Source organism: Tyto alba, unplaced genomic scaffold (assembly GCF_018691265.1).
Source record: "Tyto alba isolate M040663 unplaced genomic scaffold, T.alba_DEE_v4.0 Super-Scaffold_8, whole genome shotgun sequence".
Classification (NCBI taxonomy): domain Eukaryota; kingdom Metazoa; phylum Chordata; class Aves; order Strigiformes; family Tytonidae; genus Tyto; species Tyto alba.
Genome location: NW_024881329.1, coordinates 15,595,972 through 15,740,150, shown reverse-complemented (window position 1 = coordinate 15,740,150; position 144,179 = coordinate 15,595,972). Strand labels below are relative to the sequence as shown.

Below are 144,179 nucleotides of genomic sequence, written 5' to 3'. Positions count from 1 at the left end.
TTCATTTGATATTTGACTAGATAGAACTGTCACTGTCTAGAATTCCTCCTAAGGCAGATGATGACTCATGGAGACATCATTCACATTATTTAGATGGATGTTTAATATTATTTTGGTGTTAGGAACAGTGAAGGATTCATTCTCTTAAACTTTATGTGAGAACTCTCTTTGCAGTTACAGCAACAATGTAACTGGATTAGACTAAAAAGCATGCACTACCTAGAAGACGATTTTAGTGTTTTTACATATAGATACATGAATATAGTTAACAGACACCTACAGATAAGATAAAATATATTTGGGGACACACAGAAAGTGGATTTATATTGTAATAATTATTAATCCCTACACATTCCAGGTAAAATAATAATCCCCCTAAAAACTTTCACTGTGAAAGTCACACAAAACAAAAATCCCGTCTGAAAAAGACAAGACAGGTAGAACATGCACACAAAAATCAGAGAAAATAAAACACTTAGCAGGAACACACTGTAAGCCAGATGAGTGCAACAAGCTTATACAATGAAGCCAGTGTTAGCTGTTAGTCAGGATGCCTAGAATCCATATTAGGGAAATAATGAAAAAAAAATTTCAAATGGGAGCTGTATGATTTCAGAATTTGGAGAATATACTAAATGTGCCCTCCTTAAGTACTTAGTGTAGCGATGTGAGAAAGTTGAGAGAGTGTGACTGCAGACACCGAAAGGAAAATTGAAGCAAATAACATTTTTAACAAGTTAAAAGGAATTTCTTTTAGAGTCTGCCACATTCCAGTCTTCTGTCTCGATACATGAAAAACAGTACTGAACTGGAGAATGTTAGCACAATGAGACTATATACAGCTAAGAGGACTGAATTGTAAAGGGGAACTGAGAGAAATTAATGTAAAAAACATGGCTAAGTGGTGGCAGAAAGATGTGAGAAAACGTGATAAGAATTGGTTAGGGCAGACCAACAATCTATAAAAACCTGAACTAGTAAAGAAAAAAAAAAAGAAAAAAAAAAAGAGTAGTTTAAAATTTAGCAGAAAACATAGTGGAAAATTAGGTCTATTACACTAATATATAAACCAGTTAATCTAAAGCTAAAAAAAGTACTTGATGGGTTTTAGTACATAGTCTGACAAGTCTGGTACTACGTTCTTTGCAGGAAAAAGCCACTGTTGCATGTTGACTGATAGTGTGTTATAGACTTTATTTTTTGGCCTATATGACCATCATCAAGCAGGGAACAAGTCTCTTTAACTATTTTTTCAAAATCATTTATGACTGAAGCAGTGTTAGTGGGATAGAAACAAAAGGTATGTCTATACCAAAACAGAAGTGCAGGCTTGAGTCCACACTGCTAGCTAACGAGCAATTCAAGCCGATTTGTTTTCCACATGTTCTGCAATTTGAATGATGAGAAAACTTGAGCTTTTTCTGAGCCAGCAGCCTTCAAGGGCCAAACGAAGAAAACAGAGATGACACTGAGAAAATTATATGTGTATTTAGTGTCTAAATCAAAGAATAATGAAGAAAAATGTCAACACAAAAGAGAAGGTAATTCAGATTTCCAGTTCTTTTTGTGCTTTTCCTATCTTATAAGCAGTATAATGTTAAGATGCAAACATACATACAGTAAAGTTTGAAAAATCGTTTCCCTCTGAGATAAACATAGATTCCGCAGGCAACAACTCAGTGTGACTTGCAATGACATACTTCCATCCAAAAATTACACTAAAAAGCTTTGAACAATTATTCAGCTGTGTCAAATATCCATTACAGATTCCTTTCAAATATCTATAAAGCCCCTTTTCTGGTGCCGAAAAAGTGGAAAAACTTGGAGTCAACCTGAAGAAGCGAGTCAATTAAAATAGTTATCTAAGCTGGAAGTTAAAACTTTTTGGAACTCTTTTCTTTATATGAATCAGGATCACAAAGAAAAACACCAAAAAGCCTTTGTTCTTACAGCATTTTGCAAGCAACAGGGAAGAAAAGACAGATCTTGTCCTTCCTACTGCCCACTAGGGTCATGTTATCCTCAGTTAACATTCCCCATCCATTAGAAATGACAGCTTGAAGGTGACAACACAAGTGGCATCTTGATTCCTGTGTCTCCATAGCCACTAATGGTCTTGCTAACAGAAAAAGTCTTCCAGCCTACTTGGAAGTTCAGAACATTTCAGTTTATAGAAACAGATCATAAGAAGCTTTGGCGCCAATGGGGGTTGTGCAATCTTTGATTGTGATTGGTTTAATAAATCTTTACTCATACAACCTCACTCTTTCTTCTTTCCTCCCTCTGTTAAAATTTTATGTGGTAGAAACTGTGTTTTGTTTCTCTCCACTCTTGGCATTTCAGACTGAATGAAAGAGGGACAACAATGTAGGTTTGGATGACTAAAGAAACACCAATGATATGAAAGAGGCTGTCAGGTGATATCTGTTCTGCTTTCTGAAAGAGAATAACTAAGGAAAATATTTTCCCATGCTCATCCCCTGGCATATGTGGACACAGTTACTTTTATATGCTTTAATCGCAGTAAAACATATATTCTGGAGTTGTAGTTATGGACAGGAGCAGACAGAAGGACCAAGTCTCTGCAACTAAATGTCAAAAGAAAGCACATCTTCCTGTTGATCCATCTTCAGAATTTGTCGTGTTTCTCTGGGGATTCACAAAATGAAAAGAGATTTCAATTACAGTCAAGTAATTAAGAACAAAGCTTCTAGGTCTGTGAGTCTTTAGGCAAGAAAGAAAATAATGCTGTCCGGCTTTTAACTTAGTTTAGTATTTAATATACTGCCCTATCTCTTTGTTCAGTCAACAAAAAATAATATTAATGATCTTGATGTCAGCTACAATGATGTAACACTTAAATAGCATGATAATCTTAATGGATCCAAGAATTTTATAGGAATAAAAGTAGTGGCTCTTCATGGCTATAGTCTTTGCTTTTTTTCTTGGATCAAGGTAAGATTCAAGAATTCCATACAATCACTTTTTCATTGTTGCATTGATCATTTAATACAAATGCTTCTCCTGAAAATTAGGCCACTTTCCAGACATTGTAAATTAATCTTCCAGCTCCAAAATTAAAGACATCATGCTGATGAATGAGGTACTAATGCTGATTCACATTCAACAGTTATGTAACTCAAAGATATGATACATATCTTTGCTTCCTCAGCAGAAGCAGCAGGCAGTCTCTGAAAACCATTGTCCGCCAGGTTTCTTTGTTATCACTCTCACTGAAAAACTTGTAATGCTTCAGATAGCAGGAAATTTTCTAATACTAGAAAAAGTTTCCTTCTTTATTACCTGTTATAAAAGCAAATGAAATGCTTATTGATGACATCAAACTGATGGTCTTGAAGACAGATTATTTATTTTACTCAGATGACTGTCACATCAGAGGCAGAACCTGGACCGTTTTTTTTTCCTGCTACAGCAAATCAGTCATGGCCAGAAACAGCTATTCTGAAAAGGATGGAACATATACATCTTCAGTCCTATTCAGTTCTGGATCTCACTATAGAAACTGCCAACAAACATGTTAATTAGAGAGAGTCTAATTCTGTAGATGATGCTGCCATTGGAACAGAGGCCTTGGAACTTGACAAGCGTCTATCATTTGAAACAAAATGGTGGAAATGCTCCAAGAACAAGCACGTGAGAACCTATAATGAATGTGTAAGGGCTTTCAGCTGTGACTTCTCCTTTTAGAGTAAGTCTCTTTACCATTTAGAGTGGAGATCTGCTGCTCCAAAATCATCTGGCAGCTTCCAGAATTGAATCAGAGTAGGTGGGGGGTGATAGGAAGCAGGATGAAGAGGAGACTCCTGCATCCTCTAGGTCAGAGGGGGGATTTACCCAAGCCTGGCTGTGTGAGGACTTTGGAGAGAGATGGGGAAATGGGGCAGATGTTGGAACAAGATGCTAGCAGGTATTTCTTCCTGTTTCTACTCACCCGGGACCAAGACCTTCCAGATCCAAGCCTGTTTGAGTAGAAGGAGAATGAAACTTTTGCCAAGCTGGGCTGATCCTGAAGAACAGGCAGCAGAATGGGGGAAAAATTGGGGAGAAAAAGTGCAAGTAAGTCAATTTTTCACAATCAGCTATGCTTTTAACAGATAGTTCAAACAAAGGCATCGCAAATCCTTATACCGAGGAGAAAACTGCAAACCACACCAAATGTCCGCTAATGTGAGCAGCCTGATCTAGTTGAAGATGTTCCTGCTCATTGCAGGTAGGTTGGACTGGCTGACCTTTAAAGGTCCCTTGCAACACAAACTATTCTATGGTTCTATGATTCTAATGTATCAATTGCTTTAAAAGTACACGGTACATGGTTTAGCTACACAAAATTTATATTGTGATTGCTCACATACTCTCTATGTCAGACATTCAGCATTTATTTTTTGATAGCTGTGTTATGTGATTCACCATCTAAGTCTATTGTCTTTATAACCTTCCAGATTAAATAACAAGCCTTTCTTGAAACTAGGAAAGAGTAAAGAATAAATTTATGATTTTGTAATTATGTATGGTAGGATACGTGGAACTTCAAAGGGTTACAAACATTTTTAATGAATTCCTCAGAGTTATAAAAAGTCCATAAGTAAAAGCAGAACTCCCAGTGAATGAACAGTGTGACTTCACTTGGGAAAAAAAAAATATATATAACTGCAGCTGATATATAGCTCAGTGAAATTAGAAACATGCTATGCTAACACTGGGTCTAACATGATAACATGGGCATGTGCAATGCACCTTCTCTTGTGCTTTTAATCTCCTTCACCAAAAAACAGAGGGAAGTAGGGAATATTTAAGGATTGTTGGCATTATAATACCAACATCATATTCAGAAAATTAAAACTCTTCTTCACTGAGGTTTAAGATCCTGCTGAATAGTTCATCACTTGTCAGTAGTTAATATACAAAAGGTGCACTTTGACATAATTTTAGAAAGGATAAATGAAACTGTCATGCTAAGGAACAAGTATTAACATAATTGCTCTAAAAATATTTCAAAAAGCTGAAGGTCACTTGCTGACCCTTAATGTCTAAGAATATACTGCAGTTGGCCTCTGTCTCTTGACAATAAACTGATCAAGACTGTTGCAATATCCAGATATAATGCTGTCCACTAATGATGCAGAAGTTATAGAGTTATTACAGGATTTTCCTTATCATTCCTTGGTTTTAGAGATTTATAACTCCATTAATCATCCTTTAATATTAATGCAGTAAATTTGTCATTATGTACAATGGGATTTAATTACTAGAGTTTTCTTCCATTTGTGGAAGGGACAAGTCTGATTATTTTAAGTTTTTAGAAAACTACTGCTTTTAGATTAAAGGACAGCATACCAACCATTGCAAATGTCTACCACTCGGCATTACCCATCATTCTGCTTTCTTGTATACATGGAATACAAAAGAAAATCACAATTAAACAGTTATTTTAGTTCTGCACGTTTTTGCATACCTGCTAATAAGCACCAACAAGCCAACAGATCTCTCACATACCCAAATCTCTGTTTCATACTAGATAAATTCAGAGTCTATGTGAAGCTGTCTGTGTGTCTCATGTCTCAAAGGGCCCTGGATTCAGAGGTTTTGAAAAGCAGCCACTGCTTCCACCAAGATCATTAAGAGATCTTGGCATTTGGTACTTTAGAAAATCAGGAACCTTAATGTGGGGGTTTTGTGAGGCACAGGTGCTACAGGGATTCTTGAACAGCACCTCTGAGCCAGTTATGGTTAATTCTTCTAGGGGTAAATTTTGTTCTCAGTATGTAGTAATTAGATTCTTAATGCTAGTATGCATATAAAAATATATTACAGATCAATGCACGGGGATGAATTTCACTCCCTACGCATGATGAATCTTAATTGCATTCTCCTCTGAGTCTTAGATCTCCCCATAGGAAAGCTGCGATCACTCATTTAGATTGGAGAAAACAGCACTTATCTGAATGGGTTTCACAGAAACAAAATCCTTTTAGATCCAGTCAATAATGCTGCCACATACTGGCCTAATGAAATATAATTTTGCATAAACAAGATGCCATATTTTAGAAAATATGCTATATTCAGTTTTAAGGGTACATAGGTCATGATACATGGCAGTTATTCTTTGCTTCACATCTTCAAAGTACTCAGAAGCAAACTAATTAATCCTCTAAGTAATTAATACTGATTATTTAGTAGATGATAATTATGGTAGTCTATTGCTTTAATCTAATTAGTTGTAAATGTTTTCATGATATACTATAATGTTTTATATGCAACTGTTACGGTCTGCTGAGTTATAATGTGTATCTTATGATGTTTATTCCAAAATGGTCTGCTGTGCATTTATATGACAGGTCACACAACTTTTAACGGATAATCGAGTGAAAGCACACACAGGCTAAAGGACAAAGTTCACATCAGGTCTTGAGTAATGGGATTGCCATGACACCACCTGGAATCCAGAGCAAAGAGTAAAATATTTAGTCCTCCTTACACCACACATGGAAACAGCAAGGACGCCAAAATTAGAGGCTTGAGCTCAGTGTGCTAATGCACACTCAGGGCACAAGCAGATGTGCAAGGATGACTGAAAAATGACAACTGCAGCCCTGTACATGCTGTTTATGAATACTGTGAGGGCATAATCAGGTTTAGGACTTAAGGTCATATACTCATGTGAGCGTTCTTTCTTTTCCTTAGATCCAGGAAGGGCAATTGACTCAGCCCATAAGAAAGAGAGACTCCCAAGCCAATAATAGGTATGAACAGTCACCTGAGACTTAGGAGAAACCAGGACATGCTATGCTGCAAGAGGGAAGGCACTCTCTTGGGTGGCTGGAGATATGGGCTACAACCCACTTCAGCAAAGGGGAATCAAACTGGGTCCTTCACCTGCATCTCTTACCCTTACACCTTCCAAGCACGCTTTCAGCAGAGCTTTTCCAACAGATTTCATCACGTGTTTCCTATGGCTGAGGTGGGCACTGAAACACCTGGTTTGTGAAGCCCAGTGAGGCTTAGGGATGAGGAAGGCACTGAGCTGCTCATCACTGCCAGGTCTGAAGAATGACTAAGCACATGCTGGAGACATTGGTGTCTTTTTGCCTTTGACTATTGCTCTGACAGTAAACAGCTTAGCATCATTTGAACAGCAGTAGTACTTCAGCAGCACAACAAAGCAAAGTTTTAGCTTTTAAATCTGTTTCAAGTAAGAAAAGCACTGTGTCAGAAATTACTTCACAGGGCTCTGTGTTTTGTTCTCCCCCAGTGACTCCACATCAAATCCGATAGCCTTGCAAAACAAATGATTTTTCTAAATGTCATCTCTATCATACAGAATCCCCAAGATCTGAAAGTCAGCCTGGGCTCATTGTACTTCTTGCACCTTTACAAATAATAATTTTGCAGTCCAAATCTGAAATTCCAATTTTTGACAGAACGGAATTCAGCTCAGCTCTAAAAAAGTCACTGCTTTGGGACCAACTATAGTAAAAAGTTGGATTCCCATTGCAAATTAAACATAAAAAGTCAGACCAGACTATTTTTTTTAACATACACACATTCTGAGCATTCCTCTGACTTTCACCATTTAACTTACTCCAACATAAAAGAATTGTCATGAAAATAAACTAATGTGAGGCTGAAGCCAGAACTGTTTCTTTGCTTACTATATATATATATATATGTGTATACACACATATATATATATTTATAAGAGTACAAAGGGTATTGATTCACTGAGTTCACAGTTAGGTATTGCAATGCTTCTCTTTCACACATTACAGCCTTTTAAGGCTAGAAAAGCCCATTTTAACTATGTACTCTAACCTCCTGTTTAGCACTAGCTGTTTTTCAGGTACTAATTCCAGTTTCACAGTCCAACGGCTGGGTTTGCACAAGACATTTTCTTTCAGCAATATAACCAGTCTTGATTTCAGAGATCCTAGTGATGATGAAATACATCAGAACTCTTCATAAACTGCTCCCATTTTTAATTATTCTCACCATTTAATATATACTTAGAATACCATTCTCAAAATTCTCTCTCTTGACTTTTAGCCTTTTGTTTTTACTGGACTTTTTCTGCCTGACTAGCAAGGCTTTTCTTACCAAATTCTCTGCTTTAATTATACTATTGTCCTTTAAGTCTTTATAAATAGAGACCTGTATCAATTCATCATTTTGCCAGGGATCACATTGTGAAATAGCTGTCCTTAAACAAACAAAACTGTTATGGTACTGATTTGATTTTAATCCTTGAAATGTCTGTGTTTTTCTAATATGTATAGAAAAAAATCAATATTAACAATTCAGAAAGCTCTTTTGCTAGCTGTTTTAAAACTCATTTATGACGGTTGAGTTTTAAGATGTTCAATTTACACAGTTAGTCTTGTAAGAGAAAGCATGTCATCACCATTTTAAAATGTAAACATATTTATATAAATATATAACAATATATTTCTAATATTAAATATATATATATATATATATAAAATCTGTAACGGTATTTTAGAATTTGTACCATGGAAATCAATGGGACTTTTACAGCCACAGCTTTACTGTAAGCTGAGTATAGATGTTTACGTGACACATAGATATTACTCAGAAACAACGCTTTTGGGGATTCTTTATTATTTTATTGTTTTTCCAAAATGTCCTATTCAATATTTTTTAACACTTATCAGCATGTTTGTAATACTGTACATTACCTGGAGCTATATCAGTGGACTCTGGCAACTGAACATTTTCAGAGAAAACTTTTAGATCACTTTAGTAGCTTTTAAGAGGCCCTGTAAGTTACAGTTCTAGTCATAAGATAAAACGAAATTGGAGGTAGAAAGTACCATCAGATGTCCTCTGATAATTATTCACTTAAACTCACAAATGTTGGCACGCTTAACTTTCCTGGGTACCCTCTGGCAATCTGGAAAAGTTATCTTTGCCTACCTACTTTAAAATACATTTCAATTAACTTAGTTTAAGTGAAATGTAAAGTCAAATTCTAATGCGATTTCAGTGGGCTTCTCTAAGTATTCAGTCAAAAATGTGGACCTTTCTTACCCTCTAGATATGTCCTCTGAAGGTGCATAAAGCATACTGTTATGTGAACTGTCTTGGCCTGAATATTTAGTTCTCCAATGAGCTGCTGCACCCTGAGGAGAAATTAGCATTCAAAGCACATGTGAAATTCCAGAACAGTTCTTCTAAGTATCCTTCTGGACTTTTTCAGATTACGTCCTCATTATATAAGCATAGAGAATAGGCTGTGCATTTTCAGTTTCTCTACTGAAGAAACACATTATAGAGAAACTTGGTTTTCCTTCAGATCTTGACTGACATTTGAACAAAGGGGTCATCAATGAGATAACCAAACCAGGTTAAAGCAAGTGAAATAGCCTGTAAAATAAGCAAAGCATTTGCTTTTAAATGAACAAAATTATTTTCCCAGACATAAGAAAACTTTGAGTAAGTGTAAATTATGCAGTTGATATTTTCATATTGAGGGGGATATTTTTTTCTTTAAGATACCCTTATGGAAAAAAAATCTACTGAATCCAATACTGATGAATCCAGTTGGATGATACACATTTTTAATAGTGTTCTATAGTTACTCCTCAAAAAAATATATAATTATATTTTATACAGAACAATGAGTTTTCACACAAGCTTTATTCTTGTTATTTTAGGGTTTTTCTCTGATTAGTTCACTTCTGTTGGATGCTCAGATAGCAGTGGGAAGCCAAGAGAACATTTTTTCTCTTATCTAGCAAGAAAATTGAGACTGACTTTACAAAACAACCCTCTTCATAATAAACCATATTTTCTTTGTCACAACAGGATTAAAGCTATTGTGTTAATTCTGAATAATATATTGGAGAGTTTTTCATCAGGCAATTTCTTCTTCAGGCACAGTGAAATTTTGTCCTTGAATTTTAAGTCTCACTCAGGCACTGTTTCTAGCAAATAAACATTTTGATTTTTTTCCTTGACAGTTCTAAAAGCAGTTTCTTCCTCTTCTTCCATGCACACATTCTATAATCTACCTTCATCCTCTCATGTGTCAAATGTGCAAGTGTCTTGCCTTTGTTACTTATTTGCCTTATCTTGTTCAAATTGCAGCTCTTCCATTCCCATCGAATCACCCTTTCACCTTGACTTGTCTGAGTGTTTTCAAGGCATTCTGACACTTCCTATATCAGTATCAAACTCCTCATATTTATCTGAAAATATATATGTAGACCTAGTGACTTAAATGCCTCAGCTTTCATGTCTTACTGCCATCCTCCATATTCTTTAACTCCACAGTCCTTTTTTCCCCCTCTGCCATTCTTGTTACTAGTTTCCTTACACTTGAACTATCAACCCTTTTCCTATAAAAAGAAAAGTACCTCCATTTTTGTTCTTCCAAGATCCTCATCAAATACACATTTTTAAACTTCCTAGCACAGAAATTCCCTCAATAGATAGTGAGAAGTACTATCTATTCCTGTGCCTCACCATAAAAGACATAAAACAAACTTCATGATCTCTTTTCACTGGGAAGATTATCTTCTTTTAAGACTAGTTTTCTCTTTCTCCGTGATCTGTTCCCACCATGCTCTACTGCTATTCTCTCTGTAATAATTTTATAAACATGAGCCTAATATTTTTAAATATATGAGGAGCGAACCATTTTCTTTTTTTTTGTTACTACCTCAAAATTTGTCCTGAGAAGTATTGGGTTGTTTCCTGGACAAAAGACTAGCTGCGTGTCAGAATTATTTGGCTCTTCCAAATTTCAAGTTCCTATTATAATTCACTGAGATGTTAGATCTCTTCAAAATAAGCAAAAAGAATTTAATTGAAAAAAGTATAGAGAAACTAAATAAAAGGTTTTATCCCATTTTCTATAAAAAAGTTTCTTGAGCTTCACTATTACCTTACAAAGAGGAAGAATATCTAAAACACAAGCTAAATTTTGCAAAACATCATACAGTTTTAACAATATCAATGGTAGTGCTTTGTTTATATTCCACAAGCGAAGCTTTAATTCCTTTCATTCCAAGCCAAAATTACAATTCTTTATAAACCTGAAAACAATTTATCTCAACAGTGCAACAAAAAGAATGCTGACAACAAATTTGAACTCCTTGGCATAGCTGCTATTTTATAATAAATATTATGTCACAATCACCTTACATCCAAACCCATGGAAGCCTCAGCTGAGCCTTGAGTTGGGATAGAGAAACACTAAAAAGAAAAAAAAAAAGGCCCCCAAAATCTTGAATTGTTTTAATTATGAAAGCTTCCACTTCACATTCTTGGGGTATGTCCTTGCAAGGTCAAGGAAGTACCTTGCAGGTATAGGCTGCAAATCCATGGATTATATATGGCTTTACCTGCAGCAATGGATTTTCATGATGATTAATAAGTGCAGTAGACACGGCCTGTATTTCCAATATTCTGTAGTGCGGCTAGTGGAATGTCCTAATTGAAAATATTACTTTTTTAAAAAGCTTATTGCTTCAGCAATTCAGCTGAGCTGGCCACATCATCATGGTCATCTATGCCAAATACTATAATTTGTAAGAAATTAGTTGGAAAGGACAATACCTTTCGAGTAGGTTGCTAAAACGGACAAACCAAAGTTAGATCATTTTACCTACATGCAGACAGCTTTCTTCCCTAGTCTAGTCAGCCTTAATCAATCTGCTCTTTCCAGTCTTTCAGAATCACACTTATCAAAACTATCTTAGTCCAAAAGTCTAGGCCAGCAAAACACAGTATATTTTTGTGAACCTGGCTCTATAGCTGGCTGCTTTTCACCCTCTTTTTCCCCTGTGCAGAAATACATTGCAAACCATTGTCTCTCTTTGCCACCTAGCGGGTAGCCTGATTTTACAATTGTCTTTGAGCTACTTCCCTGTAAAAATATGATCACAGCATCCTACATAAACATAAAACTTGAAAAGTATCTCTGGTGAGACTTCTGGAAGCATGGCCAATGTATGAAGTATGCCCACAGTCTAAATTACAGGGAAGGTTACACAAAGATGGCTTTGAGTTATTGCACTGCTGCTTCAAGGGTAAATGTAGCTTTTGAAATAAATCAGACCGTTTTTTAAAACCAGTACATGCCACATAGTATCAAAGTACAATTCATTTCTGAAAGAACCAGAAAATCCTGGCATACTTATATGCATTGTTAGTGTTTGCTTGTAGGTTCTCCTGTACTGAAGTTATGTTGGAATATCAGCAAGTCTGATCTTCAACTTATATTTGCATGCAAAAATTGATATGGATAAAGATGAGAAAATTGTTAGAATTTAATTTAAATTTCTTGTCCTTATTATGGAAATTATGAAGCTTGCAGATCTATGTATTTAAAGAAAACAAAACCTAATTCAGGTATTCCCATGTATCTGTTAAAGTCCTTCACTTTCCAACTGCGCCAACACTAGACATCAAATCCTGGCAACTGTTGCTGGTGAGGATGCGAACACGAAGAACATAGGTTCTGAGCAGTTTTATCTCCTGCTTGTGCTTTGCTGAGGTGCAAGTTAGTCAGGCCAACGGCCATTTTTATTTTTCACATGCCTGGAATTAAACTGCTTGCAAATGTCCCAACATCATACCAACTGAACTTCTGCTATCAGTGTTCCAGACTATTTTTTTTTTTAATTATTTCATATGCATTTGAACTTTAAGACATGTTCCCAAATTTAAACTGTCCTTCACAGCATCCTTGTTCCTAAATTGGAGACATGGATTTGACAGATGGAACATTCAGTGGATAAGGAACTGGATGGATGGTTGCACTCAAAAAGTTGTGGTTAGTGGCTCAGTGTCCAAGTGGAGAGAAGTGATGAGTGGTGTTCCTCAGCGGTTGGTGTTGGGACCAGCGCTATTTAACATCTTTGCTGGTGACATGGACAGTGGGATTGAGTGCACCCTCAGCGAGTGTCTTGACGACACCAAGCTGTGTGGTGTGGTTGACACGCTGGAGGGAAGAGATGCCATCGCGAGGGACCTGGACAGGCTGGAGAGGTGGGCCTATGCAAACCTCATGAATTTCCACAAGGCCACATGTAAGGTCCTGCATCTGAGTCAGGGCAGTCTTTGGTATAAATACAGGCGGGGGGATGAAGGGATTGAGAGCAGCCCTGGAGAGAAAGATTTGGGGGTATTGGTTGACAAGAAGATCAACATGACCTGGCAATGTGCACTTGCAGCCCAGAAAGCCAACATCTCTTGGGCTGCATCAAAAGAAGTGTGGCCAGAAGGTCCAGGTAGGGGATTCTCCCCATCTGCTCGGCTCTTGTGAGACCCCCCCTGCAGTGCTGGGGCCAGCTCGGGGGCCCCCAACATCAGAAGGACACAGACCTGCTCGAGCGGGGCCAGAGGAGGCCACGAAGATGCTGGGGGGGATGGAGCAGCTCCCCTGGGAGGCCGGGCTGAGAGAGTTGGGGGGGTTCAGCCTGGAGAAGAGGCGGCTCCGGGGAGACCTTAGAGCGGCCTCCCAGGGCTTAAAGGGGGCTAGAGGAAAGATGAGGAGGGACTCTTTATCAAGGAGTGTAAGGATAGAACAAGGAGTAATGGTTTTAAACTGAAAGACAGTAGATTTAGATCAGATCTAAGGAAGAAATTCTTTACTGTGAGGGTGGTGAGACACTGGCACAGGTTGCCCAGAGCAGTTGTGGACACTCCCTCCCTGGAAGCATCCAAGGCCAGGTTGGACAGGACTTTGAGCAACCTGGTCTACTGGAAGGTGTCCCTGCCCATGACAGGGGGTTGGAACTAGGTGATGTTTAAAGACCCTTCCAACCCAAACTATTCTATGATTCTATAAATCATCGCAGAGCTAAACACACAGATTGTTAACAGCTGAGCATTCTCTGCTTCTGGATGGGCTAAACACACAATGCAATGTAAGGTAAGGACACAGATTTGTGAAGCTTGACTGTGGAGCTTGACTTGGCAGCTTGACTTCAGAGGCCTTAATTACTACAAGACATATCCGTGCGGACTTGGCCAGTACAGAAGAATTAATGCAGTGGAACACCAGAATGTTGTTCCTTGTGAGCTATACGTTCAAAACTATGAAGATCAAAGGAGTTGTGAGATCTTTTGGAGGTCAGAGTATATAACTACTAGGAGAGACTGATTTCAGTGATTTAAAAAATGTATTCAGCAGGAATACATATTATTAATTGCAACTAGTACTTGAAGCTCTAGTATATCAATAAACAGCAATATTAAAGATGTACAGAAACACGCCAGTATACATAATAAAGTTCTGTGCCAGGCTGGGCGAGCCGAGGACCCAGGCCAAGGAGGAAGAACGCAGCCGACTCAGTATGAGTGATAAAGCATGCTTCCGTTTATTGATTTTCATTACAGCCTTTTATAATCTTTCTACTAATTATGCCTACTAGTCACTAGCTGATTGGCTTAAGCTCTAAGGGTCGTATTCGCACGGTCCACCTACTTGCAGTTAGCTTACAGCACAAGTTTCTCATAACACTAAGTTTCTCATGCTACTATTTCTAATTCCTCTTGACTTGTTTTCGATACACAACAGTACCGTAACACAATGTTTCTCAGACCACCGTTATCATAGCACTGGGTTTCTCAGACCACTACTCCTAATTCCCCTTAGCCTGTTTTCGACACACCACGGTACACAAGGCTGAAGCGTCCTTGACATTCCTCAGGTATCAGCAGCTGCGAGCAGCTGCAGGCAAACCCTAGTGAGGCCCAGCATCAGCAGCTAGAGCAGGCTCTGATCATACAATTGCTTGGTGGGCTCAGGACCCTTGTCTCTGAGTCATTCTCCAACAGTTCTGGTTTGTGCAAAAGTTCACAGACGCAAGCCAAATAAAAGCAAGCATCTCCTGCCAAGTGGTGAATATTCAAGAGAGCCTGAGTTAAATGCTTTATATATCTTTACTCTCTACCATTCTGAGTGGATGTCAGAACATTAGCTATTTGTCACCAGTCTTCTTAAATCAAGTCAATAGACTTTGGCATATTCTATAAGAAGTACTCAAATGTGCTGTGTTATTGCTTGTACTATAACAGGTAAACAGGATAACACAGTTCTCTCATCTGCTAGCTAACACGAAACATCATGACATTTTTCAGGCTGTTACACAGAATGAAAATTACCCATGTCCTCATGTCCCCCTCCTACAGAACAGATTTATTTGAACAGAAATATCTTCTCCAAATTACCATCTTGACATAATATCCTTCTGACACTGCATTTTCTCTAGAAGAGAGAATCAAGCAGTCATTCTTAATTCTTAAAATGTGATAGAGATGGAAATGGTGATTCATTACTTCATCAGATCTGTATCAGCTCTTGGGTTTGGTACTTTTCCAGTATTCCAGAGAAGTTAAAGACAAGGGAAATCAAAGGAAGTCCTTGATTGTGTTCCAGAATATCATGGTTATTCTCATCTTGGCATACATCGAAATATTACTGGCATTAATTAATTTCCTGAAGATGCAACTTGCAAGTGAAAATGAGTCAAGGAAGACCCACATTTGATTTGTCAAAGGACTGCTTTGATGAAATGACAGAAAATTCATTTGGTTCATCTCTGATTTCCCCAATGTCAATTCAAGTCCATTACATAAGGGTAAGTGACTAGGGGGAAGAAAAAAAAAAAAAAAAAAGCCTAACAGCTTTCAGTGTTTCTGTTGAGCACAAGAAATGTCTGCATTCTGCTGAATGGTACCAACTTTTAGAGACTTTCCATCCACTGAAGACTGTTTTGAAAGCACTCTGACATTTGTAGTAATTTCTCCTTTCCTAGCTTGTTTCCATTCCTCAGGCAGATATCCATATTTAGACTACACTTACCATACAATATAATAATCAATGTGATTTTTAAAAATGCTCAGCAAATAGTTTTCTTGATCTCTGCAATATTGGCCTGTACCATTACTATGAGTTGTGGCATCTTACAATTACATACAGCATATTCTAAACAAGAACATAAAGGAAGTATGTAGTTATTGTGATTTATGGAGCACTCATCCAAATTATATCAACCCAGGTATGATAGTTAAACACGATGCATACTGTGAGAAGTGATGGACTGGCATAATATGAATAGGTAAGGCAAAACAGACTAAGCCTACATCTACAAAATAAGGGGTCCTGTTACTGCTGGTAATGTAAACGCAAATTGTTGGTATTATGAAACTCCAATAAGTCATCTCCTTTTCCTTCCTTCTTTTTTATATATATATATATAAAAAAAAAAAAAAAAAAAAAACAAACAAAAAAAAAAACACCCACATACACAAACCAAAACATTTCTCCAGTCAAGCAAACTGAATTTTTATGTACATACCCCACTAAATTTCTCCATACCAATCACAATTTCTATATTACTTTTTGAAACTTTTTGATGGCAATTTCCACACCACACATGGCAACTTAATATTCAGCCCTCAGTGAAGAGGTTCCAGATTCTTAGGATGAAATGGCATCTGTAGGCTGTTAGGTGAAGACCTAACAAAATAACAATAAATTGGTGAAGGAAGTCCTGAAGCAATCATGTGCTCCACAGTTCCTTCTCAATGTTGTCCAGCAGGCTAACCCTCAAAGGATTCCTTGCTTAAACACAGCATATTACAAGTTTCCATAAGAAATTAAAATGTTAGTCTCATAGCTGTATTTCTAATGCATCAGCTGAGCTATACATCTTACAAAAATTTCCCCAATAGATGGCTAGCATTATAAATAAACAGAGTTCCTGTAGTAAATCATAAAGCATCATTTTTTTTATGTTGGAGAATCTGGGGACCACAAGTGCATAATAACGCAAGTACAATTTAGGACAGGTCAGACAGAAGTTTTACTAACTATGATCATAGTGAGAGAGCATGCGGACAGCATCTCCCCCTCTGCTCCCCTGTTCTCTCCCAAGCAATTGGAGGACCTGACCTATATGATGTTTCAGAAAAAAAAGAGGTGAGGAAAAAAAATCCCGTCAATGTTAACTAAGCTACTATCCATCCCTGGGAGGGATGGACTCCTTAAGTAGCTTGATAACTGCCAAGCAACCAAACAGTAAATAACAAGAAAATATGGAAAGATGGCTCTTGATGGAGTCTACAGTAGTGGCACAGCCAGTACTACCTTAGCTCAGAAGGGGGGGTCTGGAAACAATCACAGAGTGTTAGCTTTTAGTCAGAAAGAAGTGTTCTTTTAATAGAGATAACTTCTTAGGCAGACCTCTCCTTCTTAAATACTAATAATTTTACCACCATACTTACAGACCCCCCACTTATATTTTCCTTTCTACCCATAAAACAATTGGATAACCAAGACATGACACTTCACTGATTCAAGCTTTATACCCATAGCAAGCATGGAGGCTGTAAACATGCACAAAAAAATATTGTGTTGGCATATTAAAAGGACACGCAGAATGGAACCACAAAGAGGTTATATTTCAAACTAGTATGGTATAATTAAAAAAGAATTATACTTATATATGCTCACAAAGTATTCATGACAAATAACCACAGATTACTAAATGAGAAGTTAATAAGTACATTATAGTTGATGAAGAACATGGGTAAATTATTGACCAGGGGGAAAAAAAGAAAAAGAGGCTACAGCAAACTGACCACTACATTTGTACTTAACATCACCAATTGAAACTGTTAGTCATCAGAGGGAAGGAGCACCTGCATTTGATAAAGAGTCTAATAGAGAGAGGAATTTTCAATACAAAGCAGGAGGGCAATAAAATTTGGAATGGCTCAGACTTGAAGCATGGGCACACTATGCATTTCAGTATTGAGAAGTGGAAGGTAATGAGACTGTGGGGAAAAAATTGGGATGGGAAATTTATTCTTAAAGGCCATATGTTGCAAAAGTTTGAGCAGGAGTAGAAGGTAGCATGGTGGTGGATAAAACTAAATACTCTTGGCATAGTGCTTCAGACTGCTAAAAAGAAAATCAAAAGAATGCAAGATCAAATTTCAGAAGATATGGGAACAAGCTGAGCTCTGGTGTGAGAAGGTGAAACTCCCATAAGGAATAGTTCTCAGGTACAATATGACATACTTTGGCTAAATTAAGGCCAATAAGATTTAGGCAAAATTTCAGGACATATGAGAGTCTGTAATGTTACAAAAATTACTGGCATGTGTCTATATGAACACTGCTGTTTTCTCCATTTTACTCATGATTTATCAACATTTCATGATAAATTCTTGGCCTAGACTGTGCAAGTCATTAATTTGCAGATCACATAACCTATGCATAGGCTTCCATTCTCTGAGCAGAACATAATTTTCAGAATAATTTTTTTCACAAGCATGCTTTGAGCAAGCTTTTAATGTTCTCTGTGTAATTCTAAAATTGTTTCCATGATTACTGATACCAATATAGCTTACTCGCTATATTATTTAATGAAAGCAATTAAAAAAAAAAAAGGGACACACACACACACACAGTCTTTTCTGCTTTTCACATACAGACCTTTTCTGTTCCATACCATAAATTCTGCAAGGTTTGAAGATGTAATAGGTGGTTTAGGGAAGCACAAGCTTTATCTTTTCTTTATTTTTTTTCTCCAGTACTTGAGAAAACTCCATTCCTATATACTATTTCTTTCAAATGTCGGGAGCCATATTCTACATCTAGCTCAGACGGTCTCCATCTGATTTGATCTGGTCTCCTTCTGTTCACATAATTTCTTCACAGTTGCAGCTACATAGCTGTAAGTATCAAAAGTTTACAAGTGCTTGAAGGTCAAAATGGGCTTCCATTGCTTCTTTTATGACTGTTGGGTAGCAGTTTGGGCCATCATCTTTGAAATATTCAACTTCAGTTATTATTTTGGCTACTAAGAGGCGCAGGGAAGAAAAAGAAATAGCGATTTCTAATAACCAGTAAGGTGGCAGCACAACTGCCATGGAGTTCCATGTAACAAGACAAACATACTTCTTTAATTCTGAGGTACTATCCTTATTAAGTATCAGAGAGTCACCATAAATAAAGGTAACATCAGAGCTTCCCAAAAGAATCACAGTATTCTATTGACTTCAAAATTTTATATCTTATCTCTCCGTTCCTATTTCCTTTCAGTCATATGAGCACAATGCCAAAAGTAATTAGATTTTTATCTACCACTAGCTCCATATAATGCTCCTATTTAATTTCATGGAGCCTATGGTCATTAAAGATATACATAACTCTCTTGGCCTTGTTCTGCTTTTTCCTCAGTTTGATATGTTGTTAATATCCGAACACAAAGACATTAAACTGAGAATACAATTTTCAAAAAAAAAGGCAGAATTCTCATTGCTGATTGTTTCCAAGCCTTGTTGCCACTTTGTTTAATTTCCATTCTGCTTTAGGTAAAAAGATCTTGTACTGGACTATTGGTGAATACTGGTATAAAGTAACATCAAAGAAACAGTTTAGATTTTCTTTTGATATAAGATTTCCTACACTTTAAGTAATAAAAATTCCACACATTGGCACAATGCATCATACTTTGAGGCACTCTCAGTGTCCCACAGCAATAAAAGGTATTATATATTTCCTCATGAGGAATGGCATGCATGAAGTTGATAATGTAATAGCATTTACTGAACCCAGAAATAAATCCCAATATACAAGTTCTCAAGACGAAGTGATATCTTTTTCATGTGTCCCTATACTGAATAATATAAAATGTGTTACTATAATTTAAATAATAATTATTACATACAAAAGGCAAACCCTTTTTTGAGACATCTTCTATATTATTCAAATAGAGATTACAGAAGTCCAAAATTAAAAAATATGCAACTGATAAAATCCAAATAAATGCATATGCTCTTTGCGCTTCCCCATATTAAGAATTATATCATAAGGTAAGCAATATATTTTTTTAAAAGTTTTAGATAACAAAGACGATATGACAATTTCTATTAGGAATCATGGACATTGGAAGTGTTCCGCTGAAATATTATGAATTGAGCTATTTTGATGTTGTCAGAGATTACTGAAATAGAAATATATTCAAATCCAAAACTCATTTTATGACAACCTGAATGAGGCTCAAAGTACAGTAATTATAACTTTGACTAGAACTACCTAGTTGAAAAATATTTAAAATCTGCTACTTTGTACAGACCATGTTTAGTTATTGAACAAAAATAACCAAACATTGCCAAGAGAACTAATGTTTATAGGGAGCTCATCTCTGGGTAAATTAGCACTATAGATTTTCAGCTGACAAAACCTTTTCCTGTCTCATCTATATTTGTCACACATGAAATCCAAACTGCTTTTTGTACAGGAGTAGTATTCTGTTCACCTCAACAAACCACACAGGAGATCTTAAGCGTTACCCCTTCAGCATATTTCACCTTAACCCTATTGTGCTCACTTTATACCTCAAGACAACTTTTTCTAGTGTTAACACAAGGGTATTTTCTAATTCACCCACCTATTTTACCAGATTAATTTATTAATGAAAAGTGGGTCTTTTTCCCTGCTACTTCTCATTCTTACCTTAATTTAAATATATTGGAAGTGAGCAAGTCAGATTTCTCCATAACCTTGTTTCATTATTAATATTACCTATATTTTAACATATTATCAGACATTGTTCCCCAAGTTCTCTTATATCCACATGCAGCTTTCTTATTTTTACCCCATTTTCTTTCCTTATGTTGCTCCTACTTAGTATGTCCTTTTTTTGCTCAGCTTATGGTAATTCAGGACCGCAACACCTTTTTATACATCTGCCATGACTATGCTAATTGCATCTGTATAGGAAAACTAAGACTTGTGATTTCTTTGTATGTTCTTCAGTGGGATTACTTGCAAATACTATCCATGTGTTCTCTGCTTTTTTTTTTTTTTTTCCTTAATATATATAGAGCACCACATTTGATTGCATTGATTGGGTGGTACAGTGCATTGACATGCCATAAATATCTATTCAAAATAACCCTGGGGTAAACATAATCTTCTGCTGATTAAGATAGCTGGAGGTTTACTTTTGGGATAAAGGATGCATTAACCTAGATTCACTGTTCATTTAAATTATGGTGATTTGGTAAATGTGTGATGCAATCATTTGTTATTAATAATAAAAAATAGAGGCTATTTTGGGCTACTCACATTCTTTTTGAAGACAGAAAGTGCTGCTCAAAACTACAGTATTTTGCTCAATAAAATTATTTTTTGTAGGAAGCACGTCTGTCTCAAGCTGTTTACACCCTTGTCTTGAAAATGCTTCTCTCACACCTTGGGTGCAATCCAAAGTGCTTTTGCACTACGTTTTAGCAAGAATTGTCACTAACAGGTCTGCTTTAAGACAATGAAAGCTATCAGTGTACGACACCAACCAAAATATAGGTTCCCTAGAGTTGAATACTTACATTTCCAAATATGACCTGATAAAGGACTGTATGCCAAAAAAATGTGTCTGTTTTCTAACTCTACCAGTTACTGATGAAAATGCTACCTGTTTTTAAACATTTCACCATACTAAATCAGTTTATGTTGCCTAAAGTAATGATCTCATAAGAAAGAGAATTTGAGCACCAAAATAAAAGCCTCTACCACTAAACCTAAAGAGATAGTAAGTAGATTTTTCTGCACTAGCAGTACACTGTACTGCACTAGTACTCTTTGCATTGGTGAGAAACATGTAACACATAGGGCACCTCTGCATTAGCATTTTACTGTACATCAGGAGAGTGGATTTGATGTCCATCTGCTAAACATCCCCATTTACTTCTCTTTCAGTCTCACTGCAGTATGGTTTTGGACTGCGTGAATTGGTCCTTCTTCAGGTAGAAATAAATCCAAAGGTGTACTCCAAGAGGACAGAAAGCGACACTGAACCACCTACCTACACATTCCTTCCACAGGACTCAGAACTAGACTGTTGTGAAGTAAAACCTCCTGAAATTCATACAGCATGGACATGAGCTTCTCCGTTCCACAGAGCTGCTGCCTGCAGTCTGCATGACTTGCTGACATAGGTATAGCCATAGTAAACAAGTGGCTATTCTTAGTATCTCTGAAAATCTGTTAATCCTAGGAGTCTCTTGTTACGTACCCAGCAACAGAAGACATTTAAAACCTTTGGTTTAAATAACTTGGCTTAAATGTCTGCAGACAAGCTGAAATAGATCTGTACAATCATCATTCCCAGAACAGAACCCTAACCATTGAGTAGCATCTAATTTTTTACTTGAAGACAGCAAAAATTAGTTGCTAATGCCAAATCTTGAGAAGAATAGATCTGTACTTCAAAAGCTTTATCAACAGAGAAAAATCACTACTAAAAATGAAGGAGCAATCAAAACAAGTTCTGTTTCCTGAAATAAAGCAACATAGGTAGGTCATAGTGAAAGAAGCAACAAAGTTAATGTCCCAGCCCTTACTCCAGGAATTGTTTGTGAATTACTGCTACAGAATATACTCTAGGTAATTCCCACAATTCAAGCTAATTAAAAACCGTTCAGTTTCTTCCCTCAAATTAATTTTAATCAAGCTAAAGCATGATGGAGTAGAAGAATTGACTAAATATATATATATAATCATTACATTTTTAAATACTTTATTAAGCAGGAGGCATTCAATCTATTAATTAGTGTATTGTCACAGGCAATTGGAAAGCACAGGTCTTAATCCAAATAGAATAATTTACAAATGAAGAAATACTGGATTATCATTTGCACAGGCATTTTGATGCTGACTTATAGCATTGTTTCCTAAATTCATGATGTATGGGAAGAAATTAATATTTGAAAATGAAAATGAGCATATTTCATCATAATGTGATACAGATACTCTCTTTGACAGAGACATTATTGGTAATGGCCTCGAGCCAATATCTGGCTGTTATCTTATTTGTACAAGGCTCCACTTGAAAATCAGGAACAATAGCTGAGAATGCATTATTTTATTGAGCTCAATCATTTTGGTTCCTTCTCCGACATTGGATTTGTGCAGCGGATGCTCAATATGTTTACCAGAAAATTCACAAGGCCTATACAACAACTTAAATCCTATTAAAACCTCACACTGGGACTTCAGTGGTACATCAGCCCTTTGCATATGTGTGACTTTAACCATAAATTATGACCCTTTCAAAGCAAGGCTTTCAAATCTAATTAGAAAACATTTTTGTTACTCTCCAAGTAGAAAGCTTCCTGGTATATCAGTGGTGCATCCTTTTCTCTGCACAGGACTGCAGTGGCTGTGAAACATATACACCTGCCTTCAGCCCCAATGTCCAGATGGATTGAGTTATAATCCATAGCAAATTTTCAGGTCCTCAAACAAATGCATGTAGTTTATAATTTGCAGGGGAAATATTATTTTATTTTTTTTCCTTTACCAGGCAGGATTCATTGCAAACTGTGGAAAGTTTTATGAGGCTGCCTGATATCTCAGCATCTGTTTTCTGTGCTTCATCCATTCTTAATGGCTTTCTCCCCATATTTACTTTTCAAGCTGATTTTTCTCCCACTTCATTGTCTCCCACTTCAAATCTACTGGCAAGAATAAGAAGATGTTTTAAGAAATTTTAAGCTTTACACAACACCCTGTGTTAGATCAGCCTTTCACTTACACAGTCTAAATGAATTCTGTATAAGCCTCTCCTAGCAAAGCTACAATATCCTTTTCCAGCCATCCCATGCTTTCTCTGTACCATCAACTCACCAAGTGCTGCAAATGTAGTGGAGCAGCTAATTATACTGGAAATTAAAAACATTCATGTATTCAGAAATTCAATTCAAGCAAGGATATGAACATGCATATAACATGCATACATCAGCTGAATTAGCAAGATATTAGAAGTCATGTCAAAAGGAACACGGACATTTCTTGCCTTTCTGACTCAAATTCAGACTGCAAAACTGAAAATTAACAAGATCAAGAGTAATTTTAAGTTAGGAGCCCAGTTTCTCCAGTTGAAGAAGAGGCAGCTGTGTATAAATAAAAAGAATAACAGCATTATGATTGAATTGGAGGAAAGGGTATATTCTTAAACCTTACACTTTGGGTCATTACTAGATTTCCTTACTAATGTGAAATTCATATACATGCTTTTTGACAAAGGTGAATTCTGGGGAATTTTTTAGAAAGCAGGAATAGCAACTAACCATTGTATATGTTCTATAAGGATTTTTATTCCCACAGACCTTGGAAACTATTGGTACTATTGTCAGATTTTATGCTCGTCCCAGATTGTTTGGAGCTGGAATTTGGGTTCTCTCTGTCAGTAATAACTCTGTATTTCTAGATAAACTAGTTAATAAGCAGAACATTTTACACAACAGGAACACCATCCACCACAAAGCTGTTATCTTTGCACTCGACCCTTGGCTTCCAGCAACCTAGAGCTAAGTTTAGCCTTTGTATCTCCTCTGCTTTTCCTCTGAATAGTTTAATATATTAATTATCTTAAGGGGAAACTCAGAAAAGCAAGATCCATATATATGAGGCAGATGAAATCTAATGCTTCTGTTTTTGAAGACTTTTCATTTAAGTCTATCTTTTAAATAGGCCTTTCAAACTGTCCAGGGTTATGTGATGTACATGAAGGAAACAGATGTTCACTGAAAAAACAGGGTAGTAGAGAGTGGGGTAAGTAGAATCAGCCTAAAGTATCTACTGTTCTCATAAAAAAAAAAAAAAAAAAAAAAGACACACAAAATTACTCTATTACAATGAAAAAAGCTACAAGATTTCACTCCATAAAATAAGGAGAGATTGTTGCCATGGTACCAGCAAAATTTCTCCTTCACTTATATGCACATACATGAACCTTTCTTGACAGAATAAAATTATAAATGTGGAAGGTAAAATATTTTCTATTACACTTCTTCACAGTATTTTAAATAGATATTTGCATTATATTTAGATGAAATCATACAGGTAATCATCCCTTGCAGATTTCTTCCAAAGCAAAACAACAAACATTGTACTGACACTGAAATGCACATCCTCAGAAGGCACTTCGTAACTCAAGGCACATAGAAGGGTATATATTGACTTCTGAGATGTTCTCTGGCAAAAACGGATATCTCAGGGACTGGAAACTGCCTTTACCTGGACAAAGTCCTAATCAAAAATACATAACCAGATTAAAGTTTTTACCTAGGATGACTTAACGACTTGGAGTCATGTTCCTGGAGCTCTGTTCCTCACGTTCCTACTGTTATTATGACTCTGTGGCCTAAAATAGTATAATCTTATATTCTGGTCTATTTGTCTTTATAACACATGCAAGATTTCGCTCCCATTTCCCCAAGTGCTCTGAGAGCTTAACAGGAAAACTTTTATTCGAGAGTTCTTAGACACACAATCAGATAGCTATTCAGTGGCCTAGTGCAAAAAGGCACTGCCAGATTTTCATTGCACTTTAATAGGAAGGTGTCCATTTCACACACAAAGATTTCACACTAGTCCTTCATGCCAGTACAAGCATTGATTTTATGTGATGATATTATACCATCTTGCACCTACAATTGGTCCTTGCAAATACAGTAAATTTAATGACAGAATTTTGAAGACAAGAGGGACTAACTACTAGAATGCAATCTATTTTCTTGCATAACATATGACATATAATAACTGTGCCTTATGTTAATTCCTAGATAAGGAAGAAATGTGTATTTCCAAAAATATCACTGACTCACCAAAGATCACAATTCACTAGAAAAATCACCAATATTTGAGTAAGGTTTTACAATTTTTTTTTTTTTAAGTTTATAATCTCATTTAGAAATATAAGCATAATTTCTACCTGACTTTAGTCTGACCGACTTCTAGCCACTAGATGATGCTGCACTTGCAATCAGATAAAGTCTTTCCCCATGTAATACACAGATGTGATCAAGCCACCTTTTAAAGTTCTCTTTGATAGATTGTGGGTTTTAAGCTTTCGTGGAAGCAACTTTTGCACCCTTTTGGACAACAGAGCTGGACATAATAGTTCAATGGTAATTTCACTAATGACACACACACAGAGGTAATACAATTTCTCAATTTCCAAAGGAAACTTCCTTCTTTATAAATCCTCTCAGCATGTGTGTTCCTCATAGCCAGAGCTTTGCACAGCGAGTTCATGGTTGGTTGATTAGACAGTATGATCTAAAAGTCTTTTCCAGAAGCAATACTGTCTTCAGCAGTCCCTCAGTCTGACAATCTTACCTACATTCACTGTTCCTAGACACATACTATGGCATTTGGTTATGCTAAAGTTTAAGTTGCACATATTTGAATAGGAAAGCAAGCTATTCAGATCATGCTGTATAATTGGCTTGTCCCCAAGAGGACACAATTTGAAACTTTACATTTCCTCTGCAGGATCTGTAGTCTTTTTCTGTAAAGGAGAGGCTTCACCCTCCAGTGATCTCTGCTTCGCACTTTTCACACCAGCATAACGCTCAGAAAAAGTAAGAGAGGAAAGAATGATTGCAACTTCATATGGTCATATATTTAACCCTTTCTTTTAACAGCTATCAATCCATACCCTACCATTTCATCTCCCCAGTGCTGAAGCCACCACCTCGGATGGACACATCGTACTCACACAAATCTAGAGCATACATTCACTGCAGTGCTTCATCACTCTTCCCTCCTTTCCTTCAGTAAGCAACAGTGAAAACAGATGTAGTATTGTGCTTTGTTTTCTTTCTAACATGCTGCATGCTACAGTCTGACAAGTAAGATTACAAATAGAACAGACCTTCTTTCTCATTACAGTGGTTTTAATGAGAATGATAAATGAGTTCAAATAAAACCATTCAGGCTCCAGTGATAAGATCACTATCTCTTCCAGTGCTTTATCTAACCCGATTTCATGATGTCATTATCTCCTCTGAAATTTAATAGAATTTATGGCAATTTAAAGAATCAATCTTAGTATATTTTCCATATGTTGTGATTTCTCCGGCACAGGAAAACTCCCCTCACTTGATCTTCATTCTGCCTATAACTTTTAGGTATTTCTGCTCACAAATAATAAAATAACTAGCTACAGATTAACACATACATTGATCTGTGCATGCAGAAGACACTTTTCTCTTGGTTGTTGTTTACTCCTAAAAGATCAGAGGTCTTCTGTTATGACTTGTACTGAGATGAATAATGTAATTAAACAAGACCCAGAAGAGAGAAGAATAAAAAAAGCCTGAAGAACAAACTTTTTTTTTTCAGGTTTTTTTTTTTTTTAAAAGGACTGCCAAACTTTAAGAAGTCTGCCAGTGACTACCTCAGAAGGAATATAACAATCATCAACACAAATCTTACGAGTGAAAAATAGATAAATAATCCTGGAACTTTGTAATTATTTTTTTTTTCTTTATAACTAATTTTTTTCTATCAGCAGGTTAGAGAGAACTGTAAGTTCACTAGTTACATTATCAGCCCAGCAAAGGCATAAATCCAGGTGAAAGAATAGCAGGCTAAAACTTCAGTAATAACAAGGTCAAGGAAAGGATTTTTGTCACAATAAAATTAAAAGCTATTGTTCTTTTCATCTTTCCTCTAGAAATTGTCTGTGTTGCTTTATGTTTTTCCTGGTCCCATGTAAGAAAAAGGGAGGTAGAGTAGATCTACAAGACTATGCTGTCGCCTTCTAACAATGAGAGTACTCACACAGCTTTGTGAATTCTTGAGTTTATCGACTGTTTTGATATAGCTGATATTTTCACTCATAGTTCCTTGTGCAAATATTTATCTGAGAACATAGAAAGAGTTTTAAAAGTCACAAAATACATATTATTTTTCATGCTTTTTTGGGGCAGCCTGCTTTGTGATTCTTTCTGAAAGAGGTAGGATATGCAACACCGCTGACAGAATGCTGTTTTGCTGAGGCTTTTGTACAATATCCTTGCAGTGTTGGTAAATGCCAGAAACTGTTCCAAAAGTAAACAGAGCCTTACAGATTTTCATTGAAACTAGCAATGAATAAATGCTAGTGCCATCAACAGAGTCATCTGAGTAATTCAGCCAGTATGTTTCATGTCATTGCTAAACCCTAGCAAGGGAGCTAGAACGTCTCTTTTTCCCTTACCTCCTCTCTACTTGTACCTGATTTTCAGACTTACACTTCCCTGCTGAAAATCTAACTGGTTTAAGGTGATGTAAAGTATATTGTTTCTTGTTGTGTACAAGGAATAATGGAAAAGAAACTAGACTTTTCTAGACTTAACATCTTATCCACTGCTATTAGTAGGGACAATGAGACTCAATAACATAGTTGTCCCTTTAGTGCTGTGTTCTTACAGCTCTCAAACCTTAACTTATGTGCTAGTAAAGTTTTCCAGCAATACAAAAGCTCTGTACTTAACACTTGATATGAGTTTTCGGCACAGTAAATTTTGTTCTCCTCCCCTCTATTAACTGTTATGCTTGTCAGTCTCGTTAGCCAAAATGAACAGAAAGACATACAGTTAGCACACGTCCATTTTCTTTGACTTCGTGGGCTAAATACTAGTTGAGTTTTTATGGAAACATAAGCCTGAATGTTTATCAGAATATTTACCTGGCCCTTTGTTCCCTGCAGAATGAAGAAGACTGTATTGTGCATTAATATTTGGATGAGATTCACCCTTGTTGACTTACACAAATATAAAATATGAAAATAAACATTAAAAAAAACCTTCTGATTTGAGCCCCCATTAAACATCAGGTTTTCAAAAGCATTCCTTTTTAAGTCAAAAATGTCACAGCCTTTTTTATTAGGGCTGAAATTACAGAATGAAAATATCTCCTCTTCTCTGCGCTCCAGGAAGGCCGTCAACCACCTCTTCATTCCAGAGATGGCTAACAACTCCTGCATGTATCGCGTGTATGCAGGAAAGTGCTTCAGGATGAAAGGTGCTATATAAATGTAAGCTGCTATTAATTATGGCACTCAAAGGAACGTTCGGATAGCTTAGTTTTTCAAACCGAACCTACATTAACGTTGCTCTATATTCTAAATTTCATTTTCTCCACACCTTTTAATTTGCCACTCTGTCAACAAAGAAATATAAATTCACTATTCCAACACACCTCTAAACCTAGATATACTCTCCCTGCTGATTCAACTGCAACAATTGACTAATATATATATTATTCCTGGAACTCAGCTGAAGATGATGTGGGGCAAACACTCAGAAAGGAAGATGAGAAAAAATAAGTGTTTTTTTTTTTTAAATGTACATATAAATATATACATTTTACAACATGGGAACAGTAGTGAGCAGGGAGACCAAGAATGAACATGTTACACACAGATTTTCCTCAGATTTCCAAGAGATTATATTAAAAAGGAGGCAGAAAATGATAAGGATTATAATCAAATTTGTTCTTCTGGAACATCTTCAAGCCAGTGTTCTCAAAGCATTTCATTAAAGAATCAAATCTTATATGGCATAACATAAGTTTATGAAGGGATTAAAAAATATTCTCACCTCTCACCAGGATGACTGCCTGGTGTTTAACAAGCAGTTAAACATGGTAAATAAACACTTACCGACAATTGTACAATACAGAAAATACAAGTCAATATTCAGAAAAGACAAAGACAAGAATTCATTAATAGGATTGAGTCAGCCAAGACATCAGCCCTAACATCCCTAGTGCTGCAGTAAATGGCACAGGACTTTTACCCAAAAGTAGTGTTAGGCTTTCTGAAAGCAGGAGGGTATACAACTGTTCAGTTTCTGTGATTTTGTGGTAATTTCTAGTCATTTTGACACCAGATGTATTTTGATGATCATAATAAAGCAGTAACCTCACTATTTGATAGTTTGCATTTCTCTTCAGCATTAGAAGGTCTGTCTTTGCACACAACCTTTATCACTCTTACCAAGATTAGCTCTCTGGAATATATTCAGGATCAGACTAGCCTTTAAACACTTCACAGATAAATCTGAAGAACACAATTTGTTAACTTGAGCATCCCACTAGAAACATGTGACTGCTATGAACTTTCATATGAACTACTCTCATGCCAATATTTACATCTTCCATGGCAAATTTCCCTTTGCTAGGAAACCTGCTCAATCTGGACCTTCATAACACAAAAGGTGGGCTGCTGGCAGAATGCTTTCTACAAGGTCTTGTTCCATTTTTGATCTGGGCCAAGTGGAAATTATACTGGGTTAGAAGGTTTTCAGACTGAATAGGTATTTTTTCACATGCTGAGACAAGAGGCAATTCTTTGTATGGTTGAATGATTGATTGCATTAATGCTTCAGAGATTTAAACTGCATGGTTACCATCATGACAGTACTAGGAACCCAGGCTGAGGAGATTGTCTTTTAGGATCCTCTTGCCCCCTAAGAAACTGTTTCACCCAATGTTCATCTCAGATGAGTAAGAGAAAAGGAAAGCATTACCTATTGAATTAACAGTCATTATCTAGGCACTGGTAGTTTCTGATGTCATCACTCTGAATAATTAAGCAAATTGATTTTCTCATGTAGAAAGATATTATACACTTCCAAAAGAAGGCACTATGTTGTAGACAAGAACAGCAAGTCTTCCACCTCAAATGCTGGGGAAGATGGCCTGTGTATGGAAACCTCCTAGATTTATATGTCTGTGTTCAAGGACACATGAATACTGCTATGAACGGAACAAGCGAATGAGCAGTCACAGGCTACCTATCAAACTATCTGTGGAGACTGCAAGTTCCAAAACACAGTATCCGATATGATGCGTGCTTACTAAGTAATAGTAGGATATTGGGATTCTCTGATCCTTTAAAAAAAGAAAAATAGTAAGGACTATGTTACAACAATCCAGGCTTGTACTTTCATGAAGTAGGTATGAAGGTGAGTGTAAAATGCTCTGACAACAGTAACGCATACAGAGATACACTAAAGAAACACTGGGAGAGTACTGGGGGGCTGCAGAGGGTAGAAAGTGCCAACATTGATTGCCTCTTGAGCATATTACCTTCAGAAAGGTAGACCCTAGAATGAACCATCCCGACATCCCACCTGCATCTCAGAGGGTTGATTTGTCTGGGAACAAGAAGCATTTGGACTAAGAGCAAACTAGGATCCACATTACTGACACCAGAAATACGCAAAATACGCAAATAGGCAAGATTGGCAAGAACACTGGGATTCCCCAGCACAGAGAAAAGGACTAGAGGTGGGTAGGACAGCACCTCTAGACTTCTCTTTGAAGAGTTAACTGCTTCTTTAAAATGGAAGGATCACCTTTCCTCTTTTACGCTTCTCTTTTGAAAGGCCACTCAGGCAACTGCAAGTTTTCCTTCCTGACAATGTAAGTTTCCTTCTAGACAATGTAAGAGCAAAGAATGGAAAAGCATTTCATAACTCAAACTAGCTCAGTGGTATCTCATTATCTTGTTTAGTGTGACTGCTACAGTGACCTAACTGTTTTCTGTGTTATTTTTCATCAACTGCCTTACAAATTACACTTTGGTTTTAGACTGATAGATATTTCATTCTAAGAAATAAATTAATCTAGAATTAGAGATTTGAAACCAAATGCTAACAGTTCCATTCAGGTCAACCCTGCCCAGCAGTCACAACCCTGCCGTGCTGTTCTCTACCCCCAGGTCACACCTACCCAACCCCCATCCTGCTTCTGACAGTGCCCGCCTGCTCTTTAAGCACGCAGCATCAGATTTGCACAAAGAAACCCCACCCCCACCTCCCCAAAAAAATCCATTGCTCATGCTTTATCGAATACCTAATCTAAGGGGGTTTTAAATTTTTTGTCCTCTAATATTTTCCAAATTAACCTGAAGCAAATGAAAATTGGATATTACTTATTGGCCTCTCAATTATCTTATTTTGAATTAATACAAGATGCAGAGACAAGATTATTGACTCTATTTTTTAATGGGATGAAAAACAGTGGATTTCTCAAAGTATAAGCCAAGGTTCAGAAAAATCTTTCCCTGAACACTTCTGTTAAGAATAAATTATTTCTCTTCAGGTTTGTGTGTAGCAAAAGGAAGAATTTATTACTATTGTCAATTGTCACTCAACCAGAACTACTTATGAGGACAATTAATTTTGCAGCTCAAACTAGCAGAAATTTTAATTCACGGGGTAACAGCCTATACTTTTACAGCTAGAGAACACATTTTATTTCTTCCTTTTTGGCCAACATTGATAAGTGCAAAAATCACTTTGTTATCTGCATTAATCTGCTCTCACACAAAATTACAATTTAGATATCTACAACATTCTCTAGATAAAAAGCTCCTGCAGTTCAGGATGTTGTCTGTCCCTCTCAAAAGTCACAGAACATTGTGTTCTCACTCAGTCTAAATACCACAGATGATTCAGATTCAGTTTGGATTAGAGCCATGGATCAGATGCTGCAGATAAAGTCTAAGAAACAGCGTTTTACTATGTGCATAGTTTGGGTGGGCACAGCCATGTTAAATAACTTCGCGTAAGTCTAACAGTGAGTGAGGAGCATCTGTAGTCCAGAGGAATTACCACAAAAACAGTTTTGTACTGCAATTGTTAAGCAAGTTCTACCTGAAACTCAACTACTCCACCTAAACACCCAAAGCAGTGACTTTCCCTTGTTCTGACAGTAACTGCTGCATTGAAGGTATAGATTTCATCACACTAGCATTCCCTGCTTTAATTTGCACAAGATTAGTTTGTTTTTTCTTCTTAAACTCTCTAAGATTTTATGGGGCTTTGATGAGTAACTACAAAGGATCCAGACTTGTTAAGCCTCTGACAGATGTTCTTTAATAATATCATCATGTTTGGTCTTTTCAGAGACTAGACAATTGGGATTACATTTCGTAGTCTGTTATGCAATCTCTATTAAAATTTAACTATTTCATTAGATTGGCTTATGAAGATGGTGTTGATGGCTGCTATTCCAACTTAACTGTTCCTGATTATATTTTTCACTTTTACAGGCGTAGCCACACTGCATGTGTCCAGTATATCACCTGTGTTTACTTTTAAAGGAAATAGCAAGGCTTTCCAAACAGTGTCACCCAGTAGGTTTTGATTGCTGCATACATTTTGGTAACATAATGCCCTTCCTTTGCATCTATCATTTATCTTCACCTCTTCTTTTCTACTAGCATACTGTTGACTGTTCAGAAATAGGAATAATTTCCTTTTCTGATACCACAAGCATCACATTCAGTTATACCTCACAAAATTATACGTTTGGGCAGGAAGTGTGGCAGATACACAAGGTATGAGAAGCATGATAAAGCCAAGTATACCAAGGTGGCAAAGGTGAAAAGATGAGTAGCTAGATATCCTACTCTAATATCTTCACCAGAATCCTAAATTTCTTTTCCCAAGAAAAAAACACAATGTTTTTAAGATTGTTTTAAGAAAAATAAGACAATGTATCTATTGTTCTTCCTTCCTGCTAGAGCAACCAAACATTCTGGCCATGCTTACAGCATCTCATGTAAATCACACAGCCCACTAAATGGGACAGAAAATTGATCCTTGAGCTTCAGCCAACAAGCACACTCCAGATATCAGCATCAACTATCTATGAGGTGACTTTATTGGCACCTACAGTTAACAGCATTAAGGAATATTTCCACATAAATTATCAGTAGCCAGTAAAGTAAGGATGCCTACTAAAAAAAATGTTCTATAATACTATTACCTTAAGTAGCCCAAGTTGCTTACCTGTCTCCCCAGATTCCTCTGTAATTGTCTGGAAAAGCTCTTTTTCTGGAATCATCCTTACACTAACAGAACAAACCTCTCACAGATTTCCATTTCAATAGTTCTACTACTTTTTTAATTCCTTCTGAATAGTGAAGAACAAATTCCCTAGTGACATTTAAGAGGAGTATTTTTGAAAAAACTATTCTGCCTTTACTTATTTACCTTAATAAATTTAAAAGATCTATAAATCCATAATTACTTATAAACATAGCTCATTTAGCATATTTTCATTGTACTAGTACAGTGGGGTGCACAGCTAAGGGAAAGAGAAATGTCACTTTCTTTATTGACTTACTTAGGCTCAGTGCTAACTCTAGCCTGTTTTTGCAGTAACTGCAGCTGACTCCAAGCTATTCCTTACGACCTTCACCAGGAGGATACTTCCTATCCCAGAATCCAATCAGGTTTTCTCATTAATCAAAGTCCTTGAGAGCTGAATGTTTCCTGTTCCCTGCTCACATCTGTGATTGCTGCATTAGGAAATCTTTTTTGCCAGCTTTAACCACTTCTCCTTTGGAAACGGACTGAAAATATTATATTTAACAATGTATTCTTTAGAGAACTTAAAATCCATTTAATTGAGAGGGAACCATTTTCCTATTTCTCTCTCTTCTCCATGCTGTGTAAGGTGGTCATATAGCCATGCCTTTACCTACCTCAGTCAGTAGTACTTTTTTTGTCCACTTAAGTGCCATCTACTCCTTATTTTCATATTTTGCTGCTGTCTTCTTTTTATTTCCCATCCTCCTCTCCAGGTTTTTTCAACAGAGATAAAGGAGAAGAGGGTCAAAGCTCAGCATAAGGCTATGTCTGTATTTACAAGTTGTGTAACACGATAGGAACATACATGTAGTGCAAAACAATTCTTGGTGGAGAACTGACATCCACACTACATAATTTTCAGGAGTTTTATTTCAGAGGAACTCTAACCTGAATACCCATTAATGACTGCAGTATGTTCGGTACAATTCTTGAATACATCTACCACTTTAATTTCATCAGAAAAGGAACCAGTCTGTGTGTCCAGAGATTACCCCATGATACAAAACACAGCATAGTAAAAAGAGAGATTATTGGGGTGGGGGGGGGGGGGGGGGGGAGGTACTTTAAAAACAGACTCCTGAGTTAAGTTGTTCATACAGACATACCCTAAGTTACTGACCTCAGTTATTGAATAATAATATAAAGCATTTATCCAGGAGACAAGAAACCTGAGTACACTTATCACTTCAACAGAAGGGACTTCAGTCACTACCTTACTGCCACACAGAGTACATAATCACTGGCTAATGCAGTAAGAAGGAAAAAAGCATACTTGATCCCTTCCGTAGAAGATGAACTACTGTGAGGCTATAAATTCAAGCTTCAGGGGACCAAAACAAATGTAGACTAGAAGATAAATCAGTCAGGTAGGAAGAAAATCAAAAGGCTTGCAATTTGTTCCCACAATTGTTTGTGTATTTTAAATTGCCCAGTCACTGTCTAAAGAAAACAGAAATCATACTGTGAGCAAGCTTCAAATTCAGGTAAAGCATACCGTTCCCTGTCTGACAAAGTAGTAAATCATATGTCAATCTTGAAGCAAGCCCTGTACCTGAAGGACACTTACACACGCTGCTCAGCGACAGAGAGAATTGGGGAACGTCTGCACCTTGCTTTTGGACCACTGCAGAGCAGGGCAGGCATTCCAGGCATCCAACTCTCTCTCTGACTTCTTCAAACATGTTAGCATTTATGTTCAAAAACCTCAAGAATGCTACACTTCAGAAAGTAGGTATTTCCAAGGTTTTAAGGGTACTAGAAAATGCTTCCTTGCCTGGGCATCTAAATTCTGTGTCCTACAGACAAAAAAAGAGGTATTGTTGGATTCTCCCCTGTGACATTTTTGAGATGATCTGCACTTGCTTAATTCAAAAACTTGCTTAGCTCAGTAGGGACTGAATGATTAGTATCATCACTGCTGAAACATCATCCTTTACACTCCTCCCTCCTCCCTGTTTTTCTTATACTGAGAAGCCATCAGTTGCTTACATTCTTTGCTTTCAGCTTTCTTTACAGCTGAAAGGCTCTGTGGCTGAAGAGAAGGCTTATTATGTCTGTCTTACTCTGAGTCCTAATGGTGAAAAGTAAATTGCAGAGAAGCTAGCAAACAAGAGAGGTTTTGATATTAGCTCTAATTTTAAAAGAACTAACTATTCTAGTAATGGATCTTATTAATTAGCAAGGGATCCTTAAAATCATAAGGAAATAAAAATTTTATTAATACTTTTTTTTAATAGCAAATATTTTTCTTCAGGGCAAAATGATGGACTGCAGCATTTCATTATTGTAAGAAATCAGAATTTCATACAGTAAAACAAACACAAATATGAACTTAGGAGGAATTCATTGTCAGGCGTATTTGAAAAGGATTGCAGGCACCCCAGGAATGTTTCTGTTTGTTGGTTTAAAGGGCTTTTTAATCTGCATCCAATTTCCTCCTAAATCCTAAAGCATTTCAGCGCAGTCTTTTCACACAGTGTAGATGTGGTGCATGCCTTGCACATAATTTTACCCTGGCTCAGGCTTTGAACTAGCTTCTAGTGGTAATGGAATATGGAGCTGTCATGTGTTCTGCTATTCCAAACTCAAATTAGGAGATGAGAGACAGGAAAATAGTTACTCTTTTGACTCTCCGTGTTCTGTGTCATTGGAGTTTGAGTTCTCCTTGAATATGAGAGAAAGTCCTGTGAAGTGTCACCATCTGTCCTGTCTTAGTCTCCCCTGGACAACCACTCTTGGCTACTGTCGGAGATAAGGTGCTGCACAGGATGGATTTGACAATGGCTGATGTTATGTTTTTTATGCTTTTATGAAATTTTAGTATACCATAACTACCTCATATTGTTACAGCCACCCTTATTTTATACCTGTGGTTGATCTCTGTAGAAAGGCCGAAGCCTGATATTCTTCCCACTATAAGCAATGCAATTGGTCTTGTTGCCTTCAGTAGAAGTTGCATTAGGTTTTAACACAGAAAATTGTAGGATGAAGAACCTAAAATGTTTTCTTCTTCTCCAAGGTTATCTTTTGGATCAGGTTTTTCAGAGTGCAATAATCTCCTTCTGTTTTCAGCTACCCAAGAAGAACAGAATGCTGGTGCTAGTCATACGCGCAACAACTCCTCATGTACTGACGTCATTCCTGAGAGGCCAGAGTAGAGATTAGCACATATAGCTTCTGGGTCAGCTGTACTACAGTAAGGCATGGGCATCCCAAAAAAACTGCAGGAATATATACCTTCTGTAAGAAGAAAACATCATTAACCAAACCTTATCCCTAGGTATATATACAGAAATTATATTGCTGTCAATGAGACTTTTACATATAGATACAAGGGCAGAATAAAGCTTCTAGATAGCATTTCACTGTAGAGCTGTAATTATTCATATTGTTTTCCTCAAAACAATTTTAGATTCACATACTGTAAATTGAGTAGGGTAAATTATACTTTCCAGCTGGAACAATTCCATACTAAGATGCTTCCTGATGAATACGTAACTTAGTTCTGCAGTCAATGAAACTATGACATGATGTTGAAATATCAATTCAGAGTCTTTTGGACAGCATGCAGAAGAAATTCAATGGGTTATTTACTTCATGTTCAATATTCTTTTGTTATGGAAGTCATTTTGTATTTCTTTCCAATTAGAGGGAAAGGTTCACACAAAGTCTAATCTGTGTTTAAATCTACATGTCCACAGGCTTTTTTTTGCCATTTATGATGTTAACTGCAGGTGTCAAAGATTCAAGGCTCTGGCATTCATTGTGAATCAGTACACAAGAGACTAGTTTCTGAACTCAGCTGTATAGTACAAGTCCAAAGGCATACTATTACCTGTCTCAAAACCAAAACTATCCCATTTTAAGGAATCAACAGCCTTTGTTCACCAGTCTTTGCCAAAATCTCTTAATCTGGCACTCAAAATGATCAGCTGGTAGAAAATAGAATAACTTCACTGATGTACACAAAATATCAGCTGGGGCTTAGGACAAATCTTGGTCCTAATGAAGTTAATGGCAGAATTCCCACTGATCGCAATGAGACCTGACACAGAATGTGACAGCTGCATATAAACCAGACCAGACTGGTAACAGCCTTTCAGCTCATTGTACTTCCTTGGAAACACACAGAGGCATTCACAAGTCCTTTTGTCCACCCCAGAAACTCAAAGGAGATTTAAAATTACCTCGAGGCTAATGCTGAGCAGTAAAGATACAACTGCTTTTTAGTTCTCTGCTGTACAAGAAAAATAAAAATGAAATGTTGTTTCAAGACTCTCTCAGATAAATATTTGATGAACTTTCTAGACAATTAAAATTCTAAAAATGACTAGCCAAGCCAAAATCTGTTCAATTTAAAATGTTTTCAATGCAGTTTAAAATAAAGAAAAACATTGGGATCATTCAGTTAAGCAACAATAATTTTTAATTTAAAATATTTTTTATAACAGCTTTTCATTTTTGACATGAGCTAACTGGAACAATGCTTATAAAAGTTGTTGAAATTTCATTTCCCCTAAAATAGTTTTGGTCAAAAAAGTCCTAGCTCATTGACTCATAGATTTGACCTTTGGATAGCATGAAGCTGGCTGAATGGGTCACAAACTGCTTCTGGACTCCTTTCCAAAACAAGTAGCTTGTGGTGATCTAAAAACATCTCAAGAGAAAAGAGAAGTCGGTTCAGTAACCCTGCCAGGCAGAACTGCTCCTCCTGTCATGCAGCTACTGTACCCTAAACTGAGGGGCAGTTCAGGGCTCCTGGGACAAAACAGAGATTGAAAATAGATTTGCCTTCCACCAAGTTTGTTCAGTGCTTATCCCTCTATTGCACTTGCATAGAGCAATATTCAGAATATCCTCCTTGTCCTTTGATTCTTCTGCTACCAAAGTAGTTTAGTACTGCTATACTGAGTCCAACCACTCTATAGGACTACCTAATAATGTCTACAAAAATTGAGTTTTACCTTCTTTTCCTACTGTATCTTTGTCTTTACAGCCCATATCACAGGTGTTTATTCAGTGGAAAGAATGAGGTCAGGGTCTTCTATTTTTCTTTGAAGAGGGTAACACAAAGCTATCCTGTTTTGTCTTGATTTAATTACCAGTTCTGCGAGTAAAACTCTCACACAGGTTCTGTTACTGTTATTTTGCTTCAGTTGCTGCTTGGGGCCATTGTACTTTCTGTTTCGGATATGCCTCCAGGCAGTTTTGGCCTGCTGAGATCTTTTTTTCACACCCTCAGAAATACTGATGAGTTTTTGTACCCCTACGGCAATGCAACCTGTCTCCCTGGCAGCTAAAAATGACGCTGCACTGGTTGGACTGCTCTCCGGTATGGTTCATGTATTCTTTTCCTGGCACATAATTTTCAACAGGTGTAACCACACTATAAGAGGCTCATGGCAGCAGCCTGTAATACAGTAATTGTTTAAAGGAGCTGCTCTTTTAGAAGAAATGACGCTTGCATTGTCATGCAGGCTGCTGATCATTGCCTGGCACCTCTGCCCTCAAGGCAAGAGTCCAAACAACTTGTGAGAAGGCACTTTGCCATTTCAGCAGATGGACATGAGCATAAGCAGCTTAGGGACTATATCTGTGTATCAAGCAAGGCACTGAGAACATGATTCCTAGCCAAGAATGCTGCAACCGCTGTTTATCTTCTGCTTACCAACCAAGAGTTGTTTATCTTCTGCTTACCAACCAAGAGTTCAGGGAATATGTCATCACTAATTAAGACCTCGGCTGGACTCAGTTTCAAAAGTATAAAATATGACTGTGCAAACCAAGTGTCTGCCTGGCTTGAATCAGGCAGCAAGTCCTAAGAGGGACCAAGGAAGTTATCAGGATGAAATCTGCACTGGGGCTGACCAGAATGCAGGAAATGGTACCTCAAAACGTTGCCATTTCATCAGATTCAGGGAAAGAGTAAAGGAAGGGTGAATGGGGAAATCACTGTTAATATATCTGGGTGGATTTATATTGACTCAAAAGAAAAAGTAAAAATTGGCATAATAAAAATATGTAGTTGGAATGGGAAAAAAAAATTAGGCCTAATATGAAAAAAAAATCCTGATTGTAAATTGCATGAATTTACAGAATAATCTCAGAAAGGAAGGTTTAGAAACATCGTTGTTTGGCAATTGTAATACCTGAAAGAAAAAACTTCTGCAAAATAAGACAATACTGTATTCACTGCGAGAAAACCCAGATGACCTAAGGGATCTTTTCCTCTCTCAGTTCCATGAGTCAGATAAGATTACATTACCTGAGGTACAGTGGTACTACAAGTACCATAATGCCTTTGAAAGCCTAAACTAGAATTAACTGATTCAGAGGCCTTGTCCATGTACAGAAAAGAAATGAAGAAGAGGATCAGGCAATATATTATTTAAAACATAATGTGACATGCTTCTGCTCATTGGAGACAACTTCAATATCAGATGACAGGATCAAGGGCGTGCAGAAAATATATTGGAAATGTTAAAACTGGATTATCTTCTTGCCATTGTTCTCTGAGTTTCAGGCCAAATATTCATGAAGTATCATAAAATCTGTCGTTATCCCCCCCCCGCCCCCTACAATTTTAGTATAACAAATGGTTAGTAATTAGGGAAAAAAAAGAGGTCAAGCATTTGGTTTTCTGATAAAAAACAAAGTATAAATAGATAGAAGGAAAGCAAGTCAATAAAAATGCAAAACTAAAGCTGAAAGGTACTCACTGCATGATATTTTACTGAATACTTGAAATACAACACCCTAAAAGGAAAATTTGGCCCAAAAGGCAAGAAGTCTGACAAAAAAATCATGAACCAGACAGAGCAGATTTCAGAGCTGATGTTCTCTCATTCAGGTCATTATCCACACACTATAAATACTAGGACTATGTATTTTACATTATTTTATTTAATGTATTTTTATTTACACCCATGAAGCTATCTTCATCAAGACAAGTTTGAAAGACGTATGGAAACAGGGGTACAAGAAACTCAAATTTCTTCAAATCTTTACAAATGTATATATTCAGATGCAAAAGTTTCCATATATTGCATGTTTCTTTTACCATGCACTGATACTAAGAAGTAGAAACTTTTAGCTTTCCCACTGTCCTTCCTCTTTCCCGACCTCTAGTATAGGAGAAAGAGCCTATGAGGGAGCAAAACTGAAGAACAGCTCACACAAACAGATGCAGCATGTTCCAACACCCTTCTCTAATGATACAACTAGATAAATTATAGCTCTTCAGTGTTCTCCAGCCGTATGCTAAAAGACAGACAGGATTTGATTTGCATCACCAAAATGTCTTTCCACAGTTCTACCAGCTTTCAAAAACAGTGTAGTCCTGACAGCTACTTTCATTATCACTATGCTTGTATCTATATCAATATTTGAATTTATATATTTACAGTTATGTCAGAGGACCTTCATATATAAGAATAAAATTTATGAGAATATATCTTTGGTAGTGTCATAGAAGTGTTGCAAGGCTATCACATCCCCTTGCATTGTTTCGTGTGATGATGCAAATATTTTGGGATACAAAATAAACTAGAAGAAATCTGCAGTTTTGTCCTTGTCTGTTACCATGCACTTTTTCCTACCATAACTATTTAAAGTCTGAATCAAAGCACAAGTGAAGTTAGAATTTGCTCAATGAAATAACCTTTTCTTATTTTTCACACTTCAAGTCACTCAGTTTTCATCTGAATATCCTGATGACCTACACAGTAACATATGAATGTCAGTTAAACTATTCAACTCATTTTCTCAAACTGGTCATACTGCTTTGCAGCGCAGTCAGCATCACCTCAACACAACAACAAAGTCAATTAAATGGTTATTTTTTGCTTACTTACAAGATGTAGGTTAGCTATCAGGTTGAAGATGACATGTTAGCCTTAATCTCTCTGCTAGCTGGCAGAATATCTGATTTTGGGAGGATGGATTTGGAAAAAATGTAGAAAAAGATTGCTCTCCATCACAAATCACAAGTACAGGGTACCGTAATTGGGTTCTGTAAGGCTGGAGGAGGAGCACTGGGCAGCTTTTAAAGAGTTTTAGGGAAAACAAAAATCTGAAGAAAGTAACCAGTAAAACTTCTGTTTTACCTTTACCTTACCTTGCCAAGGCTAGCAAGGAGAGTAAGCACCTGTAATTCCACAGTCAAACTCGCACTTGCATGTGTCTGGCTCTCTGAAAGTTTTCTGGGTACCTGCCCAAGGTGCCACTGCTCACCAAGCAGTGCACAGGGAGGGTGAAGTACCTCAAAATGAGCATCCAAAGACGCTTAAAATGCATATGTGGTACTAAAGTTAGACACTAGCATTATGGTTGTTCTAAAAGTAATTCAGTCCTTCTTGTCTCCAACTTCTTGTTTTCTGTGTCCACTCTCTCACAAATTCACACACTTCCCTTCTGAGGATTGCTCTAGCTCTTCACCTCATCTTCCATTTCACCAGCACTCCTCTAGCATAACCACCCAGACTGTCAATGCCTATCCTGCACAAAATTTCTTGCATGCCCAAGCTCCAGCAAAAGAGGTCTTGCACACCAGCTCTCATCTGGGACTCTTACTGCCTACCTGGAGAACAAGACAGATGAACTCCTGCCAAACTTGCTCTCAGGATGACTTGTATGGCTTCCCACCACCAACCCCAGGCCTTGTGTCCCCATACACAAAGAGATTTCTTGGAAAATTGCCTTTTCCTTGTGTAAACTGTTTTCTCACAGTCCAGCTTCGTTGCTGCCTTACCTCATGGGGTAAGCAGAGACCTGGCAGCTGTGGGGGAGCAGCCAGGCAGGCTGGAGAGGGCAGGAGAGACTGACCACCCTCACCCAGCTGCTGCCACAGGGACAGGGCACGCTGGAGCCTCGTGTCCTCCTTGTGCCTTCATCCTCCAGAATGATTAGCCCACAGTAACTACTGTACACTTTTCACATGATTACCAGGGAAAAAGACAAAGGAAAAAGGGAAAGGTAGAGTCAATGATCTTTCCCTGAACCTCCTCATGCTCCTGAGAAATGTATTTCAAGCATTTATTCTGTGCTGTGGGGGAAGGCAAGGGAGGAGGTGCTTGTCGAAAGCAGCTGTTTTAGGAAACACTAAGCACAACAATGTGCTTGAAATGTGACCCTGACCTACTCCATGCTTCACATATTGCAGGAAAATGCTTTTATCTACTGCAGATCCACAGCTTTTAGCCCTTTTCTGAAAGAAGGGGTCTGTGACCTGTCTTTGAAATAGCTAAGCAGGGACTATTCCTTTTAAAACACAGTTGAAAGGGGAGATGATGAAAGAGCATTGAATAAAATATGAATCCTTGGATCAGAACTCAAGCTATCCATCTATCATGTAGTGCCCTACCCATGAAGCTGTGTTTGTACTCCTGTTATCTTACTGGCCCAGTGAATCTTGAGTTCATTTCTATACAACAATCCAGATTCAACAGGATGGCTGAAGAGCACTGCCCACATATATACCCCATTAACCACAGACACCTGAACTAGTCAAGAAAATGGGACATGTGGGTCTCAATTTTGTAAGACAGGAAAGAAAGGTGAACATAATTCTTTTGCAAATACAGGCTACTACATATAAGGGAAACGGTAGGGTGAGACTATCTTCCATCTAAATGAAAGACACCTCCTACTGCATTTTGTCTAATCTTTCCAGTTCATAAGGCAATTCACTAGGTGGAATCCCGTTTGAGATTTGATCACAGAATTCTCTAATTACTTGATCTTGAATGTGAAGTTTGTCAAACCCGAGTTATGAATTCGTTGTTAGTTTAGCTTGGTATCTGGGCAAGGCTGAGTAAATCTAAACTCTGGCAGAAGAGGGAAAGAAACATGCAGAAGTATAATCAGTTGCAGCTACTCTCTGAAAGCCAACAGCAGTCAAAGGGCCAGCATCCAGATCCTGACACACAGAAGGAAAAGTATGAGTTCAAGGAATATTTCAGATCACAAAAGAAGAGAGAACTGGAAAAGGGAAAATATATCTAATAAAAATGGCACGCGCAGTCAACATTTTGGGTTTCTTATTAAGTGTGGTCCAGCAAACCAAGTATCATCTGAAGTGCACGTTCACTAGTTAATATGTTAAGTAAATTCTTGGTTCAAAATTCCACTGGGAACAATAGTCATTAGGCACTGTCACCTACTATAGATGCTTATGAAGGATCTCAATAGAGGAAGAAGCTATTAAACATTTCATCTTAATAATACCTACCTGCTGTCTCATGGTCTACAAAAAGAGACATAATAATCTTCCATGATAAATTATCTCATAGAAAAAGAAGAACTGCTACTTGCTACAGATTTCTGGCTGATTTTTTTTTTTTTTTTAATTTCACTCCATACGCATTGGCAGCATTTGCTGCTGGAGAGGAAAAATATATTTCTTACTGAACCAAACCAACAGTTCATGTAATTTTATGCCCTGTCCCTGGTGGTGGTCAATATGAGTTACCTGACACAGAACAGGATGGAAGAGCTACAAGAAATTCTGACTAAAACTTCTGAACAGGCTCAGTAAGAAAATTCTGGCTTAAGCACAGGATGAATGTGCCCTGAAACATCATGGTTTATAATAATTTAAATATTTTATCTCATTAATATTTGTCAGTTCTTTCAAATTTTATTTCTAGTAGTTTGATAATACTGGGTCCATTTCAACTCACATATTCCTAAACAATATTTCACTCCAGTACAGCATTTTCCTAGTTCACCAGCACACAAGTTAAACGCATCAAGAAATGGGCTGCTTTCCACCTGCTACCAACAAATATGATTTAATACATTAATTATATTAAAACCCTATATTTGAAGAATTTTTTAATAAAGTGCTAGAGAACCATTACCACAGCTTTTCCAGTTAATCTTCTTTTGGCTCACAATCTGGTCTAATATTCCAAACCACCCTAACTACAGCTTGCATTTGAAGAGCAAGCCATTAGCTTTCAGTTTAACAGCTGGCCAGATGTTTCAGTTTAGCTTCCCAAAGTCAAATACAAGTCCCTCATGTTGCCTCCTTTCTTCTTGACCGCCCTGCCCAGATGAATTTCCCCACGACCACTACCTCCATTATGTTTCCTGAACCAGAAATGAAGCATGGATTTGTAACATAAGCAGTAGGTCTTCATACTGGTTAGCCCAATACAAATGTGCTTTGCATCCTGTTCAACATTAGTGTGTGCGATAACTGAGTTCTTCCCACCGTTATTTGCTGCCTTCTGGAATTGTGAAAAATCAGTGGCCTTGATTAGGTATTTTGTCAAATAGGTTTTGATGAGATGCATACCTAGAAGGATATTTGACTAGTTCTGCATCTGTGCTTTCCAGCAGAAACAGCTCATCCGCTTAGTTCATATATTTCGGCAGAAAGAGCAGGATGAAATGTCAGGAGGCTGTAGTGGATTATATGCGAGGTTTCCTGACCTAATTCATTTTCATTTTTCCTTCTTTTTTTTCCCCGTTAGTGCATTATGCTTCAGTAAACCTAATATCTGGCTTTCATAACTATTTTGAAAATTATAAATACCTCTTCTATGAAGCACTACGAAAAGTCATTGCATTACAAGCCTTACAAAGAAATGCTGAAATAAATCTTTCATTAAAAGTGCATTAGGTGCTAAATGAATCTACAAAACCATACTCAGAGACCCATATATTGCCTGTATGGGGAATAAGATATATAAAGTTTGTGGCTGGCAATCTGTTATTTAAATGGAACATTCATGTAATAGAAAGTATCTGCTTGTGTCAGCAAAACTATCATCCTAAACTTTACCGAGTAATCTCTTGCTGCTAATAGCATTTCACAGGAATAACCACAGACAGCACAGAAAACATATCCATTGTAGTAATATATAGTAATATCTAATGGATAGTCCTTTCTCTTCAATTAATTCAATGCAAAATTAGAGAGGACATTATTTAAAAAGGTCAGAACTTGAATTTGATTCTGGATCTCAGATCTTCAAAATATGAGGGAAGATATCACTCTGATCCAGATTTTCCATTTTATCTACAGTAAAATGAGAACTCACCAGCACTGAAATCTGGTACTAAGTATATATGGAAGGAAGAAATGTTCTCAGGCATGGAGAGCGTGGTTTCTCCTCCTTTTGTTAGTGATATGGAACTTAAGTTATATTTAATGGATTAAGATGTATAAATTCAAATAAAGTTTCCAAGCCAAATCCTTAACTGGTGTAACTCAGATGTAGTTAAGACTTAAATAACACCAAACTAATACAATAAACTACCAGAGAATAGAAACAATCACAGTAAAGAGGAACAAATTACTTAACTATGTCGTTTCACTGACTAAATAAAATACCAGGTTTCAGTAATATTAGCAATAGCAAAGCTTCAAGTAGCAGTTAGCAAGATGCTTCTGGAAAAAAAAAATATTACTTATTCTCTTGGTGTCTGAAATAATTGAAGAATTTTTTGTCTTAATGTTTTGTTTCATCTTCTATCACTGCAATACCCACCAGAAAAATATGTGATGTCTATTGGGCTTCATTTAGATAACTTCAATGAATGGTGGATAAGGCCTTTTCTGACGACACTGAGGTTGGAATTCTTTTCTCTTTCCCTGTCTCCATATTCCAGTACATGTCTGTGGACACTTCACGCTTAAAAACCACTGTAATTTGTACCAGATACGTTCCCCTTTCTTTCTCACCAAGAGGACCTAAACAATATGTTCTGAGCATGTTCGACCCAATGAAACAGAGAGGAGGAAGTCTCCATAAAGTCATCAGAATATTTATTTAGGTACTGGGCAATCCAGATCAAAAAATTTCATCACATTACAAAACTTGGACCTATCAACCCTACCAGCAGGACAGCATCCCACTGAAAACCACAAGACAAGTGGTTCTCAATCTTTCCTTGTGAAGCTTTTCTCTGCATAGAAAAATTAAAAATGTTTGCCATTAATTTTAGATAGATTCTTAGAATTCATATGGGATAAAATCAAAATGAATTAAAGTCCTTGAAGAAACTAATATTTGTTTCTTAAAAGTAGAGAAAACCTGGGGAGGGCCATGAGAGACAGGAAGCTCCCCAAAGGCACTGACATCTGGGCCGTCCCCTCTGCTAGCCTTATCCCATCACCTAGATATTTTGTCATTTCTAGACAATGACTTTTATAAATGCATTTTTTAGGTAAATATTAGATCCAAGGACTGGGTGACAGAATTTATAAATTTATCTCTGGGTTGTGAACTTGTCTGGCCCTCTGGGTATGAAAAGTTAGGAATTATGTAGGTTAGTACTGCAGCAACAGAAATCCCCTTGAGAATCTACCCTCAATGTCTCAGTTCTGTGTTGCCTGAAGAATGGCATGGGTCAGGTTATTCTACAGAACAAAACATAATAAAAACATTTTTTTTTTTTTTGCCATGTAAATCACCACTGCCTGAGACAAGAAGCAAATTGTGATCTCTAATTGCAGGCTGTCAGAACCAAGTGTTTTTCCCAGTTCAGTATAATGGGGAACAGTAATGACAAACTGATCCCACATCTAAAAACATGACTTACTGTCTCCTTTTTCTGACTTTGAAAAGACTGAAAAGCCTTTTTCCTATTAATAGGGCATACTTTTTTAGAAGTACAAAGTACATATTTGTCCAGAACATTTCTATATTAGATTTCAAGACAGCCATAAATCTACATTAGAAAAAACCTTTGCAAGCAGCTAAGGTTTGATTGTACAAAATGCCTCTGACTAATACTTAACAGATTATGCTACAAATTTTCTAAAGGCTAAAATCAAATCAAATCTAATCAGAAACAATTCAGCTTAACTTCCTGGAGGAAAGGATAAGGCAGGTGGTCCACTGACATGACTTCTTTACTTTTTTCTAGGATTCATAAATATCGATGTAATGTAGGGACACTCGCACTCCAAAGCCACTGAGCACGTTGAAAAGCCATTTATAGTAAAACTTTAATAAGCACACTGATGACTTAGGAACCTAAATTCCCTTTTTGAAAGTGAGGTAGGCACTGACAATCTTAACTCTTCTAAAAATCTAAGTGACTCAACACCATAATTCCCCAATTCTCATTCACATAACCAATGTGAATTAAGCTTTTTAACTCTTGAAGAACAGAATTATTGCAAATGGCAACTATTTTTCTACTGATATTCAAATAAAGAGACTATGTACACTTTCTACAGAGTCTATTTTTACGTCTGATTCTGAAATGATTTCATCTTGGAGTTGGTTAAGGGTAAATTTTTTCCATCTTGCAATTCAAGTAAGATAGCCTTGGGCAGCTTGTAGGAGACTTCTCAGAGAGCATCTAAACCAAACCAGAAAATACAAATGCTTATTATGAAAATTTGTATATTTAGAATGGGGGCAAATATTTTAAATAGATATTTCCACGGGCATTGCCAGAAAAGGAATAAGGTGGCAATACATGTGCTTGCACCTCTTTCTAGCTGGGAAAAAGAAAGGCAATTTTAGTTTCTTTCTACAGACCCATTCTAGGTAGTCTGCCAAAATCTTGGTGCAGAAGCCCCACTCCCCTTCTGCCAGGTAAGGGGGCTGCAAGGGAAGCGGTGCACCCAAACCCATATTTCCTTCCCTTGCCATGCTGTGTGAGAAATGGTCCAACTTGCTGCTTCCTCAGCCCCAACATGGAGCCGCCCGTTGGAGACTTGCCTTTCAATTTTGCTTTTTGCTCGCATCCAGAAATATCTTCAGTGCCTTAATTTCTCAGGAGAATTTTCCATCAGCTAAATATGTAAAAAAAAGTTCCCCAGACATTTTCTAACATTCAGCAATCTGCTGAGTTTTGGAGCAGATTATTACATATTTGAGCACAGATTTCCTTTGGTTTTGTACAGTACTTTGCATAATAGAGGCCCAATTATATCAACGGTCCTTTGCATAAAGTCTGTAACTTGAAGGAGTCATTTCAGAGACTTGTGCGTTTCCAGCTGTGCCAAGTCACTAACAACCTATTACTCTGAAAATAAAATTAAAAAATCCTCTAACGCACAACATTTAAGGATCTAGCAGATCACTAAGGATCTACTTGAGACAATAATATAAATATATTGACTCACCAAAACCAATCTGGTTCTATGAATTCAAATTTTTTTTACAGACTGTATCAGATAACTTCTCTAAAAGAACTACAGTCATCTAACCTGTTGATCATAACCTTTTCCCATTTCATATAACACATACATTGTGAAAAACCAGTATCGGTATTCATACCTCAATTTGGAAGATAGAAACTTAGGACACAATGTTTGCAAACGCAATAGGATCACTCAAAGCAATAAGATACTCAGGCATAAAAATACATAGTAAGGGATCTTAAACTTGTAAATAAATGTTATCGAAGAATTCTCCTGAGAGCAAGTGTGGAAAAAAATGGTTCCCTACAGTATATTTCAAATCAATGAGCTACTGTAGTATTGGAATTTAGGGATGCTTGTGACCTTTCTGACATTAAGTGGTTGCCATGCTTGCTTTGTCTGATCAGAGCCTGTAATCTTTGCTGTTGCTGTATTTCAAGCTGCTGATGAAACAGCCTGAGGAAGACTGGAAATACCCCTTGGAAACGCGCAGCAGGATTTCTAAAAAATGAACCAACACCACTTTGAGAAAACTGCTGCAGAACAAAAATCAAGAGAAAACTATGCACGTTACACGTGTAAAGACATTTTGACATCTAGGAAATTCTTGGTTAGGATTAAAATGGAGGGAAAAAAAATGTCTAAAAAAAATCAAGTATGGACAAGAGTCCATGCCCAGTTGTAACATTCCCCCAACTAAAAGTAAATATTTGTTCTTTATTGTTTTACCCCCTTCACATGTATCCAGATTCTACTATAGCAGAAGGACAACTAACCCCAGTTTTTTTGCTGTGGTCTACATAGGAGATATAGGGGTCACTTCAAATTATTTCCATTGAAGAAAATTGGTGAAAGTACACAGCAACATTTTTCTGTTTCAAATGAAGGCCTGGAGTTTGGGGGAACAGAAATTGATGATGATCTCAAACTAATGATTTCATGGTAAGGAGACAAATAGGAAGTCTTCTGTAACATCATGCTACCAGAAAATCAGAACATGCTTTCTCACCAGGTTTTTCTGATATTTTATTATTGGTGACATTTCTGTGAGTACCCTGTGTGGAGCACTGCACTACAAAGACTGTCATGAAAAGCAATCCCAACCAATGTTGATTTCATTTAAAGGTAACAGCATAAGAAAAAATTGAGCAGAAATCTAACACTCTCCTTTGTTATGTGCAGAACTTTCTTGCCAAGAACAGTGGTCTAGAAAATTTTTTTCCCTCTTTCTGCTTTTGATACACCTGTAAAAGATGCCTGCCAGCACGCAGCAATCAGTACTACTTTGTAAAACAGAGGATAAATCAAACCTGCCTGTGATAGCACATAGCTGGAACCAATGATGTAGGGACTTTCCTTCAGTGCTGCCTTCCTACAGATGGTCATAAAGTATTTGAAAAGGAAGCTTTAATATGTTTTAGTTATTTTTATATTTACTTACATAGAAGAAGTTTGAAGTTTCAAGCCTTTTGTCTCCCATAATGAAAAACTTCATTGAAACAGGAAAAGAACCTGTATATCCTGAATACTGTACATCATGAGTAGATACATTACAACTTAGCACCTTGGCGTAGTGTGGTACAAAGGCAATACATTGTCAATGCCACCTACAGACAAACTGAATTACAAAGGACAGGAGCTGCAACACTTGTCTGTGGTCACTGCCCAGGGACATCACCCACTTGTCACGCAGGGACCTGTGAGCTCTCTGCAGCAGAGACCACCTTGCCCGTCTGTGTGAGTTTATCGTGCGACAGCGAGCAGAAGGCAGTCTCGCTTCCCGACTGAGGCTCTGGGATCTGCCGGTGCCCATGTAAGTAAACAAGCCCACCAAACAGCACTGCATGCAGCTCTGACATTTTTCACAGCCTCTTCCAGAAGCAGAACCCGCTCTGTGTATGACAGTCAGCGTTCGCTCTTTCTAACCGCGTCCCTTCTAGGTCTGAGCAACGCGGCAATACGAGAGGGTTTCTACCGTTATTAGAATTATTCACTGTCCTTGAGCCACCTCAGGCCTTTAAATTATTGTCAACCAAAAGGGAGCGTTTAGTTTTACCCTGCAAAGCCCGAGCCTTACGCGCACTCTATTTACAAGTAAACTTAAAAGTGCCCCAAAACTCGACCCGCTTAAGCGCCGCGGAGCGCCCGAACCCGGAGGGCAGCGGCGCTGCGCACCGCGGGGTGACGGCGCCCCCTGCCGGCTCCGCGCCGCCCCAGCCGCGCAGCCTGCGCGCAGCGGGGGGAAAAACCAAACCAAACCAAAAACCCACCAAAATCCTCCGAGTCCCTCCTGCTGAGGTTTAGCGGCCGTCAAAGCAGTTTTAAGTTTATCCATGTGTATTTTGAAATACATGTATTTTCAATCTGTGTGCGCGTGTGCTCTGCAATTTCCGACGCGTCACTCACCGGAACGGCTTTGCCTGGCACCAGGGGCGTGACAGCAGATGACCACAATTAACCATGACGGAAAACCTTTGTGAGGGAGGGCGACCTTCACCTCACACGGGTGGTCGGGGCTTGCACCCAGACTTGGCCCCTGCCCGCCTTTGCCTCCATGAGCTTCATGTGGGTGAAGAGCGGATTTTGAGTAACTCCTTCTTTCTCTGCACGGCCGCGCCCCATGGGGATCCTGCATGACCTGGAGGGCCAGGCAGCCGGCCCCACTGCCCCAGCCAGGAGCAGGGCAGGCGGGGGGCACCGGGGCAGCCCCAGGCACCGCTGTGGGGCTGGGGCTGGGGCTGGGCCACGGCCAGGCCGAGACACCAGCCGGGCTCACGGCAGTGGGGCCTATGGCTGAGCGGGGCAGGGCTGGTGGGGCCCTCAGGACCCTGGTAAGTGGGTCTTGTGTCTTCTGGGTCCTCCTGCTTCAACATTCCTCCCAACGCTCAGGTTTTTCTGCAGTTATAAAAGGAAAGGAAAGGAAGTGCACTGATCTGGAGATGGCAGGGGGGCCGGGCTCCCAGGCAACATGGAGGGCATCGCGCTGAGCGCAGGGCTGGTTCTGGCTCTTGGCTGTTAAAACTGACAGATAAAGACTATGAGGTCTCCTTGCCCGCCTAGTATGCAAATTAAATACTTTCCTATACCACCCACAAAGAGCTTAAACAAACCCTAAAGTGGATTAAGTATCTAAGAAAAGGAAAATTTCCTAAATTTAGCAGGATGGAACAAATAAAATAGCTCTAAAAAATATGATTAAGAATCTCAAAGCAGCCACGCAGGTCCTTAACTGTACCATCTCTAGGCTGTTCTCATGCCCAACCAAAGCCCATAAATGAACATCTTGTAATCAAAAATTTTTAGCACTTGTTAACTCATGTCACAAATTTATATTGAAAACATGTATTTTAGTAGTCATGCTTAAAGCTGCCATTTTGTTTCCACTGCAGATATATATATATATATTTTTTTTTTTTTTAATATGAAAAAAATAAAAGCATGGTTATATGGAGTAAGTATGCAATTGTGACTTTGGAAATAGCCTCTTAATTAGTTTCCTTAAGATGATATCAAGTACCTAAGAAATAACACAATAAAATAGAAATTTAAATCACCGGAGGTTTGAGTCCTGGCACTTATTATAATAAGAACAGAAGAAATTTCCCAAAATGTTTAATGTCAGTACTTGCAGTTCTCCTTTCACAACAGCAGGAGAAAAAAAAAAAAAATCATCTAATACCCAAAAATGACATCTGTGAAAAAAAATCTGTGCTAAAAAAGATGAAAAGAACATCTAGTACAATTTATTCACAGAAATGCCCTTAATAGACTAAATTTACACCATGAAACCCCTTTTCTACCCAGTTTGTATAATAAAGAAAGTTATGTTATTGATAGTTGTGTTAAATCAGCTTTGTGCGGTATAATAAATCAGACTCATGCCATGCTTAGCAGATGGACACTTTTCTGCTACGTGTTAAGGACTGTATCAGTTAGCCATCTGAGAAAGTCTTATCAGCACATTCATCCCTGTCTAACTTTCATTTAATGGCATCACTAAAATCAGTAGCTGAGATTTAAAAGGTTGAGAAAGCAACCAGGTCACCAGAACACTTTTGTTATACAGCCCATCTCAGGTAGCCCTGGACACAGATTTCAAACTGGTGCTGCAGGCAGAGAGCAACAGAATGAATTCAGGTAAATCTTCCCAGAACAGCATTTGAAATTTCACTCAAGGAGGCACATAGTAGAGTCAACCAAATTAACATTTTCACCATTATTGACACTACAAGATTTATTACTCCCTGTTCAATTTAGAAAGATTCCCTGGGGAAATTTTTAAGGGGTGCCTGCTTTATTAGTTGTTATTGAGTTGGACCATTTGACAGCTTGTAGGGAATGTCTGAATAACAAAATCCTTGCTAGAAAGAGATCAAGAGACCCCTGGTGACTGATACGGATGACATTGATTTAATTTTAGCATGATGCATTTAGTTTCCATTGTTACAAGAATATAGTAGATTAATTTATAGAATGAATAGTAACTATATGAACTGTATACACAAAGGAGTCTGACTAGGGCTGTGATAGAATCTGGAGCCCTACAGTGCACGCAGCTCTTGCTCCCCAGTAAACATTAATTTCAGCAAGATTACCACACAGAGCTGGATTACTGTGGGGAGGAAGCACTAGAGCTCAACCCTACAACTTCTACACTTGATAGTCACAGAATCACACTGCTAATGTATTAGAGTGGCTGCGAGGTGGGGTGAAAAGGAAGGATGGGAGAGGAAGATTTCTATCACCATAAAGCTCATTAATAACTTTCTTCCAGCACAAATATAAAGAACCCATGAAACATTCTTGTATTTAGCAGGATGTTGAAATAATAGAAGTTCTCAAGCAAATACAAACACAGGGTATATCAGATTTAAATCTAAAATGGTCATGCAATTTGAGAGGTATTCTTGGTATTAAAATACAAAACACAAGGCTAGCTAACAAGTAACAAAACACAAAGTTGAGAGCTGATAAGACAGGAACTATTATTTCCTGAGGGATTATGAGAAAAACAGAGACAGTCTAGGAAAGTGGAGACAGGAAAGACCATAAGTTTAATGAATTCACCCAGACACTAGAGCATTTATAGAACTATGCACAAAGACATCAGCTTCCTCTGATACGCTGATAAGAAGAACTTTTAGAAAAACAGGAGTGCATCAAGTTTACATGATTACATCACCAGCATCTTTTGCTAATTGCTATAACCCGTAAGTCCCTCACTTTTAGATTTAATCAGTACTCGAAAGTTGTATTGCTGTTGTCAAAATGGCTTTCATTTTCCAAAGGAAGGGTTAGTGAATATTCCTGTTACACCATGAAACAATAGGTAGTGGAGGGGCATAACGTGCTCAGAGATGGTTGAAATCAACTTATCTGAAGCTTAAACTAAAAGCTGAAGATTTTTTAAAGGAACTTAAAATACATCCTTAAATAAATGCCTCAAAAATCTGAGATGTTTCAATTTCAGATGAAGTCTCTGCTGGATGGGCAGCAGCTATACATATTCTAGACTGAGAATGCATTAAGTTACCTTTCTGCCATGGTTCCAAAAATTCCCTGGCCTCATGTATTTATTTTCCAACTCCTAGTCTCCCAACAAATGTATAGTTGCGGTGACCTGGTTGATCATCCCTACAATCCCAATTTGTAACTACTGAGAGCCTGAAAAATTACCATATGAAGGAAGCAAAGGGTTTTTGTTCAGGCTGTGAGCATTTGGGGACATATCAGATCTGAATTAGCTAATCCTAGAGTTCATCTGAGGCTTAATGTGAATTGATCATTAACCCCACATCTGTGCTACATACTGGGTTTTGGTAAAAAAAAAAAAAAAAAAAAGTGTGCCAGGCAAATATTCAGATTATACAAACCAAAGGAAGCCTGGAATCTGTTTCTCCAAGCACACCAGGGTTACTCATCAGGGATAGCAATTGTCCCACTGTTTTTCTACACATCTACCCCTTTTCTGTGTTCAGCTACAGTAATTATACTTAACCCTCTCTGTGTTACATACGCTAATATAATTTTCTGTACCATGTTTGTCATCCATAATTCACTCTTGCCTTTCTAACATAAAGCTTTATGCCTGTGGGGCTGGAACACACAGTTGGTTTTCCAGTTTGCCAGATGAATGCCTAGACAGGTCGATTACAGTCAGTTCCCTTAACAGTGACTCTGTTGTCAACAAAGCTGTTGAACACAACAGTTTTAATAGCAAGAGATTCCAGGGGGTAGGAGATATTCAAAAGCAACAGCTCTAACTCACCATTTCTGGTGATCTGGCATTTCTCCATTGCCAGGTTAATATCCTTGTCATTGACCTGCAGAATTAGTTTGTGCTCATTTTCTCTTGTTTTGGCCAGAATTAGATAAATCCTTTTTACAGAACAAAAACGAGTCTCAGAAATAGTAATTGTCCTGGGTTGAGTGAGTGGTGGAGTTTTTTGGTGGCAGGGGAGGGGGCTATAGGGGCGGCCCCCTGTGAGAAGCTTCTCGAAGCTCCCCCAGCTCCAAGTCAGCTCCACTTCTGTTTGGGAAATTGAGCCAATCAGCTGCACCTCTGTGATAACGTATTTAAGAAGGGACGTGGTGATGTGCAGTGGGACTTGGGAGGAGGAGTTGCTGCAGCTGCATGAACACCAAGGTCAGTGGAGGAACGGAGGAAGAAAGGAGGGGGGAGGTGTGCCGGAGCAGAGACCCCCCTGTATCCTGTGGTGAGACGGCAGGGCGGCCCCCCCCCGCCACCCATGAAGATCTACGGTGGAGCAGACACTGATTTATGGCCTCTGGCTTCCGCCATGTTGATCAAGGTTCTGTGCCCAAAGAAGGCCGGGGTCTTTTGGGAAAAGGTAGCCCCGCTGCTGTAATTCAGCGCTGGGAGGATTGCAGCATGCGGGGGAGTCCCACGGCGGAGCAGCTCGGGAAGGGCTGCAGCCGTGGGAGGGAATCCAGTCGGAGAAAGTTAGTGACCCGTGATGGAGCGGTGTGGGGTACGCTGCAGCCTGTGGGAGGGACTCATGTTGGAGAAAAATTGTGGAGGACTGTCTCCTGTGAGAGGGGGATCATGATGGAGCAGGGGGAACAAGTTCTGGACACTCCCCTCACCGAAGATAAGGAAAGAGGCAGCGCTGACTGCACCCCCCATTCCCTGCCCCTGCGCCACTGGGGGAGGAGGTAGAGATATTGGGAGCAGAGCTGAGCCTGGGAAGAAGGGAGGGAAGCGGGGAAGGTGTTCTCAAGATGTGGCAATGCTTCTCACTGTCCTACTCTGTTATGTGTTGCTAGTGTCTGTAATAAATGTATGTTCTTTTTTTCTTCCCCTAACAAGTATGCCTTTTGCTTGTGATCATACAGGGGGATTTTTCCCCATCCCAGTCCTATCTTGAACCCCAAGCCTGGCTCTCTGTCCCTTCTCATTGCCGGAGGGGAAGGGAGAGAGAGCTGCTGCATTGTGGTTGGCTGCCAACCAGGCCTAAACCACGACAGTAACCTTCTTACTAAAAGCATCAACTTCATATGATTAACATTAGCTCTTGAAAATCAACATTGGACTCTCAGTTTGAATTATATGTCTGTTGTTCCAGGTCTAAGACCAAAAAAATCAGTGACTATGAATCTCAAAATGGTGGCTAAAACAGACAGAAAAATTATTGCCGGGTGTTCCTCAAACAAGAGCTTTGCATATCTTCCTAACTAGTCTGCTTACAAGAGGAGCAATTCAAGGGAACTCCATGAGGTACTGCAGTGCCATTCCATTCCTCACGCACTGCTGTACGCTGTGAAAGCCAGACACAAGGCACGAATACTTCCTGAAAAATGTTTAACAATGAAGGAAAGGGAGAAGACACTTCTTCATATTAAACCAAATCAAAATACTGTGATCAAGAACCTAGGCACAGATGACTAAAGCTAGCAAATTGGATGATCATATTATGGTGAGCTACAGCTATGGGTATCAGACAGCAAGAAGTAACCTGCAACCAGGGAGCAGCACGCAAGATCAGCCTCACTGAAAGAATGATTGATTGCAAACAAAGAAGAAAGAAATTATATGGGATAGCTTTTTCTGGGGACGGTATTCTTCTCTGTGCTCTTTAAACCCAAGACAAAGCTTCTGGAAATGTAAGATGCTAATTTAAAAGAAATAAAAATGATTTCTAGCTTGTCATATCAAACCTTTATATAAAAGCATTTCCATTTGTTGTGTAATGCCTGTAATGCCTAAAGATCTTCTCAATGATATTTGTTTTCTGGCTGATTCTCCTCACCTAAGGAAGAGGTACATTGCTATCTAAAAATTAATACTTCTGACAAGCTTTTCCCTTTTTCAGTGACATTATATCAGTAACGAAAAATCTTGAGCCCTTGACTTTAGTGCAAATTTTGTCTGAAAATGGACAAACTAAATATTTCAGGATTAGGTCTCCAGAATTACACCATAATTAAATTCAAATAGATAGATATTTATTCACTGTGAATTGTATCGTAACACTTCCAAAGGTCCATGCTGGGAGAAAAGGATGACAGTATCAACAACAGCCCACAGCAGTCTGATGCTGAAACATTTTATATATTCAAATGATAAATGTCAAATACTTGCAGACAAAGAGACAGGGATGCATTCAGAGGTGATATAAAGTACTTGCTGCTCCCCAAGGGTAACTGCTGGACACCGGGAGACTACTGTGACAGCACCTATCCCCTGAACCAGCAACCTCTGTTTCAGACAGCAGGAAATCTAGTTTTTCTAGGAAGGAAAAGGAAGAATATGTGGCAGTGCAGGAAAAGCAGGTCGTCAGCCATGGAATCAGCAGAAATCCTGTACTGTTGCCATATCCTCATTTGCTTCTGAAGGGAAAAGCATTGAAACTCCAAAAAGAGGAAAAGATATTCTGAGCTGGCTGGGAAGAGAATGATAAATGAACCTGAGCATAGGAGGGAAGGCTGATTGTGTGGGGGGGAACAGTAGAAGAGGGGATATCAGAATCAAATGGAAAGGGAAGGGATCTGAAGGTGGGTAAGAAGAGCTAGGTAGTGCCAGCAGGATGAGAAGAGAGAACAGAGGTGGAGAACGCAAAGGGTCTGGGAAATTCAGTTACATGTCAGAGGAATCCTTGGTAAAAAAAGTTTGGGAATCACTGACATAAAACACTGTACATGATATGGCAGTAAACCTACATGAATTATTATTCAGATTGCACATAATTTTCACTCTGTGTAAAAGTGTGAGACTGTAACAGGAAAAGAACAAAATAAGAGCTGTGAAGTGTGAAATAAAGCAGAGAGGGGAGAACTTGTTTTTCTCGGGTTATGTTTTCCATACAGATAGGAAAATGTTTTTCTGAAATATTAAGAAAAACAATTAAAAAAAAAAAATAGAAAGTCTCCATTAAAAAAGACTTCTGGATTAATGTCTTGTTCTATAGTTTGTTTTGCCTGTTGCTTTTTGTTCTCCCAACGACACTTTCAACATTTAAATATGTATTTTAGGTGTATATGCCTAATGATGCCTAGCTATTGAGTATACCTGTCACATATAAGAATCACCACCCTGCCAACTCTGGTGTCTAAGTCTCCCTCAGGCTCTGTTCTGGGAGATACTTCTATCTGCCTCTTGCCTTCAGAAAAGGCCTTACTTCTAGTCATGTCCACAACACAGCAGGCCAACTGGAAGGTGGTCTGGAAGTGAAGCTTCTAAAGGGCAAGGCTGACTAAACCACATCACAGCAGTGCCTTCTGAATTTTCAAGAATGAAAAGTTAGAAAAGAATTAGCAGGAAAATAGGTTAGGCTTTTATAACTCGGAGGCATTAAATTGTACGTGAGGTATTTCAGGTTTTAGGATAACCTAGGTAGGAACGAGGTAGGAGAGATCAAGGTACAAACTTAGGTAGGAAACTAAAACTAAGATAAGGTCAAGTTACTGTGGCAGGAGTTAAATACAACACTGTTATTGACCATAACAGTAAAGCAATTGTGAATCCCCTACCTCCTTGTGATTCCTGCTGGTTACTTTGCATTTTGAAACAGCAAACCAGGGTACCAGCCAAGCTGTTTGTTTGGATTTGTCTCAGATAAATCCAAGCCCTGCTGAACCAACTGATTTCACTGGGAAATTGATAGTAGCTTGAAACCTATCACTGGAAATTATTTGTTGCACAAAGCCAAGCTCACTTGGCCAAGTTCACAACAGGTGTAATAAAACTAAGGAAAATCTCTGGCACATTTTTCATACAACTCACCCAGGACCCTATTTCCTGACATACCCCTTATCTGCTAGCTTAGCAACTTCCTGAGATGTATAGTATAAAATCATGGAGCAATGTTCCTGTTGTTAATAATTTTGTCATTGAAACTAGAGTCAATTATCACTGGACTGTTTCAATCAAATATAATGATGAGTAGTGACAAGCAGAATTGTTCTGGAAGAGCAGTTGATGACAGTGCTTATCCCATCACTGTCTGAGCCTGTTTTTCAACTGAATTAAAATCAGTGGTGAAAGGGTCAGAGGAATCCACACAGGGAAAGTTTCAAATCTAGCTTCTCTCATAGTACACAGTCACAGTGACTGCACACGATGCACCACATAATCACAGTGGGAAACATAACAGTGTTTCAGAGTTTCTTGTGAAAGAAAAGCGATAGGATGAATCACGTAACTCCATGTCCCAGCTCCAAAAACAACATATGACACAAGAAAAAAAATAGTGAAAATTATGGGAGACATGTGAAATGGGTTTCTCAATACACAAAAGAAGGGCTCAAGAAGCAGTATGGGACCCAGACTGTATTACAGGAAAGGATTGTATAAAAATTGCTGGTCTTTGGAGGAAGAAGCTCTCTTATATGATTTAGTAAGATGTACCACAGTAAAAGAATACTAATAATCAATTCTCCACTGTCTGATAACACGACTAAAAAGATTAGTGTTAAGAAAGGTTGATTAAAGCAAGTGCTGCAACTGCTGTTGACCCTGACAACATATGCAATTGTGCTGAATTTGAAAATATGAGCCCAAATCTAGCCACAAAGCATGATCTCGAAAATTAATTCAGAACAAAGATTATCAGATATCTGGTTAAAAAGCATTTTAGCAGCAGAAGAAGAGATTATAAACATGAGTTCTGAGGCAAAAAGATAGAAAACCAATGATGGACTCTTAGACCATTAGCATTTCTTAAGGACTGTAGTATGGAGATACTGAACCATAAGCAGTCAAAAGTTTTATTTAAAAACAGCATGGATGCTCATGTGTGCAACGTGAAGAGAAATGCTCTGCCTGTTTCAGCTCTCATTTGAGCATGACAGGAAATATGGGGGGAGGATATCAATTTTACAAACAGAAATGGAGAGATGAAGCTTAATAGCTTCATTACTTTGTGAAAGTACAAAGGAAATGAAGAAAAAAGCTGCAGCAGGCCAAGGCAAAGTTAGCTGATACAGATGGTGCCTTACTGGCTAATGATTGATAAGAGCAGTGATTACCGACAGTTTTAAAAAATGTCATTCTATTTTAATTCTCAATATGTCAGACCCAGGAAAATTAAATCACATGAGAAGCCACACGCCTATTACTGAAACGCCAATTTTTATGAAACTTTTCCTCAACAATTTTAACGGACAGATTAACTAAAGCCTACTCCATTAACTTGAGTCAGACAAGTTTTAGGAGAATATCAAGCAAAAATGGACTAGGAACTGTTGTACTTACAGATATTGCACAAGGCTTTGCTTCTATTTCCAAAGATCACTGGGAAATCAAATAGTAAATGACCTTGCTACTCATAATATCATTCAAGACTTCTATCAAAACATGTAGATGTGCTTTGAACTGAAAAATGAAGTAGTCACTTGTCTTAATTAATGTAGGGATGGATCAGGAAAGCTGGTGTTACCCCTCCTGTGTAAAGCCACATTCACTCCTCTATTGCACCCGTTAGAACTGATGGGGCAGGGTATGATTCAGTCAGACCACCACACTTGCAAATCCTGATGCTGCAGCTTCTTCAGTAACCCATGGAAGGGCATGAAGGAAAACATTATGATCACTGAGTCCTTGTGCAATTGACTGGTTTTAAAAGCCAGGCCAAAAAGTGCTGTGTGTTTTATACTAGCCCATTTCCTCATTCATGCACCATTTAAAATTGTGAAGCACAGACTATGCCTCCGAGAAGCTGAGTACAGTCATGCTGGAAAACTGAGAAAATTGAGCACCAGATTTGATCCAAGAAAAGGAAAGGTTATTCTAGACTTAAAAGGTCTATCTTGAAAAAAAAAAAAAAAAAAAAAACCAACAGGAGTTCTTGAAAAATAGACCTACTAATATATTTGCAGTGCCAAAGTTTATGTACCAGATCACTCAATTATCCCTTTCTCTCCTTTACAATACAGAGGGCTCTCAACGAACGTCTGTGCGTTCATCTTTGTGTTTGATGATAAGAATAAGCCCAGTAATTTCAGGCATTTGACAGGTACACTAATACCAGCTATCTGAGCAGACTCACTTACCCAAAGATTTAACTTAAAGAGAATCACCCCAAATTATATACTGTATTCTCATAAATAGGAGAAGTAATGAATCCAACAATCGGGAAAAATCTTCACAATTAATATGGTAGGACTTGAGGATTTCAGAAATGATCCAGTTAGTAACTACTGGATAAGGAACTACCATGGTATCTTCTTGCCTCTTGTCACATTTGAACTGAAGTGTGAAACAGCAGAACTTTTAAAATGAGGGAAACAAGATATGACAAATGAGAGTCTTCCTGATAGATTATTCACTTGAATGGATATCCAAGAGGGCATAGTTAGAAGGCACAACTGGTTTGTCTTCTGATAAACAATACAATTCACAATTCATATGAAGAACTATATTATAGACAATAGCAACCATCTCAAGAAAAGAGATTTTACTTTCATTAGAGATGGCATAGCTCCTCTTACAAATTCAGTGATTTGATAGGAAAGAATTAACATTCTGAGAGGCAGCCACCAAAAAAGTGTTCAAATGGCAGATTTGCTCTACTGAAATTATAGAATTATATGCTGGCCTATTTATGTTACACTATGGCTTTCGTACCTGAAGCCAGAAGCAAACAGCAAAAAAAGAAATTGGCACTGGTGGGCCTCTTTGAAATCAGATGATACAAAGTAGCACCTTGCATTTTGACAGCTTTTTTGTATTCCCCTGAAATTTTAAAAATATTTCCCAGCCAATTAATGTTTTAATTTGATATTACATTTTTCTTACTTATTGCTTCTATTCTTTTCACTGTGTTCCGCACAGGCTCTGCTTTTTCCTGTTTAGAATGTGTACATAAATTATTAGATTATATTGATTTCATCCTACTATTCATACTTCTTATCTTACTTTTAAAGTACTGATTTTTAGCTACACCTTTTCTGCTTAAATTTGCCGCTTTACTTTTTGCCCGATCCTTCTGATGTTGTTTGGCGTGGCTGAGGGTGCCCGTGCGTTCCCTGGCTCCTGCTGCTCCTGGAAGCCCATCACGTTCGCAGAGCTCGCCCGGCTGATCTGTATGCCCAGGCTGAGCGGCGGCTGAGCTGGCCAGGCCGGCTGGGGCAGCCCTGACAACTGTGCAGGAGGGTTCCCCTGGGTGGGGAGATAAGTGCTACATTATTCAGACAAGAACTGGGATAGGGATGAACTAGGGCTAGAGACAGGGGAAAGGCTGGAAACCATACGGTCACTGTATCTCACACAGTTGCATGGAAAAACCGTGAAAATGAGAAGGAAACTGAAGGGCTGTTAGAACCAAGAGCCACCAGCTCACTTTTCGGTTTTATTAGAATTAAACCCAGGACTATATCAAGTAGTACTGGATGAAGGCTGGCGTCATTCACTATTTAATCTACCTCTTATGAGAAAGGCTCCCTTCCAGCATATATTAGTGTTACCACATCCATCGGGGTACAGGCCAGCACAGACATCCACATCTCTAGACGGCAGCACCTTGAATCGTGCAGCTGGGGTGTGAGATGGTATCAGCCACTGCACAGCCCCAGGAACCTGAGGAAACCTGTGAGTCCTTGGGTAGGTCTGGTTATTGCAGAAACACCTCAGTCACCTTCCTTTCCATCTATGACCATCGCACAGCCTTCCTAAGGGTGTGTCTACACCCTCATTTTGCTTGCTCCTATAAATGCTATTTTTTTTTTTTCTCCTTCTCTCTGGTATTTTCTGTCTCCGTAGAAAACTGCATACTGTTTTCTTTCCTGGCCCATCTATCTTCACTCATTTCTGCCTAGAAGTGCTATCTGCCACCCAGAACCTAGAGCACTCTGTAAGGTAAGAGGCCTTTGCAGCTTCTCTCTGCTTTTGCATGGAAGAAGGAGAATGGGACTGCTAGAAAAGGACAAAATAGGAAGCTGCATGAACTCGTGAATGATGGAAACCTTCAGCCAAGGCATTGGAGCTAACCTGCAGAGCCTACCCAAGGAGATGAAATGGAGAGATAATGTAGCTTGATCGTTTGATATCAGAGATGCCAACATGAGACGATGCTTCCTTTGTTTAAGTCGTTTTTAGGGGTGCTGTATATGTGCACTGCAATGAATGGAAGCCTTGAAAACTAAGTGTAGGTCTACCAAATATGCAGAATTTAGCAATATAACGGCAAATGTGAAACATTTTCTTAAAGCTTGCATTATAACTACTGTTATTTTTCATGAGAATGTTATAAACAGCAGAGAAGAACACGGTCATTCAATACTGCCCATAGGATTAGACAATCACCTGTATCATTAATTCTATTGTCACCAGCCTGCCAGCTAAATAATTTGTGCATGAATACCTTGCCTTATTAATATGCACATTGACAGGCTTACAATTTTATAGAACGTTTGACAAAGCTACTCATCTCTTGACATAATTTTTATACACTTTGTAATAAAATATGCAATCAGGGTCAGTTAAAAATGTGCATATATGAGAGATACAGAAGTCATTAAAAGCAGTGTACAAAAATTGTGGTTAACAAATTTATTGGTGATGTCACAGAATATGTGTATCTCACATGTAACTGCAGGTTTTTTTGTTCTCTTGCTCTTTTATAGTATCTTTTTCATCGTTCTACTTTACTGTCTAAGCTGATTAACTCACACTGAACTGAACTGAATTTGTTAATATTTTTGCTAGAGCTACTGAGTTCCCCACATCATTTCAGTGCTCTGGCTTTCACACAGCAGCCTTATCTACTCACTCTGTAATCCTCTGTGTTTAAAAAAATAATATAATTCGATTTTATTTCATCTATTTATCACTCTGGGCTAATCAAGAAATACAGGTAAAAACCAAAAGGAAGCACGAGGCGCCAGCAGCTGTAGTTTCACGGTTACCGGCAGAGGGCACTAAACCCTGAGAAACTAAATTGTCTCTAAAAGGACAAGAGAGAAATGGGTGATTCCACTAGAAGCACAAAAGAATTTACTATGATGCAACTTCTTATCTTAACATTGTCATTTAAGTGCCAGAACTGATTAAGTGTCCTCATCCCAACCCTACCGCATTCCATAAGATTTTATGTGAGTGTACCTATCAGTGCACAACCCATCAGAATTAAATACTGATCTTCACTCATGCTGTTAGGAGCAGTCTAGCAAAATCAATGGAACTATATCCACAGAGACATGATGAGAGTGAAGAACTGTGCGTCAGACACTGTTGATGAATAGATTTTGTACATATTCAAGTATCCTTAACAATGTCTCTACCAGCAGGAAAGAGATGAATTCTCTCTACTCCCCAAAACACATCAAAGTAATTTTTTCTTGTCATCTTCTTTTGTGGTTTCTTTGGATTATTTTTTTAAGAAGGCTTTGATGGCAGCTGTAAACCAGGCAATCCAGTTATGGGAGTGTAGCTGCGAAATTACAGAACTAAAATATCTGTTTGTGATTGAAACAGGATACTGGCATCTGTTCAGATGCCCTTGCTCTCTAGCAGCGCTCAAAGCCGCTGTTGCTCACGCAGGGGGCACAGGGCCGGCGCCTCCGATTCAGGCTTTCCCCCTCCAGCAGCCAGCACCGCTGGGATGTGGCCGGGCTTAGCCAGGACCGCGCCCTGCAGTTTCCTTGCCCTGGGGAGAGTGCAAACCCGGTAGTTGAGTTCAGTTCTACTGTTGCAAACGTGTAGTCACTTCGGCCGAGAAGAGGGTAGATTATAGTCTGTAGAGTCATCTGTTTGTTTAGACATCATAGGTGTTATTCTTACATGCACCGCTTTCTGCAAGCGGCTGACTAACTGTAAAGTGATGGAGTAGGACAAAAATGCAGTGAGTAATGCTGAACTTCTGCATACTGTGTGAAGCTTTTTACTTCCTGAGAGAAGCATTTGCATTCTGCTGCCTTGCACCGCAACTGTTTATGGCACTCCCTTTTCGTTTCCTGACAGCTTCAGGGCTCTGTGGCAGCACGAACAAAGTATCAGCTGTCTCCATATACAAATTGAAAGGCTCATCCCATCAGCAAGTGTTGCTGTATGTCCTGAGCCTGGAGCAGTGTTTTAGCAGCTGGGTTTAGCCTTAGGAGCTGCGTATAGTGGGAGGGGAGAGACGGATGTCAAGCAGCCTCTGAGTGAAATGCAGAAAGAGTTTAGGGAGCCCAAATTGAATCTCCAGATAGCTACGATATCCCTTGGGCTTTCTCTTTGGCCAGTGGCTATTACATTCCACTCTTTACAGTGGCAACCTTCCCAGGAGAGCACACAGCACTCTCCCATCATCCCTGTCTCCTGCCCAACTCCTCGCTCCCTCCCCAGCCCTGGGGCAGCTTTAAGTCGGGAAGGGCTGAACCCCCTTTGCTCACAGTAACTGGCCTCTGATCTCCCACACTCCAGGCAGAAACTTTAACTGAAGTTACTGACTGGGATACAGAAACTGTGCTCCTTTTCTGGTGCATTTAATAGATTAAAAAAACAAAACAAAACAAAACAAAACCAAACAAACATAAATCCTGTGATAACTGAATGGCAGTTTTGGGTATCATGATACTGGACTGGGGCACCTGAGTTCCACTTTACCTTTCTAAGACTATTTGGTATCTGGTCCTACTGGTCTGTAAAAGATGAATTTATTTCCAAATGACACTATTACTGATATTCTAAAGGGCTAATTCAAAGCCAGGGAAATAAATAGGTTAGCTCATCAACTAGAAAGCATCAACTGTCTTTAGCAGGTTGACAAAAGCACACTCCTGAAGATGTGGGAGGCAGCAACATTGATTTCAGGGATGCAGCCTGCAGGTGCTGAAACCTCACGGCGAAGAGACTGTCCATGGGGTTGTTCAGCCATCAGGGGAGAGAGAGCTGGCTGAAGAGGGTGGGAAGGAGACACACTGCTTCCCATTTGCTCCTGCAGGTTTTTCAAACTCCTGTTTTGTTATTTCTAACTTATGCTCACAGTCTGATTTGAAAACCTACTAAAACTCCGTATATATAAAACTTTTCAACAAAAGGAGCATATGCAATACACGTATCTTCAATAGCAGAAAGTTGCTGCACCTTCTGAGACTGTGACATCGACATATGACATGCATAGCATAGGGAATCCTGAAAGCATATGATATTTGAACAACTTATAGGTAGGTCCTCAAGTGATAAATGCAAAAGCTGAATATATTAGATTCCCTCCCAGAAGACAGATAATATAGAATGAATTTTTTCAGAGTATCTAACCGATAGAAACAAAAGCTCCATTTTTCACATGATTTAGAACTCAGGGTCATATTTTCAAAGACGCTTTAGTACCAAAAGGTTTAGACAGTCCTCTAAAGTTGGGATCTCAGGCTGTAAATTGTGAGCTGTTTTGAATAGGCCTTGGGGTACGTACCCAAGACAATGATGGACCCAGAGGTATCTTTGAAATCTGATCCTCCAACCCCACCAATCTTCTGTGTTTAAATAATATTTTTTTAAAACATGAAGGACTGTAAATCAGGTCCATGCTTTTGAAAAAGCTTGTCAATGGAAAGCAAGACTTTGTAAGGGCTACAAACTATCTGCTCCCCTTTAGCACAAAAAAAAAAAAAAAAAAAGGATTACACTTTGCTGCTGAACATCTTAAGTGTAATCACTGCTAGTAATTCTTGGTGATATTTGCTACCCACACCCACCACCTTGTAGGTATTATTTTTTGTTTTATGTATACACTGTATTAGAAACAGTGTTTGAACTCTGGAACACCAAAAGCAGAAATACTGTGGCGTACCTGTTATTGTATTGATATTTCAGGAATAAAGTGGTCTTCCTGTTGTGTGTGGTTCCCCATTTCCTCCTTTGTTTTGGCAGTACCTGTTGCTTGCAGTAATGAAACTGAAAACACAGGAAAAAAAGATCAGTCAGTTTAAAAGGTTGACCCGAGTCATTGTATTGCCTTATGATCGATCACCAGAGAAAAGGCAAGGTGGGAGGGAAAAAGTTCTGTGCCTTTTGAAGGAAGCGTGGTCCTGGTTTGCTTAGGCATAATGTGAAACCACCGGGTCAGACAGTGGCTGCCTAAACTCTGAATATACAAGAAACCTCCAGGCTGGGTATAGCACGGAGCTGCTGTGCGCCTGCCATGGGCACGAGGCCTGCCACAGAGAGCTCCTGCTGGGAGAGCAGACTTGTGTCCCGTCCTTAACACAGGCCACCCTGTAATTCACACAAATTCAGTGCCTCAACAAACCATGAGCCTGTCCAACTACAGAGATCTGCAAATCCATCTTTGGCGTTCTGGATGTGGTACTTACACAGCGTTAGGTGTGGTTGGCTTCGCCGCCGCACATGCTGGGTGGAGCTGGGAAGAGAGAGCGTGTAATTAGGAGGCAAAACGCAGCAATTCTTGCTGTTTCTGGCTCTTGTTGTATACCAGCTCTAATTGCACCTTCTGTGGGCATAAAAGCATTTATCGGAGATATATAATGGTGTGAGGAAATTAAAGGCTTAGAAAATACAGCTTTTAAACTGGCCCTGGTGACCTGGTGTCTCGTATGCAGTTACAAGCTGTTTAAAGCCATCCTTTGGTGCACTGTGCCCATCTTCTTTGTTCCCGCCATCCTGCATCATGACATTAAAAAACAAACTAAACATTTCAGACTTTGGAAAGTAACCAAACACATTTTTAGGTCCTGCTGCTGACTAAAAATACACTTCCTGAACCAGTAATGCTGCATAGTACAAATAAAGGCCTAATATGTATGTAGACCTTAACATGAGCCCAGCACCTTAACTAGATCACTTTATTTGATTAACTCTATGATTAAGAAATCCTGTCATGAAACCGCTGTTGCGCTACAGTTGCACAAGTAACAAAACTCCCTATCAGTTTGGTGCGTAACATGGTTACTTAGACAGTGAAAGCTGAATATACAAAAAGTTATTCTGAAAGAAGGAAGGCCTGAGGTGATATTAATGAACAAAAAATATGTGAAATACATGTACTGAACAAACTGTCTGTTGGAAACTACCTCAGATTACTGGGGGAAGCATGAGGAGATGGAGCTATCTGAGACACGGAATTGGCACCAGCTCTGGGAGAAGGGCCAGCAGCCGCCTCTAGAGCCACCCGTCCTCCCTGGGACCATTGGGCTCTGGTCCTGGGAGATGCCCTCTGCTTCGGAGATCTGGAGGGAGCCTAAACTAGATCTGGCCAGACTGGGGGGCAAATTCTGTCTCCATCCAACACCTGGAATGGAAGACTCCTGTTTCTTCTGGTACCTTTTCATGTCACATTTCCCCTTCCTCATGCTTTATTCCTAATTCTATCTCTTTTGCCAGACTGCTACTTAAAAAGAAGACAGGATCGTTAGCCAAAGCAATAATTTTGTTAGCTCTGAATCTGTAATTAGGACAGTGAACAACATTATCCTTTATTGCCTGATACCAGCACCAATTTGCCCTGCAGGCAGGAGAGCTTTGTGCTGTTCTTAACATCCCCATAGGATCAAAAGTAAGAGCAAATTTATCCTCAGTAAACAAAAATCACTGACTGTGCTGGTTTGGGCTGGGAGAAAGTTAAATTTCTTCATAGTACCTTACATGGGGCTACGCTGTGGGTTTGCGATGAAAACAGTGCTGATAACACAGGGATGCTTTAGTTATTGCTGAGCAGGGCTTACACAGAGCCAAAGCCTTCTCTGCTCCTCACCCCACCCCACCAGCGAGCAGGCTGGGGGGGCACAAGAAGCTGGGAGGGGACCCGGCTGGGCTGGCTGCCCCTGCCTGACCCAAGGGATATCCCTTGCCTTACTGCATCATGCTCAGGAATAAAACTGGTGGGGGTGGATGTTGGCAGGGGCTGCCATGGCTCAGGGACTGGCTGGGCATTGGTCAGTTGATGATGAGCAATTTTTTTCTGCATCACTTGGGGTTTTTTCTGTTTAATTTTCCTGCTTTTTTAAAAAAAAAAAAAAAAATCCTAAACTGTCTTTATATCAACCCAGGAGTTTTCTTTTACCCTTCTGAATCTCCCACCCATCCCACTGCGGGGTGGGAGCGAGCTGGGGATTGTGTGGGACTTAGTTGCCAGCCAGTGTTAAAGCACGACACAGACCCACACTGGGAATATCACCCCACTTTCTTTCCCGTCTTCTCTCACAAAAGACCAATTATTGAAGAAGATGCAATGGGGAAGGAAAAAAAAAAAAAAAAAGTGAAAGAAAAATAACCCCTGTACTATATCTAAATGGAAAAATAAAATTGCGTTATGTAGTGGGGAGAAAAAAAAAAAAAAACAAAAAACAAAAACCAAAAAGGTTAATGGCACGCTTAGCGAGGCAGAACGTTCCCCGCGGCCCCCGCCCGCCGGCTGCCCCCGGGCGGGCACCGCGCCCGGCCCGGCCCGGGTCGGCCCCCGTGCCCCCCTCCCTCCCCCGGTCCCCCCCCGGTCCCCCCCGGTCGGCGCTCCGCCTCTGCGGGCAGTGCGCATGTTTGGGGCGGCAGCCCAGCCCCTGACTCACCCCGGCAGCTCCCGGGAGGCATCCCGCGGCCGTGGGCGCGGAGGGGAGGGCTGGGCGGCCACCATGAACCGTTTGGGGAAGAAGGGGAATGAGACCCTTATCGAGATGGCGTTGTCCGCGGATGGTAGGAGACGGCGGGGGGGGGGGGGGGGGGGGGGGGGGAAGGCTTTGCTCTGCCTCGCCTCGGTGGGGCGGGGGTGGGGGGGTCGTGGGGTCGGGGCTTCCTGTCCCGTGGTGATTCGGAGCCCGTGGAAGTACCGCGAGTGGGTGGGAGGGAGCGGAGCGTCCCGGCAGCGGACGGGCTTGGGGGGCCCCGGTTCCCCTCCGGTGTCTGCAGGCAGGCGTGTGCGAGTGGGGGATTGATCCGGGGTGGTTCCTCCTGAGTCTGGGTTTAATCCTCCGGCTTCCCCTGGTAACAGCAAACACGTTTGCACGAGCCTGAGCATAGATTGATTGGGCCTTTATTAACTCTAAATTCACCTTGAAAAAGGAAAACAGGTCTCTACACCAGCAGTGCGTTCCCCCCGGCTTCGGGGGGTGGGAGCTGCCCCTCTCCTGCCCCCCCCACGCGTGCCCGGGCCCCTCGCCTTCAGGGACAGCCTCTGCCCCCCGTGCAGTGCCGCCGGGGGGGTTGTCTTGGGGCCTTGCTTTTTTTGCAAAAACCACGTTATAGTTTCCAATTCGTGTCAGTATGTAATGTAATTACTTAGAATAAATGTGGTAATAGCATGATTTCGTAAAATAACATGATGCAAATGCTGAGTTTGTATTTATCAGTACCTCACCTGGCAACGTGGATCAGCAGTCACTGAAAGACAGTATGTTGATGTTTTCAGAAGGAATCTGTATTTAAAAACAAAAGGAAAACACTGACCTGAAAAAAAATATGTTTTGGGGAGTTATGCTTTGCTGTCAGTCCTGGAAGTGAAGATCTTAAAGTGGGAAAGAACCACTCAGTTTGTGGGTTGGCTGCTTGGCTTGTATGTTTTCCCTCACAGTTTGACTACATTTTTATAAAAACATATAATACCATTTTGAACTGCTCAAGCACTGGTGTAAAATCATGATTTTCAGAATCTTTGATAGTCTTGCTTTAGATAAATATCAGGTAAGGAGTATGAAAATGGTCCCGAAGCAGCTCTTTGTGAGCGGGGTCTGGCTGGGGCACGGCAGGAGTGTGTGGCCGGTGCCCGGCGGCTGTGGGTCCTGGCCGCGAACGCCCGCGGGAGCTGGCGGGGATACGGCCTCTGGGCCAGCAGAGCATCACCCCCCTCGATGGGGATACGGCCTCTGGGCCAGCAGAGCATCACCCCCCTCGATGGGGATACGGCCTCTGGGCCAGCAGAGCATCACCCCCCTCGATGAGGATACGGCCTCTGGGCCAGCAGAGCATCACCCCTCTCGATGGGGATACGGCCTCTGGGCCAGCAGAGCATCTCCAGTCTGGTGGGGAGGCCTGAGTCACTGCCCACTGTGGAAAGGGCTGAGGGCTGAGCTGCTCCAACCAGCACTCGTTCTTCTGAAGTAGCTCGAGACTAAAAAATAGTTACAAACTAAGCAACAACCATTTAAGGGGGGATGATGTTGGGAGCCAGGTTTCTAAACTTAATTCTGCAGACTTCACTCTTTCTGCAAGCATCTTGTGGGTTTCTTATAGGCATAAACATCGAATATAAGGAGATTTGAGGGTTTTCAGTGAACAAGGATGATTAGTAGGATTTACCATAGAGTAGAACGTAACTGTCAATACAGAATCCTGCACTGGTTCATTTTCTTTTAATCAAACACTTTTCTAAAATTGAAACAATCTGAATATGGGGTAAAGTGAGTAGACTTTTAAAAGTTTATGTTATTTTGTTGTCCAAAAATCTCTCAAGGTTTTTAAAAAAAAAACTTCCTTAAATTAGGCTTTACAAAAGATAACAGTATGCATGTATTGCCCCTGGGACTTGTAGATCTAAACATCTGCTTTGTGCTTTTAAGGAAAAGATAGCCTCTTAAGGAGGCTCCAAGCTCTAGATGTCTCATACACAAGCAGAGGCTCTGGGTGAGTCAGTAGGAACAAGGCAGAAATAAAAACATCTGCTACTCATTTACCTTAAAGCCATGTTCATATTTGGATAGTACATGTATATTTAATTCTGGTTTACTACTGCATTTCATTCAACTTGAATGCTGAAGAACAGGTTATGGGGATGAAAAGCTACTTACCAGCAGCAGAAAGTTTAGCTTGCAGAGTCTGTGTTTAGAGACCATGCACCAAAACTTCTACCTTGAAGGAAGCTTTCTGGTTTCCTGTTGAATTACACCCACATGAGGTAATAACTTCCATTTTCATATCCGTGATTTTGCTTTCTGTTGGAAGATGTGTGGCATTTACCTCAAATATTAAAACTAAAAAAAATGAACTTGCAGACTCGGAATGTAAATATCAGAGGAAGACCACAGTATGTTGTGAGGAATATTTCTTTGTGTCTACAGTATCAGAATTTTTTTTTCCAGCATGAGATGGTAATGATACAGTCGCTCTGTTGTGGGATATATCCCCAAGACTGTGTGGATCTTCTGGAAACTTGTAATTGGCTCCATGCCACATTTTGAAATATGCTGCCTTTATGTGCATGGTTCATTTTTCAAAACTTCCAGGAGTCTGGTTTGAACTCAACATGCTTTAAGACTGATCTAATTTAAAACACTTACTTAGGTTGGTTCTCATCTTGCTCATGTTCCCTCTGAAAAAGGCAGGAAAACATCCAGAAAAGCCAGTGGTGTGACTCGCAAACTGTGCTTGTGCCAGTCTCTCAGCTTCTCAGAATGCCTCAGCATTCAGGACCAAACACTGCTGTCCTTTAATAGAATGATACTTCACTTATTTAATCAGAATTATTATGATTCAAACTAGTAACATAAAGTACAGGCCTCTCTTGAAAATGACATCTGTCTCTAATGACTGGAGAAATGTATGTAGTAATTTCTGATCTATTTGTGGAAATGTGGAATGGGATATCATGTTCCTTCGGGGCTAGAGCAGAGTGTTTGTTAATGTGAAAGCTGTTTGAAAGATTATTCCTAGGTAATGAAATAAAAGCTCTGAGAAATTTAGACATAGTTCAGAGGAGAGAAAATACTCCCTTAGACCAACCAACATGTAATTCCTGAGTCGAGTGGAATTTCTTTACTGGCTGTGATGTGTCACTGTGGGCACACAATGTAAATACAGGTCGGTTATCGGAAGGTAAACCTCCTTTTAAAGGAAAACTCCAGTCTGTGGTAGGAAAGCCTGGTTTTGGGAACTGATACCAACAATTTGCATGGTATTCCCATATCTTTTGTATATGTGCTGTGGTGCTTTTAATGAGAAAATAAACATCACACTCATTCCACCACAGTTGCTAAATACGGATTTTTATCAGTTTAAAAAAAAAAAATTGCCCTTGGATTGGTGTCTGAGATATGTAACACTTTTCTTTTAAATGAGGACCCTGTATATGAGGTGGAAGTTACTCTGCAGCCGGGTGAGTGGCAAAGCAGGGCAGCTCCAGAGGAGGGATTAATCTCTCGCATGCCTTTGAAAGCCAGTAGCAATTATGCGGGATGTTTAGGCCACACTTTGGAGAGCTGGGCAATACGGCTGAATTCCCCCAGGTGAAAAACTGAGTGAAGGTCCTGCGTACCCCCGGTGAATGCTGTTTCTCCTCAATTGTATAAAGGGTCTGCAGCTTCACCATTTTGCTCAGAAAATGAAAGAAAATGTTCTGCAGCTATTTCTCCCTTGCCCGAGTTCCTGGACTTGGTTCCAGCTGGGTCAGAGGGTCTGGCAAATGCCAGATAAAGGCTGAGGAAGCATCTGAGCCCCGGCTCTGGTGTGGGGCAGAGCTGTGGCCTTTAGCACTCCCCTTGTAGGCAGTTTGCAGCTAAGGTACTGTCTGGTCTGGTGTCCCATTCTGGGGTGTTGATTGGGCTAATGGGAAGGTAGATTTTCCAGTGCACAGTGTACTTTTTTTTTTTTTTTTTTAATTTGGCTTTGGTTCAGAGTGAAAGTCAAAATGTTGGCAGTATAGCTAGATCTGGAAAATCTTCAGTTTTTGATGCTGGTCGTTGAAACGGTGGCACAATTATGGTGATGCATCCTGGAAGGTTTTTGTAAGTAATTCTTCTCAACTTACAAATAAAATTCAAAGATACTTTGCTTTTCAAGCATTTATTTAACACACGCATTAGGAGCACATGTCAGAAACTGAAAGCTGCGTTGAAATACAAGTTTTTGCACTCTGGATAAGTCTCTACAGAAATGAGATAACTATCATAAAAAGAAAGGGCATTTCACCATCTCTATACAAATGAGTAATAATTATTATGATGCAAGGAAAAACTGAGGTTAAGATATAAAGATGCTACTGAAAATGTGCCTTTAAAAGTATGCTGAGAACTGTTGGCAGGTATTTTGTAAAAAAAAAAAAAAAAAAAAACCAAACAAACAAACCAAAAAAACCCCCAACCACAACAAAACAGAAAAGCAAACATAACTTCATATTCCGTATCTATAAACTGAACTAAGTTGTATATACAGATGGAGAAATGCAGTCATCCAGTATAAATAAATAATTAAGAAGGTATAGGTAATGTAAAAATGTAGTGAGAGTTATGTCAGTTGTTAAGTGACAACTTCTCCAATTGTTTTTTACTGTTACCTGGCCGTTCAACTGAAGAGCAGTTGCCAGGTTGTACTGCATTATCTATCAGTAATATCGTTGTATTTAATAGTAGTTTTTCACATGCACATGTGTATAAATATATGAATGGGAAGGAAAATCCTCATGTCATATTGCTAGCGATAATTCTTGCAATTACAACATATTTATGGAAGGACTTTGAGGTACTGGCTATCTTTAGAAAGCTGAATAATATGTCAGGAGTTATAGATTAAACCTTGTGTGATGGAGGAGTAGATTCTAGGTTGGGACTTGGTTGCTTGGATTACACTGTAAAGGTGTGTGTTTTTCTTCAAAGGGACTCCTGCAAGAACCTACAGCTGCTAAACTGATGGTGCTTGTTGCTTTAGTCTGATGCATGCCAAGACAAGGCATGCTGGCAGTCTGCATGGTTGCAGCTGGTAAAAAGATGCAGAATAAGGCAGAGATGCTTGAACTGATGCTGGAAACTTCATGTCTTGTGCAACTGTGCTGACATGCTTTGTAAGCACTAATTCCCTCTCTTAACGTGACAATACAGTTCTTAACTTGTCTATCTGGGTAGGCTAAGGAATGTAACATGAAAATCTGTGTAAGTGTAGTTCCCCAGAACAGTTGAGAGTATCCCTTAGTTCCATACCTGCAATGCTTATATTGGAGTAATGCAATAAAGGCTTCTGAATCTATTTCCGTGTACTCAGAATACATCCACGTGTAAATTTGGATCACTCTTTTCACACCACATCAAGGCAGAACTAGCATGTATTCTCACACGTTGTAGGCCTGTTCTCATCATTGGTTTCTGCTAATATAGAGTTTCTGCTTTAGTTGTAACTGGTGCCCAAGAAGTGAAGAGGTAAATGGTCTTAGGTCCTGTTTGCATGGTTGTAATCCAGAATTTTCAATAGATCCTATAGGATATGGGATTTATTAATACTTTTTTTTTTTTTTTTTGACACTCGTAGTATAGTAGTCTCTTACAGATCTGACCATTAAGAATAGCCCAACATTAGATGTTGCTTATGTTACAAGACTATAGCTACTATTTCAAATCAGACTTTTTTTTTTCAATGCACATGAATCACTCCTTTACACACAACGGTATAAGCACTTTATTTCATCTCGGTAGTTTGTCTGGGTCTTTTGGTACAGTCAGAGCCATCTTCCACTGCTTCTCAGTGAGGACCAGTAGAGGTAGTAGAGTTCCAAACACTGTTTTTTAGGAAGTGAGAATATTTTTGGGTGAAGTGCAGTCTTACAACTGGAAATCTCAAGTGATGCCCTTATCTTCCTTTGCTGGCTCCCGAGGGTAAATCTGAAATTTGAGGCCTTTGGCAAGACAGCAGAACCCCCCAGCAAGCCACATGGGCAGGGCTCGTGGTGCAGATAGCTGGCTTCTAATTTTCTGCAGTAGTCCTAAATTAGAAAGTGCCCTGTGGTTTGTTATTCAAAGGGTTTTTCTTAACTATTGTGTAGGAAATCAGAGAGCATATGCTTGCCCAATTTATAGTGTGCTAGAAATATACCATGCGAAGGAGTAATGACTAGCAGATGTGGTTTTAAGGCCATTGACAAGTTGGATGCCTTTGCAAACTTCAGTCTGCTGGTCTTACTTAAAAAACTCTTAAGTGATGGGAGCAATGGTCCATTGCCCTGCTTGGTTTCTTCACTGATAGGAACTGTTTCTGTTTAGGGTTAGTATATGACTTCCAGAGTTACTCCATTGTCTTTAAAGTAATTTGGACAGAAAATTTTAAGTCTTGCAAACTCTTATGTCAGGGAAAAAAAATAGATTTTTTTGTAAAAAGTCTTTCTATACTGTTACATTTTTATGTTGTTTAATATGAGGAAAATGAAGTACTTGTTGAATGCACTAGCAAAATTCCCAATGACACATTTCATTGGAAGCATAACCAAAACAGTGCTGAACTAGGTAGAGCATGAGGACCAGAAGGAAAAAAAAAATGTAGAGGAAATTGGCCATCTGAAATTAAATGTCTTGGTGGCATGAAACTGCGGAGTACTGCCAGAGGACAGTAAATTCAAGTTGTAGTTTTTCATATATTGCTTTTTACTTTCTTAATAAAAGTACAAATTATATCTGTTCCTAGTTTATGCTAAACCTCTTGCCACCGTTTTTTCGGTATTTCCCCATCATTAGTTCCCTGTTCATCTATCTCTTCTCTCTCACAGTATCTGTAGCTCTCTCATACAGGGATGGGAATGTAATGTGTGTCCATCCTATTCCACCTTACTTACATGAATCTAAATGCTAAACAATTTAAAAATACGAGTCTTTATCCAGCTATCACTGGTCTGAGCTTTCCTTTTTTAATTGCATTTGAACCTATTAATCAGTTTACATGTGTCATTCTGCAAAATGATGATACCCGGAAGTGCTAACTTCAGTGCTCACAGCATGATTTAAATCTTGTCTATGCTGGTACATAAAATATGGTAATGGTTATTGCTTTAGCCACATTAAAATGCCATTCACGTTCTGTGTCACAACACTACACTTGTGGTTTCTTGCTAAAAACATATTTACATAACTGGTGGTTGTTTTTTTTTCCTTTTTTTTTTTTTCCTTTTTATTTGTCCCAGTGCCTTTTAATCAAAAAGGAGTTTTCATAGTTTGTTAAAAGGAAGGCAGCTGAGGCTAAACCTCAAGTTGTGATTTAAAATACCTATATACTGTATTGGAGGTTAGAACTGAGGACTTCATGTCTTTTCTAAATGCTAAATGAGATCGTGTTGTTAGGAACAGATTTGTCTTCCGTATATTTATGCCTGTCTAAAAGATTTATTTTTTTCTTAAGTGTTGATAAATATCTGTTCTCTGGAATTGCTTGTTTAATAATAAAACACATGCTGAAAACTAATATATCTGTGACGCAGCCTATACTTGAATGCAATTTTTTTTTTTTTTTGAGGGAATTGTAAAATTCTGTTAAAATATTCCCAACAGTTTTTCTTGGATTTACTGAGAATTTAATGTTTTTCTTGTTAAGAAATAGTTTTAAATTTTTAGGAGCAATTCTGAGTTTGCATAAACCATCATTTCAAATGTAATCTTGAGATTGAATCTTTGGCTCAATAGTTCAGTTCTTATTCTTCCAATAATTGCAGCTGAAGTAATAACACTTACTTTATTTGCTCAGGAGTCAGTAAGGATTCAGTGGGTCATCAGTTCCCCTGGACAACGCAGTCATCCAGCTCGGGGAGGATATGGTCAATACATACATACATTTAGCTGATAAGCCATTTTAAAGCTATGTTTTTCTTAGGTACAGGAAGCACTTAAAATAGTCATTATGAAGCTTGCTTGGAATGAGTGACCTTATTCTGGAGAAGTCTTTGTTCAGTAAATATTTTTGTTAGTGACTTGGTGCTGAATCAGAGTCCTTATCAAAGATGGAAATCAGTCAGAGTAGATCCCACTACAGCAGTAATCCCATGGTGGTGTTTTGGGAGCAAAGGACATAGTTCTGTAAATAGCACATTGATTTAGTGATAAATAATCATGTTTTAGATTGATTTCTCTTTTCTGTCTGGCAGGCCAGGTTATTGAATGATGGCAGGGCTTTATTAAGATGGTGACTTGAAGACATCTGGGAAGGAAATTTTCTTTCATTGCTTGGTAGAGATGAATATTAGGAATTTTCTTCATAGTGCAAAGTAGCTACCTTGTAATAACTGCAATATAAGTTTTGGGGTGGGGTTTTTTTCTTTGTTTTGTTTTTACCTGGACCATCAAAATTTTGCTTTAGGGATATGTGGGTGTATAGACTGATATGCTGAAGGTGTTGAACATATGCAGAATGGTATGACAGGTCTGAAAGCTCTTTTTTCCTGCTTAGTTTTGTTGATTGAAAAGGATGATGTTACTCTGTCTAAGAAAATTGTGGAAATAAGTGGAAGCAGTATTTTGGAAACAATACTGAAAGTAATAGCAGGACCAATAGTAATACTGTCCTACTGCTGCTAAACAATAAACAGTTTACCAACAACTGCCTGAGAATCCTAGCTCTGACTTGGCTTATGGAATAGCTTTGTCAGATGTTGTAAGTGTGCGAGTGCAGATGATTTTCTAGTTTTAGTAGCAAAATTAAAATTTTGATCCTAAAATGTCTATTCAGCTGCTACTTGGCTTTAGAAGCACCTAATATGTTAACATACGTACTGGTAGAAACATGTCTACCAAGAGTTCTACTTGGTGCAGACGAGTCAGGGTGTTAGAAGTTGAAAAAAAGCAAAACTTAAATGCCTTCTCCTCCTCTGTTCTCTGACGCAGAGTTGCTCTGAGCCGTGCCAGACTGCAGTATCTACACACCGGCTGCTCCGTGCCCAGCTGTACCTGGACTGCAGCAGCATCAGTTGAGCTTTTTTCTTCCCACGTGCTAACAGACCCCAGCTTACTGTGGATGCAGAAGTGACAGGGATCATCTTCCAGGGAAATTGATGGTTAGGTACAGTTAAAGGTGCTAGAGCATCCCTGTCTGTGCCTGTGCTAGTAATTAAAAAAGCCAAGGATTTTTTCACTGGCCTTTGAGAACAAGTAGCACAGTCCAGCCATGTCCATATCGCTAAATTCCCTTTTTCCCCAAGCAGGGCAGACTTCTCCATACTGTTTTAAATACCAGAACCTGGCCTGTGGTGTCCTCCGGAGTGTATTTCTGCTCTGGGAAAGTGCTAGAGGCCAAAGACTGTTCCACAAAGTGCACTAGTAATTAAGTCAAGGGAGCAGTCCTGTAGCTGGGCCTGTGCCCTGGACCTTTTATTTGCCTAGTTGAGGCACAGCGGTTGTGAGCATGATGTGGCCTGTGACAGGTTGCACTTCTCCCAAAGAACATGCAGCTCATTTTTGGTGCAGAAGGATCCATCACAAGTTCTGTGACATCACTGAGCTGCGCTGCTTACCTCACACCAGCTGCCATAAAATAGGGGCTGTGGGAGGCCTTGATTTACAACAGCATCATTACTTCTTTATGACAGCACTGAATACACTTACTTGGGTTCTTTGAGATTTTGTAATTGAAATTAAACAGCATGTGTCAAAATAAACATAATTTCTTTCGCGCTGCTTGTTTTCTTGCAGGGGACCTTAATTTTTAGTTTTATAAAGTCTATATTACCATTGTAATCATCGAAAAAAATTGGTAGGTAGGTCATGGATGTGGTCTCCAATCCATTTATCTGATTTTAAATGTGATGGCCAGTCACACTTAAATAGCTTGTGTGCCAATTCTGTAAATTGCAGATACAGTAGCATCTTTGAAATACTGTGAGCATGTGGGTGTCTAGACCGCTAAGGGTTTTTGTCTTTCATCGTAGAATCAATAGGAAGGTGTTTAAGGACAACTTTTTGATTCCTGAAATATTAGTCATATTAAATAGCTTCTTTTAACCAATGGGTCCAGATGTAGAATTAAATTCCTTTTATCTTTTCCTAAATTGTTGGTTTTGCTGTGTAGAAAAAGAAAGTGATTCAGACACTGTGAGTGAAGTTAAGCTATGGTAGAATGACTAACCATTTCATTGCACAAGAAGCCATTTTTCATGGTTGTTACAGAAATCATAAGATTGCACTAATAAAAGTACCTTTTTTTTGTATGTGTGTTATGTAAACTACTTACGTTTTAAGTGACAAAATCAGTCTTGATTATATTCTCCAGCCTTCAGTTCTGCATGTTGTTTCTGTGAGCTGTTTTGCATTACCGTTGATGTGATGATCTTTGTCTGTAATTGAAATAGAAATAGTCTGTAATTCTTAGAGGTAGCATGCTGGAAGTTTAAAAGTAGGTTGCCTTGTGGTAGGGTATAGTTTGGGACAGCATATGTTAATACTGCAAAATTACAGGCCTTAGGAAGCTTACTTTATTTCCAGTAATGTGCAAACTCCCAAGATACATGTTTAAGGAGTTACAAATAGCTCTGTGCAGAATTGTAAGGCCATGGGAGATGACAGTTACATTTGAAAAGAGGCATTTCTTTAAGCTAGGCTATGTGCATGCCCATGACAGGCCAATCATGAGAATAAATATTAAAATTATGTATGTCTCAATTTTAAAGAGTTTTCATACAAATATAGAATGGTTTGGGTTAGAAGGAACCTTAAAGATCATGTAGTTCCAATCCCCCTGCCATGGGCAGGGTCATCTTCCACCAGACCAGGTTGCTCCCAGCCCCGTCCAACCTGGCCTTGAACCCTTCCAGGGAGGGGGCAGCCACAGCTGTGCTGGGCACCCAGTGCCAGTGTCTCACCACTCTCACAATAACGAATTTCTTCCTTACATCTAATCTAAATCTACCCTCTTTCAGTTTAAAACAGTTACCCCTCATCCTATTCCTACACCCCCCGATACAGAGTCCCTCCCCACCTTTCCTCTTGCCCCCTTTAAGCACTGGGAGGCCACTCGAAGGTCTCCCTGGAGCCTCTCCAGGCTGAACCCCCCCAACTCTCTCAGCCTGGCCTCCCAGGGGACCTGCTCCAGCCCCTGGATCTTCTTCATGGCCTCTGGACCCGCTTGAGCAGGTCCGTGTCCTTCTGATGTTGGGGGCCCCAGAGCTGGACCCAGCACTGCAGGGGGGGTCTCGCAAAAGTGGAGCAGAGGGGGAGAATCCCCTCCCCGGACCTGCTGGCCACACTTCTCTTGATGCAGCCCAGGTCACAGTTGGCTTTCTGGGTTGTGAGTGCCCACTGCTGGTTCACAGTTTTCCATCCACTGATACCCCCAAGTCTTTCTCCCCAGGGCTGCTCTCAATCCGTTCCTTGCCCAGCCTAGATTTGTGCTTGGGATTTGTTCAGGACCTTGTACTTGGCCTTGTTGAATGTCATGAGGTTTGCACAGGCCCACATCTCCAGCCTGTCCAGGTCCCTTCCGATGGCATCCCTTCCCTCCAGTGTGTCAACACATCACACAGCTTGGTATTGTCACCAAACTTGCTGAGGGTGCACTTAATCCCAGTGTCCATGTCTCCAACAAAGATGTTAAACAGCGTTGGTCCCAACACCAACCCGTGAGGAAATCCATTCATCACTGCTCTCCACCTGGACATTGGGCTATTGACCACAACTCTTTGAGTGTGACTGTCCAGCCCGTTCCTTATCCACAGAGCCCATCTGTCAAATCCATATGTCTCCAATTTAGAAGAAATAAGGATGTCATGCAGGACAGTGTCAAATGATTTGCACAAGTCCAGGTAGATGATATCAGTTGCTCACAAGAGCAGAGGGGGAGAATCCCTTCCCTGGACCTGCTGGTCACACTTCTTTTGATACAGCCCCTGACACAGTTGGCTTTCTGGGCTGTGAGTGCACATTGCCAGCTCATGTTGAGCTGCTCATCAAGAAACACCCCCAAGCCCTTTTCCTCCTGACTGCTTTCAGTCCACTCATTTCCTAATCTGTATTTGTGCATGGGATTTCCTTGACCCATGTGTAGGACCTTGAACTTGGTTTTGTTGAGCTGTGTGAGGTTTGCATGGACCCACACCTCAAACTTGTCCAGGTCCCTCTCAGTGGCTTCTCTTCCCTCCAGCATGTTGACCGCACCACACAGCTTGGTGTCATTTTGATAGTCACAGCATTGCTCTGGAGTTAATTTTGAACAAAAAATTTGCAAGGAGTGACTGCAATTTATACTAAGTTTGCATTGAAAGGCCACTTACGTTTAGTAGATGTCCTCATTCGTTGTTCTTGATGGGCAGATGTTTCTAGATCTCTTCATATACAGTAGTGTGTGGTGTTGAAGAAAGGCCATTCCTTTAAATAGGATGGTTTTATCAGAATATCACTGTTTTACTCCCATTTTCAGATACGAAGTTGTAATTTCTTGAAGAATTTTAAAGTGTTTTCTTGGCTAACAGAAACTGTTATGGTCCGTCCTGCTGCTGATACAGGAAAGTGGCATCTGGGTTTGTGTTGCCAAATAAGGTGGCCTGGATGAAAAGATGAATCTTGGTGTTTCAGGATGAACCTGCTCCATGCTTTCTGCCTCTGTTACAGTCTCTGGTTTCCAGGGCTTATTCTTTGGTGGGATATAGAGGCTGTGTTGTAAAAGACAGAGGAGAATTATTTAATGGGTTCGTGTTAAAAGTGGATTTTACTTCTGCTTCTTACTGAAGTGTTTTTTCCTTTTAAAGATGACATTGCGGTTCTCACCAAGTTCAAGCCATTGCAGTCAGAAGGTATTGTACTAACTGGCGTTACGCCTTCCTCCCTTTTGTGTGTGTCCTCTGTCCTTTATTTTCTGCTGAGGGCCTCTTGGAAATCAGACTTAAGTTTAAATGAGTCATTGACACAGCATATGAGGCAGGAGGCTTTTTGCAGTGTGATTTGCAAGTCAGTGCTTAGCTATCTGTGGGCAGCTCTCTGGTTTAAGAACTTGTTGGGCATCTCTGTTCCTGGTGCTTGTTGCAGTTCTGGGTTGCAGCTCCTTTATACCTTCCTACATGACTTGGATGTGCATTTCTTATGCTGCTCCTGCTCAGGAGCCTGTTTATGTGTTTTTCAAGGAGTGATTGTATTAAGTATGTTGTATTTCTCACTTAATATGTTTTGCATTCTCTTTTTGCCTTCTTGTGTGCAGCTCTGGCGTTACTCAGTTTTATTCCCCTGGATCAGAGATACCAAGAGGATTTCCTTCCACAAGTTGCATAAGTAATCAGCTATGGTACTGGGAGAGCATTTAAAATGTGGAGCTCTGATTCATACTAGTTCCTGAGGTTAAACTTTCATGCCTACAGAAAGGATAATCCAGAAAAAACAAACACCAAGGCTGCTGTTGTATGCCATGGAATCAGTTCAAGTCCTCTGGACAGCACAGGCAGATTGAGCGTTACTGCTCCAGGGACACGGTGCCAGGCTGCTCCTGCCACGGAGCGCTGTGCGGTGAAACGTTTGGGCTTCCTGCTCCTGGGCCCTGGGCTCGCTGCCCTCGGCCAAAGCTGCGGCAGGCACCTGCTTCCCAGGCTGGCGGCAGGGCAGGCAGCGGGGCGTTATGGCGAGGCGCCCTCCCTCTCCTCGCTCTGCTCTCCGGGGCAGCGGCTGACTTTGCATAAGCTTCCAGCCAGCCCTGTATGAATGTAGAGCCTGTCCTTAGGAATATTCTTGCTGAAACAGTTTCTCCTGTAAATTAATCTGAGTATTTTGATAGTTGTTGGGTTTTGAGTCCACACTTCTGTGTTCTTATTACAATATTCTCCCATTATGTGCCATTTGTTTCTTGTGCATGTTGAACGCTTGTGCTGTGCTGGGAGGTGAACTGAATTCAGTTCTGTGCTGAAGCTGGTCCTGTAAACCTTCTCTGTTTAGTGTTCTTACAGCCTAGTCCCTGTAGCATTTATGATATATTTGGGTAGGAAGAATGTTCCCAAATTACTGAGTTTCACACTAACTTTTAGGAGATGATTTAACACTGGTCTTCTCCACCCTTGTATCAGCATATGGAAACACCTTTCTACAAGTGCATAACTAAAACTCAAATGTTCACATTGTATCTACTAATACAGACTTCGCAGGTGTAGTTTGCTTTAACAGAATAGCATGCGACGGCTTTAAATGTTAGCATTCAGAAAGGTATTTGTTATATATCATATATCATCATATATCATTGACCAGTTTCTTATCACATGTACAGCTAGAAATTACAGAAACCATTTTCTGTAAGTGAATTTAGACAAAGAAAAAAGTTACAGGAAACAAAATGCTCTCAAGCAGTACTTAAGTAGCTTATTACAGGTTTTCAAAGAACCAGTTTATATCCTGCCTGGATGCAATTTTGTCATTAAATATTTGCATATTGCCAAAAAAAAAAAAAAGTAGGGTTGTTTTTGTTTTATTGGTAGGAATAATCTACCTGTAGTTGTCTTGACAGTAGTCCAGTCTAAGCTATCTATACCCAGCAGTGCTTCCTTGATGAAGAAAGGAGTATGATGAATCCTTTGTTTGGAAGAAAGAGGGACCATTATGAGATGCCTGCTCTAGATTGTGATGAGCTGTTTCAAAACCACTTATCCTTTTCCATTGGTGGTGGAGTTATTTAGATGTCTCATGTAGGAGACTGGTCTGTCTGAGCAGCAGAGATGGTTGCTTACAAAAAATTCTTGGAGCAGGAGCCTAATTTATGGGTTCTGAATTAGTCTCCACAGGAAACTGGTTACAGAATAGGTTCAGAGCCACCAACCCAACCAACATCATATGATTTAGGGATCTGAAGACACTCAGTGTGATTTTTCCTAATGTTAACATTTAAGTAATAGAGTCCTTGTGAACTGACAGTATTTGTGGGAAAGTCATGTTGGAGTTCAATACTGTTGTTAAAATTAAGGTGTGGTTTGTTTTTTTGTTTTGTTAGGGTTTTTTCTGAAACAACAAGAAGTTCAGTAGTTTAATTTGATACTACTCCTCTTGATCCTGTCATCGTATCTCCATTATGCGTGGCCATCTGTAATCCTGAGGTTATCCACCATGAATCCCTTCACAGCAACAAACCTTATTAAATTTCTAGCAAGCAGAGATAATTGAATTTTCATAACTGAGGCAGAGAAGCTTGGGATGTGAGACCTTCATGGACAGTAACCTAGCAGACATTTGAGACGTCATGCTGGCAGATTTTTGTTCGTCACAGTTGAAAAGATGTTTCTGTGACTGCAAGGTTACAACCAGGTAGTACAGACTTTAGTATATCGTGTCTTGCAGCATTTTTTCCCCTTCAAATAATGATTATTGAAGATTTTATGTAGCTGAATATTGTTTTCCAGTTTCTCCTTCTGCTTGTTCATAGTTCCATGCCTTCAAGGTTCACATAATTTTCAGATACAATAATATTTTGAAATAAGGAACTTATTTATGTGAATCTATCTATCTTTCAATGTTCCTTAGGGGAAGAATGCAATGGACCTTTATGTGAAACTATTTCAACTGCAGAATCAGAAGTCCCAAGCAGCTCTGAGGTAAGGTACAGTACCGATGGTCTTAACTTACATGCTAAGAAGAGGAACAGTTGCTCTGAAAGAGGGACTTAGTTTTAAAAATAGTATTTCTTTTAAATTGATCTATATCTCCTTTTTTATCCATGTAAACATTTTCTTCCTTTAATGTTTTGGAGGAGCAAAACCATGAATGTAACACTGATACTCATCCAGTCTTTCAAGAGACTTATCAGTGCTACAACTCAGTAGTAGTGAAAAACAGTGTAGGCTTAACAGTAGTTCCAGTATCAGTCTTGAAATGAGATTCAAATGATCATTTAATGTTTTGGTATTGGAAAAACATAATGCTTCCGCACAAATTCAGTGCTTTATTTTATGCTGCATATTTTATTGCTGGCTTGATAGGGAAATTAAGGCACTCGTGTTCCTCTGCTCTAGGAACATCTTGGCAGTGCAGCAAGATTTATGAGAAAGCAAAAGAAGGTTTGAGTTATAAGAATACCTCTTCCTTGCAACATGTACAATATGAAAAGCATCATCAGCTATTCATTTTTCCACATAACCTCATTGTTAAATATTTACAGTACACAATATCTTGAATAGTGTGTGGTCACTATTCAGTTAAGAAGCAGGTCTAAAAAGAATGTTGAAAATAGGCGTTCTTGAAATTCTTATTTTATTTCAGTTTCTGTTGAGTGATTTCTTTACTGTGGTTATTATATGCTTAGAGGAAGATAGGGAAGGTTTTAAATATGAAAACAAATAGTTGCTCTGTTTAAGTAGAGTCTCATACTGGCAATGGGCAGTCATCACAAATGATGTCTGCTGAATTGAGTGTTGGAAAACAACTGTAGCTGTTCTGCTGAACTACTTGAGTAAAACCTACCTCACCTACCTTTAAGAGGCAAATTTGGAGATGGCCATGTGAAGACAGAAGTGTTTCCTAGATTACACAGATCTTTATCTTGCTAGCGCATGCAACCATATCATCTAAATGTTTTCATAAATCTACCAGTTCCATCTTAAAAATTGTTAGTATGTTCACCATGTTACTTTCTGATTCTGTTGTAGGAGCTGTAGTAATCTTTTTCTCCAGGAAACTTTTCAGTGAACAGCCATATCAAATACTTCACTGAACCCTGGGCAGATACAATCTCCAATTATAGCGTATGAATCATCATAGCGTGATAAGCATCAGAGTCTGAAGCTGATTCTGAGTTCCTCTTGAATGTCTCTGAGTAGATGGAGATGACCTGCTTCACCAAAGCTTGAAAGAATTCACTTCAGGACTTAGGACGTAGGAAAAGGCAGGAAATGTGGGAGAAAGGGTGCAACACGTGCCTTATCTGTGTAGGGACATGGGACTTGAACCTTGTCTGAAGGGTGGAAGATTCATGATGAGGTGAGAGAGGAGGCTTTGGTCTTCAGCACTTTCTTGTTTGGGAGGTAGTCTCCTTATGAAAAACATATCTGGTTACTTGCTTAGCATTTTCTCTTGTTTTCTACTTATGCATGTTCCTCACATAATCATTTTTCTTCATATCACAAAGTGTCATATATTAGCAATATTAGTCTGTAGTTGACTTGATGACTTGGGGTTTTTCTTCTGTTATTTTCCTTTCTCCCTCTAAGAAGAGATGATTGGTTTTAGATTGTTTGATTCTCCAGATCAGCTGATTATCTGATACTTGCTTACATTTAAGTTAGTACTTCTCTGTGCTATCCTGTGTTATCCTACTCAATGTCCCCTAATTCACTCTTATTTATCTGATTTTTGCTTTCTACGTGTTAGCCAAACATAAAGTTACACTTAAAATCTTCTTGCTCAGTTTCATGCTCTTAACAGCCAGGACAGGCTTAGTTCTTGATGATTAATGTCCTGGATATTCAGGTTGTCTATCCTTAAAGTTTTTCCATTAATTCATTCCAACAGTAAAATAGCCCTGATTTTTTTTTTTTCCCATATAATGCTAATCCTCTATCTTCATGTGTTGACACAACTTCAGTTTTCTTCTCTGTAAACTGGAAGAATTCCTCTTTCTTCAGTTCTTTGCTAGGCAGCCTTCTGTCATCCTTCATGCATTCCCATAGGAATTGTGCAGAGTCATCTATCCCAGCATGAAAGGCAAGCCATGGTTTTTCCTCTTTTCACCGAGGCCCTTCTGAGTTAAGGTCAACATGCTTGGTTCTCACTTTGACAGATAGCACATTTCTCTATTTTTATGGTCATAGGTTGGTAATCTGCTTGTTACTTAACCAGGTACTTAAGTTGGTTCCTGCAGTTGAAAAACATGAACACTTGGAAGTCTTAAAAAAATTTAAGTAAAATAATTTTAAAACAGAAATGGAATTAATTCATAAAAATACCATTGGGAAAGCATTAGATGAATTTGCATTCAGGTCACAGCTTCATTATGCTCAGGCTGTCTTTTCTTTTGGAAGAGAAGAAACGTAATGTACAGTAACAATATCCTTCTGCTCAGCAGTAGGGAGAAAAAGCTACTTATTAATTTAGCAACAGAGGAGAGGGACCAAAAGAAATCTAGATTCAAATATGGAGAGCAGAAAACAGCACCTATCCATAATTCAGCAGTATTTTTTCTCTGTAAAGGAGTATGTTATTTGGACATAAGGAATGATACAAGTAACACAAAAATGAATGTGAAAAACAGTCTGTAGTGAAGCATATACGGAAATCAGATGAAGTCCAGGACTCAAAAAGCGATTGATTCTCCAGTCAATGGTGCATTTGATCCGTCTTCATGATGTTGCATTTGTGCTCTAATCCACTGCTTCTTGCCTATTTTACCCTCTTTATTTTTTTTCGTTTTTTATCTGCTCCATGTTGAGTCTCCTTGTTTTTCTTATTCTTTTAATCACCCACAAAGACAAAAGAAACAAGATCACTTGAAATTCAACAGCTTTTCATATTGCAAGCCTTATAGCATGAATCATTTCCAGGTGCTTTGTCATGCAGGGAGGCAAGGAGATGCTTTCAGCAAACGTCAGACTGGAGAAGGAAGATTAAAAAAAGGATATGATAGAGATATTGTCAAATAGGTGCTGCAGTGGGGAGTGCTTCAAATTATGTCATTGCTAAATCAGTAATTCATAGACAGCCACTTCTGTTCAGGATAGGCAACTGTCCTAATTTACTCTATGTAGAATCTACATGAATCAACCTTTATGGAGTTCCTGTTCCAAGAAATACATAAATGCCTCTGAAAGTCCTTTCAAGCAAATTGAAAAATTAATTAAATAAAACCTAAGAATCTGTTTTTCCTCTGCGCTTTATATTTATGCAGAGAGTGCACTAGAAAAATACATAGTCACAATTCTTTTTTGATAACATGGTGCATATCTGTTCAGTGATTGTAATTAGTTCTTTAGGTTACAAAGTAAGTGAGGGTGAGGCTTGCTGAGAAAATAAGAGTTCCTATTCTTAAGAGCAAAAAAGGTCAGTTAATTAATTCAAGATTGGAAGAAAGGTTAAAAAATGGAATTTATATTCAATTTCCTGATAATAAAATTTAGTCCATTCAAGTGGGATAATTGTAAAATTTTTGGAAGGACTGAATCGCTAGTTTGTAGTTTAGTGACAACTGTAAGAGGTGTGTACAGAGGACTGTTTGTCTGTCTGCTATTCCAATTCAGAAGGACAAGGTAACTTAAAATGTTTGCTTTGTATGTATGTGGACCCTGAGTTTCTCACTCTCATAAGAGGCAGGTGGCTGCACTACTCTGAGTAAAGATGCAGGATTGTGCCCTAGTCTAGCTGTGAGAAAGAAGGTAGGAATTAATTTTGCACAGTAACATACGAAATTTTCACCTTTCCTGTTAATTTCACACCAGTGAAATGCTCGCTAAAAATTCCTGTTAATCAGGATTTTCCATATTGTAACTTGATTGTGAGAAAATCTGAGAACAAGATGTCTCTATTTAAGCCAGGTTAGCAGAAGTAAATTGGCAGAGCTCCATCAAATGTGTTAAAGCAATTCATTTTACCAAAATTAGGGGTATGACACATAGATTATTCTTTTTGAGAGCTGCAGGTGTTCCAAATGAACTGATTATTTTTGCTTCTGAAGAAACGCCATTATAATGTACATTACTTTTCATGCTTGTTCATTTTTCAATTCAGATCGGTGGGTTTTCAAGTAGAGAAAAATGTAAAATACCCTGATTAATATTATGAAGGCAGACCAAATTAGTTTCAAAAACTAGAAGGAAATACAGAAAGGCTTCTTTCAAGTGTAACTACAAAACACAGTCTGAGGGATATTTAGGGAAGAGAGAGAGCGCATCAAAGAGTTATGGGAGTGGATTCCAAAGTACAAAGAATCAGCTCAACACTGCTGCCAGTCTTCTGTATTCTTGGTTTTCATCTCAACAAAGTTGGACTATTTGAGTGTTTCTGAAAACTGGTTCTTGTTTTGGGGGTCATGTGTTATCAAGATCGCAGCCCCTTTGTACTGTGCATAGATTTTGCATTTAATGAAAAAGTGGTGTCTCTACAGGAGTTCTTACACTTTAAATGTGCAGGAGAAGGTTTGATCAGTGATTTTACAATAATAATACCCATGACTTCAGCTAATTAATTCCAGACAGTTGTATTGAGAGCAGGATAAATTCCCTAGATTAACAGGAAAGCATTTTGCAGAATGCATTGGAATGTACAAAGGGCTCTGCCAGCTGTGTGTCTTCATCTCACAGTTCAGTTTTTCACTAAATGTATTAAAATTTTATCTCAGAGTGAAATAGTGCAGGCAGCATGTGAGGACCAGTGGGTGGCTAAACCCCATATTTATGTCTAATCGTGGAGGAGGTGGGAAGCTGTGGGTGGGAGGAGTGCGGGAAGGAGAGGTGGAAGGAAAGCAGATGGAAGGGCACCAGCCTGGGCAGGGGGGGCAGGTGTGCAACGGGGGGGTCAGGAGCGGTAGGGCAGCAATGAAAAGCAAAGGCTATACTTTAATTGATGTCAAATTTGTACAGTACTCTATAGGCAGATATTTTCAATGTATAATTAGAGAAAAACTCTCTGCTTAAGTGTCTCAACCCTTAGTTCTCTACAAATAGTGCGGGTTTTTTCAGTAGCATCGGTGACATGAGGATTAGACTTCTAAACCCAGTTCAGGCTATCTTAAGGTAAGAGCATGGTGCAGCTATTTATATTTGAACTGTTTCTCACATGGATTCCTTGCCAAAAAACAGATCAATCTTTGTGCTTATTTAACTGAATTCTGTAAAGGACATTTTTACCTTATTTATATAGGCAAATACTCAGAGATGACATCATTAAGAAAGAATGTAAAGATGTGTGTATGTACTACTTGCAGTGTAAACAGGAACTAAAATATAGCATGTTTGTTTCACAGAATTATAGGAATGGGCCTCAGTGGTTTCTCTCAAGTAAAATTGTAATAAAAGTGAAAAATACTTATTTCTAATTAAAAAATAACAGATAGTACTTCAGGAAAAATGGATTTGGGGAAATACACTTTTTGAAATATTGCAACTTGAAACCAATAAGTGATGATAGAATAATGAAATGAGGTTCTTACTCTGCTTCTGTTGAAAGTCAATTTAATTCCATAGGGAACTGTCGTATTTTCATATTGTGTTCGCGCTATTTGGTTGCACTGTTTAAACCTGTAATTTGTTTTCAGAAGCAAAACAAAAGAAGAGTATGAGAAATTATTGACTAACAGACTTGGATATTGCCAAACAGCTTAGGTATTGGAAACCATTATTCATTCCAGTAGCGAAGCCTGACCTCAAAATCCTCTGCTTGTGCAGTCGCACAGTTGTGGTCCGGGAGCCCAGCTAGTTTCTGCCTGGTGGTGTCTGTAGGGCAGCCGTGCTCTGCAGAGTGCTCTCCTGTTGCTATTCCTGAAACCCCTGCGTGGAGCCCGGCCAGAGGACGTTGCAGCAGCCTCCAGGCCCACAGACAGGAAAATAATGAGCACCAGATCTTGTACAATTAAAAGCAGGGTAGGGCCACACCAGGTGTGGACCAGAACTGCCACCTGGGGAAGCTCTCACTAGTCTCCTTAGGCATAACTACTACAATTACTGATACCAGTTCGCTTTCACTGCACTATGAGTTTAATGCTTTGACTCCTTGCATTTGTTTCCATTCAGTGCACGTGATATAATTTCATTTTGTATTGCAAAAATAGCTACGTAAGGGGTGTCACATTTGTTTTGAATGCAAGCGCAGCCATCTATGCTATCTATGTCTTCTCTCTTTGATATTAAAATAAGTACCGTTAAAAGTTATTTTTCATCAGCTTTTGTACCTCTTATTAAAAGTAGTTATTAGTGATACTTAAAAAGAAGTATGGGCCATACAAAAATCAGTGGTGTAGGCTAGAGTCCCAGCTCATCTGAGGAAGTAGAGGTTTGTTTAAACTTTGACTATCTAGACTGAAAATCCGGCTATCACTCAGAATAGCTTTTCAGCAACTTAAACCAGAAGCTACACTGTTTCTTCTGAAATAGCCTTTTATTTGAAAGCATCCTTTGCATCATCGCTAACAACATTATGTTTTTCCCATGATGCCACTGGCAGGGCCTAAACAGCACTGAGACTACTTTACTCATCCCTGAACATCAAGTGGTAAGCAGTAAGCAATATTCATGCTTCCTTGCATGAATCTGTGTGGCGTCTTCTATTACCATATGCCAAAAAGTCCCTCACCAGAAAATTTTCCAGTTTCAAGGAAGCCATCCTTCCAAAAATAATTGTTTTTTCTAGCTTATAAAAATGTGTGGGGTTTGTGTTGATTCCTAGTGATGGCTTAAATGATAAAATCAAGGAAATTTAAAGGATAATAGACAAAATTGAAACATTAAAATTGGTGGAGAAAACTGGAAAGTTTGCTTTTTTATCATTGTTTTGGTTTGATGGGATATAGGATATATTCTGACTATGGTGTTATTAACAAATGTGGGATTCTTTTTGTATCATGATAGTCTGGAGGGCTCTGTGAGTCAGCATGATACTTTAAAATGTTTTAAAGAGCAAGAAACAAACACAGAATTTGAAATGTGTTGCCTTTTTTTTCTAATTGTAATAAATAATAAGGAAAGGCTCAAAATATCCACTTACTGAAATTGGCGGACAAGACAATTGTATTAATTGTCAAATATATCAGAAAAAATGAAACACACTATAGAGAAAAAAATACAAAATTAATTTTAGATAACTGAAGAAGTACATGCTGAGGATATTAAAACTGCTTGCTTACATTGGGCTCTGGTGTCTTACATTAACACATATGCTCTCTTAGCATACTTTTTATTTTTCTTTGTTCTATTCTTATTTAATGTGTTCTTGTATCCAGAGAGGCTTTTTCTGCGCATTAAAATTTTAGTGCAAATATCTTGGCGTCTTAAACTGCTTTGACATGCATGTTTTCAAGCTTTCAGATTTTAATGTGGTTCAGAATTGAAACACAGTTGTGGTAAGGGGGGGAAAAGTAGCTTGTAAGTTTCAGCTGCAAGAAATACCTGGGATTTTGTGTTTCTTTGAAAGGGAAAGGTTATAGTTTTGTATGCAACTTTGTAGCCTGCATGAAGCATAACTGGAAATTGAAATGTGTGTTGGTAAGGGTGTTGTTAATACACTTTGAAGTGGGTAAGCACTTCAGTTGCATGGATTCCTTCAAGGAAGAACATTGACGAGAACTTCATGCAAAGTGAATCTCTGGTATAATGAAAATTGAGTTTATTGCACATAAACCAGGAATTTGCCATTTTAATTTTCAGTAGAGTGCCTATGTGTTTGCATATGTTGCGTAAATGCATTTCCAGGAGCTTTTTGCTTTTGGAAATAAATTTTATCAAACAGTTATATTTTGCATAGCGGCACTTAAATCAGCATGTTTTTCCTATACCTGTAAACATGTTTAATTCAGTGAAAGGAGAGGTATATAAATATTGTGTGTGAACTGGGGATCTAATTGAGGGTGATAATTTTGTTTTTTAAGCTATTAAAAGTTTCCTACCCTTTCAGTTATGGAAGCTTTTCTTGTGCTTTAATGCAGCTTTCAAACCCTTATATTTTTGTCCATTTCTGTATTTTAAAATTTTTCTGCAGTGGATCCTTAATTCATAAAGTAAATAATTGCTTTGTAATGTGGTTGTTTTGGTTTTTTACATTGTCTGTGATAAGAACTAATTTGTCTGTATGATTATCAAAAGTATGCAATAAATAAAATAAATATTTGGTTTGTAGACTCTATCTTATGAGGAAAGAAAATGTTGTAAATCAATTTTATTTGGTAATTTTGGGCAGTTGTCTTGTCTGGCAATGTAGGACTATGATAATATAATTCATAGGCAAGCTGATGGTGATCACATTGTTAATGTAACTTCTCAACATACCTGTTGGTCATAGCCAGAGATTTTTTACTGTGCTATAACTGTAATGAAGCTAATGTATTGAGTTCCTCCATCTCAGATTAGTGTTGGTTACTGATTTCTTACTGAAATTGCTGCTCTAAACCACCTTCTCTGAGATACAAAGTGTAGAAGGGGAGGCCGCTGAGGTCTAAACCTGCAGTCCTATCTCTGTGAGGATGGATACTTGTGAAACCCTGAAGTCCAGGGAATTGAATTTGAGCAGGGCGTTTCTGAATGTAGGCCCTTAAGAAACTTGCAGCTTTCTGACTGAATATTAATCTGAAAAGTATTGCTCTAAGTGAAGTTCTTCTGTTTTTGAAGTATGGACATAGAGAGGGCTAGGTTATATAGCAGCAAGGTGTACTTGGAGGAAGCTCTGTTGCCTAGAAGGAGAGAGCTGTGTGCTCCGCGGCTTATAAGGACATCCGTTTCCTGTGAAGCGAATGACCAGAAACAGAAATCCCTGACTCCTGTGAAAATATACAGAATTAAATCATTCAGGTATGGTTTGCAAAATATATTTGCTTTTCAGATCGTTAGACCGCCGAGGGCTAGCTGACCATACTGACCAAGGTCAGCTGTCCGTGTGCTTCGGTGGGTGAGCAAGGCCACGGAAATATTTACTGCACTCTCAGTTCCTCAGCTTCAACCCAGAGTCGTTTCTCTGAAGCCCTTTCTGTTACCGTGTTCAGTGGCTGATGCCACATCCAGCAGCTCACTTTCCCCTCTCCTCTCTGTGGTGACTGGCCTGTTTGCCTTGGCCCTGGAGAAGCATCTCGGAGCCACCTGTGGGAGAGTTGTGATGGGCTGGAATGTAGCGTGCGACCACCAGCCACCATTTACACACTTCACCCAAAACAGTTTGGGCAAGACTGAACATGAGCTGTTACAGTCTTACTTCATCTGGAGCTATGCTTTATTTATTTCCACACTGACATCTTGGTCTTTCCTGTAACCTGTCCTATTTAAGTCAGGATTTTCTGCTGCAGGGCTCTAGTTTGTGTCTAACGTGAGGATTGCAGGTCCAGATACTTGGAGGGTTGTTTGGTTGAGCATGGTCCAATACCCTGACCTCCACTAGATGTCTAGACAGAAGAAGGATTATGGGATAACTAGGAATATTAAAATAATGCCATATGAATCCAGTAAGCTTGCACTTATATAGCTGCATAAAAAATTTATCTCTCTATGATAGACCATTAGTGTGTTCAATTAGCAGATCTGTCTGCAGGCTGTGAAGTCACTTTGTTCTTCCAGAGAGAATTAGACTACTAAAACTGGAAGGTTACTGCAGGAAAATAGGAAGGTGGTACTTTGTTTTCGAACAAGTAGTTTTTGTAAACTTGCTTTGTAGCTGATGGATTTATCCAACTTCTGGAAGCACTACTAAATGCTAAACACTTTCAGTATCACTGTTTCATAGAATCATATGGTGACTTGGGTTGGATGGGACCTCTGGAGGTCTCCTCGACCAGTGTCCTACTCAAGGCAATTCTGACTTCAAACTTGGATCAGGTTGCTCGGGGCCTTGCTTTCTTAAGCGGTGTGATCTCTGAGGATGGAGATGATGCAGTCTCTCTGGTCAACCTGTTGTACCTGTTCCTGCTCAACCACACCCTCACATCCAGTAGGGATTTCCCTTGTTGCTACTTGCTGTCAGTGCTGCCTTGGGAAATTTTAATTTGGTTCCTTGTATTCCAGAAGGTACACACCACAGAATAACTGCTTGGATGAGGTGTAACTTCATTTAATAACTGCAGGTTGTCTAAGATCAATTAATTTGAATATAGTTCTGGAAAGAGCTGTTAAGATTCAAGATACACTAATCCGTAATGTTTTATGATTCACTGATGCCACCAATGCAAATTACTAACATTTTATATATTTTAACCTGTAAGTGCAGATTTATGCACAGGATTGCATCAATATGCAAGACCGATCTTGTTCTTCTTGTGAAATCCAAATGCAGCAAAATGGAAAGGAATAATTTATGGGTTTAATAAGTAGGCCTGTCACTATCAGTGATGAATAATCCTATGTACAGAAGGAGAGAGAAGCGATAAGTATTCCTCTTCTCAGAGCAGATCCAACGATGACTACTGCATCTTCTTAAATTGATAGTCAGACCATCAGTGACTGAGTAGGATTCTGATACATCTTAGAAAATGAGCAAACTTTGATGGCATTAAAGATAAAATATTACTTCAGTTGTATGGAATGATCTAATTATAACTATGCTACACAAAGAACTTGGGACACTCCTTTCTCAGGAATTTTTTTGGAAGTAAATATTATTGATTTTTAAATTTATTTTGTTTTATTTGTGTCTATGGATTTTGATAGATCACTAGGACAATGTCTATACTCACACAATCTCTTCTCTTTTTAAATTGGTGGTTGAAGCAGTGTGCTTTTAGGCCGCTTCCTAACGTTGTAAGTTCTTAGACTGCACTTTGCAGTTTACTTACTGTAATGCTGAATAATTAGATTACTCTTGATATGATTTAGATGTTGGTGTTCTGTACACATACCAAAATAATGTCTAAACAGTTGCAATATTTTATAATCACAATTACATTTGCAAAAAAACCCCCTAACCAGTAAGAACAAAATAGATTAGAAAAATACTGTTTATTTGCTTGTCTTCTGTTGGATTCCTTGATTTTTGTGAGCCTCTTAGTCCTACATGATTATGTACTGTGTTTGAAGCAAAAGCACTTTCAGAGGTAGCTTGTCCTGATTTCAGATCTTACAAAGTAGTCTACGTTAACTGATCTGCTATAAATACTTCTCAAGAACAGAAACAACAAAAACACCACAATTGTTTTCTATCTCCCCAAAGCTTCAGAAATACAGCAAATCTCCAGAACACACGGATGGTCTAAACAGGCTGCTCTCTGGTTTCAGCAGTTACCAGGGTATCTTAGTGAAGAGGCATAAAGTTGTATAACACTATGGAACAATAGAGATTTTAATTTTTTTTTTTTATTATTAAATTTGAGCCTGTTTGAAGATAAACGCATGTCCTGGAATACGCAGATACTATTGCTTGTAATTTTGGCAGCTCTGTAATTACACAGTTGCCATTCGTCTTTTATGTCCCAGTGGGTTCAGCCTAACATGAGCGTAGCAGAAACATGTGTGCTCTATTCATCAGCCAGTGCTTGTTTTGTTGCCTTTGCATTACATTCAAAGAAACTTTCTCATTGTTCCACTTTAAATCTGCTTAAGTATCCAAATTACAGCAATTTGCAGTTTAGGAGTCATTATTTTAAAATACCTGAGTTTATTATCAAAATGAATGCCAGCACAGCTTTGCCTTTAATAAAAAAAGACATTATAGTCATACTGTTTGGGGGTGCTTGTGGGTTTTTAATAGTTGGAAGCCTTTCCTGGCTTTCTGAAGGACATGGATTTCTCACTAGCTCTGGGTGGGGGGTATGTGCTTGAAGCAGTTGGTTTGGGTCTTGGAGAGGAACAGTGGGCTTGCTAACTACTTGTTGGTTATTCCAGCAGAGTGGAAGGAGGTATAATCTGTTCCTGAAGCGACGTCTCAGGGTAAAACAGTGATGAACGATATTGCAAGTGGCTTGGATGGCTGCAGTAATAACATGCTTCACTGTGTGATGCCTTTTGTTAACTGGGAGCGAGGTTCACAGTTATAAAGTTCTCTGAGAAAGCACAGAATATTTTTCACTTGCACCCTTGCATGGCTTAAGAAGGAGAAGACAGAGACATAACCCTCTGAATTATTCTTTCTTGTTCCTCCTCTAACAAAATGCAAACCCAATTCAGTCCTATATAAATACAATTTTGCTGATGGTTGTGGTTAAAAAAGCCGCCACCAACCTTCCTTAGCATACAATTAAATTTAGACCAGAGAGTTAGCTTCTATGGAGAGCACTTGGCTGTATGAACCACTAGTCTTGTAAACAATTTGATAAGGCTGAATACTGATATGATAATAAATAGTATTACCAAATATTATATTAACTTCCCTAGGAGATTGAGTTAATAGTCTTTATTTGCTTAACATTAATTACTGTTGCCTAATCAGTGAAAAAGGTGAATGTTGTTGTAACAACATTCTGGCATGCTGATAAATGAAAATATGACCTTTAATAGATCAATTAGAATACTGATTACTCTGTTGCATTGATACATTGTATTAGATTTTTTTTTTTTTCAAAAAAAAAGTAAATATTCATTTTTGAAGTGTAATCCCTGTATTGTTTGTGTGGATTTTTGTATGTAGTCTGTGGTTGTTAGATTAGTTAATTTTGCTATGCAGAAGAAAATGCATGGAATTTGCTTTTTGCTACCTGCTTCAAGTCAATGAACTGTGCCCTAGGTGGCTTTTGTGTAGAACAGTGTTCCAACTAACTGCAGAAAAAAACTATGCTGGTTCATTTATGACACACTGGAAAAACTGAAGGAGTAAATGGTAGCACTGTTCACAGGTATTGCTACACTAACATGTATTTATTCTTCATATACCAGTTATTTACATATAGAGTTTGTGGATATAAGAAGTTGATTTTGAAATTATTTTGGCTGGATATAGCCCTTGTTAGAACTTGTGCAAATATATCTTCAGCTGTGAAGAAATTAAAGAATTGACGCAATTTTGGGGAATTTCTTTGTCCTCTGCTATATTTTAGAGCAACATCAGTACTTGGGTTTTTTAATCATATCCCTGTATCTTCCACAGATTGATAAACGACATCAAAGCAAAGATTCTATTTTCTTCAGGGATGGTGTCAGGAGAATTGATTTTGTTCTCTCCTATGTGGATGATCTTAGTAAGGAATGGGAAAAAAAGTTGGTAAGTTTGTCTTTTTGAGATCCTCTTAATTCTTATCTATCATAACCTGAATATCAATTACTAAGCCTTTCATGTCACTACAATCAGCTGGAATTGGACTTAGCTGAAAACTTGATAGCTGTGTAAAAAGCCATTCCATGTACTGAAATTTCTGTGTAATTTACTGTTGTACATTAGGACCCAGTTTTATTAGATTTTTGGGGCTTTACTGAATTGATCACTCTCCATTACTTTGCTTGGTCAATATATTATACAATCAATGCGAAGTAATCCAAATGATTTTGCTTTCTTCATTTAACAGTCTTACAGTTAGTTGTGGCTTTGGTGAAACCATATCTGTAAATAGTTAAATAAAGGAGGTTTCTTCTAAATAAGCAAAACATTGTCCAAATGATATGTCACAGTAACTTTTTTTTCTCCATCCTTGGAGTAAAATGGTTTCTTAGATTCAAGAATCCATACAATTTTCCTTTTAAGACTTTTAAGATTTCTTTTTTTAATACTCTGAGCCCTTCCCTGTGCTTGACTTGCTCTCTACTACATATGTGCATTCATTCTTCTAGAATAATATTTAAAGTGGCTTTGATAAGAGACCTCCTATGTAACAGACCATGAAGTACAGTCTTTCTCTAAAACGCCAGTTAGTGATCATCCCTGAACTTCCCAGCAAGACCCTTTTGCCTGAAGCGTAGCAGTAGGTCAGATGGAATCAGTAAATGACATGTATTTGTTCCTTGCTCACACTGACACTTGAGATCTACCTTGACTAATATGTAAATTCAGTCTATTTAAAAAATCTAGTACTATGAGATGCAGTCAAGGCAAACAATAAACTCTATGTAAGCATAATGTTTAAAAAATAATAATTGCAGGGATTTCATTTTTTTTTCTCTTTATTCACTGCCATCTTTCTGAGCCAGGAGAGGTTACATTTACAAACTAGTCTTTCCAATATATGTCTCCAAAGTTTGTTCTTTAAAGAACAAAACAAAACCAAACCGAGAGAGACTTCTTTCTCATGTAATCACATTATTCTGAAAGATAAGGCTTTCTGAAGAAAACCAATTATACGGAGGCTTATGCCAAAATCATGATCAAAACTAAAGGTCTCTGAAGTAAAGAACGTTTCTCATCTACATCTTGTCATATTAAAGTGTTTCATAATGAAAAATTACAATTTCTTTTGAACGTAGATGCACAATTGGGTTGTTCAGAAAATTGCTTAGTGCTTAGATTTGTTTATGAAGGAAGTCATGTTTTCATTAAGAACTTATGCTATGTGCAAATATGATCCTGTGTAGAACACAGCTCCTGTATCATATTATTGTTACCTTAAAGAAAGCAAGAATCTCTGCCATAATCTCTGATGCTTTTCCCAGCCTAAGCATCTCACAGTCTGCTTTCCTCAGCTAGCCACGTTCAGGAGATTTGTTTGGGAGACGAGGGTAATATTATAGCTGTGGTACCATACGTTTATGTGACGCATACTTTTTTAAACTCACATTGACTCTTTGTTAGGCTGCAATCCTAGCTAGATTTCTCCTTCTACCATAAAGCACAATTAATTTAAAAAAGAAGGAAGAGGAGACCAATCAGTGTAGACAGAAGAAAGATATCCATGCAAAATATGCGAAAGCAACTCTTAAAATAAGCTTTTCCATTAGTCATACTCAAACAACACAAGGGAAGGAATGGAGACTATTTAGGTGATGTTTCAAGAGGGAAGGAAGACAAGCCAAATGATCAGTCTAGTTGATCATTTGTATTGTGTGCCGCAATTTCCTTTTCGTTGGACAAGAGAGGGTTGCAGTACATGGGCTCACGATTGAAGGATTCACATGGGGATGAACCCAAGAGCTGATAGCTAATACAGAGGTTCCTATTTGAGGTAAAAATGCACTTAGATAAGAAAAAATATCTCTCTTCAAAAGAGTAGAATATCTGCAACAAGTTTCATCAGATTTAATTCTGTATATGTCTGTTACTTGCAAAAGCATTTACGGGCCCATGGAAGAAGGCATTTGGTCTGTGGCCCTGCAGGTTAGCTCTGCAGTTGCAGAACAGACAGGCATGAAGATACCGATGTTATGGCATGTGAGTTTTTACACAGTTCTTGGGGAATCTGCTAAGAAAAATAAATTTGTCCTATATTTATGTCCAGCATAGACCTTTATACAATGAATATGCCCATAAATTAATGCAGATTTCTTAGCATAGAAGTGCTGTGCTGTTGTTTTTGTCGGAAGAAGATTTAAATAGTGATGCACTGCAGCCTTTGGAATTTGTCTGACATACTGTACTTGCTATTGTACAGTCATTGCAGGAAAGAAATGTGAATTTCATTTACTGTAGTATAGTGATACAGCAAAATGTAACAGCTAAGAATAGAAATGTTCATGGGAAGAGAGTAACAGTTGTGACAAGCGATTTTGTTGTCTCCAGGAAACAGCTTTATTCTGCATTTCTAAGAAAGGGATGAATAGTTTCTTTGTGTGTTTCAACATAGCCCTGATACAGATGTAAGAGACAGTCTGTTCATCTTCTTCAGCTTCATGCAGAACAAACGCATTAACTTTGATGTTCCCTATAAACTTTCCAGCTTAAACTCTGTTTTGAACTTTCCTTCTATAAGCTACACGATAGATCCTAACCACAAAGTCTCTCTAAACAGACTTTAGGTTTACTTTTTTGTGAGATGATATTTTTCCTCAAAGCCTCTAGCAGATAAATGGAAATAATCTACTCATATATGAAATGCATGTGAACATGGAAAAATAAATGTAACCTTTTAAAGTATCTAACACATTATTCATGTATGACCAAGACATGATCTTTATTGTCTATAAGTGTATTTCTTCGCAAGAAACTCCAGAGTGTTAGCATTCTGGGGTCTCTGTGCAAAGTAACTTGTTCCTATGGTTACTGGAAGCTAAGTCCCCCTGCCCCCCGTGGAACATGGGGATGAAGAAATTCTATCTAGTCCTTCCCCACTTTTCATCATGTCAGGCAGAAACTTCTGCTTTCTCACAAGCAACAAATAGCCCCAATTTAGGGAGTCAGGGGCAGAAAAAAACAGATGTTTGTTGTTCCTGCTGCGCCCTGTCAGACTGCCAGCTGGGAGGAGCCGTGTCCCCAGCTCCGCAGGAGCAGCTGAAAACTGGGCTGGATCCAAACTGGTCACCTCTCCGTGCTGCAGCGCAGCAGCCTGGCTGGTGCTCGCAGAAGGAGGGCGTTGGGTGTCTCTCGCGCTTTGGAGGGCACGCGGAGCCCCCTCCCACGCCACGCCGGTGGTGCTGCGGTAGGGCTAGTTATTCATCCCTCGTCGACAGCCTCCCACTCTCGCAGCTGCGGGCGGGCGAGGCCTCAAGGGACCTTTCCAAAGGAGGCTCCATCTCACCTGAAACGTTCTTGCCAGGGAGCTGTGTGGGCAGCCTGAGCTCAAACTGAGCCCATCTGTGCTAGTCCTGTGAAGTGAATTGTGTTTTCTCAGGGAAGAGCTAAGAGCAGAGTTCTTGTACGCTTTACAGTAGCACGTGATTGTTCCTAAAGGCCATATTTATTTCCCAGTATCCTACACATGACTGCAGATAGAATAAGCCCGAGCATCCTGATAGGTAAAAGACTTTTGTAAGCTCAGCGCTCCCTGCCTAAGCGGGAAAAGCGAGGAAGAGGAGTTTGATGAAGCAATAGTATGTTGTAAACTTAAAATTGTTTTATTTTCCTGTTTATTGATTATTGTTACTAGCACTAACTGTATTGTCATCAAGAAACAGCTTTTTAACAGTTGTCTGTCTTTCTTAGGTACCTAATGCATCCTGCATTGGGCATATTAGTACTGCTGGACTTTGGGTCTTGCTTTGTTAATCTTACAGGGATGGTTCATTACAGCCAAGTATACATTAGATGGTAAAGTTACACTGAACAAGTACACAGGATATCCACAGCAGTGCTTGGAGGGGTGAATGCTCTACTGGCCTCTCCTATGTAGGCCACAGTGGTCTCAGAAAATGTGGTTTCAGTTTTCCACAAGGGCTTTGGAAAGACTTAAGAACTGTACTTAAAGAAAATGTGAGGAAGGGTATTAGCCTGCTATTATTGGTCTTCATTAATGTGATTACTTATGTTGCTTCCCTCTGTGACTGCAGAGTGGCATCCACAGCGGAGTCACAGATATATGCACCAGGTCTAGCTTTTTAGTTTTGGCACAGTAAGCTTAAAATTCTTACAAGTGCATATTAAAACAAAACAGCACTGGTCGAAGGGTACATTTTGTCCATGTTAAGCCTATGACGGCAACATGAAGAAATCCAACATTTGGCAAGAAAAGGGAGAGCATTGTTTTTTTGCAGCAGATTGATTTCCCTTTTAAAGATGGTTGTTTCAAGTGTCTGGAAAGTACAGTACATTCGCATGGCATTCAGAGAAGGTGGCTTACGGGAAGAGAGCAGGGTGACAAAAAGAGCATAATTTCTATTAGAGCACTGCAATTTGTCACTCTAAGTGTATGGTAAGGAAAGATCAGTAAGGTGAGGCCAGACCCTTTGGCGCTGCTTGTTATCAAGCTGCGCAGCTGGAGGAGGAGCTGGCTGTGTCTCTGGAGGCAGACAACCCTCCGAGTCCGCTCGCCTGGCTCTCCTCCCGTGGTTGCTGGGAAAAGAATGCACGCCAGCGTGCTTTGTTTGGAGAAAATATAATCCAGAATAGCACGTAGCTTTGGATACCGAGATTGAATGTCAGGTTTTATATAGCTCTTTCAAGTGTAATCATAAATCACCTTTTAGTTGTATTGTTCTCCATTAGATCAGCAGGTCAGCAAATGGGTTCTGTGGTGTATTTATACAGGTGCATGTAGGCGGGTTTGTAGGATAGATTAATTAAAAAATTGTGTATGAAATTGCATTTGCCTCCAGCATGTGCTAGAACTCAGGAATTACCATATTTGCAAGTTTACCTAGGCCAATATCTAATTTAATATTTGACAAAATCAGATGTGACATTAAAATGCAAGGCCACTAACACAGGAGAATATATCAATACACCCTAAGATAGATCTAAAGTCCATTAAAGCTGTTCTTTAGTCTGCATCCCTTTATCCAAGTAATTTGTGCAAACTGCAATGCAGTGAGGGCAGCCTGCTCCTCACAGACACGCAGGGAAAGGAAACTGGCTGAAAACTATGGTGTTTGGTTTTTTTTTTTTTTTTTAAAGTTATTTGAAAAATGTCATTTATGACCTTTCAATACAGAAAACATCACACAGCACTGCAGGTTTTAGCTAGAAATTGGTAGTCTCGCTAGTGTGTTCTAAAGAGGATAGGACTCAATATTTAGCTTAACCTGTAGTTACTCTGGCAGTTCTTCAGCAAATTTTATATAATTAAAAGGAAATTAATTCAGTCTCCCAATAAAAGCAAAAAAATCTACAGAGGAGGAGGGGAAGAAAATATTTTTGCCTAAAGACACCACCTAAGAATTACTTGGCAAAATACAGAGTTCAGGAAGAGTCTCAAACTCAGAGAGGTCATTCAGCCATCATGCACTGCCACAGGCGGGTTTATTTATCTCTGTATGAAGTCCATGCTGACTTTATGCAAGCTAAGCATGTGCAAGCTTACACATGATGGTTTGTTAGTCTTATCTAGTTTTACAGTTATGTTGTTTGTGAAGCGCAGTTTGAACTGTTTGTAATCAGTACTTAAACATCTGTATCATGCATGCTTGTTGAACTAGTAAGTAGATGTCGCTACAAGTCATCAGTCTTCCAGATGGTTCCAGATTTTTTCTGTACATTTAACATTCTCTTAGAAATATAGCTGAACTTGAACAGTAACACACCACACACACCACCCTCCTGAAGTCAGAAATGCTCAAGACACATGACTTGATTTACTTCTCTGGTTAACAGGATTGCAGTGTTCATGAGCCTATCCCTAACAAGCAGGTTTCTAGTTGCCAGTCACTGGGCTCGCCTTCACTCAGAAGCGGCCCGGTATGCATCAGGTGGCTTTTGTCTGGTGGTCTGCTTTCTTTTACCAAGGTCACATAGCATTAAGGGCTTGTCACCAGTTAGGGGGAGTGAAACTCAGTGAAGTCATCAGTAAGTGAACAGTTAGTTGCTAACTTCATCGGTTAATAAAACGTGTTTATTTCTATTCAGGAAAGAAGAAAAGAATTTGAGATGAATTTGGAAAATGCTGGTTTGGAACTAGAAAGAGAAGACAAGAAGGTAAAAAAAAAAACAAACAAAAAAAACCAAAACAAAACAAAAGCCACAAAACCACCCCAAAAATTAGCACCAAAGAAACAGACCTGCAGATTACTAATTAATATATACCACTTTGTTTCTTTGAGAAAAATTATATTCTAGTGGATTTCAGTGGAGCATGACTAATTTAGGTGAAACAAGCTTAATATGTTTGAGTTATTTTTCCAAATATTTGCATGAGAATTGTGGAAACATAGTAATTTTTGTTTCAGGAGGAAGTTATGTCTTTTGATTTCATAACAAAAAGAAAGCAGTTTCAAAATAACTGTGACTTCATTTAAACCCATGTAAACGGGAAGTATGCTCACAGCTAGATTTAATCCCACCTAACAACTAGTAACATGTTTGGAAGTCAGTGAATGGATTAGCATCTGCCCACTGGATGTTGTAATTATGAGAAAGGACCCTGATGTAACAACTTGAGGATGTTTGATTAGTATTACTCTTTTGTTTAATAACTGGAGAGCACAGGATGTTGACTACTTCAGTCAGCATGCTCTTTTTTCTGCCAGAGAGTGAGTAGGGCAAAATAACTCTTGACGAAGTTCAGACTCTGTAACATGCACAGATGGGATTCATTGAGCATCAAGTCAAAAATACCTTCTGATTGAGGTTTTCTCCTGTGTATGGAGAGCGACACTGGAAGAACATACACTGTTGGGTGAGGCCTATTGATAAGATTATTCCTTATCATAGCTGCGAGGCTGTAACAGATCTTAGCTCTGGTTGGTAACTTCTTTTTCAAAGGAGTCTTGTACACACTACCCCACTGTATGAAACTGCTCCCTCGGTGAGAGAGGACGGCGTTACAGCCCAGCACGGCGGCCTGCGGGACGCGGGGCTGCCAGGCGGCCAGCCCTGCCCGCGTAGCAAACCCTCACGTTGCCAGCGTGCTCAGAGTGTAATGAGAGTTTTCAGGCCTCAGTGTACAAAAGAGTGTAGTTTCAAAAGCCATTGTGAGCTTTTAGTAGTGCAAAGATTATCTTTATGAACAAACAACCACTCAGATAAGGTTTCTGTTAAAAATATATATATATACAAAAAGTCCCCCTATTTCCCCTTCCTTTTTTTAAAAAAAAAACTTTCAAAACTATGTAAAAGGCAATCGATTTTATATAGCAAGTATTCTCATAAATCTTGCAATAAAACGCACTTTAGTCTGATGTCTGATTTAACTTTCCTGGGGCAGGAATCTGAAGATGGCAAGATTTGTTTTGTGAAGATCCATGCCCCATGGGAGGTTCTGATCACATATGCGGAAGTGCTGAACATTAAAGTTCCCATCAAAGAAAATGACATTCCCTCGGCGGTGGAGAACCCTCTGGACTGTATGCTTGCACCGCTCAGGCTTCCCGAGAAGGTGATGCACCCTGAACCGGATTATTTCACAGCACCGTTCAGCAAGGATAAGCAGGAGCTGTACCTCATTAATGACAAGAACACTTTCTTCTCACCATCCATGAGAAACAGAATAGTACGTATGCGAATTTGCCTACTTCTGTTTATATGTAGATTTACATGGTCCCATTGGAATATTCATGCAAGGAAGGAGCGTATAAACTGTGATATCAGTGAGTAAATATGAAGAAGCCTAGGGCCTATGCATCTTTCTTAGAAATCTGGAATAGTATTTGTTGGAATGGATCTTCTGAATGTCTGCAAGGCAAGGGTGCCCTCAGTGGTCTCACATTGGGTAGGGCCTTCTGAAGAAAGACTTTTTGCTGTTGCATATTGTTCCTGCAGGCAACCATTACGAGTTAATGTTAAATGGTCTTAAAGCAGAAAAGATTTTAAATTCTTGTGTTTGAATCTCAGGTCAATTATATTCTTACACGTTGTCCATATGGAACAGAAGAAGGGAAGAAAAAATTTGGGATTAAGAGGCTGCTAAATAATGGCACCTATTCAGCTGCCTATCCTCTTCATGATGTAAGTATTTTAGCTTTTTGCTCCCTTGAGCATTTCCTAGTGTTTTTACTGTTTTACCTACTGTGACATTTGCCATTTCCAGCAGAAATGAAAATGTACTCAAACCCTTCAGTTTGTCCCAGTAATTGATTCTGTTTTATAATACACAAGACATATCTGCCAGCCCTTCTCTTTGGCTTTTATGTCCTGAAATGTTTCTTCCTGTGGACGAGTTCCTAGGGTATACTTTTGTGTCAGTCACGTAATTTGTAAATCTTATTTCATAGTATATTCCTATAATGTTTATGATACAGATTACGCAGTAGTACAGCGGAAAGATTCTAACAAGCAGTGAATACCTACCATAGGTGCACACATTCAGCAGTGTGTGTGTACAGGGTGTGTACATACATATACTGTAGTTACACAGTAGCACAGTAGTGCGTACTACCTGTAGTCATATAAATACTCATGGGATCCTACCATGTTGGGAGTGAAGTCGTATGAGTTGCATGAGCCCCACAGTTCAGTGGGGGGTGGTCACTTGTCCATCTCCTTGTGAGCTTTGGTGACCAACTGGAAATACTGGAAGTGTGGTAAGGATGGTAAAGTTGGGTGTTTAGTTTTGCTGTAGGGTCAATTTTTAATATAACATGTGGATTTAGCCCTGAAATCCCTTGGAGAAAACAAGAGATGAGTTACCATATTTTACAGTGGGTTGTGGGTTTTTTTAATTTCTTTTTTTTTTCCTTCTGAACGTTGTGTTTAATTCATTGCATAAATCTTAAATTCTCTCCTTGTTTTTAGTAGTTATTTCAGATTTGTCACAATGCTTTTGTGAACTTAAATTGCTTATTTTTCTCTGTGAGTTCTACCACAATATTTTTTTAAATACTTTATATAGATTTATATTCTTGAATGTTTTAAAATACTTTTTTCCTCCCTTAGAAAGGGGAAAGAAATGGATGAATGGACATTCTTTAGGTATTCAGGGGGAAAATTTAGCTGATCAGAGTTTAAGCTGTAGAAGACTGGTCTAGCCTGAGAAGTACTTTGTACTGTTGGGACTACCAAAACCACATATAATGGAAAGCAGTTGTACAATCATCTTCCCTATACAAGCACAACCAATCTTAAATGCTGAGAAATCACATGAAAAAAATCCAAAAGTCATGAGACAGACTGACAAATCATTATCTAAACAATAACTGCTTAACCTCTTAAAATATTTTAAAAATGCAGTCTTTAGATTGTTTAAACTTCTGGATTTAGAAAACAATTCCCATTCTTTTCTTTGTGATTGAGAGACATTCAGAAAAAGAGGAGAACCAAGATCACAAACTGAATGTTTAGTGTAGTCAAATATTTCTAAAGGCAGAGTTCTGCAGCACAAAGTAAAAATACAAGAGCTGTCAGAAACTGTGGTTATTTTGTGCTGCTTAATTTCTAGGAAACCGATGAAGCTCCAAAATTTTCTTAGTATTTGACAGGTAGATACATGGTAGTGAGAAACCCCACTGAAGTTAATTAGTGTCAGAATTCCATTTTGCATGTCCTTGCCTTACAACTTGAGAAGCCAGAGCACGGAGTACATTATAGTGCTATGGCTGAAGGCAGGAAACAACTTTAATTTATATCGCCTAGTTTCCATTTCTCAGTGAAATGCTTTTGGCTGTGCAATTTATAATGAGACTGAAGTACAAAGAACAGAATTTAAATTTGCATTATTTTTACTGAAGTTGAGTAAAATAATGGTTTTCTACTTCAGGGAAGCTTGAACTCCTGCAGTTGCATACGCTACACCAGTGTAAAGGAACAAACCATTCACTGCAGTAACCTCCCAGTGCAAATGAGTATGTTGTACCAGCACAACACTGGTGTGACATAACACGATGGGGTTACAGTATAAGCTAACTTAATGTCTCAGTCTGATAGATGTTTTCTGAAAAATTGTGTTATCTTAAAACATCCCATATATAAAAAAAGTTCTACTTAAATAAAGTCGAGTGCTAACTTTGAATTTTAAATTAGTTTAATTGGCACAGTCTGGAGAGGGGTGCATCATTATTAATGTTTGTTTCTTTCAATGTAGTATTTGAGTCTGTCGATGAGGTGTTTTGCCTTTACTCTTTGCTCGCAGTGCCAGTACTGGAAAAAGGCAAACGATCCAAATTGCGACAATGAGAGATACACGCTCTACATGGAGTGGGCCCGCTTCTTGCGGTTCTACAAAGAACAGCCTTTGGACCTCATCAGGTAAAATCCTGCCTGTCTTTTATTATATTTACCTGATTTTCACTGTAATACCAACGTGCATTCATTTGTAGCTTGATCATGCTGGGAAATTTTGACTACTTTTAAGATCCGAAGAGAATCGGATACTTAATTGGGCACTAGGAGGACACAACACAGGTTTTTACTAGCAACTGGAAAAGCACTTTATGTCAAATCAACCCTCTTTCAATCTAGCCAGTGCTCCCGGGGCCAGGTATATTATAGATAATTTAGCTGTAGAGAAATGCATATGAAGAATACTTTGCATTTTATAATCAATATCTGCCACAATTTTTAAAGATTGATTTTAAATTTTAAAATTCCAACACAGACTTGAAAAACCACTGATAAAATCAGTTTTGAAGCTTGGCACTTAATTGAATACTAAACACAAATTTAAACTAACCTTACTCAAGTTCTCTTTGATTCAGCTCATATGATGTAACAAAAATATTACTTTATTCACAGTTTACAGTTTCCCCATTCGTAACACAACCAGTTGTATTTCTGTGAATTACCCATTCATTCTAACCATGTGATCAGAACTGTTGTGCCCAGTTTCATTTGTATAACTCCTTGGAAAATCAAAAAAGTACATCTTGATTTACATTATCCTGTGGGAAGGAGAAAGAGTGATTTTAAAGCTGGAGAATCTGCTAGGAGGAAAGAACAGGTCAAAAAAGGCCATATTTTTTGTTCATTCAGCTTGCGTAACTTCTCACAGCTAGCTTCAAATCTCATTTTTCCAGTGTACATCAAGGCATTTACTCTTCTATTAAAGGAGAATTTTGCCAAGTGCTTCATTTGCACTCTAGCCAGTTTGCTCTATTGCAGTTTTAAACTTTACTTTGTGTCCCTATTAATTGCATTTTTTTGTATTCAGGAAGTACTATGGTGAGAAGATTGGAATCTATTTTGCCTGGCTAGGATTTTACACTGAGATGTTATTCCTTGCAGCAGTTGTCGGCTTAATGTGTTTTCTTTATGGCTTGTTTACAATGGATGAAAATATGAGCAGGTGAGCGTAATGTTGAAAATCTCCTGGGCTTATAATGGGAAAAGCTAAGCAAAGTGAAAATCTTGTTCTTGCAAAAAAAAAAAAAGGCGTTAACAAGCCTTTAAGGCTTGTCAGAGCAGACAAATTTGTTCTTCAGCTATCTTTATTGACTGAAATGGTGGTGGACAGCTAATGCGGAACTTGGGACAATTAGTAAGGCTCAATTTGTAGGTGAAAAGCAATACTTTATAGCCATTTGGCAATAGCTTTTTATATTGGAGCACCTGCAATATATAAAGTCCTAAGACTACCACTGACATGACTCAGAATTATTTGCTTCAAGTTTATTGTTGTCTGAAACTTTTCTATTTTAATCTATCTTGCAGAGTAGTCTGACCTGTTGTGTAGGTCCTCATTTGTACTAAAAGTATGAATACAGGACAGATCAGGAGTGTTCTCCTGTCCAAGAGGGATCCAGTATTTCAGAAGTCAGAGTTTGCTTCTTTTTCAATAAGGGTTTTATTTGTTTGTTCAAGGGTCCCAAGATTTCTTGTATTCAAGTATTTGGAGTGGGTGTGGATAAGTGGGGAGAGGAAAAGAGGGTTGACATTTCATTGCTCACTGGTTTATATTATAAGGCTTCGGAAAATTTTGAGTTCTAACCATAAAAGATGAATAACAGGTTAAAATTCTCATACATTCTATTGAATTATGTCGTTTTGAGATTTACATTTTAGCTAGGTTCAGAATTTACCTGGGAATACTGCTATACATGTTGGGATTTCTCTGGATACTGAAGGGCTATCATAGAATTGTAAACTTCACCCACTGTAGCAGTTAAATCCAAGCAGAAAATTTTACTGTAGATAGCAAAGCTGAATTAATACGTCTGCTTTTAGAAAAGGTGTTTTGAATGCATTACTAACCTGATGAGAAATAACATGGCTTATATCTCACCTGAAGGCAGTGCATGTGCAGTACAGCTCACTACAGACTTCTGATTCATTACTGATAGAATCAGAAAGCCCATACCAAGTGAATTACTAGTTCTCTTCCTTGTAGCAGCTGCTACATTTCTTGGCTTTTCCTGACCAACCACAGTGAATGTGACAAGACTTGGCATCTTCTCTGTGAAGCTGCAAATGTTGAGCTTTGAACAAATAAAGCTCTTAATTTTATTTTTTTTTTAATAAATTTCATACAGCAGCTCCTAAGATGCTATGAAAACAGATACTGTACAATGTTTTTTCCCTCAGCAAAGAAATCTGTGACCCTGCAATTGGAGGAGAGATCATCATGTGCCCTCTTTGTGACCGAGACTGTGAGTACTGGAGACTAAACACCACCTGTGAGTCCTCAGAGGTCTGTATCTGGTTCTCCAGCCACTTGTCACGTTTGTTCATGCTGAAAAGTGTTTTGGCACTGACCTGTTCCTGTGTATTCTGTTGCAGTATTCCCATTTGTTTGACAACGTGGCAACTCTTTTTTTTGCCATTTTCATGGGCATATGGGGTGAGTACACTTGATAAGTTTTATGTCAAACAATAAGGAGATCTTGGCCAATCTGCTGAGGGGCACTGGAAGTGGGAAGAGGAGGAATAATGGCTTCGCTTTTTGCATTGCCTCAGCTGCAAAAGTGATGGAAGAGTAAAAATAATTTAAAGTTACAGAGGAGTTAGGCTTAAAAAAACCCAAACCAAATCCAGCAGATACCTATGATATCATAAGCATTGCATATTCTTTAACTTCTAACATTTGCTTCTTTCCTTAGTAACCCAAGACAGAGTGGTCCAACCTCTATGCAGCACTTGTAAGAGTCCTCCTCTCTGCTAAGCCCTGCACGTTATCAGTGTCCCAGTGAGGGAGTAGAGGGCTCTTGCATCCTTTCACTGGATGCTGCTCCAGCACTACCACTTCATTAGCACTTTATTTAGGCTGCTACTCCAGTGAAGTTCATACATTATGTTTTGATGATGCAGAAATATGTGGATTTCCTGACTCTCTAACCATGGTTTCACACCAAGTGATACTTGTTCAGACTTTAAGATCATGTTGTCCTGAATACGTGATCTTAAACTCTGTGAAGGTTTCTACATGCAGCATAGTGTAGTTACTGTTTCTTATTTCCTTAAATACCTTATCTCCTGTTTCATACTGTTTGTATGAAATACCATCACTAAATCTTTGATTTGTATATATATATTTCATTAACACACAGATATTCATGTGCTGATAGAAAACCTATTTGTGTATTTGTTATCAAAGGATCTAGCCACTAACTTTTTTTCATAGAAAATTCTCAAAAAAAAAAATCTAATGAAATGATGTTTTATGTCTATTTTGCTAATCTTTTCTTGGTTTTAAGCACTAGCATTTGAGTGACATGGATTAGTCATTCAGGAAGTACCAGCAAATTATTTTAGAACTGAAGAAAATAAGCTTTCCCACGTTTGTGTAAAACGTAAAGCCTCTCCAGTTCAAATAGGAACAATCAGATTACTAAAGGTTTACATTTTAAAGAAGTTTGTATAGAGCTTTTAAAATGTTATATAGTATTATAACTTTTATATTTGTTTAGTTTAGATATGAAGTCAGTTCCTTCTAGTGTCTTAAAAATTTCTTAAGGCAGCCTCACTCTTGATTGTATGAAAAGCATCAGACATTCACCATCTTTAAAATGACCATGATATCAGATAATCATCAAAAAGCAACAGAAATCTTTGAACATACTACTTGAAAACAGTTCTGCTTATTTGTAATAGTTGTTGATGTGTTACAGGTTTATATACAAGCAATTAGTCAAATCATAACGTTCCTTTGTTAATTCTGTGTTGCTATTTGCATATGAAAAGCAGTTAATCTGTAATTGAATATGGTCATCATAACCATGGAAATAGCCATATCCTGTCTTGGCATCTTCTGTGGCATCCACTTCTGGAATTCAATTAGCTAATAATTACTTAATCCATATTATGGTTTTAGCGGTGAACTTTAGTCGGTAGTCAGTGAATGGGTCACACTGTGAGGATAAATAATAGACTGCAGAATAGAAACCAGTGCAGAAAGGAGTTTAAGTTGGTTCATGAACTTGTTCACTTTTCCCTTAGCTGTATTTTAACACTTTCAAATTGCAGTTACTCTTTTCTTGGAGTTTTGGAAGAGACGGCAAGCTAGACTGAAATATGAGTGGGATTTGGTTGATTTTGAAGAGGAACAGCAACAACTCCAGCTGAGGCCTGAGTATGAGGCAAAATGTACCCAAAAGAAGAAGAATCCTGTAACTCAGGTAATGAGCGTGCTGAGTTGACATGCATGCAAACTCAGTTGTGTGCTGACAGTTTGGTAATGTGTGAGTTCTGTCTCAGGAACAAGTCTGTATCGCAGGGCTAGGTAAAGATTTGTGTGACACATGTAAGCAATACCACATTTACACTGGGGGAGGGCGGCCCTCAGCTGTGCTGTCTCCACAGAGCAGTGTTTATGACCACAGTGAGTTTGGCTGCACTATGTGGAACATGATGCCACCCACGCCCTCGCTGAACACAATAGATTGCATCGAAAATCAAAGCAGAATTTGGTAACACATTGTTTTCTCACTGAAGGCATCCAGTTGATGAGCGCTGAGGTTTGTGCTCTTTGCTTGGCTAGTATCAGAGATAAAACAGTTTAACTGCCCCAAGCAGCAGAGCTGTGTTAGCATCAGTAAAGCCCAGGGAGTGTGCCCTGGTGCGGGGCCGGTGCGGTGTGGCTGTCCTGCTTTCCAGTGTGAAGGTCACAGCGACTGAGGGCTGTCAGCACGACGGCCTCTTGCATGTGACACGCATGCCCCAGCTCTTGGACCATGGCTGTCTTCCTGCAGATGTCTTTTGTTATCTAGGCTTTTGACACAGAATAATGAGAACATAGGGGGTTTGCCTCTGGGGCGTGTGCATACCTTTCCTTAATTATGCTCTATTGGGTTTTAATTTCCACTGGAAAACGATAAATCAGGAATACAGAGAGAAAGTTTATTGCTTTCACTTGGCTAACACCATCTTTACAGTGTCCTCGTTTCAAGGCAGCAGACTCTGAAATCTTCACACCTTTAAAAGCAATCTTTCTCATCCCTACACAACATAAGAAGAAGCAGTCTTCTTGTTCTAAAGATACATATGTGGGACTAGCTGTGGTTTTGTTTCTGATCTATAACCAGTTTGGGGAATGCTAGAGAGCTGAAGGTTGCTAAAGCCCTTTGTCTGAAATCTAACTGAGATACAATTAACCACACTATTTAACTCTGTTAAATGTTTTATAGAAATACTTACTAGATGTTAATTGTCTTCATTTAAATTTAATTTAGGTAGGAGTTATTTGACAAATTTAGGGATCAGATGGTTGGATTCCAATACAACACCTACCACCTCAATTTGTTGTTTTTTCAAATCATCCTTCCTCTTCCTAGAATTGCATAAAAATAATTTATTTTCACTAGTCATAAGTATAATTAGATAACATGGTCTTCAGAAAAGAAACAGAAGCTTAGCCAGAACATGGGAAGCATCACTGTTGTATAAACCATAGCCGTGTCCTTCAGGGCTTGTCTCCTTAATTATTAGAAAATAAATACACTAATCTTCTTTCTTCTGAGAGACAGTTTTTCTGTCTCTCCTTCCCCTTCTGCACATGCAACATTAATGCAGTTCTTCTTATACCTGTAACTTGTGCACTTTTACTGTACACCATACAAGTTATGCAGACATCTTTGATAACCATGTACTACGATTTTGTGTGTAGCTCTGCTGAGTTATTGATTTCTGCATGCTCGGGAAAACAATTTCAGGTAAATCAATGTTTGATGAGCTAGTTCAGCTACTTCACACAGGCAGTTCGTGGCCCTTGTGCACTCCAAAGTATCGGGCTGCAGCAGAGGGTAATCGTGTGAGGACAGGGAAGTTACGGGCTGACTCGTAGGCAGTGGTTACGTACAGCCTGGACCAAAGCCCATAGTCTGGTGAGGTGAATCAGCTGCAGCAGGTCGCAGCCAAAGCTGGCCCGGGAGAGGTGCATTTGTGTAACTATCCTGAGGGAGAAGATGGTTTTCTCTCTAAATTCATGCAGATCTCTTAGGTAGGATGGTTTATTTGGACTTTATTAGGAAACAGTAGTTGGACCGTAATAGATTTTTCTGCACTGTTGGGTGCTTTCTAAGTATGCATTAACAATTACCATAAAAATTAAATGACTGTACAATTCTTTATTTTATGACATGTCAGTTTATTACCTTGGTGGATTTGCAGAAGCTTTTGTGTGGCCAGGTTTAGCACTGATCCTTATCAAAACCCAGTTATAGCAAACCATACAGGTTAGCCACGCTGTAGTGTAATTTCCCTTCACTAGATAACGTGCAATACTGAACACGTGAAGGAACGGTGCTTTTGAATAAGTTAATTCTGCAGACTGATAAGGTAATATGGATACAGGTCACTGAGTTTCTTGCATCCCAAAGATGGCTTTGCTTTGCTCAGAAAATTATTTCCTCATTATTCCTGGCCATGATTCAAAGCTCTAGGTGGTGCACTGAAACAGAAATTGCCCATCTTGAGGCTTTAATTAACACCTCATTTGCTCCTGGTGCTAAACTATGTAGCTAGATCATAGCTAAAATCTGGTTTTGCTGATTACAGTAGAATCTTAATTTACATAAATAATGAAGCATTCCCTTGAAACCTAGTCTCTCTCATTGCACATTATTGCCTACATTTTGTTCTAAAGTAGAGAACTTCTCTAATAGCCAAGAATGTGTGAAACATTTGTTCTCAATATAGAATATGTGTATTATTTATTAATACAAAATAGGTATAAAATGTTATGAGCCTATGTAAAGTCGCCTGATATCTATGCTTGTATCTTCAGCTGTTTTTTATAGTTCTGTTAATAGAGCCTTTAACTGTTATCAGTGTCAAAAAAACTTGTGACCTGAGACCACAGTATTGATAATTGCGTTTAGTAACTATACTTTGGCAGATTCAGGCAATATATCTCTCCTGAGAGAATACCACATGACACTTCACACAAAATCATGCTGGTATGAACATGCTGACTGACTGAAGAATGTAGCCATCAAGAAGCAACACTTGTAAAACAACTTCTGCTGCTTGGTTGTGTCAGGGAGAAATCTGCAGCTCGGTTGCAGCCCTTGTAGTTGGCCAAATTACAACACATTATGTCAGTCTGTTTGGCACATTCTGGGCTTTTGTGCAACAGAAAATAGATCCGTTCAATAACATTTTACAGGTTCCATATCTTCTGTTGTCAAAACAAGCATTTTCTGGTTCAATATGCTTACTGATAATGTACTTAATACTGTGCTCGTCTGCGGTAATTGGTGCCCCTTTGTCCAAGAGGAGCGCAAGCATACTACAATGCCTTGTCCTGAAGTTTTATCAAATTCAGATTACTTTTTACTAAATCTTCTTCAATTGGCATTATTTCTTAATGATCAGTTCTTAACACATGTAACCTGATATTTTAGGAATTAGAGTTGGTTGCGAAAAAGAGAACTTTACACGAACATGGAAAATTGTTCATGTGCTATATGGCGATACTCTCTTGGGTAAGACCAGCTGTCTGATGCTGCAGCAGAGACTGGCAACTAATGAATGTAGCCATTTCTTCAATTAAAAATAAATAAATAAATAAAATTGAAGGAGTGGAGGAAAACGCTCTCTGGCTGTGTGGAAAAACACGATACATCCAAGTAAATGACCATCTTAAGAAACCTCAACATGAACAATTTCTTAAAATTCAGTCCAGTTTTGGACTCAGAGCTGTGTGACGGCTGACCTAGCATTACAGTAACAGTTCTGTTCATCTAATGAAGGAGGTGGTCTGTTTCCTTCAGCTACTGATTGATTTTTGCAAAGGTTTAACCATTCTTTCCAAGCACTGACTTTACTTTTAACATCCTTCTGGCCACTTCTGTCCTAATCTCTGTTTTTTCCCCCCCAGCACATTATCAAGTCCTATCTGCCCTTTTAGAGAGGGAGTTTCGGGATGGTTTTCCTCGGATGTGGGCACTTTCACACAGCTGATGAGAGCTCTGTGTGCTGCTTGATGTTAGAATAAGATTTTGGATTTGTGAACTGTGCTGTGCTTGCTTGACTGTTTCAGGAGATGGAGCCTTATTTGCCTATAACTAGCCAGGCTGTGCGGTTCTGCATCTCAGGAACTACAGTGTTGTTCTGGGTGAGCATCTTTTTGAATCATCACTTTAACATATATCTGAGTTGCTGATCATCACTAATCATGACATTAACACAAACTGGTTTTAATCGTGTTATTAAGACGTGCTTTTATTGTTCTGCAGATTTCATGCTGTCAGGCAAAATGCACTCTAATTACAATTAAAAAAAAAGAAAAAACACCCAACTTTGGAAATCTTTCATTAATTTGTAATTTGATTGGACATTTTAGCATAGGGCTAACTTTTTCCCTGGCTTATGTGGTATTAACAGACCATACTGAAAATTTGTAGTTCAGGCAAAAAAAAGGAAAAAAGTGTTACTCACTACAGTGAAATATCTACATATTCCTCTGTAGAAATATCTGCAGAGTAAATTTTAGGGTGGACAATGTAATCTAACTTGCCCCTTCCATCTCCATTTCTATGAGTCTGTATCTTTCTGCACTATTTTTTTTTTAATATTGGTATTAGGTTGTCTGCTTTTCTTTGTTAACAAAATCATTTTGTCGGGTTTAATGTATCTAATATAGCAAAGTAATTTGCCTGGACACTTTGCATTTCAGTGCTGCTGAACTCATACCTGTAAGAAGCATGATGATTTACATCTTATTTCAAAAGTTGTGTGTGTATAGCTGTGCTGAGCTGTAAGTGTATTTGAAATCTCTTTCCTTTCCTTAGGTGTCTCTGATTATAGCTAGCATGATAGCTGTGATAGTATATCGTCTTGCGGTATATGCTGTCTTTGCCAGCTTTATGGAGAACACTCAGACTTTACAGCCCATCAGCGGATTACTGACCCCTCAGCTGGCAACTTCAGTCACAGCCTCCTGCCTGAATTTCGTCATCATCATGATACTGAATTTCTTCTATGAGAGAATAGCCATCTGGATTACTGATATGGGTAAGCAGTGTCCTTGAAGACAAAACTTTCAAGGAATCACTAAAGGTAGAACCTATCTAGAGGTGCTCTGTGTAGTTGTTCTCAACTCAGGCACAGCAGAAGCAGTAGGATGTTAGTCTGTAGTTTGAAGCAATGACTCAGTTGTATCCATGGCCGTACTGAACATTTTCCCTGCATTTGAATAGTTATCATAAGCTGGTTTCTCTTAGTATAACGTTTGCTTATATTAAAACTAGTCGACAGAGGCAATTACAGTTCTAAACATAATTTAAAATTATCTCGTGCTATATTAGAGTCACCAAAGCAAGATCAAACTGTCTTTATGTAGCAGTATTTCAATTAGAAATCCTGAAGATATATTTTTTAGATCACAGCTTTCACAGCCAACTTTACAAGAAAAAAGACTAAATAATCCTATCTCTTACTTTGGGGGAAGAGGTGGGAGGCTAGGGGATAGGACAGTATATTTTCCAGGGTTTTCTCTTGGCACCGTTCCCCTGTTCCCCTTAGCTGTGGATTTACAGCTCTGGAGTTAGTACAGGTGGAAGGCAGAGATGGAGCAGCTTGAGAAGTTGGGCCCAAGATGTGTCATTGTGGCCATAGCCATGGGTAGCATCGCCTGCAGTAGGCTCGCTCCAGAACAGGAGGAGCTGGCAGGCAGGCCCAGAAAGATCTATTACTTTTGTAGCAGATTTTATGTTTGACTGTGTCTTGCATGCTGAAAATATCCTTCCCTAGAGCCCTTCTTACATATTTTTCTTTGTTTGCCCTTAATGATTTAGATGTCCCTGTAGGTGCTTTACAGAAAGAAATAATTGCAGAATATTCAGCTGGGGGAGGGAGAGCTGAAAGTATTAGGTATTTGTAGTTTGTACAGCTGTCATAAAACAGCTGGTGATATTTTTTTATGAGGACTTACAACAGTGGAATCAAGAATTGAAAGGTGTTTCTTGCAGAAACTTAATGGGATGTTCCATTGGGTTTATTTTGATTTATCATGGACTGTCTCTTGTCTCAGAGATCTGTATTGCTTATCTCGCTTGGCCAAATTAGCTCAGAGAAAGACAGAACAAGTAGAAGTAAAATCACCCCTAGCAAAAAAAAAAAACAAAAAACAAAAAACAAAAAACAAAAAAAAAAAAAAAAAAAAAAAAAAAAAAAAAAAAACAAAAAAACCCTCACAACCAACCCTCCCCCCCAAAAAAAAAAAAAAAAAACAAAAAAACAGAAAATCATAATTTCTTAGCTCTTTCTTTCTTGAAGGCCATGAATTATAAGCATAAAGGCTCAGCAGTGTTATTTTGCTGGTTGCAAGTACAGAGGATTAATTGCTTAAGTGTCAGAACTACCTGTGGTTATGTTACAGAGGAGAAATAGATGTTTACTTTTGTGGGGCTGCTGCCCTCTCCTGGCAGCCATGGCAGCTGCGCTGAGCCCGGGCTTGGAGACACGGTTGGGTCCAGGGTATGAAACATTGCCTGGGGCTGTCAGGATTGTCTGTTCTAACTCTTTTTCACTCTTGAATTCCTTAAAAAATTTGGGCCAGATTTTGTTTTCAGACGTGTAGGTATAATCTACCTCTGTTGCTCTGAACATTGAGTGTCTGACATAAACATCTGAACAGTTTGCTGCCAGTAAAAATACTTTAATGAGCTGCAAACTAGGCAGACTACCTCACCTGAGTCCTGCCTCCTCTGTAGCATGCTGCAGGTTCCCAGTAAATAAATTCTGTCATACAAACTTATGCCAAGCTTGGAAATGTTCCTTTACTTGGATATATAAAATAACTGTACTGTAGGGCCAGTGAATTCAGCATGTCTGCCAGGTGCTGGCCAATGCAAAGGGATGTGAATGTTTGTGGTGTATTTTCTTCCCCTTTCTCCCAGCTTGAATTGGTTGTGTTATCGTGTAACAGGACATTATGTGCACAGGGCTTCCTGCTACCTTTAAAAATGTAAACATGGAGAATGTGATTATGAAGGCAGCAAAATCTTAAGCAAAGACTTGGTGATGTTCAGTACCACTGAGATGCCCGTATCCTTTCATATTCTTCCTCCACTATCAGCCTCATCTTTCAGAGGCACAGGACCCATCCAGTTTCAGCTGATTTCAATATAAGTTACACATTTACAGCATACTGAAGAAAACAATACTGTCACATATTTCTCTACCACAAAGAAAAAAAATTCCTTTATCATGTGCATTGCCAACTGTGACATTTTCATAGTCTAGAAGACCCTGCTAGTTAACATTGAGATTCATCTTGGATCTCTTAAAAATCGTGTAAGATTTTGTGATGGACAAGTGCTAGTGGACAGCACAAAGAAGGGGGAATTTATGCTTACAAATGTTTCAAGAATGAATTTCACTTGCTTGTCTACTCAGAGCACTGCATTGGAAATTAAAGGCAGGATGTCTGAGAGCAGGAATTCAATCTGCTGAACTGTCTGTAGGTGGTGGTGTTTTGTTTTTTTTTTTCCTTTGGAATGTAAAGGTACGATGAGTGATGAGTGTTTATGAATCTGTATCCTTTTAAAGGCAATAAAGGAAAATAAAATTACTATTTTCTGGTTTCACAGAGGTTCCCAGAACTCATATGGAGTATGAGAACAGGCTCACTATGAAAATGTTTCTGTTCCAGTTTGTCAACTACTATTCATCCTGCTTCTATGTGGCCTTCTTCAAAGGGAAGTTTGTTGGTTATCCAGGTGTCTACACATACATGTTTAATCGCTGGCGGAATGAAGAGGTAGGACTTTTTTGATTAAGATGGATTGAGTAATTATAAACTAGTTTAAACTCTTTATCCCCTCCAGCCTGTGCAGTCATAAATTGCCAGCTGCAGGTTTGGCCTGGAATGAGCTGGGCCTCCGCTGGCCATCCTGAGGCTGATGGAGAGGCTTGCAAGGACTCTTCCTGCTGTTGCTAGTCAGGGAAGCACCAGCAGTGAAAATCTGTGGCTGTCAGTCACAAGCGTAAAAAATCAGAAAGCTTTTCTTGGCCCCAGTTCTCCTGAAATACCAGTGGATCTTGCTATAGGTCTCAAAAGTGATCCTCCAGGTTGAAGAAAGCTAGTGTAAATGGAAATGGTCTGTGTCTTTTGGGTGTCTTCATAAGCTTTTTGAGGCATTACATTTTCAGAGAAACCGTTTGCTCAGAGGCACATCTGTAAGCTTTTGCTCTTTTCCTCTCATTTGATTGCTAATTATGCTGTTTGTACAGAGATGAAATACAATATTTAATGTGGAGAATTGCTTGAGAGTCAATAGTAGAGGAAGAACTTTATGCAAAACACGATGAAGTAATGCAGGACACTTATTGATATAGTATCTCGTAATACTGGTCTGGCTACTAAATTCTGAAGAAGGCCTCAATAAAGAGCTGAAACTTTAAAACTCAGCAGAGACCAGATACTGGCAGGGATTTAAATACCTCTGGCATGGGGATATGAATAGAAAATGCCAGTGCTTCCCAGGTCGGAGTTGGTCTGGTATTGAGAACTAAGCAAGTGCGGTTGATTGACCTTGCTGGGGCTGCTGCACGTGGATCCTGCTGCCCCGTCTGTGTGCTTCTGCACAGTGATCACTGTGAAGCATCTCTGAATTACTCTGTAAGTGGTTGTTACGTTTCGGTGTGTGTTTTATGAAGTGCATTGAGCATTGAAAGCCCTTCTGTAATGCTTTCCTGAGAAGGGTATCTTAGCTGGCAGTCCAGGTGACAATTAAGTATTGTTCTAACAAGTTTTAAGAACTCCTTTCTTTCATTTATATGGTCATAAAATGTAGTTTATGTGGGTAATGACCATTATTCATCTTCATTAATCCCCAATTTGTCTCTGCCAGTGCGATCCTGCGGGCTGTTTGATAGAATTGACGACACAGCTCACCATAGTCATGGCTGGCAAACAGATCTGGGGAAATATCCAGGAGGCCATTGTACCGTAAGTTATCTCTCACATTGAGATGCCCGTGTTAGAGACAGAGGAAATTCTTATAGGGAGTGGTAACAAGTATTGCCATAGGAAAAAGCTGAGAAAAATTCTGTAAATAAAGCACAAATTCTGACAAGTAGACTCATTTTATAGAGGCTTTTGGCCTCTTTTTATGAAAGCTATGCCTGTAAAAGCACATTGCAACAAGGAGCTTATTTAGAAAAAGGGATACTTGATCTGCTTCTCTCATTGTTAACTTTTTTTCTGCATATACAGCTGGATTTGTAACTGGTGGGGACGCCGGAAAGCCAGAAATAATCCAGAAAATCTATATAGTCGCTGGGAGCAAGACCATGATCTGCAGACATTTGGACCCTTAGGGCTATTCTATGAATATCTAGAAATGGGTAAGTTTAAAAATATACATTTGGAATTGAGGACAAGACATCTTGTACTGACACTTCCAAAAATATAGCTTCTCAATTGTTATGAATTGATGCCAGCACTTCCATCTGATAAACAGTAGACAGTTAACTGCTGGAAATCATTAAATAGGTGAGCCTAATTAAAAAAAAAAAAAAATAACCTGCCTTTGCACATTAGACTGCAGGGAATTTCACAGAAACAGTGCAAAGACTGTTTGTTTCCCTCATTTGAATAGGGAACATTATTCTCTGTGCAGCCAGCTGCCTCGGTGTCTGTTCTGTTCTTGTTCCCAAGCATGTTCTCAGCTGATGTCAGTGGAAATTGTAAGTATGGGACGAGTGCCAAATATGCTGTAAGGATGGGTACTGCAGATACAAGAACTACGAACTGGATCAGAGAGAATCTTTAATTTTAGGTTTGCACTGGTTAGTGCTTAAATAGTCCAGTAGACCAGCAGAGGGAGTGTGGGTAACAGGATTTTTCTAAGATAACATGAACAGGTCAGCATATGAAATTAGTTTATAAAACCTGAGAAACTGAAACTAGAAACTGAAGCCAAACTAAATCTAAAAGACGCTAAATAGATATATTTGTCTGTTATAAGGACAAATTTTGTTGAAAACCGGTCCCTTATGCTGCTTTATTTCTACAGAAATAATTTTAAGTTTTCTAGATTACCTAGCGATGTGTAGGTATATTACTGTCACTTCATACACTTCATGCTCTTTCACAGAGGGCTGTGATCTTGTGAAATTAGTACAGTCAGAAAAATCAGTGCTGTCAGCCATGCCTGTTAATAGATGTCCTTGCTCTTCCTGATTCAGAACTGAACCAGTATGCTCCAGCATTGTCCTGGGGCTGCTAAGCTAATAGAAATTTTCTTGATTGTCTAAGGTGAAGAACTCATCACTGAAATCATGGAAGAGCTGATCACTGTTGTATGAGAATTTATTTTTATCTGCTGCCTAAAGCAGGCAAGATGTTCTCTTTCCTATCTAAAATATGGTGGCAGTATTGGCTCTGCACTGAGGCCTGTCACATTCTGTACCAAGAGACATTTCATTTTGGTAATGACTGAAGGGATCATTTTTATATTTTATTTGCAATTCTTAAACTAATGTTAAGACTACACACTAGAACTATTACATACAGAATTTGTGTTAGTATTTTGACTAAACCAATAACAGTAGGTGGAGGTAGGGTTGTGATAAAAGTAAAAGTATTTCCTCCTTTTCATTTAGTAGTGTAGCTGATAAGTAAAAGGAGAATGGGCTTGCTCTGTACAAACTGCAGGAGAGGAAACCTAGCCTGGTTTTGTTCCTCTTTCATAATTCAGAAATTTCATGTATGTGTACATTCCCGTTCCCCTACAGTTACATTCCATTCATGAGAGAACTGCAGAACCCTGAAACAATTAGTGTCCAGCACTGCTGGCAGCATGGTTTGACAGGACCTGAGTGCCCCCTTCCCCTGGGTGCTGCTGAACGGCCACCCTGAGAGACTGGAGGAGTCTTGGGGCTGGGGCAGGTTGTCACTTGGCTCAGGCCAGGGCTGGAGAGGACTTGTGCAGCCGGGCAGCAGTTTGTCATTTGTGTGAGAGTGACAACTTGCCTGTTTCATTGTCACCCCGAGGGTACTTCTGAAGGGGCAGATTTTGGTAATTATCTTTTTCTACCTTGCAGTCATTCAGTTTGGATTCATTACTCTCTTCGTGGCATCCTTTCCCCTGGCTCCCCTTCTTGCTCTGATGAATAATATCCTGGAGATTCGAGTAGACTCCTGGAAGTTAACCACTCAGTATAGGAGACCTGTACCCGCAAAAGCACATAGCATAGGAGTTTGGCAAGAAATCCTGAACGGAATGGCCATCTTGTCTGTTGTCACTAATGTAAGTACATTAACCGTGCTACGTCATCTTCTGTGTATTCAGAATTTGCAGATTTAAAAATTAGCTGATGCTTTTTCTCCTTCATTAACAGTATTCGCTTTATCACATGTTACCTTACAGAGATACGGTCAAGCCATTTGGGTGGTTTGGCTTGTCCACACATTGATGACATGCAGCTCTCAATCCGCATTTCACTGGACCTTACCCTTTCATTCACTTGTCTGTATTTTCTGGTGTTTTGGAATGGCGTAAGCAAGCCTGAAGCTCAGTCTGATGTAGCACACCGATTGCCCAGAGGGGACTGTAGTGGACAGGTTGGCCGGATGACGTTTCTGTCTTGTCACTATGAGGCCTGCTTTGTGGGAATCCTGCTTGTTCAGCTGCTTCTGGATGCCCCTATGGGGCAGTGGCTCAGAGTACTTGTTATAAACTGGAAACTAAACACTATGCTGGTATTTCATCATAAGTATAATGTAAAGCGGACTACTGAGCAAAAGAGCTGCTTCTTTGTAATGTAGAATATTAAACAGTATGAGATCTGCAAGTGTCTTTGGCAACAAACCCACTTAAAGTTATTACCTAATTGGCAAGGTACCTGAGCATCTTCAGTTGCTCAAGTTTCCAGGCAAAATGTGCTCGTAGCCATTATTTTCTTTTAAAATTCAGATGGAGAACATGGCTCTCCTTCTTTCATAAAGTGATCACACACTGGATTTGAGTTCATCCTTTCTTACCAGAATTCAGAACCGTGTCTCCTCTTTCACTAAGGAGTGCTGTTATCACAGATAGAAGACAGCTTGGTGTAAGGGGATTTTGGGGATTTGGTGCCTTTTGTAAGGACCATTCACATATTTTGTTCACTGAGTGCTGGTCCTTGCAGCAAAGGCTGCGGTCAGCATCTTTCCCAAGGTAGAGTGCCCTAATCATGCTCACCCCGGCTTAAAAGATCCTGGGTTACGTCACAGAGTCAGAGTATCAAAACCCCTGTATGAATCTACTTGCAGGTTTTGTGTGCCACTTAATTTCTTTTTCCAATTTATTTTTCAGGCTTTTATTGTTGCATTCACTTCAGATATGATTCCTCGTTTAGTTTACTACTACGCTTATTCTAAAAATGAAGACTCGCCTATGTCTGGATACATAAACAATAGTTTGTCAGTGTTTCTAATCTCAGATTTTCCTGAGAGAAACAAGCCTAAATTGAATACTGAAAACTTTGTCGTATGCAGGTTGGTATTGGTGTAATAATAACTATTTTATCACTTTGATTATAAAATGACTTTAAAACTCAATGCAGATTTACGTAGTCCACTAGAAATTACCTGATATTATTCTCATCATTCTAAAGTGTGAGAGGTAATATTTAAGCTATTAACAAGGCAGTGCTTGAGATGGTAAGAGATCACGCCAGTAATAAAAAACCCCCTGCCTTTTAACTGTTTGAGAGTCTCGTTGCTAATGGGTTTTTTTTGTTTGTTTCTGTTTTTTTGCTTAATTAAACTATTGATTTTTGAGTGATGGAGGAGATGTCTGTCCCTAAGGTTGCAAACTTCAGGCTAGATTTTCAAAAGTTTTTAGACTGCAATGCCTAAATGGACAAGGAAATATCATTAAGGGGATGTTTAGATTCTAAAGCTGAAAAAGATACGGTATTTAAATAGTTTTTGTGCTAGATACCACCAAGGATTTGGGGCATCCTGCTTTCATGAAAAAAACAGTTCTTTCTCACTAGAAGAAGCATTGGGGCTTCTAGAATGATTTAGAACGAACTTTAAAGTGGTCCGTGGTAAAAGAAAAGTATAGACTTGAAAAAAAATTCCAAAACAAACGAACCAAACAAAAACCAGCAACACTTAAGAAGAAGCTACTTCTGTGTGATGATTTTGCTTTAAAGCCCTGGGAGTCTTTATCCTACTTATACATGGGAGTATAGAATGTGTACTCAAGACTGTCCATCCATTAAACCCTGCATCTGTCCAGTCCATAATCTGTCAACATCTGTCACATTTATTCAATACTTGTCCATTACTGTGTGATACATTCCATCACTCTGCCCTGTATTATTTGATCATTGCCTGAAAACCAAGTAACCTATGTACAGAATTTCACTTCTCACACATCTCTGTTGCTGTGAATGTGAGGGTGTTTAAGCAAACATAAGATAGAAACAAATTGAGAGGCAACCTTTCTCTGCAGAAGGAAACGGACTATTTAAAGCAGGATGAAAAGGTTCCTCAAATGACAGCTGTATTTGTCTGTAGGTGTCATTGAGCTTGTAGTCTGTCTCAGACTGAATGTGACATTTCACCTTTACATGCCTTTCTATCCAACAGGTACAGAGACTATCGATATCCTCCAGATCATCAGAGGAAATATTTTCACACTATGCAGTTCTGGCACATTCTTGCAGCAAAACTAGCCTTTATAATTATAATGGAGGTATGTTCCCTACAAAATTTTGTTCTGAAATTGGTACCTTATAGATTCTCTAGGTAGTTACTACAGTTGCAGAAAACAGAATTGCTGAAGAGTGTAAAATAGTTCCTTCCCTACATAATACCAAGTACTCATGTCCTGAATGCTTATTATACCTAGGTCTTTTAACCTCAGGAAGTTAACCTGAGAGTAAGAACAGTGAAAACATCTGAGGGGACTGCTAGATTTGATAAAAATAAAACAGCAGGATAGAAAAGTTCTTTATGCAGATGGAAGAACCATGAACCAACAGGACTAGCACTTTCACTCCTACTGGTTTCATTAAAGAGCTATATGTGAGACGACTGTATTCAAAACCCAAAAAGCATTTTGCGGTGATGCGTATTGCTAAAAACAGCTACAGTAATTTGCAGTAATTTACAGTAATGGCATCAGTAATTTGCATAACTGGCACTTCAGTATTAAGCCACTGTCTTGCAGGTTCTGAAGGGAAAATCAAGTTGTTAAAACGCTCTTCTCATCACTTTTCCTACTGTATCTTACCAGTTCTCAGTAGCTGAGCGTTACCAGCACAGCCATGTGGATTTTCTAAGAAGCCACACAAAGGTATTAGAAAGTAATGCTAGGGATTCAGAACCTGACACTTTCCTCTTGGGTTTGCTAATTCGTACATGGTTTGGAATTAAAGTTTATGCACAAAAGGAAGTGTTTTAATCTTCATACACATCTCACATACACATTAGTTTGTTGTATTGTTTGAGTATATGTTATGTGTATTGTTTGAGGACAGCCAAATGAAAGGTATTCTGTTTGTGAACAAAAATAAATGATCTGTTTGGTGTCAGAGAAAACAACTGGTGTTTCATTTGGTAATAAGTTGTTACATTTCTCCTGGCTTCCTTTTTTTTTTAATTTATTTTTTTTCCCCCAGCATGTTGTATTCATCGTCAAATTCTTTGTAGCATGGATGATTCCTGATGTCCCTGCAGACGTGAAAGCCAAAATAAAACGTGAGAAGTATTTAACGCAGAAAATCCTGCATGAGTATGAACTTGAAAAACTGAAGGAGAGACTGTGTCAAGGTGATCAAGGAGCCACGGAAAAGGAGTTCATTGCCACAGAAGGGAGAATGGAGTTATCTAGAGCAATGTAGTTGGAAAAACAACTGTTTGGAATTTAGCTCGTTTTAGGTTTTTTATCTGTGATTTGCTCAGTATGCATCATCTTGAAAGCTACAGGGCAGTGTCAACCTTTTGCTTTCAGTCCAAAGATTTTAGACTTTTCTGTAAAAGCCTTACTGAGCATTCTAGGTTTAGTAAATCTACTTAACTATGACTTCAGTACTGTTTTCTATTTACCCATCACTTTGAATAGTATGTGTAATCTGGGATGAATTTGGGTTCCCAGTATAGGGAATGTTGCCCTGGAAGGGCTCACAGGGTGTGATGAGGTTATTACCATGAAACCCTCCCCCTGTTGCTAAATGCAAAGTTCCAGGCTGTATCCCAGCTGAACGAAAAGGATATCCTAGAGGATTCCTGCTGTGGAAAATGCTAAGAATTGTATTTTTATGACATGATAATTTAAATAGGAGCATGCTCCTGATACAAGGATTAGGGTTTGGGGCTTTTTTTTGTATCCACTATCTCTTATCAAGCATTTTTTTTCAGCTTTCAGCTTCTGTACACTTCTTAGAAGGAACTGATTTTTAAAGATATATTGGTTCAGTTCCACTTGGAATTGTTTATAGGCACAGAATTCAGTTAATACACACTAATGAAGGAAAAAAAAAAAAAAGTTATTTTCATAAAGGTATTATCTGCCAAAGAGTTTGCTCTTTAAGTGCAAGTATTGTGGAATCATCTAAAAATATTTTTTTAAAAAAGATCTAAACAATTTGGAGAGGTACAGCTAATTTATTTCTCAATCTCAAAAACTGCCAGTGGAATATCATGCTTGGCCTTAATTTTGGCCAAAGCTGCTCCTTTGTTTGGGTTCTCTTTGAATGCCAGCAAAGGGCTGAGTGTCTGTACTCGATGCACACTGTGGAATACAACCGCACAGTGCTGCGGATCGGGAGCTAGACCGCCTCACTAATTGATCCAGCTGGATGGTTTGTACACGGATTTGTATGCAAATTAAGCATGCCAAATAATCTATGTTTACGTTGTTATTGTCCATATACATAGGAGCCTGAGGGTTTTGGTTTGTTGTTGTTTTTTTTTTATTATTATTTTTAATCTTTAAGAAGGTTGTGTTTTTTTCTCTTTTGTCATGGGGCTTTTCTACAAAGTTACAAGTTTATACATAATAACTACTTGTGCAAAGTAGCTTCCAGTTGTTTATGAATGTGCCCTCATTTTATCATTTGAAGCAGTTAGGCACTTCTGTGATTTTGCTGTATATTTAAAACATATCAACACTTCCATGCTTAGTGCCTTGTTTATTTGCATTTGGCAACAGATGTAAAAATGATCACTAATGGGAAATGCGCCTTTCCAGAGTGTGCATGCAGGCATCATGATACTGTGAACCTGCGCACCGAGCTGTACAGTGTTAGCCAAGCCATGCCTGCCTCGGCACGCTTCTGTTTTAGTGCTATGCGAACTGTTCACAGAGAGCAGTTCCTTCCTAGACTACTTGGATAAAATAGCACCAGGCTGTTGAGTTCTCTCGTACTGAAGTACACTAGCTGGAGAGATTTGAAATTTTACTGTATTTGCACTTTGAAAGTTATACTTCCTTGAAAGTATACACAAAAAAATTTAGATTTGTATTCCATATCAGCCAAGTGATGTACTGTTTACTAGATCCACAGCTCAAGGTTTCTGTGTTTGGTTTTAGCAGACCTAGCCTATGTCTTGGAATACTTGGCTAGTAACCTTAATGTTGTAACAGAGTTTTAAATCGATGTCTTGAGTGGAACTGTCATTATTAGCAAAAGTTTTAACATTGAAGTGCCTACCTCGAACAAACATCACATGGTTTGGCTGCCAGGCAAGATGTTGAAGCAGATGTACATTTCTCGTTACTGTAAGTTATTCAGCTTTGTTCTGTAAGTTTGCTTGATAAATCAAGCATGTTGGCGATTCATGTTCATGCTGAACTGACCATGGTCTTGAATATTCAGATACATTTGAAGTAATGGATTTATTGGAGGAATGCATGTATAAATGTATTAGCTCTGCTGCTTAATGTATAAGCCAAAGAAGAGTACCAGTCACCACAATTATATATGCGACACCAGAATTTACACAATGCAAGCACTTTGCTGCTTCTTACAGATACACTCTTAACTAAACTGCTTAATTTAGATTTCACAGTTTTGTTACTGTGAGCAATGCAAACGATTGCTTCCAACAGCCAAGGTGATGAGATGCAAAATGATATTTCTATGCAAAACATACAATTGGATTGAAACTGAAAACAGATTTGAAAATTGAGCATTAGATGCACTAGGCCTGCTTACGGAACATGAGTTTCTTCAGGTCCTGTAATAAAGTGCCCTAATATACTACACTTGAAAAGATGTCAGCAAAATAGATGTATTGTAAATTAATAATGCTTTTTAAAAGCAAGACAGAGGAAAACAGGGGAATCCCCTTGTTTGGGATACAGCATTGATATGCAGAAGCCCTGCATGCAGACCCTGAATTTGAATTGCTGTTTTGACCTCTACTTCTTGCTTCTTTCAAACTTATTTTTTGAGATCACTTCCTATTTAATGCTATACAAGGAGATGTTCTGCATATGTTGTATCATAAAACAGAAAGTGGAAAAAATTTGGGATCATCTATTTAGAAAGAAATATATATATATATATATACATATCTTTAAAATATGTCATTACACTTCAAAGCATTACTTCTTCGTATATAGAGACTGTTGAAAAGAGAATGTGTTGTCATATTAAGAGCTAATGTCACATAACAGAGTAAGTCTAACACCTCTTTACATAATAGTTTGCTTGTCATTTAAACAGTATTTTGACAAAAGATTATTAGTATGATTAGGATTATAATGGTTCACGTACATACACATTTCCTGAATTGTTCTTGAAAAGTGACAAAAGTAAGAAAAAAGGGCTGGTCAGTGTGGGGATGTACTTATTCTTACTGTTGGAATATTTGATTTTTATGTGTTTAATACAAGTATCTGAAAGTGTCCTTTAACCAGAGTGAAGATAGTTCTTTGTTGGAACTACCGTAATTTAAGCAAGAGTATGTTGCTTTATTGGAATTAGTTAGAAAAAAAAAATTGGCCTTTCAAGTGTAATACAATCAGGGATTTTTTTTTCTTTTTTCCAGTTAAGATTTAGTATTTTTACCTTGGAAAGATACAGTGTGCTATGCTCTAAGCAAATGACTGCAAAATAAGAGTGCTACTATAAGACACTATACTGTTTTTTCTAGAATATTTTGTTATTATACTTTCACTTTTTTATGTAATACTATCAGTTTGAGTCAACAGAATGGAGTGAAAATAGATGGACTTTCCTAGTGTTCTTTGTGTACTGCTTGTTTTGACTTGTACTGTCATGTAATCTGAGTGGCCTTTTTGTCTGCTAAGTATATTGCTGATATGATACGTTAATGTTGGAATAAATTTTTTAAACATTGCATTCAGCTAACTTATATATGTACATTTAATGAGATCTAAATCTGGCAAATAAAAGCAGTGTTTATTTTTAATGTGCTGTCAACTTGGTTTTGAAAATTCCAAGAATTCAGAGAGGAGCTGAAGTATTAAAGGTTAAATGCTCAGAGAGCCTCATGGAGAACAGTATTCATACATATTTCTGTAACTCATTGCAGGATATTTGGGTGCTGGATACAGATTTCCTACAATTTGTAACTTCACAAGTTTCTTACTCAGATCATTGAAGAAAACCTCCATCTGACTGCCAGCTTCCACTTGATAATCACACAGTGTAACTGCCTTTTCTGTCTTCATGCGTTTTCTTAAGAATGCATTACCAATGAAAGCCTGTACTAAATTCTGCATATATTGTAGGTAATGCACGTGGACTGAGACGGCATGAGTGTGTGATAGCCCAGGAGGGAACGTAGCTTTGCAAATTCTTACTTTAGAAGACCACAGTTCAGTGAAAAACACTCAGCACTTTGATCTGCCTTTAGGTATGGTACAAGCAGTATGTTAACACACATTCATTTTCAGCCAGGCTGCTTTTCCCTTCATTCTCTGGATGTACTTTTTATTCTTGCGATGCCAGGACCTGAGGTGACTTCTCAAGTTCTCAGTCAGTCACACACGCAGTTTTCACACACGGCACAAGTGGTTCACATACGTTCACTTCAATAACTTTGAGCACATACACTGGAGAATGTGGCAGAGCTAAAGCTTTTCCAAGGGACTGGTAAAGCCTTACTGTTCGTAGATACTTCTTCATATTTTAATCTTTCTTAAAACTCACTTCTGGCACCAATGTAGGGCTTTGGATTACATCACAGAGAATCTGGATTTAAATGTATGGCTTGCTCTCAATAGACAGCATTAGCACGTGTTACCGCTCCTGTCATACCGCATTACCAGAACTTCTCTGGGAACAGGGTCACTTGCCAGACTTGGTTGGTCATTTCCTTGTAACTTTTAAATGATAAACTGAGAGATGCAATAGCAGTAATCAAATGAGAGAGATGTGTGAGAAGAATAAAACAATCTTGTCTACGTTAAAAAAAAAAAAAGACCAAAACAAGCAAGGTGTAATTATGTATTATGCTACTATGCTGGTTACTTAATTAGGTATCAAAAGGAAAAATAAAGCGCTAAGAAAGATGGAGAACAGAGTGATAGCAAAAGGAAAGTGAAAAAGAAGGAAAAAAAAAAAAAGACGAAGGTGATGTTGCTATGCAGGATATAGGGGATATTTATGTATTATGAAAGTGTTAAAAGTTTTCAGGTGCATTCAAGTTTTGCTGTTGGGAGGCTAAATACTGTCTCCAGTGAGGGCTGTGGTAAATGGGCAATGAAGTTTAATTGGTACAGTTTCAACAAAAGCCAATTATATTTTCTAATAAAGAGTAGCAAGGTAACTTGTGAGACATTCACAAATCCTGGAACATACCTGGCTCTCCCCATGATCAGAAATTGTAGCTACCCTTCAAAAGACGTAACTTCTTCATTTATCTAGTGCAGTAAATTAAGAGGTGCACCAAAATGTTGGTGATTGTACTTTCTGCATCAGAAAAATACGTAAGGTGTCTAATTTGCTCAGTGTTTTCATCTACCCAGATTAAAGGGTCTTTCTAAAAATAAGTCTGTATTTATCCTATGCAAAAAATGGTAGGGAGCACTGAAATAGAAGAAATCTTTTGCACGTGTGCATCTCAATCAAACTGGTGTAAAATACATTGTCTTACAGGAGTAGAAAAATATGTAAACCATTTACTAGTAGATCAGTGGAAAGTAAAGGCATGGTGTGGAAGAAACAGTATCCCAACATCTGAGGTCTGCATGTTTCCTGCAACAAGTAAAACCTTGTCTAGTGTTGCTCAAAATGTTCAAAATTAAAACCAGTGTTTCTGAAAAGAACAGCTTAAATGACACGCTGAAGATGCACTAAGGCCAGCACAACTGTAACAACAGCAGCTCCTGAAATCTGAGAGCCCAGCCTGTAAATGGAAGGAGATTTAGAACAACACACAGCTGCGAGACACAGGATCTGGGCTTGGGGTTCCTAATGCCTGGTGTGGCAAAGAGGTTGGTTGTACCAAGAGAGGGCAATGGCAGCCCTTACAAAGGGCTCATTTAGTACATGAAAATCCTTCCCTATACAGATGGAAAGAGCTGAAGGGAAGAAAAAAAAATATGATCATTACCATATCAATGATAACAAAATAATTTCCAGAATATTTGAATTACTTTGTAACCTCACTAAGCCACAGCTTCTACTTGTCAGTCTTCCTGCATGCACAGGGTGGTCACACTAGCTCTGCAGCAGAGTCTTGGCATCCTTAAAAAGGGATAGCTAAATTAAATCTTGTTCTGTTTTTAAATAATCAGTTGTCTCTACCCAGCAGTTACATCACTCAGATGCAGCTCAGGAAGTTTTTTTTTATGTAAGTATGTATACCAAGAAATCTGCTGGCAGATGAGTAGGATGTGAAGTTTAGCAGCCATATCAATTTTTGGAAGGCACATATGAGTGAGTATGCTTTCTCAAGTCAGAGATGAGTCAGTCTGAAACATTTAGTAAGGGTATGATTCTTTTCAATTCTTTTTTCAACTCCTCAACAAACCAGTGCTGTTAGCTAGTCAGAAACACATTTGTATTTAAAGTACTGACTGACCTAGCTTTGTCCTTGGGTCTTCTAAACATCCAATGCTATTCAGCATTACAGTTTTGGTACTGCAAGATGTAGAGGATATCCTAACTACTTCTGTAGTCAAGAGGCATTAAACACACTTTTTTGTTATGTTGTCCCTTCCATTCCACAGTAGGTTTGAAATGCTTGACATTGCTGGTGTATCTGAACCATACCATCTTCAGCAATGAAAAGCCATGGTGGAAAAGTTCTGTCTCAAATGGCCCCTAGTTCCCTGTGTCTCCCACACTGACAGTTTTTACTGATTTGTCTCGGTTAGTGCTTGGTGCAATGTAATAGGAAGCCAATGCTCAAGCAGCATGCTCTGCATGCTCACTGGCTCTTTTAATAACTTTTCAAAAAAGAATAGAAGTACTCCAGACAGCAGGTTTTAGCAGGGAAAACTGATAGGAAGGCTGGATCCTCTGCCATGTTAGCACCTCATCACAACAGACAGTTTTGCTATTGGATTCTCTTGAATAAACATTTCTGTTGATGTTAGCCCATTAGTAGTGTCAGCAAAAAGTAATGCTACAGTTAAGCCAGTTTTCTGGTTGTGGCATCTAAATTATTCTTCAGATAAAATCCTGGTTCCATCTATACTGATGGAAATTGTACTGTTATTTCCAGATGTGGCCAAGATTTCAACATTTCTCTAACAAAGATCCAAGTTAAATAACCTAGTTGAACTAGGTGTGTCAAGAGATTTCCATACAGCTCACCATATAATGGCAATCCATTAATTTTAAGGTGTCTAGACTTCATGCTGCTCTAAGCAAGCTGCTAGTGCATTGCAATCAGGAAGGATTCCCCTTTCACATAGGGTTGCCCATGTCATGACAGCTTTTTTGGCTTCCTCAGCAGCAGTACAGGAGACAAAGTGGCGGTAGTACCAAACACTGAATCTGAGGTGCCAGGTCACACTTCCACTCATCTGCTAACAGCGGCTTCCTTGCATGGGTTTCAGTTTCTCGGCTAGAAGTGAGATTCATGTGCCTCCCAAGCGTCTTCCCAAGATGCTGCAGAGTGTGAAGGGGCACATGTCAGGCAATAAATAATTGTGCTGGGGAGAAGGATATTCGTCTTGATGCGACACTGCATGAATATTTCAAGAAATATTCCTTGTATCTCAGCCAAGAACACAAGGCACTCTGTGTCAATGATGGTTCCTGCCACTTCAACTCCACTGAAGCTGGTGTGTGTAGGTTCAGGCCAGTGAAACAGAGAGATGATCCTGTGGGGGTGTGTCAGGGGTTTTTCCTTAGGAGAAGACAAACATTCCAGCCCTCTACTTGGATTTTTGTTTGGGGTTTTGTTTTTGGTTGGGTTCTTTTTTTTTTTTGATGGAACAATCTGCTATATCACCATAAAGGGATTCTTTTCACAAAGATTCCTTAATAGAAAAGTCTCATGTTTTGAGTGAAAAAACAAGATCCTGTTCATTTTATGGTAAGCAATAAGTGGCTAACTGCTTTTTCGTTATATTTTTGTTGCTGTGCACTCCTGTGAAAATAGCAAATGATTCTGTGGCTACAACCAGCCTGTCACAATGACCCGTGTTTTAATTAGAAGGTGCCACAGTATGACGAGTCACCACAGACCAATGCACAACATGCAACTTTTTCATCAAATGAAAGTACTCTTTCTGGGATTGGTAAAAAGATGATGATCTAGTTAATGGGGTCACTACTGTGATTAAGAGCTGAAGGGGGTGACATGGGTAGAGGAAATCAAAGCAGAAAGAAACCTGTTTTGTACTTTTAATGTCAGTCCAAAGTGCTAGGGTTACCTGCTGAGCTTCTGGAGGGAACTGAATTTAGCAAGGAACTATGAAGTCCTTATTAATGACTTCATCTTCAAAAGGGGGAGGGTGAATAAATGGAAGTGTAAGGGCTCATAAACTGGAGAAGATAGAACAACTGAGGCACCAGATAGGTTTGAAGCCAGACCATGTATAGCAACTGCTATGAAGACTTGTTAATATTCAGATGTGTAGAAGAAGCCTTTAGATGTAAATGCTAGTCTGTCAGCAAGTCTCCCCTGCATAGGAGAGAGGAGCCAATTTTATCAGCAGTTAATACAGGAACTGAAATGGGTCATCCAAGAGGTTGATTCTGGGGGGGAGGGAAAAGCAGGCTTTCCTCTGCTTTTGCACCTGGAAGAAATTAAATCCAAAGAAATAATCTGGAGCATTTGCTTCACTTTCAGTGCTAGGATAAACTATGCTTCAAATGTCTATCCAGCATAACCAGACACGTCCCTGTGCACAGATCAGCCTTCCCTTCTCCTGTGCACACACCACTCAGGAGTGATTTATTCATGCATCTGTCATTGCAGGGACCTGACTCATTCCTGGGCACAAAGACAGTTACAGGAGCAAGCGCTTATCCAAAGCGCTCAGGGTGTCTGATGAGGATGGGGCAAGTGCTGAGCAAGGTGCCTTCAGTTTCTTTTCTGGAGAGAACAATAACAACTTCTTATACGGCTACCGTGGCGAGTTTCTTCATTCTGCAATAAATGCCAATTATTTAGAGTATATTTGGCACACAAGTGCACAAAATTCTCAGCCATTCTGAAACTTTATAATTAAACTTCTATCCTGCAAAAGGATTCAGCATAAGAAAAGCAAGTGATATGGAATCATTGTATTTGAAGAACATGTTCCTTGTCGCTTTTTAAAGCACACAGGAACAGCAGCTGGGCCTGGAGATGTTCTGATAGGGCCAATCCAAAGCAGTAGGCAGGAATTTCTCTGTCAATTTTAATGCCTTTGATCAGACCATAGTGATTTGTCAGTAAAATGTCAAACACCTAAAAAAATTAAGACAGTCCCACCATAAATTTCTTCTCAGAACTGGCAATAATGATGCAGGCAATCACAAGATGTTCGTGTTAACTGTAACGCAGAGAGGAGACGTCTGTCACATAAAGTGGAAACATCGTGCTTTATGTCTCTGCATTTAGATAGAAAACAGACAGATTTTTGTGGAAATGCAGATACCATCTTGGACACTGTTCACAGGACTCTTCTTCTAGGGACTTTTTCTTCATCCCATCTGTGGGGCTGACTGAACATCTCTGTTATCTGTATTTTCATCTTCTACGGGAAATGCTGGACTCAGAGAGCAAGATTTTTCCTTGCAGCCTGGCCTTAGCTGAAGCCACATGGCTCCTAACCCTTCCCTTTCTGATTGCCACTTGAGCCAGCTGCACTGTATCTTTTGAGATGCTTTTTGCAAGATAACCAGGACAGTTCACCATGTTTGCTACTACAGTAACATCTATTTTGTCACATGTTGGATAACTGTTTGGCTGTGATGCACCCACTGAAATCCTTGAGGGTGTTAGTGCTGGGTTCTGATTTGCCTCCCTGTATAGACAATGACTACCCTGACCAGTGTGCCAGTCGCCTTCATTGTCAGTGCTCAGTTGTGTCCAAACTACATTATTTGTTGCATCTATGAAATTTCCATCTTCACCTCTCCAACACTGCACCTTCTCTTGAGCTGTTTCTGGCTGCTCACTGTCCTTCGTTGGCATTTGCTACTGTTAACTGCAGCAGCAGCAGGCTTCTGACAGAGCCCTCCTTTCCTTTTCTTACCAGGAATAAACTCACCAAACTTAAGTATTCCACTCTGATCATTTTTGCCATCCTTTGTTTTCCTTAACCCTTGTGAAGAAAAACTTAGGTCTTTTTGAGAGCATACTGGCCCACTGCCAGGAAATCCACTGGGTGGGTGGATACTTTCTGAAGATGGCAGTGTCGTGGTTTGGGCCTGGTTGGCAGCCAACCACAATGCAGCAGCTCTCTCTCCCTTCCCCTCTGGCAATGAGAAGGGACAGAGAGCCAGGCTTGGGGTTTGAGATAGGACTGGGATGGGGAAAAATTCCCCTTTATGATCACGAGCAAAAGGCAGACTTGTTAGGGGAAGAAAAAAAGAACATACATTTATTACAGACACTAACAACACATAACAGAGTAGGACAGTGAGAAGCATTGCCACATCTTGAGAACACCTTCCCCCCACCCCTCCCTTCTTCCTGGGTTCAGCTCTGCTCCCGATATCTCTACCTCCTCCCCCAGTGGCGCAGGGGCAGGGAATGGGGGGTGCAGTCAGTGCTGCCACTTTCTCCATCTTCGGTGTGGGGAGCTTCTGGAACTTCTCCCCCTGCTCCAGCGTGGTTCCCCTCTCACAGCAGACAGTCTTCCACAAACTTTTCTCTGACATGAGTCCCTCCCACGGGCCGCAGCGTTCCCCACACTGCTCCGTCACGGGTCACTAACTTTCTCCAACTGGATTCCCTCCCATGGCTTCAGCCCTTCCCGAGCTGCTCCGGCGTGGGACTCCCCCGCATGCTGCAATCCTCCCAGCTCTGAATTACAGCAGCGGGGCTACCTTTTCCCATGAGACCCCGGCCTTCTTCGGGCACAGAACCTTGATCATGCAAGCAGAAGCCACAGGCCATAAATCAATGTCTGCTCCACCATAGGTCTTCATGGGTGGCAGGGGGGTGCCGCCCTGCCGTCTCACCAGAGGATACAGGGGGGTCTCTGCTCCGGCACACCTCCCCCCTCCTTTCTTCCTCCATTCCTCCACTGACCCTGGTGTTCATGCAGCTGCAGCAATTCCTCCTCCCAAGTCCCACTGCACATCACCACATCCCTTCTTAAATACGTTATCGCAGAGGCGCAGCTGATTGGCTCAATTTCCCAAACAGAAGTGGAGCTGACTTGGAGCTGAGGGAGCTTCGAGAAGCTTCTCACAGGGGTCCGCCCCAATAGCCCCCTCCCCTGCCACCAAAAAACTCCACCACTCACTCAACCCAGGACAGGCAGCATGCAGCCTAAATACTTGCGTCAGTCCTTTTTTCTGCTTCTTAGCTGGTGATGATTTTTGAGAACAGGTTGCTGTCAGAGTAGCCTCCTCATTTTGTAACAGCACAGTTCAGAAAAGTCAGCAGCAGAGGGCATCTGTATTACCAGTGTAACTTCAGTCTCCCACAACATCAGCTGAAGAAATGAAAACTCTTCTGCCATTGAAATCAATAGCCAAGTCTCATTGACTTCCCAAAATGGACCATATATGTAGGAAACATACTAACACTCATGCTTATATTCTAAAGACTACTAATTCGGGCAGCTTCAGGGATCATGCAAAATGGCTTCAGGCACTGCAATTGTCAATCTTCAGCCCTGAATATTCTCTGATTTTGAATGAAGCAAAACAGGTAATGAACAGAGCTGGCAGAAAAACTAAATCCCTGACAGAAATTATGCTTTCAAAATTTTCATTTGAAGACTCACAATTAATCTATTCATCAAGATTTGTTTATTTCTTTTATTGCTTTAATACATCCCATGTACTACTAAAAATGCCAGCGAAAGACGTCAGCACATTTTGACTCACCATTTTTGTCAAATGAAATTATTCCCTTAGTTTTATTTCTTGATGTTTAATTCAATTTTTCTAATTTAGGATTTTTCATGAAAAACAAACTTCTATGTGGACAGGGTTTTTTTTTAAAAAAAAGCTTTAAATCATACAAATTTTTCTAAATGGTTGTTAAGTATGCTTTTGGGAATATTTTAAAGTATTAAGAACAGAAGTTTTCATTATTTTTTGTTATCATCAATAGCAAAGTTTCCTACTTTTTGCGATTCTTGATCTTCCATCCTGTTCTGCAGGACTGAGTTACCAATTCCCGCACTGAAGTTGCATTTCAGCTACCTGCATGTGTGGGATGTCATGTGCCCCTAATATCAGACAGCTGACATATAATCAGTGGCCTATTCATATTAGCTGGAGAACTAATCTCGGGCCAATTCATGAATAAAAATCCTGAGAAATATCAGGTATTCGAATGTAATCAAGAAGAAAAATGTTCTTGCACATGCTCAATTTACTCAGTTTTCCCTTCTGCTGCACAGAAAACAAGGAACTTCTGAGCCAGATTTCTCTTGGAGTAGCTACTGGCAGAAAAACTGATGAAGTTATACTTTGGTCACATATTTGTTCAGAGTATCAGAACCAGGCCCAAATGTTTAGCAACATGACCAATTGTTTAGAATTATTTTAATTTTGAAGGTGATCTTTTCCTGTTTGTGTCATTCTAACCTTTTGTGAAATAACAAGGATTAAATAAGACAAACCTTGGAGAAGGCAGTGATTCAGCTGTAGTGTGCATTTGCCATCACACTTCTGCTGCTAAAGAGATGCTCATTTAAATACTGGGAACCACTGGATCTGTAAACTGCTTGTTACCCTACTACAGGGAAATGGGGTAAATGAGGCATGGGATGATGAGGCAGAGAGTATTTGGAAAAAAGGAATATATATGTGAAACAGAAACCTTCTTTGCCACCTACAAAAGGCCTAGTGATGATCTACTTTCAAGCTGATAACCTGCCTGTGGTATGGGAAAACAATTCTAGAATGTGAATTGTTGTGAGATTTCTTTCAAAAATGCTAGTATTTGTGAGATTGTTCTATTGTATTTAAGGTCATATTCCTTGAGATTGAGTTCGAGTAGAGAAACTTGGGCTGTTTTTTACAGTATCTGACCTTTCCTGTGCCCCACATAGACTTAAGAGAGAATCCTGCTCTCTCTTTCCTTCAGCGGTCATATTTTTCCGTCTCCTTCAGGCTGCATGATTGGTCACCCATCTTTTTAGTGAAGAGGATTAATGAGGATCATTTTGAAGTCTACTAGAAGTCCTGGAGAATATAGGGCAGCTTTTGAAAGGCAAGCAATTGATTTATGAAGCCTTTTGGAGAACACTAGTCAAAGTACAAGACATGAGCAAAGCAAAGATGCCCATGTAGACCAGGAAATTGTGTGCTGCGTGAAACCCTTAGGTGTAATGTTAACCAGATGCGAAAGTACCTCTCGGTGATTGATGATGTGCAGTGATGATAGAGCACGCACCATTCAGAGAGTGATTAATATTCTTGTCATAAACAAAAAGAAATTGGCGTCCTGCCAATGAAATCTGTGAAAGCAGAAGACCAATTCAATTCACAAAGAGTGACTCAGTAATATGAGACTGATTGAACTCATGGGTTCAGTGGAGATTTTTTTTTAAAGATAAGCTACCCCAGGGAAAGGTGTTTCCATAAGTCATGAAGGCCTCATAGTAAAAGAGAATTTGAAAGTGGAGAAGATGTGACTGACGGAATGGAGTTTTAGAGACTCCTTGCTTTCCAGCCATTCAGTTTGGTTATATGTAGTTTATTTCAGAGCTTTTATTATATTATTATCCCTAACAGAAAGCCCCAAAACCAAGAACCCTGTTGTTCCAAAGGCCACAAAAGCTAGCCTTTGTAATTCTTCTGATGTGTTCAGCCCTTCAGATAGCAGAAGGAATCCAGGAAAAAAGGCATATATAACAACATGGTAGGTATGAATGAATTGGCAGTCTCAGACCAATTACTGGACACATGCATCACTCCAAAATGAAATAAAACAAAACAACAGTGGGTACCACCAGTACCTTCCTTACTGATTTACAAGTTAGTCTATCATGATAAGGGGAAAAAAAATCTGCACAGAAAACATATGGCATGATTCAGATTACTGTAAGAAAATTTAGATACTTTGTTCTGGAAATAGCCCCAGTGATTTTATTGGAATTATATACCAAGTAAGACCTACAGTTTGGAACTGTAGGAAAATATTAAATGAGAGAGCACACGAAAACAAACAATTAAATTTAAGAAGTTATGTGTTGCAGAAATTAATTACCTAGCTGCAGCCCCGAGGGTATGATCTCATGACATCTGGCAAACAGCATTAGAACTGTGCCTGTAGTCTACCTTTTCGTACATATTTATACACATCTCAGTCTTGATCTTTGCTTGACTGTACCATAATGCATATTTTTTCATGGATAAAGCAGGCTTAACATCTAAGAAATACCTATTCTTCAACAGGGCTTTAGAACAACCAAATGGTAAGACAATTTTTGAGGAACTGGATTCACTTCTGAAAAGAGAGCGTAGAGGATGTGAAACTGTGTATGGAAGGGTTCTCAGCTAAAGATAGACCACTGGTAAAATGCAATATGCACACTGAAGTTAGTTCCATACAGAAGGCCAAATCCTGAATTCCTTTCTTGATATTCTGCAGAGACATGCCTCCTGCTGAGTTAGGTAGGAATACAGCCCAAGCAGATACTTTGACATTTATATTTTTCCTCCTTTAAGATGTTATTTTTCTAATGGACTGAGAGGTTTCTGTATCACTAAAACAGTGAATAAGTAGCATTGCCTTATAAAAGCTTTCTATCTACACTTTAGTATTTGGCTTTGGCAAACAAAGTGGGATTCACAGATCATACACCACAGCATATAGAGATAGCACTAATGGGTAGTACTGATCACTTCTCCAGCTGTGGAAAAAAAAAAAAAAAAAAAAAAAAAAAGCCAGTTAAGAATTGCCCATAAAACAGTGCCCTTTGGGTGGGAAAGGGAAGCAGCCAGAAAATCCTTGCCACAGGGGGAGCCAGGAAGTGCCTCAACTACAGCATGAGTTGTAATAATCAGACACAATGCAATAAAAGTCTGTGGTGAAGGCCCAGGAGATGTCAGCTGCTAAGCTGAGGGCTGTTGGGATGAAAACCAAAAGACAGAAAAGCTTGTCCTGGCTTTCACAATGAAAATTCCAACTTAAGAGACAGACGAGGAAACCCTGAGCCTGGTAAGGGCTGAAGGTTCAGCATAAGTCTTTTGAACTGTTTGAACCTCCAAGTCTTGTAAATACACCACTAAATATGTAATTAAAATTCACGTTCCCTGTAGGAGAAACCCTGGAACAGCTAAAGACATCAGAACTGGTCACCCAGAGAGTGAGTCACACATGAATAAACAGGCTCAGCTCAACCCAGATGGAACTGAAGGAGCCAGAGGCATTCCTGGAACCATTTGAAGTTATGACTTACTCCATCCAGAGAAACCTGGGAAGAAAGGGGAAGGACAGACTTGGAAGTAAATCAGAACCATGCTCTTAAATGTGTGGATGTGCCTGTCCTTAATCTAGTATATCTATATATAAAATTAAGGTGTTAAATAAGGGTCCAGAAGCACTCCACCCATTTCAGTTTGTGCCTGTAGAGTGTGATTGTGCCAGAACAGTGCCATTGCAGTGTAGCTGTCAAAGCTAATATCACCCCATGGCACACACAATGCATTTGGAGCCGTAGCTTCCTCTAGTGTAATCAAGTAGTTAAACCACCAGTTCTGTGAGGATTTATTTATAACAAACAATGAGAAAAAATAGATATGAAATATTTACAGTTAAACACCAGGTTATAAAAAGAAGTGCACATGAAGCCTAAGCTTGAGGGTGTTCCCTGTGACATTTAGAAAAGGGATCTGAACTGAGAATTTGATATTTTTAGTTACATCTAGAGATAACAGATATTTTGAAATGGACAAGTCGAGTGCTTTGGCCTAAGATAGCTATGTGATACCCCTATCTGCTCGCCTGCCCTGTGGAACACAATGTAATCACCATTAGCAATGCCCTAAAATAAAGCAGATTTTCCTGTCATCTTGAATTATGTGCAACTCTAATGTTTCCAGGGGAGAAGGAACATCTTATGTATTCAAAAACCCAACAGGAAAAGTGGTTCTGTACTCAGATTCCCTCAAAACCTTTTACATTCTGGTTTTCCTTTGCATCTTGTGGTAAGAAAAAGAACATTTGGATTCTGCCTTCAAACCAATGGACATGTTCTCCAAAGAAGGTATCTAGCACTCTGTAAGTATTTATTGCATAAAAGAGGTGAGACCTTTGTGGTTTATAGAAAGCAGAGGAATTGTTTCTGAAAAAAATAGAGTAATATCAGAGATAACTTCTGCCATTACTGAAACGTGAGATCAACACAAACAATGTCTTATGGTGATTGTTTCAGTCCAGTTTTCTAATAAAATGAGATTTACACATTTTTTTGCGTGT

At 39.0% G+C, this 144,179-nt stretch overlaps 1 protein-coding gene across 6 annotated transcripts; it reads left to right on the top strand.

Annotated features, from left to right (window-relative positions):
* Positions 1 to 69,750: 69,750 nt before the first annotated feature.
* On the top strand, positions 69,751 to 131,522 carry ANO5 (anoctamin 5). 6 transcript variants are annotated; one of them, XM_042785189.1, is made up of 22 exons: positions 69,751 to 69,917; positions 82,630 to 82,674; positions 85,370 to 85,440; positions 91,991 to 92,038; positions 98,537 to 98,650; positions 104,807 to 104,875; positions 106,104 to 106,388; positions 106,730 to 106,843; positions 108,963 to 109,078; positions 109,980 to 110,114; positions 111,350 to 111,455; positions 111,545 to 111,605; positions 113,228 to 113,379; positions 117,243 to 117,317; positions 117,994 to 118,216; positions 120,796 to 120,965; positions 122,059 to 122,156; positions 122,424 to 122,554; positions 124,256 to 124,461; positions 125,509 to 125,690; positions 126,795 to 126,900; positions 127,829 to 131,522. In XM_042785189.1, exons 1-22 carry the CDS (start codon positions 69,761 to 69,763, stop codon positions 128,048 to 128,050), a joined length of 2,886 nt encoding a protein of 961 aa, XP_042641123.1. In that variant the 5' UTR covers positions 69,751 to 69,760; the 3' UTR covers positions 128,051 to 131,522. The 6 variants fall into 6 exon arrangements, with proteins under 6 accessions (XP_042641123.1, XP_042641124.1, XP_042641125.1 ...); XM_042785190.1 differs by lacking the exon at positions 82,630 to 82,674; XM_042785191.1 differs by lacking the exon at positions 91,991 to 92,038.
* The last annotated feature ends 12,657 nt before the right edge of the window (positions 131,523 to 144,179 follow it).

Coding starts and splice junctions, on each gene's coding strand:
- ANO5 (XM_042785189.1), top strand. CDS start 69,761: ATGTTTGGGGCGGCAGCCCAGCCCCTGACTCACCCCGGCAGCTCCCGG. Junction 111,456..111,544: donor CCACCTGTGAGTCCTCAGAG/GTCTGTATCTGG, acceptor ATTCTGTTGCAG/TATTCCCATTTGTTTGACAA. Junction 111,606..113,227: donor CATTTTCATGGGCATATGGG/GTGAGTACACTT, acceptor TTCAAATTGCAG/TTACTCTTTTCTTGGAGTTT.